We start from the raw sequence: 134,436 nt of genomic DNA on the forward strand, positions 1-134,436 counted from the left end.
CAAAGGAGATCACCGCTGGCAGGCTGAGAACACGGTGCAGATGGGCTCCTGCCATCTCACTCCCTCCATTTCTGATCACAGACTTGCTCAAGAGCTTTTAGTCAGTGTAGAATTATTGCTAAGGAGCAATTCTGCTTCTGTGGAATCCAAATAGCATGATTTCCCTTTGATTTGAAGCACACGCTCTAGAATCGAGTAGTGGTTTGTAACAGCAGTGACTCAAATATTAACAGACGACGTGTTCGAACAGAAATTCCAAGATTATCATGAGGAAGCGGATGATTGAGGGGGTGGTTTCTAAAGCATTTGTCAGGTGTTTGTATTTGCACAGTGACACGGGAGCTGGGTCCATTCCTACACCAGATTACTAATTCTAGAGAAGGGAAAACAAGTCCGCAAGACTAACAGAACTGAGAGCTCACCTAGAATCTCTTTGCTGCTTTTGGTTGCCGAGTTTGAGAACTGGTTACATTTAGGATAGTGCTATGAGACTGAGAAGCACAAGTCCTAGAAACATAAAGGAAATGTGGTTTTATGATTAAATCACACCAAAGATAATGATTTCTTATCTCTGCCAGTGTTCACGAACAAGTCATGCAATTTCTCTGCTCCCTTTTATAAAACTGAAATAGTATTAATTACCTTTGAGGCCTTGGGAAACGCCACAGTCGCCGGGGCAGCCTGACTGTCCGTGTCCATGGGCAGCACTGAGTCAAATCACAGCCGCTTACGCTTCAGGGTTCTCTGCTACTGAGAACGTGTTTGTTTGCTACTTATCACTTGACCTTTAAGACAATGTAAGTTAACAAAGAGGCAAAGGTGCCAGAGATAAACGCTTTAATAGCCTCGGGTTTATATTTCCAAGAAGCGTGTTGTTTGCGTAGAACTATAGGATAGTAAAACAGATTAAATTGAAGCCAAATTTGAGGCCAAAAAAAGTTGCAAGAGCCACTGGAGGAAGCCAGGGATGGAGAGAGAGGGACTCAGAGCACCCGCTCGGCAAAGGGACAAAGAGCCTGTCTGGAGGGTGAGGCCGGAGCCACCGAGCAGATGCAGAGCAAGCGGCAGCTGGTGGGAACCCGCGGCGGTGGGAGAGTTTGCTCTGTGGAGATCCTGCCCTCCAGCCATGAAGGCATTGATACGATAGGACCTCCTCCCGTGATTAACCAGGGCGCATTCCACGTTTAGAACCCGCTGTCACACCACCCTGGCAGGGTCTGGGCAGCAGAGGCTCCTCTTCCTTCATCAGCCGGAGAATTAATCTGGCCCCCGCTAGTTAAGCAGCTTTCCTGTAAACCCTTACATACACCAGGAGCCGCTTGTGTTTCTGAAGGGCTCGGGCGAAGGACGTAACGCATCTCGGTGTGTCACTTTTTCTTTAATAAAGATATGAAGGTTTTTTTCCTGTTAAGGCAAGAATTCCATCCTGCTGCTGGGATCTAGTAACGCAGCTTTGATTACAGAAAAAGAAGCTTAATTACAGTTAGAACTAAAGTATTACACTTTTAAGACAATTTTGAATAAAAAACTAAAACAAAAAAATAATCCAAACACTCCTCTTCTGATTACCTATCCTGAGTCCAGTTTCATATCAGATTTTGAGGTACAAGACAATAAATTAAAAGTTCATTCCAACTGCAGAGATCAGCCATTTCCTCAATGTGAAGTCTTCTTTACTCCCTTTCCAAATTTGGCATCGAGTCCCAGGCCTGCGAAGAGACACAACAATCCATGTGCACAGAGAACTTCCTCACGTTCTTCAAACATAACACAAAGAACTTCACCAAAAATCGACTTAACAGCACCAATTAGAGACCTAATAAACGTGCTACAAGTCCCGTTCCCCTTTCCTGCGCTGGGGAGGCACTGACACACTCTGCAAGATTGCTCCTGTACGTGAGGGGTCTGTGACCGGTTTCCTGGCTCTCCCCTCACTGCACGGCATCTTTAAATAAAGTATTTGCTTCCCAGACTCACCCAGGAACACCAGGACTGTCCCCACCCACTGCATCGGACTGATGGGGTTGGCAAACAGGATGACGGACGCTAAAATGGTGAAGAACTTGCGGGTTGTGGTGATGATGGAACAGGTCAGAGGTCCGAAGTACACCACAGTCATGAAAATAAAACTCTGTGAAAACACAGACGCCTTCCGTCACTCTGACTGGAGAAAGTACAACACGGATCATGTTTCCAGGTGAAAAGCCATTGAGCCAGAGCCAAAAAGAATCTTATTTCAAATCCCGACTCTTTGCACACACACGCTGCGGTCTCCCTGCTGAGCAAACAGTCGCAGCATGAGGGCCTCGCACTCACCTGCCCCAGCGCACTCGTCAGGCCGAACAGCAGGATGTTGGAGATGACGCCGGGGTGACGTTCCGTGAAGCGCAGGAACTCCCAGAGCTCTCCGGTGAACAGGATCCCTGGAAAAGGGGCAGCATGGAACACGCAGATTCAGCGCTCAGAGGCAGCCCCAGCAGCCCACCGATCATTTCAGTTCCTGCTCGTCACCCAACAGGAGCTGCTAAAAGCAAAGACTGAATTCCACACAGTGGAGAACAAGCAGGAGAAAAAGCGACCACCTTCCTAGATAACTAACGAAAGAAGCAACCATTAACCGCAGATCCAATTCTGACAAAACAGTCCCTAGCAATTAATTGGCAGAGCTGTTCCTTAACACGGTGGAAAGCCCGCTGGTGCGGTTTGCTGCTCCGGCGGCAGCAGAGCCCGGGCAGACACGGTGGAGCCGCACTGCTGCTGTCCCTGCGCAGTGTCACCAGGTGAGCTGCACACAACAACCACGTTTCACGTGCAAACAGACAACCCAAACAAAAAGCCATTTGCAAAATGCGTGCCAGGCCGTTTTTGTGGAGCAGGACACGCTGTCTCTTCCCCTGGGGTGTCTCTGGGTGCGGAGGCCGTGGGTTTCGCAGGGTGTCCCTTACCAGCGCCCAGGAACAGGGTGGACCAGAGATTAACGTTCAGCATCATGTGGTTGGAGCCTGTCTGGTAGTGAGCTCTCATGTGATCCTGTGACACGCCGGTCAGCCCGTCCAGCGTCAGGGACAGCAGCTGAGACGAGACAGAGACCAGAGAAAGCACAGAAAACCTTTATTCTTTGTGCCTTCCCTGCAGGGAAAAAAGTCTTGAGCGTTCCCCTCCTTTTTTTACATCCCAACCAGCCGTTCAATAGTAATTACGTGGCCTCCAAACAGATGCTAAGAGGGACGTGGGTGCGCTCAGGCGCCAACCTCACCCGTGTCCTCCCATGGCAACGTTTCCGTGCCGGCTTTCAGGCGCGAGGCGGTACAAAGGACACGGGCTTATCTGCGCTGGAGCTGCAGGTTCCTCCCCGCCCGGGACTCACCAGGAGCAGTTCTCCATAGCCAAAGACGTGGTCCTCGCTCCCAGCCCCTTTTTTGGGCTTGTACAGGAACAGGGCCACGCCGGCCACGATCAAGAGCACGCAGAGGTACTTGGCCGGCGGATACTTCTTCCGCAGCAGTGTCACTCCCAAGAGCATGACTGTGAAGAGGCAACATCACCAACCACCCCCAAGAGCCTCTCTGGGGATTTTAACTCAGCTCAACAGAACAACAGGCAGATAAAACGCCAGCGGCACCTCCCGGGGCAGCACGGAGGCGGCATCCTGAGTGCCGAGCTCCCGGAGGACACGGGAAACCCACGCAAGAAATGTGGAAAGCGCATACCTGGGATGGGCTTGCAGGATTTCCCTAGGACCTATAAAAGAAAATTGGCATTAACTATCACGCACCATTGCCTGCTATTAACTATCACGCACCATTGCCTGCCTGCAACGGGACAGATCACAGCAACACGCTGTACGGGGTCAGAGCGCCCTCCTGGAACACCAGGGACTACGGGAACAAAGACAAAAATCCCCCCCCTGGGGCGAAGGTTTCAGAAATCCTCAGGAGCCAGCTCCAGCACCAAACCTCAGTAATTTCTCAGGGCTGCTCTTCCCTTTCCAGAGCAGACTGAGCTCCCCGACCCCCCCCCACATGCAGCGCGGGCTGAAACACCAAAAAAACCCCAGAAAGGCACCTGCGGAAAGTGGGAAAACCAGGTTCCCTCTATGCAATTTCCCCTCCTGATAATTATCACCGGCTGCTCCTTCCGCAGCTCGGGCTCCCTCAGCGCAGCGCCCGTGCTGGGGCAAAGAGCGCAGCTGTCCCCCCGCAACCCCCTAGCTGTCCCCCAGCAGCCCCCCCGCTGTCCCCTCCCGCAGCCCCCGCGCTGTCCCCCAGCAGCCCCCCGCGCTGTCCCCCAGCAGCCGTCCCCCCCGCAACCCCCTAGCTGTTGCCCCGCAGCCCCCAGCACTGTCCCCTCCCGCAGCCATCCCCCCCCAGCCCCCGTGCTGTCCCCATGCAGACCCCCGTGCTGTCCCCCCATAGCCCCCCCGGCTGTCCACTCCCGCAGGCGTCCCCCCCGCAGCATCCCCTCCCGCAGCCGTCCCCCCCGCTGTCTCCCCCGGCAGTCCCCTCCCGCAGCCGTCCCCCCCCCAGCCCCCGCGCTGTGTCCTCCCGCAGCCGTCCCCCCTGCAACCCCCTAGCTGTCCTCCCACAGCCCCCCCCCGCTGTCCCCTCCCGCAGCCGTCCCCCTGCAACCCCCACGCTGTCTTCCCGCAGCCATCCCCCCCGCAGCCCCTGCGCTGTCCCCCCGTAGCCCCCCCGGCTGTCCCCTCCCGCAGCCGTCCCCCCCACTGTCTCCCCCCGCAGTCCCCTCCCGCAGCCGTTCCCCCCCAGCCCCCGCGCTGTGTCCTCCCGCAGCCGTCCCCCCCGCAACCCCCTAGCTGTCGCCCCGCAGCCCCCTGCGCTGTCCCCTCCCACAGCCCCCCCCGCAACCCCCGCGCTGTCTTCCCGCAGCCCCCAGCGCCGTCCCCCCCCGCAGCCATCCCCCCCGCAGCCCCCGCGCTGTCCCCCCGCAGCCCCTGCGCTGTCCCCTCCCGCAGCCGTCCCCCCCGCTGTCTCCCCCCGCAGCCGTCCCCCCCCCAGCCCCCGCGCTGTCCCCCCGCAGCCCCCACCTGTGTCGGGTAGCTGACGAACTGCAGAGCCGAGTTACTGGAAACCATGGCGCCCAGGTAGGAGAGCGAGCAGGCGGCATAGAGCCAGCGGCGGGTGCGATCCCCCCGGCCCGAGTCGAACACGCGGATCACTGCGCGGGGGGGAAACACAAAGCGCGGGGTCGGGAGCGGCCGCCGGGAGCCCCCGGGACAGCCCGGGCCCCGAGCGCGGCGGCCCCGGCGGGTCAGACCCGGAGCCCCACTCACGGATCTTGGCGAACGCGGCGTTGATCACGCACTGGATGAACACGAGCGTCAGCGCGAACGTGAAGCGCTCCTGCTGCGCGCCGTCCCCGTAGCGGCCGCGGGTGCTGCAAGAGCGGGACACGGTCAGACCGGCGGGACCGGGGCCCCGCGCGCCCCGCCCGCCCCGCTCACATGCTCTCCTGCAGGATGCCGTAGTAGAAGTAGCAGAAGAACACGCCCAGGAAGCAGACGGGCAGGCGGAGGCGCTCGGGCAGCGCGGCGCCCCCCGCGCTCGCTCCCATGGCGGCGGCGCCGCGGCCGCTCAGCGCCGGGGGCTCCGGGGGCTCCGGCAGCTCCAGCACCGCATGGGGCAGCGCGGCCGGCGGAGCGGGCTGCTTCATACGCGCAGCCTGCGCCCGCCCGCCCGCCAGGGCCCGCCCGAGCCTGCCCGAGCCTGCCCGCCGCGCTGCCGGGCCCGCCGTGGGAGGGGCGCGGGAGAACCCCGCCGGGACCGGGTGGGACCGGCCGGGGGGGGTCGCGCCCAGACTCTCCGGTGCCGCTCCGGGGCCGCCCGCGCCGCGGGTCGGCGACACTCACAGCCGGCGGGGCGCCCCTCGGGGCAGGCACGTGCTGGGCAGCCCCGAGCCGGGGGCTTTCGCCGAGCGCGGCCCTTGCGGTGACGCAACCCGATGTGGAGAGCAGGGATTGGCTGCAGGAGCGGGGCGGAGCTAACGGAGGGTGTGCGCACTCGCAGGGGGGCGGGGCTGTCTCACCCTCGGGCGGTGCCGCGCAGGTCCTAGCTCCCGCCCGCCCGCCTCGGGACCCGCAGCGGCTCCGCGCCCGGCTCCGTTCTGCTTCTGGCACCCGCGGCTCCTCGCCCCGGGAACCCCCGGGAAACACGGCGGTGACACGGGGTCTCTGTCCGGACCCCCCCGTGCAGACTGCCCCGGGAACCCCCCGGGAAACACGGCGGCGACACGGGGGCTCTGTCCGGACCCCCCCGTGCAGACTGCCCCGGGAACCCCCGGGAAACACGGCGGCGACACGGGGGCTCTGTCCGGACCCCCCTGTGCAGACTGCCCCGGGAACCCCCGGGAAACACGGCGGCGACACGGGGGCTCTGTCCGGACCCCCCCGTGCAGACCGGGACTGCGACTCAAAACATTAAACCCCAAAGTCCTCGGGCTGCCCGAACTGTTTATTTGTTTCCCCACAAACCCTCTGCGCACACGCGGCCCCTCCCGAGCTCCCGCTCAGCTCTGAGACGTAAAACACCAACCCCAAACGGCTGCAAAAATAGCGTCTTTGGAAAAAAAAAAAACCAACAGAGTTTCTACATCAGATACAACAAAATCGGCTTCTCCACGGCCCAGAACCTCCGCAACAGCGCCAAGTCAAACGCGCTTCCCCGTCCCGCGCGGTGCCGGAGCCCCCGGTCCCGCTCACAGAACGAGGGGCTGGAGCCCCGAACTTCCCGGGGCTCCCGCAGCACAACGTGCGCCTGCCCGGCTCCTGCGGGACCGGGACCCGCTGAGGAGCGGGAGCTGCTGCCGCAGCGGACACAGCGCATCCCCCAGCCCGCGGGGCAGCGCCCCAGCAGCCCCGCCGACCCGGAACCCTTCCCGGCTCAGCCTCCTTCAGCACGAGTTCACCAGAACAATCACACGGGAAACAGCTTCGAACGGGGGAGGCGCGGAGAAACGAGCCCGTCCCGCAGCGGGGCGCCCCGTGGCACCTTGTGCTGCGGTTCCCATCGCCCTCGGAGGAAACTGCTGTGGTTTCGGTCCCAGGGCCGTCACATCCGTCACATAGTTGGAGGCCAGTATCAGCACATTGTGAAACTAATCTCTGCTGCACGCAGCCCGGCCGTCACCGCCGTGAGGGGGGAGCAGAGTGAGATCACAGAATCACAGAATGGACTGGGTTGGAAAAGACCTCAGAGATCATCAAGTCCAACCCTTGGTCCAACTCCAGTCCGTTTACTAGATCATGGCACTAAGTGCCATGTCCAATCTCAGCTTGAGGCGGCTTGTAGGCAAACTGGGTCTTTGAAACAAGAAGGGAAACACCAAGGGTGTCAAAGCAAATCTTAGTCAGCCTCAAGCAGCCATCTGTGATCTCCCACCCTCGTGGGGTTACAACACGGAGCAGGGAGCATGCTGGGGGCAGTGGCTTGCTGTGATTTTGGCCCTGGCGTTTTCTTCTGAAGGACTTTGATCTAATTCCAACTAGCAGCAAGTTGCACTGCGAGATCTCACCCGCCTTCCCCCAGGGCTGGTTGCTGGACTGTCCTTGTCCTCACCACCGTCATGGAAATCAGTGGGAATAGACACCAGAACACAGAGGGGACGATGTGCTCGACCCAGCGGCAGCTACTGCACAAGCAGCGGCTTTCCCAAAATGATGCTTAGAGCTTTCTTCCTCCCAAGCGAAGGCAGGATGGAGTCCTTGCGCACTGGGAAAAGGGAAAGTTGGAAGGAAAAGTGCGGGGGCTCTTTCTCCTTTTCTTCCCCAAGTCTTAAGCTTTCTACCCAGCAGATGCTCCAGATCCTGAACAATCCTGAAATACCGATATGCACATCCAGAGGTGCGTCCTCCAGCGCCTCCTGGTCTGGTAAGTGGTTTTCCACTGGGGGTAGGGGAGACTTGGCCTCTCCAATATCAACCTGCTTCCCTAGAATCAATGGGGAGATGTGTTTCATTTCAGAAAGTTTCTAGAAAATACAGTTCTGGGTTGTGAGTGGGGCACGATGCACCTTAAATTGTCTCCCAGCTCCGTCAGGAAGCGCTTCGCTCATTCTTGGATTTATTAACAGACTTCGGTTTACAAAAGGAGTTGATGTATTAATGTGCTCTGAGAAGAGGGAGCAGTTTGGTGCTTTCAGGAATAAAAGTAGCATTAAAAAGAGCCATGGAACCAAGTGTTGCTGCAGGAGCTGCGTCTGTGGGATGGGCTGCAGGGTGTCCCCACTGTCTGGAAACCTCCACGGGCGAAATTTCCCTGGGGATCCATCCCTGTCTGCAGTGGGAGATGGTCGGAAAGCAGCACAGAGAAGTGGAAAGCGTCTAAGCGAACACATACAGACATCACCATCTAGTGGTCTCTGACATCAGGAGCCTCAAGGCAGCCCAAAATGTGCAGGTTCAGCAGGGTTGGGGTTATTACTGCTCACAAATGGCTTCTCCCAGGGAAGGGAGAGCAGCCGCCACCCCCGTCCCCTGCCCCAGGAGGGACCCCCGGCTGTCACACCGGCCAGCATAGCGACACAGCCCTGATTTTTGGGGTAAAACGCCACTCCAGACTCCTGGCAGCTGGTCCTCATGGTCGTGGGCCTGATCCTGCAAGCAGCCATGTCTGCTGGCATCGCGGGGCAGTGAACTTGGTTAAACGGGGGTCTGGGCTCACCCCGCCCTGCTGAGCTGCATCATGGTGGCTGCTTCAGAGCTTTGGTGGCTGAGGGGCTGCAGGATTTTGGTGGCTTTCTGGGGTCCATCCCCTCCTTGTCCTGGCCCTGCTGCAAGCAGGGGCACCCGCGGGGCTGCGGCTGAGGACACGGCTGGGAAAGTGCACCCCAGGGCTTTGTGGCCATGGTGGGGCAGGAGGTGACTTCAGCACCAGGGGCTGTCTAACAAGGGGGTGCTGCAGAAATGGGTTCCCCCACAGCCCCCCGTGTCCCCTTGCTCCACTCCCGCAGATGATTCACCTTCTGGGTGGTGGCTCCGGTGGCTTCAGGCACACCCAGGCAATCCCCAAGCTGGTGTCACCTCCCTGTCCCCGTTCTGCCTGATGTCACAGAGCACCTGGTGGCATTCCTAGGCTCAGCTCCCTGCTACCAGCGAGCTGGGACAGGGTCCAATGGGGTGTCTAAGGCACAGGGTGGCACAGTGATGGCTCCAGGGGAAGTGCAGAGGGATCAGTCAAAACCCCTGCACCCTAAACCCCATCCCTGGCTCACCCAATGCAGGGGGTCTCATCCTGCTCCTCCGTGCTGCAGATGGGCTCTGCCTCGGGCACCTTCTCCTCAGCCCACCCTGCAGCTGAAACGCTCCTGCTGGGGCCAAACCCGGCTGCACCCAACCCCAGAGCCCCCCGGGTGCTGCTAACACCCACCCTGAGCCCCTGCCTGGTGCAGCTGGGACACGGAGCGCTGCCCCAAGTGCCTGGACCTGCTGCATGGGCTGGGGGTACCCCATAGAATCACAGAATCATTTTGGTTGGAAAAGACCCTCAAGACCATTGAGGCCAAGTGTTCCCCACCCCTGGCACTGCCCCATGTCCTGAGAACCTCATGTCCGTCTGTCCAGCCCTCCAGGGATGGTGACTCCAGCACTGCCTTGGGCAGCCTGTTCCAATGCCCCACAGCCCTTTGGGGAAGAAATTGTTCCCCAGATCCAAACTCAACCTCCCCTTTCCCAACAGCAGTTCACACCACCCTCTGAGGATGCCAGCCCCCCAGAACCTACAAAATCCTTTTTTTATTGTGTTTCTGGGACTGTAGCCATGCAGCTTCACCACCAGCACAATCCTCAAGGAACTATTTCCCCCCAAACACCGTCCTCATCACGCTGTGAAGTCTTGGGTGACCAGGTTGAAGACGTTGCTCTCCATGGACGACTGCCACTTGCCCCAGTTCCTCTTGATCTCCACCTGGACCTGAACCGACACCACAGACCGGTGCTGGCACCCGGGGGCACCCACCAGCACCCAACGGGAGGGGCAGGAGCTGCACCTTGGGCTCAAAAAGGGATTTGGGGTGCAAGAGGGTGGGGACGCCGATGCATGGCTGTGTGGGTGTGATGCTCATTGGGGTGCACCCTTTAGGGGGGTCTGCAGGGCCATGTATGCACGGGGGGACACGCACCTCTCCGTTCAGGAAGCAATACAGCAGAGCCACCAGGAACCCCTCAAAAAGACAGAGCAAATGTCACCCGAGGGAAGTGGCTGGACCCTTCTGTATTAATCTGCTGCCTGGATTTAGCATCCTCCCACACCTCTTACCCATGGGCAGCTGGGGTATGGGATCAGTACAAGTTGTTCACCCGGCCACAATCCCCATGCTTTGTCCCTAGGGTTTGAGGGGTGGCTGGGACACCTCTCCCAAAAGTGTGCAAAGCCCCAGAGGCACATCCCAGAGTCTCCTGGTGTGACCTTGGGATGGGACAGGTTGGGTATGTGGATGTTTTCCCTACTCATCTTCCCCAGTCTGTACCTGGTAGGAGCCGAGGACCAGCTCAAAGTACAGCCGGGCGTCCACACCGACATGCTCAGGGAAGAGTGCAAACACCACGTAGTGTACCCCAAAGAGAGGGATGAGGAGCAGTGTGGATTTTGTCAGCCTCCTGTGGAGATTGGGTGTGTGAGAGGGGACTGGGTGCAAGCGATGGGCATAGAATCACAGAATAGTCTGGGTTGGAAGGAAACTTCAAAGCTCCCCCAGTGCCCCCCCTGCCATGGGCAGGGACATCTTCACCAGCTCAGGTTGCTCAGAGCCCCGTCCAGCCTGGCCTGGGATGTCTCCAGGGATGGTTCATCCACCACCTCTCTGGCCAACCCAATCCTGCTGCCCTGTGGGACAAGCCCTCCCAAGACTTTGGTCTTAACTCAAAATAGGTTTTCCTTGAAAAGCAGGTGTTGGAGGCTTCAAGTATGGTCCTTCTCTGTGCTTCACCAGCGAAGGGTCCCTACTGCCCTGGGGTCCCCCAGAAACCAGGGTGAGGGGAGCACCCCCTTGCCCGAGCAAGCCCTTACATGTACTGCTGCTTGTAGTTTTTGCTGATGTCCGGGGATCGGATCTTCTGCGCTAACATTCTGGTGACATTGAGGAAGATGAAGAAGTTCACCTGCCATGGGAAGCCATGTCTCAGGCTCTGCATAGACCCCTGGTCAGGTCCTTCTGTCCATATGGGGCCCTCAGCTCTGGGGCAGGGATGCTCAGGAGACATACTCACAAATATGGCCAGGAGGATGGGAGCCTTGATCACCCACCAGTAGAGACTGGTGTAGTCATCCCAGCACCTACGGGAGAGGAGAAAAGGCTCTGCCACCCACTTGCACCCTTTTAGCCTAGGTCTTGTCCCCCCACCTCCCCAGCCCCATTTGCACAGCACATCTTGCGTGGGCCCCACCAGAAAATAGAAATAGCTTTAAAGAATTAATAAAGTTCTGCCCTGCTTCTCCCCTCCTGAAGCTCCTACGCAAGGGATTTGTCCCCTGTGTCTTGCATGGGGGACACATGGCCGAGCCGCAAAAAGAAGAGGGTTTGCTGCTCTTACCCATGGTTGTCATACTGCAGCCTGGTGACCACCCAGACACAGACCGTCAGCATGGGGACACCTGCAAGGACAGGACCCAGACAGGCACGTGGAGTCACCCCAGGGCTCTGTGGGTCCCCTGTACCTCCCTCCATCCCTTGTCCTCAAAAACACGTGTTTAAGTCAGGTCTGGGGCCCTGGAGGTGGCAGGAAGGTGAAAAGAGATGGTGCCCACTCAAGGTGATGTGCCTGTCTGTGTGTCACCTCCTGTCTCTGTGCTTTTACATCTAACCTGGCTTCCTGGGATGGGTGTTTCCAGCCCCAAATGGATGTGGGAAGAAGGAAGGACCTCGCTCTGTCCCATCCTGACCATGTCCAGGATGGATCAGCAGCACGAGGGTGAGGATCAGGCCGTGCTGGGTCTGGCAGGAGCTGGTGGGTGCCCCACCAGGCAGGAGGCCATGCTGGGAGAGCCGGGGACATGCCAAGAGCAGCCATGGGGACCATCCTGCCTGGGGACCCCCAGCCACGCAAATCTCAGAACAGCAAATCCAGGCAACCCCAAAACCAGTTTACCCCAGTCTGTGTCAATGGGACCTCACTGGAGAGGGGGTGATGGGGAAGGGGGTCCTGCACTCACCCCAGCCGATGAGGATGTACCACCAGATGTACCTCTTGTCGGAGGTGAAGGTGAGCAGCAGCAGGGTCTGCAAGTACATGCCCTCCACCAGCAGCCAGTAGAAGTTGGCCAGGACTGAGTACTGGAAGAAGGCGATGGCTGCTTTGCAGTTCACCTGTGAGGATGAGGAGGAGAAAGGCTCAGGAGTGCTGGCTGGCATCAAACTCTGTCCTGGGGACATAGGGATGATCAGTCTCACTGATCATCTGCTCCTGAAGTCCACCCAAGCCAGCCTTTCCTTCCCGGGTTCACAGCCTCTCTCCCCCTCCTCTTTGCAGTGCTAAATCTACTGCAAATGCAGCCAGACCCCTCCCCTGCCACTCCTGCACCATGCTGGGGCTCAGCACCTCACCGTCGACATGGTGCAGTGGTCAACAGACTCATCCGAGAAGAGGACAGCATCCTTGATGAACACGGCAGCCCCGCGCAGTATGAAGGAGGTGAAGAAGTGGATGTGGATGGAGTTCCGGGTGCAATGCAGCTTCCTACGGGGGGAAGAATCATAGAATCATTTTGGTTGGAAAAGACCCTCAAGCTCATCAAGTCCAACCGTTCCCCCACCCCTGGCACTGCCCCATGTCCTGAGAACCTCATGTCCGTCTGTCCAACCCTCCAGGGCTGGTGACTCCAGCACTGCCCTGGGCAGCCTGTTCCAATGCCCCACAGCCCTTTGGGGAAGAAATTGTTCCCCAGATCCAACCTCAACCTCCCCTGGTGCAACCTGAGGCCGTTTCCTCTCTTCCTATTGCTTGCTACTTGGGAAAGGAGACCAACACCCTCCATGCTACAACCTCCTTTCAGGCGGTTGCAGAGAGCAAGAAGGTCTCCCCTCTGCCTCCTGTTCTCCAGGCTGAACATCCTCCAGCCACCCCCGGAGAGCATCCTTCTGCAGCACAGAAAGGTCTGCAAAAACAAAGCTTAAAATGGGCAGCCTGAGGGTCTGAAGGCTCCGTGTCAGCAGGAAAGGACAATGCTGCAGTTCTTCTCATGCCTCGTGTCCATGTTGGCAGGGATGGACCCTGGCTGCTCTGGGATGGGGGACACTGAGAGCAGCCATCCCTGCTGAGGGTTGACCCCACTTCCCTCCAGCTGCAGCCCATGGAGCAGCCAGCACTGAGCCCTACCTGAAGCAGGAGAAGATGCCGATGGCCAGGATCAGGGCTGCCAGGGATGTGGAGTAGCCGCAGGTGTAAAGCACCTTCATGGTGACAAAATAGCCTTTCTGGAAGGGAAAGCACCAGTGGAGTGAGGCAGCATGGATTGGGATGGGCATGGAGGTGACAGCTTGATGCCCCAACCCTTGGCCAAGCTGTGATCCCCCTGGGCAGCCCGGCAACAAGGATGAGGCCAATGAGATATCCCCAAGTGTGCCCCCTATATTTCATTGCATGGGTCAACACCAGGAAGGGAGATCCTGTCCCACCGCCCCCTGGGGACCCTCTTGCCTTGTCCTCGGTGTCGTTGCTGCTGCCGATGGCCTCCAGCTCGCAGGCGTTGCCATAGAGGGGGCTGGGGAAGCTCCATCCTGACTCAGTGCAGTTCCTCCGGATCAGCGCTGCAGCGGCAAGAAGGGACCTCATGAGAGCTACGGGCATGGCCTCTGCATCAGCATCCCCGAAATGTCCTGCCTGGGATGGGCACCCTGATCTTTGGGACGAAGACTAAATCCAAGCACCAGCATCCTGGCTGTGACAGCAGCGCGGTACCCAAAGGGCCTGGCTGCCCCATCCCTTCCATCCCAGTCTCATCTCTGCCCTTCGGTGCTGTGCTTGGAGGTGCCAGGACATCTTAGGACAGGATGTGAAAGCAACCATGAATCACAGAATCAGAGAATAGTTTGGGTTGAAGGGACGTTGAAAGCTCATTGAGTGTCCCCCCTGCCATGAGCAGGGACATCTTCACCAGCTCAGGTTGCTCAGAGCCCCGTCCAGCCTGGCCTGGGATGTCTCCAGGGATGGTTCATCTACCACCTCTCTGGCCAACCTGGGCCAGGCTCTCACCACCCTCAGGGACAACAATTCCTTCCTCATGGCCAGCCTGAATCTCCCTCCTTTAGTTTCAAACCATCACCCCTTGTCCTATCACAACAGGCCCTGCTCAAAAGTCGTCCCCATCTTTCTTCTCCGCCCCTTTTAAGTCTGAAAACTCCACAACGAGGTCTCCCTGGAGACTTCTCCAGGCTGAACACCCCAACTCTCTCCGCCTGTGCTCGCAGCAGAGCTGCTCCACCCATATCTGCCAGGCTTTAGGACGGCACAGGAGCCGTGGGAGCAGAGGGGAAGGGCTGGGGTGGCAGAAGGATCCCAGGCAGGGTGGGTGCAGCTCAGCCCTTGGTCCCAGGGGACGAGCAGTCTGGATTCAGAACACCACACCTTTGGACTTCTTGAAGACATGGAGGATGTCAGGGCAGGTGACGGCTCGGGACTGGCCGACGGGCACGGCCAACCAGCAGCTCACTCCATCCCACTCGGTCGGGCAGCCTGGGGAGGGACGAGACCATTAGTGCCACCAGGAAGGGACGTGCTGGGGACACACACACAGCCCCTGGTCCACAGGCACAGCCCACAGCAGGCACAGCCCCGCGGCTGTAATGGGAGAGTGTCCAGCCATCACCCAATCTACAGGCCATGTCATAACCCCACAGGAATTAGGAACATCCCGGCTCCAGTTCTGGAATGACCTCCCTTGGTGCTGAGCTTTTCTTTGAGCCCCACGATGAGATGGACCTCATATTTTCTGGGGCTACATCAGACCATGAGCTCCTGCGGGGAAACCCTTGAGGACAAGGGCACAGGAAAGGCTGGGACATTCCTGGTGACATCTAAAAGAGGGTCTTGAGCACAAGTGTGATGGGAGCAGCTGAGGGACCTGGGGGGTTCAGCTGGAGAACAGGAGCTGAGGGGAGACCTTCTGATCTCTGAACTGCCTGAAAGGAGCTTGGAGCCAGGGGGGTCGGGCTCTGCTCCCCAGGAACAAGCGCCAGGAGCAGAGGAAACGGCCTCAAGTTGCGCCAGGGGAGGTTGAGGTTGGATCTGGGAACAATTTCTTCCCCAAAGGGCTGTGGGGCATTGGTACAGGCTGCCCAGGGCAGTGCTGGAGTCACCATCCCTGGAGGGCTGGACAGACGGACATGAGGTTCTCAGGACATGGGGCAGTGCCAGGGGTGGGTTATGGTTGGAGCTGATGATCTTGAGGGTCTTTTCCAACCCAGATGACTCTGTGATTCTATGATAATGCTGGATTTCTGCATCCAGCAGCTGTGGGGGCTCAGCTCTGGATGTCTCTCCAGCACAAAGGAGCAGGACAGGAGAAAGCACTGCCAGACTCGCAGGAGAGCAATTAGCTTAAACGTGATTTGCTTCTCTCTCTAGCACTAATTTAATCCTTAAATGACTCTCCAATCATCTTGGAAACAAGCATGGCCAAGCAGACATGGGACCTTGAAGAATTAGCACACCGGGATGAGACACAAACATCACACCTCCAGGACAGCTCTTCTTGCGCATGTACATTATTAACCTTGTAGATATACATTATTAACCTGCAGCCACATCTATTCCCAGCCAGGGAATGTGGACTCAGACAAGTCTAATTAGTTTTCTCCGATTTCAGCAAAGCTGTCTGTTGGTATCTGGAGGGATTTGGAGGGCTGTCATCACAACAACAAGGCATGTCTTAATTTCTGCTCTGGAAGACAGGTGAACTGAGCACGGCAATTGGGATTAATGGGATTTAAGTCCTCCTTCCAACTCTGTTTCCCTCACCATAGCTGCTGTGACATCTAAAAAGATAATCTCATTACATAGAGCTGTGCAAAACTGGAACAACTCTGCCATGGAGAAGATGTGATTGAGGCAACTTCTAGGAGGACACGGCAAAAAAACGTGAGCAAAGGAACTGAAATTGTGTCTCATTGCGAACCTCACAGGCAGGAGCTGTGCCTTCAGTGTCCCCATATTGTTGGTCCCCAGGAGCCACCACATCCTCACACTGTCCCCCGTCCCCAACCAGTGCAGCTCAGCAGCCCGAGGTTCTTGGTTTGGATTGACACAAAGCAACCACCTTTATTCTGTTCTTCCCAGCTCAGGGCTGAAACATCACCAAGATCAACATTATCCTTGCCACGTTCTCCTTGACGTGACCGAAAAGAGCATTTTCCCCTCAAAATGCAGCTTGATGGGAAGTTCCTGCTTAGCATTTCTACTGGCTAATTAGACGCAGACCTGCCAGGGCTGCCTCCCTATTTCTTGCTGCTCTAACTGGTACCTGGAGACCTCCAAATGAGATAATATGAGCCTAACCACTGGGTTATTTCTTCCCAGATATTTCCGAGTAGTAAACGCCGCCAGCACCGGAGCAGATTTGGAAGGCAAAGCTTTGCAAACGTGATCTCTGACCAGTTTTAGGGCCCTATGGTGGGTTCCCCAGGAGGATGCTGAAGCCAGAGGTCCCTGTTCTGTCCCTTCACACTATTTTGCCACCATGTCCAGATCGTCTGAGCTGTCCCCTCCATCTGGCACAAGCAACAAGTTGGGGAGTGATAAATTCAGTTCAGGTGGGCAGTGGGGGTGGCAGTTAAGCAGGAAACCTGAGATTAAATACTGATTTTAATTATGCATTCATGCTTCTTGGTTATTTTCCTACAGTGATATTCCTTCCCCCCCGTCTGGCATGATCTGGGCTGCAAAATGGACATTTTCCCATCAACTTGGCCTTTATCTGCTAAGCCGGATGATACATTATATCTCTGCAGAGTTACTTAAGCAATTATGCACCTTAACATGCATTTATTGAGATGCTTCATTTTTACATTTGTATTAGATGAAACCCGCTGAATGATGCATTTCTTATTCATTAGGTGATAATTTTTACCCAGAATTTGAGCCAAGATGTTTTTGGATGGAAACTGAAATGCAATTAAAAAAAAAAAAAGTACAAAAGCAATACTTTAAAACTGTTTTTCAGTTAGTTAATTGGTTTATAAGTCCCCGGATATGTAAAAATTAAGTTGCTCAAAACATGTTTAGCATCAAAACTAAGTGAATTAGGAAGGGAAGAAGAGATGAAGGGGTGACAGGCATTGTGTGACAAGTGTGCTGGTGGCCAGGGCTCCGTAACGCCTGTGCCCACAGTCCCAGAGCACTGGGGCAGGGAGGATGGGAGTGGGGCAGGAGGATCTGCCAGGGGCATGGACCACACTGTCATTGTCACATGCCATAAATCCGGGGGGACTCAGCCCCTGTGGTTATTTCACAGAATCACAGAATCATTTTGGTTGGAAAAGACCCTCAAGATCATCGAGTCCAACCATAACCCACCCCCAGCACTGCCCCATGTCCTGAGAACCTCATGTCCATCTGTCCAGCCCTCCAGGGATGGTGACTCCAGCACTGCCCTGGACAGCCTGTTCCAATGCCCCACAGCCCTTTGGGGGAGAAATTGTTCCCACATCCAACCTCAACCTCCCCTGGCGCAACTTGAGGCCGTTTCCTCTGCTCCTGGCGCTTGTTCCTGGGGAGCAGAGCCCGACCCCCCCTGGCTCCAAGCTCCTTTCAGGCAGGTGTTTGAATCCCTCAGCCCGCCCGTTATTCCCAGCTGCAATCTCAGCCCCTCTCTCCCTGCAGCAGCATTTTTGGGGCTCTCCGAGGATGCTCCTCAGCCTTTGCCTTGGCGTTGCTCCCCATTTCTCTGAAAATACATCTTATTCTGCATCCGTATGTGCTCTGCAACCCCACAATCGTGTGTCATCCTCCTGTTAGCAAATCCCTCCCCCCGTTCAGTCGAGGGAGATGAGCCCCGCGCACAGCAGCAAATCGCACTCACCTTGCTGCCCGGGGGGTGCTGGCCTTTGGCTTTCAGTCCTGATAATCTCCAGGCATTCAGCTTCTTGGTCTTGGAAATAGAGGACAATGGAGCAGTCGGGATGTGTCGCTCGCACCTTGGGAAGGGGAAAAGGGCAGTCAGTAGCACGCTGGGCATTAAAAGACCTGAGCAGGCAGGGTACCAGCCGATATTCACTATTTCTGCTGCAGCCAGCCCCAGGAGAGCCTGTCTGCGTAACCATGCTTTTGGGCCCTGACATTTCCTTAGCTTTCTACTGTTTGCTTTGTAAACACCATAAAGAAGCGCTGCAATTATTCCTAATTCCCTCCAAAAGCGTATGACGCTTCAGGGCACCGCTCCGTCAAGATGCAGGTTCCATGCAGAGGAGCTGAGCTTACAGGCGGAGGGGCCAAGCCCATCGGCAGGGCAGAGGCGAGCATGTTCAACGCCTGAGCGAGAAAACCATGTAATTATAGATTAAAAAAAAACAACAAACACATCTTCGGGCATGTCTAATCCTTCCCTTAACGTCTGGGTTTTGCTCACACGGGTTTTGTTCACGCTCAGGCTGGTGTATTTTAATCAGAGGCATTGGCAATGGCCATCGGAGCTCACCCGCCTCTTGTACCACATCTCTTTGGGGAGATGCTGCAAAACGGGCATGTTGATCTCTGTACAGCTTTTGGGTTTGCTCGGAGAAGTGCTGAGACACCAAGGAGCATGCCCTGACCCCGCAGCTCCCAAAAATGCAAGGGATGTGGTGGCTCAGTGGCCTGAGCTCTCTGGGATCCCCCAGTTTTGGGTTTCACCCCCTTGGCTTCCATCTGGAGAGCTGGGAGCTCAAGGTTGGAGTGAGAGCGTGCCATCAATTTGACACACCCATTCCTGAGCATCCATCCCATTCCCAAACACCCACACCTATTCCCGAGCATCCGTGCTCATTCCTGAGCATCCATGCCCCTGGGAGGATGCGGTGGAGGCTGCAGCATCTGGATATGGGACATTTCTGGGACAGGGTTCTTTGGGTCAAGACATGGGTCAAGACATGTTGCTGATGGTTTTAGGTGTGTGGACAGAGATATAGAAGTTGGAGAAATAGAGGGATGAGGGTGGGCAAGCGGACCCAAGGACTGAAGGAAAGTCTGGAATGTTAAAACATCACTGGACGGGGCTCTGAGCAACCTGAGCTGGTGAAGATGTCTCTGCTCATGGCAGGGGTGGCACTGGATGAGCTGGGAAGGTCCCTTCGACCCAAATTATACTGTGGTTCTATGACCCACACGAGGATGGAGGGGATTGTCCCCAGGCAGGGCAGAGCTGGGTCACTCTCCCTGGGGATGCCCCAGAGCTGAACCCCAAAGGAGCTTTGCTGGGTCTCCCAGTTGGACCCCAAGGGGTGTCCCAGCCCTGGGGGTGCCGCGGTGTCCCAGCATCACCCACCTCCCACCCTGCCTGTCCCTGCACTGCATGTCAGTAAATCCTCCTGTGAAAGCACCTGAGCTGGTACAGCGGTGCCGGTGACTTGCAGGGCTGCGGTGGCACCTCTGGGTCAAGCAGCATGAGGGATGGGGACAGGGATGGGGACATGCTGGGGACACCTGCGTGCTGGCCAGGACTGCAGCCACACTGCTCTCCAGGGCTGGACGGACCCCCAAGCAGCTGTCACAGGCAGGGGACACCATGCTCACCACCCACCCTCTCCCCGCGTGGTCCCGTCCCACATGGTGACACTTACCCGCAGCATCAGGATTGCGAGCAGCAGGACCAGCATCGTGCAGGCACCGGGGGGCTGCCGCAGACCCCCCATGGCTGGAGCCACCCCTGTGCTGCCCTGTCCACCACTGTCCCGGCTCAGTCCCTGAGGGGAAGGTGACTCCCCAGCTCCTCCGGCATGGCCCTGAGGGCAGGGGGGTCACATCGGGACCCTGCACCCCCTAACCCTGGCCACTCCTTGTCCTGCTTCCGAATTCTCTGGGGACCCTTCTCCGTGGTGGTTGCTGGGTGCCACTCGGGTGGCCCTGGCTGTCCCCCCACCTTGCCGTCCCTGCCCAGCACCAACGGGCTCCGTCTGACTGCAAGACTGAATGTCACGGCTCCTGGATCTGGGAATCCAGGCTCCACCCTCCGCTCCCCCTCCCCACACGGAGGGTTGGATGCCAGAAGCAGCATGGGGGGGGACACCCCAGCCTGGCACTGCCCAGTCTGGCCACCACCGGGATCCCGGCACCCCCTTATCTGCTCCCATCAGGGACCTGGGGAACACCAGATGGGCACAGGGGGATGCGCAGGGGGGCATGGAGACCTCTTGCCTGCTCCTCCAGTGCTGCTAAGCTGACAAATTGGCTGAAGGCTGCAGGAAAAGGGGGTGCAGGCAGGGGGGGTGCAGGGTGCGTGCACAAAGGCAGGATGTTCCTTCAAGCTCTGCCTGCACAGGAGGCTCTGCTGGCCCCAGCACAGCAGGCAGTGCTGCCCATCCCATCCCATCCCATCCCATCCCATCCCATCCCATCCCATCCCATCCCATCCCATCCCACCCCATCCCATCCCATCCCATCCCATCCCATCCCATCCCATCCCATCCCATCCCATCCTCGTCCCGTCCTGTCCCGTCCCATCCCATCCCATCGTGTCCTGTCCCATCACATCCCGTCCCATCCCATTCCGTCCCGCCCTGTCCTGTCCTGTCCTGTCCCATGCCTTCCTATCCTACCTTCCCACCTCCTGCCATTCCTGTATGGGACACCTCTCTTGGCCTCTCATTGGCCTCTTTAGGGCCGTTGTTCCCTTTTGCAGCAGCAAGTGGTAAATAAATGAGGTCAAACTCCCTGCATTGCAAATCCTGGCCAGCCTGAGACCCCCCCAAACCCCTATGGGCTCCTGCCTGGACCAGCACATGGTTATGCAATGGTGACAGTGGTGGGGTCAGTGGTTGCTGGCTGGAGGGGATGGGATAGGGGAGGAAACAGTCTCGTTGCACGAGGGGAGGTTAAGGTTGGATCTGGGGAACAATTTCTTCCCCAAAGGGCTGTGGGGCATTGGAACAGGCTGCCCAGGGCAGTGCTGGAGTCACCATCCCTGGAGGGTTGGACAGACGGACATGAGGTTCTCAGAACATGAGGCAGTGCCTGAGTGGGGTAATGGTTGGACTTGGTGAACTTGAGGGTCTTTTCAAACCAAAATGATTCAATGATTCTATGATTACCCTCATGCATATTGCTCTGGGGCGACAGCAGAGCCATGCACGGCTGTGGATGATGGGGACTGGTGGCTGGGAGGGCTCCATATTGACAGGTCCCCACAGGCTGCCCTCCAGCTACGGGTGTTCCCATTAACCCGACACCAGCCCTGGGATTGCTGCTGGTTTGTGTCCATAATTACAAATGACTCAGCCCTTTCCAAAGCAAATGAAGTCACTCACAATTATCTTTTAGCAAGTGGCAAATGCTCATTTACAGAGGGCTGGAAATCACTAATTGTGTCACCTCCATCCCACCTTATGGCAAGGAAGTGGGGTGTCTCCAGCCCTCACCAACAACCTCTTGCTTTATTTTGGGCTCTGGGGAAGGAAACGGCCTGCAAAGGATAAGTCAGCATAAGAGGAGAGCATGGCGGCTGGATGATGGCTTGGGGCAGATGGGACTCAAAGCACCAGCAGCATGAGACCACCTGAAGGAGAAAGTGGTACTTTTTGCAACCAGCTTTCACAGTGAGATGCTTCCACCCCCTGGTCCTTATGAACCCACAGAGCATCCCCGAGAGGTGTGCGGCTGTGTGTGACAGTGTGACACAGCATAGGGGACAGCAGCTGCCAGGCTGCCACTCCGTATCCAGGATTTGTCTTCATGTGCAATGACAAACTGGTTTCTGAACTGGTTTTTGATAACACTTAGGAGCCAGCAGTGATGATGGGGGGGATGTGTTGCCTCAGTCATGCTTACTTCATCTTCCTCGAGCCTTGGGCAAGGCTGCTGCCTCCTGCCTGTGTTTCCTCAGCTTGGGGAACTCTCTGGCTCTGACATGTCCCCAGGGCAGGGGGATGACACAAGGGTTTCACCCTCACCTTGTTGCCCTCTCCCAGTTATCAGAGGGCAGCTCAGTGAGTTGTTGCTGCTGGGCAATATCAGCACAGCTCACCCGGGCTTGATGCATCACCATCCCAGTGTTCCCAGTCTTGTGGCCTACCATCAAGCCCCTAATGACCCTGCTCTGCTCCTCAACTAATTCCCCAAAGCTTGTTGATGCTAAACTTTCCTTGCGTTGCATTATGAAGATCGGCTGATGGACCTGGGGTGTTCAGATGGAGAACAGGAGCTGAGGGGAGACCTTCTGATCTCTGAACTGCCTGAAAGGAGCTTGGAGCCAGGGGGGGTCGGGCTCTGCTCCCCAGGAACAAGCGCCAGGAGCAGAGGAAACGGCCTCAAGTTGCACCAGGGGAGGTTGAGGTTGGATCTGGGGAACAATTTCTTCTCTCTGTGTGACAAATGTGCTGGGGAACTTAAAAAGGGACATGCCTACGGTGACACGCTGCCTGTCCCTGCCTGCAGCTGAGCCCCCAGCCTGTGCCCTGACCTGCAAAGCTGCACAAGAGGCATCAGGGATGTGGGTTGTACCAGAGGGCAGCTAATAAAGCCCTAAAAGGGGTTGAGGGTGCCAGGGGGGACTTGGGGACATTCAGAGCATGTCCCCTGGACCCCTTGTTGTCCTACTGCTGGCAGAAGGTTTCCTCACGCTACTCAGCCCTTCGCCTCTTGAATCCTTGCTGCACACAAGAACAATATTAGCACCAGTGAGCCAGGCTCTGCCAGAAGCAGGGGGTAATCAGCAACAGTAATTAAATGTGCAAATAACGGGAATTTGGGAGTTACAACAAAAGGCAGAGGAACAATCTGGAGGGGCTTGGAGAAGTTAGGAACACAGAGCAAAATCTAATCAAGCAGAAAATAGCCCGACTGGAGCCAATGGCTGGAGGCAAAGGCAATGCCCCTCCCCTGGCATCTGGAGGGGTCTCTGGTGCTTTTTTGGGGGCAGGACAGGAGGTTTTGGGGAGATTTGTTCCCACTGGCTGCAGGCTGGGTTCCTGGGAAGAATTCCCAGAACTGTGCTATGGGTGGATGGCAGATTTTGGACTTAATATTGATGAGGGAAAAAAAATAATCATCCAGAAGAGCAGTCTGGGGAAATGCACCGAGTGGAGGTGGAGGAAAGATACCTGAGGCCACTGGGAAGTTGGGCTGTTTGGGGGGAGAAAGTGGTTTTGCACTGCAATGAGTTTGCTCTGAGCAACCTGAGCTGGTAAAGATGTCCCTGCTCATGGCAGGGGTGGCAGTGGATGGGCGCTGAAAGTCCCTTCAACCCAAATTGTTCTGTCATTCTGTGGTCCTGGGGACACACTGCAGGAAAACCCAGCCCAGTGACGCTCCTCCCCGGCCAAACCACCAGGAGGGTTTGTTTCCCCCAGCAGCTATAGCAACGAGTCCTGTTGCAGCTCTGCCTGCCCCAGCTATGGAGGTGGGGACAGCGGGGGACCCCCATGGGGCCTGGGGGGACACCCCAGCAGGGACCTACATCGTCCCCAACAGGGTAAGCCCCAGAGAGAAGCTCCCTGTCTGGATTTATGGGATAGACAGGGTGGGGACATGGGGAGAGTGGGTGGAGAGGGGGTCCGAGGTTGGGTTTTGGGGGTCACTGGGATCTGGAGTAGCAAAGCTGCTCTGAGATGGGGCTTTTTGCAAAATGTCCCCCCTGTCCCCCTTCCCTAAGAAGGCCACTGCTTCACAGGGACATGTGCCCAGCGTTGGGGACTTGCCAGGCGTGAAATCCACCCAGGCTTGCAGGGCTGCACCCTGAAAAACTGGGGGTTGTTGCAAGCTCCCCCGTCCTCCCAGGCTCCCACCCCTGGGGCCAGCGCTGCTCTGCTCCCCGCCACCTGCCCCTCTCCCCACTCCTGCCCTCTTGCCGCGCTGCCAGGGCACTGAATTAAACCAAAAGTGGGAAATCCCTGAGGTTTTCCTTCTTTCCCCTCCTGCCTTTCAGCTCCCACCCGAGCGATGTCCCCGTGGGGTTGTGCCTGTGTCCCCACAGCCGGTGATGATCCTGCAGCAGCTTCCTGGGACTGCGGCTGCCCTGGGCCCCCCCGCCGGACCCCTGCAAGTCCGGGGAGGTGCGTGATGGTAGATGTAGAGGTCAGCGTTAAAACCAGCTTTTTCAGGGTGAGGGGCAGGCAGGGGGGCTGTACCCACTCTGCAGCCTCGCAGGGCGGTGATTCCATGGCTGCTTTGCTCCATGGGATGAGATTTTAGGTGGTTTTACCCACCCTGAAGCCTGGGCTGGATTGGGCAACACCAGGACACTCCCGGGGAATGGTTTTGGGCTGTTCTTTTAAATCCCACTTCCATTCCCTTTACCAGCTTCGTAGCCCTTCTCCGAACTCCAGTCTTGGATCTAATCTGATCTTGGAGGCAGCTGCTCCAGCAGGTTTGTGGGCATTTTGCAGAGGAACTTCACGCCTGCGGCAAATGGGGATGTTCTGATGGGGATGCAGAGCCAGACGCTGTGTTTCCCCTGCAGCCGGATTGCTCTCAACAGCCGTGACACGGCTTGAGCATCCAGCCACAGGGACAGGGACACTGACCTGTACGTGCACGGCTGCTCCAGGTCCCAGCATTTTGTGCAGAGCATCCCCCACCTGCTCCTCTCCTGCATCCAGCTCCACAGGTGCTTGCATCTGGGAGCGGAGATGGGAGCAGCCTCCACGGTCCAGCCACAGGCCCTGCCCTCTTGGGGGGTCTCTGAGCTCCCCCGGGTGGGACATGGTGCAAAGCAGAGCTGACCCCACAGGATGACACCCCCAAAACACCGGCTCTACCAGCCGGTGCCAAGGCAGAGCTTGCCAAGCCGCCGAGCGCTGCCAGGACCACAGCGATTCTCCTCCGAATGGGCGGAAAGTCCAATGCCTCCAGCACCACTAATCACCTTTTGTGAGCAGCCTTCAGCAAGCCAGACCAGATGTTTAATCACATTTGCAAATAAGAAGAAGGCTGGAATAGGGCTATTTTAAAGCTTTATCCAAGCAAAATAATTTTTAAGTGCCACATGGGCCTTCCAAATTGGGGTGGGGGGAGTTTGGCTTCATTCCCGTTGGTTGGGCATAGGGACAAGCCTTGGTGCTGCCAAGTGCCACCCCAGGCACTCATTCCACGGCTGCTGTTCTTGTGCCCTTGCTCTGATCTCTCTCTGACGCAGAACTCCTTACTTTCCAGCAGATTTAATCGATTTGATGATGATTCAAAACTCCCAAATGCACCAGGTGGTGATGAACAGGCTGGCTGTATCGGCGCTGACGTCCTTCGGGTTCGGGCCATCCCCAGCCGCTGCCCAGGTAAGGGTCAGAGATGCTGCATGGACAAAGAGACCAGGGGACCAAAAAGGACCAAAAAATTGGGTAAAGGGACCTTTCCAGAGCTGCGCAGGTGAGCGGGATGCTCGTGTAGGGCTTTGGCACAGCCTGGGACCCATCTGGGCACAGAAGCTGGGTGGTCTCCACCCGTCTCACTCCAGGCTCTGCAGCCTCTTGGCATTTGGGGGCTCTTTGTGCTGGTTTGACTCCCCACTCCCCACTCTGTCAGCACAGATTGTATCCAGGATGCTCGGAGATGATTTAGCCTGTCTGGGAAGAGCCAGGACCCTCCCTGTGGTTGGGGCAGCCGAGCGGCAAGGCTGAGCGCTGTTATCATGTCTCTGTGAGGGTTTTCATTTGAAAGTTCATCTTGAACCAAAAGCATATTAAACATATCATCTCCCTGGTGGGGAAACAAATGCTGCTTTCTCGGTGGGGGCGAGAGCTGGGCTGTGGGCAGCTGCCTCGTTTGCTGCCAGCTGGCAAATGCAGCCACACACCCTCCATGCTGCCCACCCAGTGCCCACCAGTTCACCGTGCTGGTCGAGACTGGACCCTGTCACATGTCAGCAGATGGAGCAAACGAGCAATTCCCAGCAGCATTTTAATAGAACTGGAGGATGGTTTGGGTTGAAGGGACCTTCCCAGCTCCCCCAGTTCCCCCCTGCCATGAGCAGGGACATCTTCACCAGCTCAGGTTGCTCAGAGCCCCGTCCAGCCTGGCCTGGGATGTCTCCAGGGATGGTTCATCCACCACCTCTCTGGCCAACCTGGGCCAGGCTCTCACCACCCTCAGAGGCAACAATTCCTTTCTAATGTCCAGCCTAAATTTCCCTCCTTTGGTTTAAAACCAACACCTCATGTCCTATCGCAACAGGCCCTGCTCAAAACTCTGTCCCCATATTTCTTCTTGGCTCCTTTGAGTACAGAAAAGCCACAATAACGTCTCCCCAGAGCCTTTTGAAGTCCTGGCTCTGGGACTGTCACCACCCCGTGTCCCCAGCAGCTGGGTTCCCGTGCTGGATGACCATGGGGTTTGTGTGGGACAGAACCCACCCAGCCAGACCAGGGCAGAGCTGCGCTGTGCTGGTGGCATCGCAGCCATCGCCCCCTGGGAACCTTCTCACTGGTGCATTGGGGAGCAGCTCCCCATGGAGATGCTGCCAAAAGGGGCCCAGCACAACCTTGTATTTTGTTCCTCTCCGCAGGCGATGGCAATGCCTTTGCAGACCACAGAGGAAGAGGAGGCTGTGGTTTTCCATCATCACTACATCCCCTATCCCAGTCCTGCTCCCGTCCTGCCATGGCCGGTCCCGGTGCAGGATCGGGGACTGGTGGCTGTGCGGCACCTGGGCACAGGCTCATTAGCTGAGGATGGGGAGGTGTAAGTAATGAGGGTACTGTTTTGTGCCACCCAGCACGGTGCCCCCACGGCCCCTGGTGTAGCGGGACCTCCAGCCCAAGCTGGGACACAAGGAGCAACACCAGGTCAGCACTTACTTCTGTCCTTGCTCCCCTCCAGCAGTGCAGTGCCCCCCCCTCCACCTCCCAGTGCCACGGGGACCGTGGGAGCCAACGTTCCACCAGCATCAGGTAATGACATGTTCTACCAATGTCCCTCAACAAGGGACGTCTTGCCCTCGGTTGTGCTTTCAAGGGTCTGGAGCACAAGTCTGATGGGTCAGAGGGACGTGGGGGGTTCAGCTGGAGAACAGGAGCTGAGGGGAGACCTTCTGATCTCTGAACTGCCTGAAAGGAGCTTGGAGCCAGGAGGGGTCAGGCTCTGCTCCCCAGGAACAAGCACCAGGAGCAGAGGGAACGGCCTCGAGTTGCACCAGGGGAGGTTGAGGTTGGATCTGGGAAAAATTTCTTCCCCAAAGGGCTGTGGGGCATTGGAACAGGCTGCCCAGGGCAGTGCTGGAGTCACCATCCCTGGAGGGCTGGACAGACGGACATGAGGTTCTCAGGGACATGGCTTAGTGCCAGGGGTGGGTTAACAGTTGGACTTGGTGATCCTGAGGATCTCTTCCAACCAAAATTATTCTATGCATCAACCAGGCAGCCCCCAGTCAAAGACTGAGCCTTCCCTGTCCCTCCCTCCATGCAATCCTGGGGGTGCACAACCTCCAGCTCCCCCTTTCTCTCCGCAGAGTACTATGACATGATGGCAGAGAGGCTGTGAGCTCCATGCTTCCCAAGATGGTTTCTCCTGCACATCCTAGCCCTCAACCCCAGAAGATCCTGCAGGTGCTGAGCATGGGTGCTCCATGATACCTATAAGTTTTGGGGTGTCACAAAGCCTGTTACCAAACCCCAGCTGACAGCATGACCCCAAACAGGGACAAGCTTTATCTCCATGCTCTGCAGGCTTGTCCCTGGTGACACCCCGATCCTGGCTGGACAATATGTCTCTGCCGAACCATGAGGACTCTGCAGAACAGGCTGTGTTGTGTCCCCATAGTTGGGTGCTGGCAGCCCAGGTGGCCCTGGTCTTCATTAATCCCTTCAGATCTCAAAGCAGCACATTGCCTGTAATTAATTTGCTTTGTTAAGAAAGCACCCTGCTGTCACTAATTAAGCATTTGTAATTATCAGACTGCTGGCTCGTTGCCTGAATGCAGGGTTCCCTTTGAGCTGGGAGGGTAAAGGTGGGGTGTGAGCATACATCTTTCTTTTTTAGAGGATCCGTTGTATCAGAAGACTACCCATTCCTTGGAGACATAGGCCCAGAGATGCCTGTGTCTGCAGAGAAGTAAAACACTTATGGCAATGCCCCAAAGCCAGGACTAATGACAGGAATGTGCTCCAAGCCAGAGGCTTTGGGATTTGGAGGGATTTGGAGGAAAGATTGTAGCCAGGCAGTTGTACCCTAAATCCCCTCCTTCTGCCTCCAGTGGGTATGAGTCCTGCCCTGTTTGTCTTCTGGGATCCTAATGGAAAGGAGGTTTTATCCTTCCTGAGCCCAGGGCTGAGCTGTGCACTGGCACAGGCAGCAAAACTCAGCCTGGCTCCTGCTGAAGCTGGAGGAGAAGCTCCAAATGTGGAGCAGAAGAGTTCTGTTGGGTTGCAGCATGAAGGCACATCTCCAGCAAGAAGGGAAGGAGACTGCCCAAAAGCTGTGCTGAATTCGATGGGAAACCAGGCTGGTGCACAAGGGTTTCCACATCCATATGGACAGAAAAGGAAGAAGGAGGAGTCATCAGGAGAAGGGGTGGACAGGAAGGGTGGGCTCAAGATATGTCCCAATTTTAGCTTGAATATGAGAATAAGGAGAGGAATGGGAGGGTGAAGCAATGGGGATTGCCACACCCATGGTGGAAGCAACCCTTGGAGCCTTCTCTGAGTCACGCTAGTGGAACTGGGGCATCCTTCAGCTGGTGGCACGGAGACCATGGCACTCACCACCCTCAGGGGCAACAATTTCTTCCTTATGTCCGGCCTGAATCTCCTCTCTTTTAGTATAAAACCATCACCCCTTGTCCTATCATGACAGACCCTGCTCAAAAGTCTGAGCCAGTCCATCCTCAAGCTTCTGTACAGGGTGAGATGCACACAGCACCTTCCCCTGGACTAGCCCCAAACACCCACCTGCTGCTCTGGTGACACACCTGAGTCACCTGCCACGCTCCTCGGCATTCCCTGATCCACTCCTCCTGCTCCCGGGGACACGGGCTGAGGTCCCCAGCATCCTCCTGCCGGGGCAGCATGATGGACATGGTCCTGCTCCATGGGCTACTGCTCCTCCTCCCTTTGGCAGCCCTGCTGCTTTACCGGTACAATGCCACCTTCCACTACTTCTGCAAGATGGCTTTCTTCCACTGCTGGCTCGTGGTCATGGCCACTGTCCTCTTCCCCTTGGCTCTCCTTCGGGGCCGCTCCGTGGAGAACATGAAGTGAGTATGGCCTGGGGATATTCTTCTGATGTGGAGATGGCTGGGGCTTGGTTGGGATGGAAGAGCTCATGTGGTCTTGTGGACATGATATCTCCTGCTCTGGGCATACCCACAGCATGTTATGGCCAGTGGTTGAGCCCTGGGGCCACAGTGAAGGCTGTGGTCATGTCCTTGTGGCAACAAAGGGTGCATCTGCGTCTTGTGGTGTGGTGAGGAGGTGCTGGACATGCCCCAGGACATGATGGAGATGGCAAGCTGGGTTGGGACTAGTGTTGGCTGGAAGGTGAAGTGGCATAAAAGGGATGATTCCTGGCCATCGCAATGTTTGGGTCATCAGTTGGGTGGGTGATGGGGGTTTTGGCAAAGGTTGGAGACGAGAAAATTAGCAGATGCGAACGCACACCCATCGCTGTGTCCCTGGCAGGGCAGCCAGGTGTTGCTTAGCGGGAACCCTGGGGACCGTCCTTTGGCAGAGGGAGTTTGGGATGTCCCAGTGCCAGCAGCTGTTGGGGATGGCACCGTCATGTCCTGGCGAGTCATGTGCTGTCAGCTTTGCTCAGGGGTGGTGGAAGCTGAGATAACATCACTGTGCAACGTGGGAGGAAGATCTGGTTGCTTTTCAAGGGCGTTGCAATCTTGTTGCTGGATTCCTGGGCATGATAGCATACCAGAAGGGATATAATTATGTCAGAGTGACAAATGTCAGAGCCTGTGGTATTTACTGAGCTCAAGCCATCATGTATTTGTGCTGATGGATTTTGGGCCCTGAGCAGGAGTGTGGTCAGAGGTTTGATGTTATCAGTCCATGTGTAGCCTCTGTCACTCATCCTGTGCAGAAATGCTGTGCTCATGCTCCAGAGTTGCTCTGAGCCCTGGCACAAACGCTTCCAGATTAGCGGAAATACCTGGTGTGATGCAGCGGTGACTCACGCTGCCTTATCTTGTCCCACCTCTACCTTATCTTGTCCCACCGATACCTCGAAGCCATCCTCCCCCGGAGAAGCATGCACAGCTCCATCTCCTCCCCAACCTCCAAATCCCAAAGCCTCTGGCTTGGAGCACATTCCTGTCATTAGTCCTGGCTTTGGGGCATTGCCATAAGTGTTTTACTTCTCTGCAGACACAGGCATCTCTGGGCCTATGTCTCCAAGGAATGGGTGGTCTTCTGATACAATGGATCCTCTAAGCATCATCGTGCCTCCTTATCCTTCTGCGTTTGCTTCTGCTCTCTCCTCCCAAACTTCTCATCCGTATGTGGTGCTGAGCTCTTGCTGGCAGCCCTGTCTCCTGCCTTGTTCCCTGTGGGCTCCCTGGGACCAGTCACTGCCAGAGATGTGGACCCTGGCACAGGTGTTCTCTGTGCTGTAGGTTAGAGAGTGCCCCATTTCAACACCGAAAGCATATCAGCTTTTTATCTCCACTATGGGTGCTGCAATCCCCATTGCTCCATCCTCCTTCCATTCCTCTTGTTATTCTCATGCTGAGTGTCCCCCTTCATCAGCACTGCCATCCTGATGTCACCCTTCCTGCCCAACCCTCCCTGGATGGTGACACCACTTCTCCTTGTTCCTCCTTCCATCTGCACCGACGGAAAAACCTCCATCTCGGGTCCAGTGATGCTGTTCTTCGTGTTTTCCTCCAATGAATGAAGCTGAGTTGGTTTTCCTTTCCCTGCTCTCTTCCCCCTCCACCTAGAGCACGAAGCTTGGTGCCCGCTCTGGAGGGACAGTCCCTGGAGACATCTGCATCCCTGTAGACTTGTCTGACTCAAGACTGTTCCTCTGCATGCCCATCTTTAATGCTTGGTGACTTGCACCCCTCTCTTCTTGCTTTCCCATCACCCCTGGATATCAGAAAACCTGCTTCTTCTTTACGCACCAACTTGTGCTGCCTGCTCTTCTTCATCAGAAACTCCAACGTGGACTTTCTCTACTGAAAGAGCAGCTGGTTCCACCTCGAGGATGGTTATGAGGACAGCTCTGAGCACAAATGTGCTTAGAAAAGCAAAGCATCACGAGACTGAACACAGATCCACCTTGGGACAGACTATTTGCTCATGTAGACCAGATCTAGCCTGGTCCATCTTGCTCCCTAAGTGAATGTGAAGGGCTGTAAATCAAGCCATGCCTCCTCTGTGTTGATGTGCTCCCCACGTGTGTCCCTCTGCCCTAGGCTCCTGCGTTTTGCCATCCGGCCTCTCAAACACTTATATGGCATCAAGATGCAGGTGTGTGGCTCTGAGAATCTGAACACCAAGGAGCCCTATGTGATGGTTTGCAACCACCAAGCTACCATTGACCTCATGGGTACGTGCAAGGGATGGGGGAGTCATCACTGCATGGACAACCATTGAGGTGCTGCAAGGGTGGACCAGGCTCACCCTGGGGTGTCCCAGTGACACCAGCACCAGGATTTGCATGGGACAGCATGGTAGGCATTGGCCAGAATAGCTGGTGGGACAGGACCTCAGGTCCTTGGAGAACAGGAGGCTGAGGGGAGACCTTATTGCTCTCTATAACTACCTGAAAGGAGGTTGGAGCATGGAGAGTGTTGGTCTCTTCTCCTGAGTAGCAAGTGATAGGACGAGAGGAAAACAGCCTCAAGTTGCACCAGGGAAGGTTCAGATTGGATATTGGGGAAAAAATTCTTAATGCAAAGTGTTATGAAGCATTGCAACAGGCTTCCCAGGGCAGTGGTGGAGTCTTCATCCCTGGAGAGGTTTAAAAGGTGCATAGATGAGGTTCTTGGGGACATGGTTTAGTGCTAGAGTTAGGTTATGGTTGGACTTGATGATCTTTAGGGTCTCTTCCAACCAAAACAATTAAATGATTCTATGGTTATGGGTATGCTGCAGAGAGAGGGTTGGGACAATGGAAGATGATGCCGTGTCACTGCAGCCACAGGGCTGGTTGGTTCTGGGTGCCCCTGGGCAGGAATGGATCCTTTTCTCTCTCATCCATCCTCCAGGCATGGTGGAGTTCCTTCCTGACCGCTGCGTGCCCATCGCCAAGAAGGAGCTCGTCTACATGGGCATCGTGGGGTGGGCCTGCTGGCTCAGCGGCTTCATCTTCATCAACCGCCACAAAACAGAAGATGCGATCTGTGTCATCTCCCGGACAGCCAGGACCATGCAGCGTGAAAACGTGAGGGGAGCAGGCAGCAGGGGCGAGTCAGGAGCAAACACCAATGGGACAAGGGCGGCATGGGGAGGACTGACATACCAAGTGCTAGGGTGCCCTGGTCAAGGTCCTCAATCATGTTTCTCCCTGTTCCATGCAGCTCCGAGTGTTGATTTTCCCTGAAGGCACCAGGAATGGGGACAAATCCATGCTGCCCTTCAAGCGCGGGGCTTTCCACTTGGCCGTGCAAGCACAGGTGAGGCCATCGTCCCCCTCCACCTGCCCTTGATGGAGTTTGGTGGGCATGCACCCTGGGGCAGCAGGATAGGGACACTAGGAAGTTTTGGGGTCTGCAGTCCCCAGGGACAAGTGTTGTGCAGGACCCAGGGAGGGGACAGGGACCTCCTGAAGCAGGTACAGCAGGAGCTGGGGTCCCATCTGGGGATGGGGTCTATATGGAGGACACCCCTGATTCTCCATCTCCTACAGGTTCCCATTATCCCCATTGTGATCTCCCCGTACTGGGACTTCTTCAGCTCCAAGGATAAGAAATTCACATCTGGTAAGCTATGGACAAGAAGCCCCATTGGCAGAAGGGCTGGTGGTGGGGATGACACAGGTGGTGCTTGGAGGTCTCTTTGTGAGACATCAAGGTGTGGGGAGGCAGCTGGCGGTGGAGGATGCTGGTGGGTTCATCTAAGAGCATCCCTGGCCTTTCTCTTCTCTCTCCAGGGACGTGCACCATCCGAATCCTCCCCAGGGTAGAAACCCAGGGCCTGAGTCCCAAGGATGTCCCCCAGCTGACAGAGACTGTCCGCCAGGCCATGGCTGATGCCTTTGCTGAGATGTCTGCAGGTCACCGTGGGGACCATCATGCTGAGCAGCTCCCCCACTGCACCAGAGCCAGTGCTGGCAGGGGGACGAGAAGCCTTCAGTGTGACAAGGACACAAGCAGGGCCAGCAATTAGGCAGCAGGACTGAGCCCCTTGGGGACATGAGGGAGGTGGCACAACCGTAGGCTGGGCAATGCTGTCTCTTTGTCCCCGTGGATGTGTCCACCAGACTTGGTAGGTCCAGCAGGATGGTGCCCTGGTGCCAGGGGAAGCAGAGCAGTGCAGGAGGGCACCAGGCAGCACCCTGCCTGCACACTGGGTAGCGGGGAGAGATGTGATGGGCAGGGTTTGGGGTTTGTTGCACTATTTGAGGGTGGTAAAATGCTGGCCCAGATTGGCCAGAGAGGTGGTGGCTGAACCATCCCTGGAGACATCCCAGACTGGGCTGGACGGGGCTCTGAGCAACCTGAGCTGGTGAAGATGTCCCTGCTCATGGCAGGGGGGGCACTGGGGGAGCTGGGAAGGTCCCTCCCATCCCAGACTATTCTATGGTTCTATGATTTACCCCTGATGGTGTGACTGGCAGGGGGGTTCACCCATGGTCATGCTGGGTCACTTCTTCCAGAGGCTTCTGCAAGCTGGTGATGCTGTTCAGATGCAGTCACCTCTGGGGAGAGGTCCAGAGCACAGTGCGGGGGGGGACAGGAGGTCCAGGGTGCATTGCCATGTGGATAGAGCATCCTTCATGCTGATCTATGAGACAAAGGTGCAAGATTAAACAGTCTGTACCTGGTGGTGTGTGTGCATGGTGTCCTGCCTGCGCCTCAGGGGCTGAGGGGATCATGGGGAGGGGGTCCATCCCCTTATAGCCATGCAGGGTGCCTGTATCACTGCACATGAATGTGATGGTTTAAAACTAAAGGAGGGAGATTCAGGCTGGCCATGAGGAAGGAATTGTTGGCCCTGAGGGTGGTGAGAGCCTGGCCCAGGTTGGCCAGAGAGGGGGTAGATGAACCATCCCTGGAGACATCCCAGGCCAGGCTGGACGGGGCTCTGAGCAACCTGAGCTGGTGAAGATGTCCCTGCTCATGGCAGGGGGGCACTGGAGGAGCTGGGAAGGCCCCTTCCAACCCAAACTACTCTATGATTCTACGAAACTGTGGCCAAAGAAGAGTGCAGTGCTCTGGTTTGGCATCGTTCCTGCTCTTGGGAGCAGCTGGCTCATTCTGAAGGACATTCTGCAGAACTGTGGAAACTATCCCCCCAGCTGGATACCACTGGGCAAAAATATCAGCCACATAAGATTGGCTTCCCTTGAGTAACAATTGACTGGATTGGGAAATGTCAGGTGGAGATGGTTGAGGGCAGCATGCACATGGAGGATCTCATTTCCCAGGTGCCCTTTATTCCCTTCCCTCCTGCCAGAGCTCCCTATGTGCGACTCAGTCTCTCAGCTCCAAACTGGCTCGGCGGTCCCACCACCACGGAGTGTGGTTTGGCTGCCCAGGGCCTTGAACACAGCAAAACTTGTTTTGGGTGGTTAAACATTGTCCTGGCTGGATGGCTGGGTTCCAACCAGAGACCTCACTTGCTGCCAGCGGAAAGCTGGAAGCTTGAGAAGAAGAAGAAAACTCAGCACGGGGACTCTGGGAGCACCTTCTACTGGTCTTCCAAGCATGGGGTCTGCAGCCACCCTGCCCTGCCTGCTGCTTTGCATCTTCTACCTTGCAGCTGGAGCATCTGCAAAGCCGTAAGCTCTCTCCATGTCTGCCTGTCCATACCTGGTGGGGCGGTGGTTGGTCTCAGTGACAACCTTCACTCCGACTATGGTCACTGCTCGGGGTGGAAATGCTTGGGGTGGTGGATTGTCCCCATAGAGGACTTAACGCTTGGGGCTGGTGTCTCTGGGCTGGTTTGGTATAGGTGCAACCTTGCACGCAAGGCAGTGGATGAGCAGAGACTTTTCTCCCTCTGCAGAGTGACCCCTTGGCTGTTTCCCGAGGTGTTATGGTTGGACTCAATGATCTTGAAGGTCTTGTCCAACCAGAACGATTCTGTGACTCTGTGTTTAGGCAAAGAACTGTGCCCTGACCAGCATCCTTGGGCAGATGGGGGCAAAGCTGGGTGGTGTAGCCCTGCAAAGTACACCCAGGGCTGGGAAAAACCCAAGTTCCCCCCGGCTTGAGAGTCTGGAGCGGAGGGGAGCACTGGGATTTGGTGGTGGGTCCCTGCTCTCCTCCACTATCAAGGTGTCCCCTCCCCAGGCGCTACATGGTGCTTATCCCCTCTACGTTCTACTACCCGTACACGGGCAAAGTGCACATCCACCTCATGGACCTGGACGAGCCGGTGCGGGTGACCCTCCACCTGGCCAGCAGCCATGATGTCCCCAACGTCACCCTGGAGGTGCAGGGCAGCGATATCCTCCAGCTGAACTGGCCCCGCTTTTCCAACGTGAGTCATGGCCCCATGGCAGGGCTGAGGACCTGGGTAAGGGGTGTCCCTCCCCTACCCACCACCAGAGCTGCACTGGGGGAACTGGGTGGGGACATGGGGTCCATCCTGGATGGGCAACAAGTGATCTGAAGAGTGGAAGGACATGGTGTGTATACAGAGACCCCGTGGGCTGTATCTGCATCATGTTCCCACCAACACCAGTCCCCTGGTGCCTTCATGGGGCAATGGGGTGGTGATGACTGAGGACAGGTGTGGTGACTCACTGGCATCCAACCATTTCTGCTGTTTCCTTGGGGGCAGATTTCTCCCCCTTCTGAACAGAACTATGCATATTGGGATCTTCACATCTCCATCGAGGGAGGTTCCCTGCAGGTCTCTGAGCAGAAGCAAGTTCTGGTGAAGTTCCTGGCGCCGGGGACCTTGGTGCAGACAGACAAGGATGTCTACAGGCCTGGACAAACAGGTGAGGGACAGGACTTGCTCGAAGAGCTCACAGGCTCTTGGAATGGAATCCTCCAATTTGGGTCCCAGGCCCTACTGCTCACTCCTGCTCCTGCCTTTGCTCTCTCCAGTGAAAATTCGAATTGTGCGTCTGGATCCAAACTTAGCTCCTAGCAACAGGGAGGTGAGATGAGGTTGGGGGTTGGAGGGGGTGGGATCCCCACATGCCCAAGATGATCAGTTATGGCACCAGTGTCACTGCCTTCAGTGTCATGATGAGTGTGGGGAGAGAATCCCCCAAACACCGAAGGGACATGGGGTGGGGACACACACACAACCCTTCCCAGCACCCCCATCCTGAGCACCCAGGGTACAGCTCTTGGCTTTTGGTATTGTCACAGGAGATTAATTATTTCCCTTGGCACCATCACTCTGCCTGCCTTATCTCACATGGAGCTTTTATGCACCATTGTTACACCCGCTGGTTTTAGGTTCCAGGTGTTAGGCAGTGCTGGCAGCCCCAGTCTCACAGCTAGTGCTGTTTGCACAATGCGGCATCGTTACTTAGCCCTCTGTATTTGATCGTGCTAAATGCTTCCTCCCTCTTTCTTCGCAGATTCCCTTGGTGGCTGTGAAGGTGAGTTGTCACCCTTGTGCCAGTCCGCCAGCTCCCTCGGGAGCAGCAAAGGGCCCCAGCACGTGTGTGTGGTGCTGGGGACAAGGGAGCGGTGACAGGGACAACCCCACTGCAGTTACAAGGATGAGCAAGAAGGGGCTTGGGTTCCTTGTACACATTTCCAGTGTGCTGGGGATCAGTTTGCTGTCCTGCAAGATGGGGGCACTGGCCAAACTGGAGAACCCCCTAAGCTCCCATTCCAGGCTGGAGGATCCCCCTGGCAGCTTTGGCTGCTGTAGCCAGGCTGGAGCTTGGCTGACACAGCCTCGGGGGGAGAATTTTCCTTCTGGAGAGGTAATGCCCTTGGGGCTGCTCTGAGTGCGATGGCAGAGCAAAACCTCTGCTTCTTGTGAGGATACACAGGGTGGCTTGAGTCCTTGAGGCTGTCAATCCACCACCACCACGCACCCGTCTTGGTGCCACGTGTCCTTGTGTGCAGGATCCCAGCTGGAACAGCGTGGCGGAGTGGGAGGAGGTGACTCCGCAGCAGGGAATTGTGGACCTGTCCTTCTCACTGCCTGCGGACACAGACCTGGGCACGTACACCATCGTTGTGGAGGAGAAGAGACATTCCTTCAGCGTGCAGGGTTATGGTGCGTGGGGAAGAAAACTGGACTACACACAGAGTGTTTGGGAGCCATCACGTGGGGTGGCAAGAAACTCCCGAAGGAAGAAATGGGCACAATCCCATTCAGTATTTCATCCTTTCTGTACTTCAAAGGAGCTGAGAAGAAAGATGGGGAGAGACTTTTGAGCAGAGCCTGTTGTGACAGGACAAGGGGTGATGGTTTGAAACTAAAGGAGGGAGATTCAGGCTGGACATGAGGAAGGAATTGTTGTCCCTGAGGGTGGTGAGAGCCTGGCCCAGGTTGGCCAGAGAGGTGGTGGCTGAACCATCCCTGGAGACATCCCAGGCCAGGCTGGACGGGGCTCTGAGCAACCTGAGCTGGTGAAGATGTCCCTGCTCGTGGCAGGGGTGGCACTGGAGGAGCTGGGAAGGTCCCTTCAACCCAAATCATTCTGTCATTCCATGATTCTATCCTCTTCCCCATTTGTCTCCCTGGACAGGGATGCGCCGCTTTAAAGTGCTGATCCAGTTGCCCAACATTGTGACGGTGAAGGACGAGAAGATCCCGCTGGACGTCTGCGGGCGGTGAGCTGAAGAGCAGCCCCAGCAGCAAGGCTGGCTGCTCCCCAACAGCCTCCCCATCCCCTCCCCTTCCTGCTCCCTCCCAACAGGTATCCATCTGGGAAACCTTTCCGAGGAAAGGCTAAGGGCAAGATGTGCCAGTTCCACAGATGGGACGGTACGAAGATCTGTGCAGAGTTTAGGGGCCAGGTGAGGGCAGCAGAAGCAGAAGGTGGCACATGGTTAGTGGTCCTGGAAATGTTTCTTCCTCTTGGGGTGCTTGGGCTGATGATGGCTGGGTGCATCATTCAGGCATCACCAGGTGACCCAGCTCTTGTGTGAAAGTGCTACAAAGCCAGAGTCATCCCAAAGAGGGCAGAGGAGCCGAGCGGGGACTCTTGGGGTGATCCTTGGGTCAGGAAGGACAGGAATGGGACAATCAGCTGCATGGCAGAGCACGGTACCAGCCTTGGGAGGGACAAGTTTGCAGGATCCAAGAGTTGCAGGGCAGGATGGAGGGAGGCAGCAGCAGTGGGGTGAGTGGGACCCCAAGGATGACAGCAGATGACACTGAAGGGCCTTGCCATGGGGCTGATACCAATGTGGATGACTTTCCTTCAGACGGGGAAGAATGGCTGCTTCTCTACCGAGGTCCCGGCGGCTTCCTTCAACCTGACCAACTTCAACTACGAGAACTGGCTCACCGCCAAGGCGTTGCTGATAGAGAAGGGATCTGGTGAGCACAGCTGTGCCAACAGCCCCCGGTGATGTCCTGGGCTTGTGGCACCTGGAGGATGTGGCACAACCGTTCTGCTTGGGTGTCCCCAGGGTCTCTCTCCTTCCCATCCACAAGCACCAGCCGCTCTGTGCCCTTACTTGCTTTGGTGTCATTTTTTCCTCTACCTCTGACTGCTGGAGCAATCCCTTAGGTCCTGAAGGCTGATCAGGAGTTTCTTTCCCTTCCAATATCCCACCCCAGGATATCGCTCCATCATCCATCTTCCCCATATTCTGCTGCTCTGAGACTAGTTCGTGTGCTTGATGAGTGCCTGGAGAGCTACCGGGGAGATTGTGTTTCTCTTATTGGGTCTTTCTGTCTTTGAATCTAGTTGTAAATAGTCACTGTCTGCCTTGGGATCTTGTTCAGCACATCCTTAGGGACACATAGAAAGCACAGTGCAACTGTGAGTGTCAGATCCCCAGCCTCTCCTATTTGCTTGCAGCCATTAAAAGGGATGTTTTGGGGGTATACCTGGGTATTCTGGTAGCATACAGATCTTAGCTGAGCATGCTCCTGCTCACACTACAGCTCCCGTCACACCTGAGGACTATATTTTGGTGTTTGTTGCCTAACAAGTGTGGTTTTGTGCTCTGCAAACTTGGCCCATCGCCTCTGGACTGGGTCTATGCACCAGCATGGTCTGGTTGGGATGGGATGGGATGGGATGGGATGGGATGGGATTGAAGAGCAGGCACCAGGACAAACTGCTGAGTGTCCCTCTCATCTCCCACTCCTCTCTGCAGGGATGCGGCATGCAGCCACCAAAAAATGCATGGTTATGTATGAAACGGTCGCGATCACCTTTGAAAACAACGACAAATTCTACAAGCCGGGGATCCCCTACACTGGGATGGTAATGGGGGAGTCCCTGCACCCCACAGGGCTCCCCTTGTACTCTGCTGTGCCCAATCCTGCTCACCTCGACCTCCCACCCCTCCCCTCTTCTTTCCCATGGATGATGATGCCCAGCCCAGGGCATCTCCCCTTCTCTCCCATTGCAGATGCTGCTGAAGGGAACCAACGGCTCTGTCCTGAAGGAGACGGAGCTCCTGCTTGTAGTTAAAGCTGGAGGAGAAAAGAAAAATAAAACCCTGGTTACAGATGGATTGGGGAGAGCCTTCTTCGAGCTGGACACCTCTGGTTGGAATGATGAGATTGTGATGCGTGTAAGTGACCCGTGTCCCACACCCTCCAGGTATCCTGGATTTAGTAAATATCACGGACATTTTCTTACACAAAATCTTTCAGTGTCCCCTTGACCCTGTTTGGTCCTTTTGCACCCACAGCATCCTGTGGTAAGGAGCTCTGTGTATTTATTAGCCCCGTTCAGTACCTCGATTGCCCGTCTGACACAACAGACCCCAGCACCCTCCTTGCTCCTCCTGCACTGGGAAAAAGGGCTGCTCTCACTTTTGATGCATTCTGCACCTTCTTCCTCTAATTCCCTGTCTCTGCATTATTGTTTTTGTACTTCACTGCTGAATTTCAAGATCCTTCAGGCCCCGTTATGGCATGCAGCTCCATTTTTTGCTTGCTGAGCACATCTGGATTGCGTTTCTTGGCTCCTGCAGGGATGTCGCAGCAAAGCATGTGGCGGTTTCAGCTGCAGAGTGGTTTTCCACCCTGTCTGTGCTCTGCTGCTGAGCTGATCTTTGCTGTTGAGAACCTTGATTTCCACCCCTCAGGGTGAGCTCAAGGACGACTCTGCAGCCTCGGAGCAAGAAGACGACAAGTATCCCGAATATCAAACTGTCATTCGCTACCTGTATCCCTTCTCTGTGGACAGCAAAAGTTTCATGAAGATCCGCAGGTTGAAGAATAAGCTGCCCTGTGACCAGCCCCAGAAGTTCTGGGTGGATTACTCGCTTGATGAGAAAGAGTTGGGGTTCAAGCTGCAGAGCCTGGACATGGTCTTCCTGGTGAGCTTCATCTGGGGAGAGACAGGAGACTGCATGAAGGGCAGAGCTCAGGGGAGGGAATGAGCCTGTCCAGGGTATGGGTTAAGCTTTCCCTTTCAGCAGAAGCCATTTCCATCCAGCCCTGGGCAAGTACTCCTGAGTTCAGGACTCAGGGATGGACCCCAGAGCTGTCAGGTCATGGGGCACCATTTCCATCCCTCCTGCAGGATGCAGTTCTGTTAGTCTGTCCCTGAGCATCCTCCGTGGCCTCCTCTCATTTCCTGGTGCCCGTTCTCCACTCAGCATTGGTTTCGTGGTTCCCATCTCTGGGGTGTGGGAACCAAGGTCTGGAGCATCTTTCTGATGAGGAAAGGCTGAGAGAGCTGGGGGTGTTCAGCTGGAGAAAAGAGGCTGAGAGGGATCTTATTGATGCTGATAAGTATCTCAGGATGTGTGTCAGAGGATGGACCAGACTCTGTTCAGTGGTGCCCAGTGCCAGGGTGAGGGGCAATGGGCACAGACTGAAGCACAGGAGGCTCCATCTGAACACGAGGAGAAACTTCTTTCCTTTGCGGTGCCAGAGCCTGGCCCAGGCTGCCCAGAGCGGGTGTGGAGTCTCCTTCTCTGAGACATTCAAACCCCCTGGGCCCACCTGTGCGATCTGCTCTGTGACCCTGCATAAGCAGGGCTGGGGATCTACAGAGGTCCCTTCCAACCCATATCATTCTCTGTGATTCTGTGATCTCCCCCTCTGCAGGTCCTGGCCAAGGGAACCATTGTCACCGTCCTCAGAAAAGAGCTGCCTGCTGAGGCTGGTAGGTCCTGAGGTGTGCATGAGTTGTGCAGGGCTCTGGTCTCCATGACTGGTCCTCATCTCCCCTCCTGTCCCATGGCTCAGGGTTGAGAGGTTCCTTCTCCCTGGAGCTGCCCATCGGTCTCAAGCTGGCACCCGCAGCCAAGGTGCTGGGCTACGTGCTGCTGCCCAGCGGTGAGATGGTGGCTGACAGCACCGAGCTCAAGGTGGACAAGTGCTTCCCCAGCAAGGTGAGCAGAGGCTGCTGGAGTCGGGGGAGTTGCTGCCAGGCTCAGGTGGGACATGAGGATGGAATTGTTGTCCCTGAGGGTGGTGAGAGCCTGGCCCAGGTTGGCCAGAGAGGTGGTAGATGAACCATCCCTGGAGACATCCCAGGCCAGGCTGGACGGGGCTCTGAGCAACCTGAGCTGGTGAAGATGTCCCTGTTCATGGCAGGGGGAGCACTGGAGGAGCTTTTAAGTCTCTTCCAAGCCAAGCTATTTTGTGATTCTCTGATCCCCTGCAACTGGCTGGTCCCAGACTCTCCATTCAGGGAGGGTTTTTCTTCCTCTGCCCTTCCTGTTGCTGCTGTGAATCATCTCCTGGCTGTGATCTCAGTCCTCACTCTCCTTCCTCCACTGACATTTGGAGTCAGGCTGGAGCACAGAGATCCTTTCTGGCACCACCTCCCCTCTCCCCTAACCCAAAGGCTTCCCCTCTCTGTTTCTTCACCCAGAGGGTGCTGGAGCACTGGAACAGGCTCCCCAGGGAGGTGTCACGGCTCCAAGCCTGGCAGTGCTCAAGAATTGATTGAACAACACCCTCAGACGCATGGTGTGAACTTTGGGGTTGTCCTGTGCAGGGACAGGAGTTGGACTCAATGATCCTTGTTGGTCCCTTCCAACTCAGGATATTCTCTGATTCTCTCCAGGTCAATCTGTCCTTCTCGGAGCAGAGGGCTCTGGTGGGCTCCCAGCTCCTCCTGAAGGTGCAGGCTGCCCCAGGCGCACTGTGTGCTGTCTATGCCATGGATGAACACGGTCCCAAGGGCACGATCAGCCCTGACACGGTGAGTCTGGAGTAACCTCAGTGCTGGGCTGGTCCTTTTCCATGAGGAGCCCTTCACAGGGGACTCACTGCTGAGGTATGGGGTCAGCAGCTTCTTTCCACTGTCACCCATTTTAGGGGAGGACGGTAGGGACTTTGTGGGAGCTGGGTGTCTGGGAGCCCCCACTGAGCCCCTGCCACCCATGGACTTTGGGGCTTTGCAGGGGAGATGGTGCTTTGCTGAGTGGGGGGTTGAGCTGCAGAATCACTCTGTGGTGCCTCTTGGGGTGGAAATCTTGAAAACAGAATGTGGGTGGTGAGAAGCTCTAGGGGAGGAGAGGAGATGGGGCAGGGATGGGTCCCTCTGGAGGGGCAGGCAGCAGCACCTGCAGAAGCTACAGGGTGATGCCAGAGACATACAGGGTTGGATCTGGGCCAGGAGCATCTCACGTCTTTCTCACTTGAAGTTCATGGTTTGGTTTAGGTCTACGAATTCATCCCGACGCCTTCTGAAGCCAGATATTATTCTGAAGAATATGATTTACCTCCTAGTGGGACAGGGTTGTCTGGCATAATTTTACAACTTCCAGCCGTTAACTGTTTTGACGTGCCAGGGAATAGCTGGAGAAATTGCCGCCGCAGGCTGTGGCGCAGGGAGGTGCCGGCGCCCGAGCCCCAACCCAGTACCTACAACCTGCTAGAGGTACGAGCCCTCCAGCCTTCTCTCATCCTCCTCTTCCTCCCATGAAGGATTACTCAAGGTGCTGGGGGCACCCACATCTGTGCTTTTACACCCCCCCCAAATAACATTTCCTGCCCCTCTCTTTGCCAGCCCAGGACAGATATGTGAATTGCATCTGTCAGTCCAGGCACAGTGGTGTTTCTGCTCTTCCAATCACAAATCTGGGCTTGGAGTAAATAATGTAGATTGACCTGGCATTGCTCTGCTTTTTTGGGGGGCGTATATCCCCCACTGGCAGTGAGCCCAAGGGAACTGAGGGGGCAGAGCAGCTTTCCCTGGCACAGATATTCCTCTCCTGTGCTCCTGGATTGGGGGTCCTGATCTTTGGGAGGACTGTTTCATGCTTCAGAGAGGGTTGGAAAGGAGTTTGGGTGTCTCTGGGCTTCAGTGTGGTGCTGTTCTCTCTCACACGTCACGTTGCAGGACGCAGGTTTGAAAGCCGTCACCAACGCTCAGCTGGGCTGTAAAGTGTACATGCAGTTCGATGAAGATGACAGCTTTCTGTACTCCCCAGGCAAGTGGAAAGAGTCTCTAACAGCTTTTGTGGTGGCTGCAGAAGGACAGGTGGGGACACCCTGTCCCTTCCCATCCCTTCTGGCAGGAAGTTCAACTCGTGCCACTGTTTGCAGAAAGAAAACTGAGGGATGAGCGGGACATAGGGATGCAGACGGATTTCTTGGGGACGTGGCTGTGGGAGCTGGTCCCTGTGGGGTGAGTAAAGAGCCCCAGCATCCCTCAAGCCAAGAGGCTGCCCTTTTGCATCAGCTTCACCGCTGGGTGCAGTGCCCAGACCTCTGCTTCGGTGTCCACGTATCCACGAGTGACACTGAGACATGTCCAGTCCCGATCTAGTTGAAGATGTCCCTGCTCATGGCAAGGGGTTGGACTAGATGAGCTTTGAAGGTCACTTCCACCCCAAACTACTCTGTGATTTCCTTGGACCTCAGCACCAATCCTGTGACAGATTGGGGCAGATTGAGTCCAGGAGGGAGGGCATGCTGTAATAGATAAGAGATGGTACCTCTGCCCATCGCCGAGCATGTGATGGCCAGCGATGATCCCCAAGACTTAGAGGATGGGGGTTGGCATGTTCCTTTTGCTGGCTCTGCCCATCAGACCAAGCCTGCAAGGTCCATCCATCTTCTGCAGGGAGGGCGGCTCTGCGGAGCTGACGGTGACAGTACCCGATGCCATCACCAAGTGGGAAGCCGGGATGTTCTGCATGTCCCCGCAGGGCTTGGGGCTGGCCCCGGCCACCACCCTCACGGCCTTCAAGCCCTTCTTCGTGGAGCTGGCCCTGCCCTACACTGTGGTCCGCCATGAAGCCTTCACCCTCATGGCCACCGTCTTCAACTACCTGCGGCAGTGCCTGCAGGTGAGCGGGGCTGGGGAGGGGGCCCTGGGGTGGGGGTCTGGCGGGGGGTTAAGGAGCTGTGACCATGGTTTGGCAGGTCCGGGTGACGCTGGTGGAGTCGATGGAGCTGGAGGTGTTGGCAGGCACGGACCAGGGGCCACACACAGGCTGTGTCTGCGCGGATGAAGAGAGGACCTTCCAGTGGAACGTGCGAGCCACCAGCCTGGGTACAGAAGGAAGAGCAAAGGGCTGGGGCAGGGGGAGAGCCCAGCAGTGGGAGTCCTTGCAAAACTCTTCTTTGTCACTGCTTTTCTGATCCTTTCCTCCCCCTCCCAGCTCCCTCTCACAGAATGACAGGGTGGTTGGGGTTGGAGGGACCTCTGTAGATCCCCAGCCCAGCCCTGCTCACGCAGGATCACAGAGCAGATCACACAGGATCAGTCCAGAGGTTTGAATGTCTCAGAGCAGGAGACTCCACAGCCGCTCTGGGCAGCCTGGTCCAGGCTCTGGAACTGCAAAGGAAAGAAGTTTCTCCTCATGTTCAGGTGGAACCTCCTGTGTCTCTACCTGTTGCCCCTCACCCTGGCGCTGGGCACCACTGAACAGAGTTGGGTCCATCCTCTTGACACCCACCCACACCTCTTTGCCTTCTCCACTCTCCAGCCTCTTCCCTCCATTTCCCGGTCCTATTGCACCCATTGCATCCTCCTCGTCCTTTCCCAGCTCCCCGGGATGGCTCTGAGCTGGAGCCAGTCCCTGGAGCAATGTCACAGTGATGTCCCCCATCTGAATGCATAGGGAAGATGAACATCACTGTCACTGCCGAGGCCTTGAGCTCTGACGAGCTCTGCAGCACCCAGATGCCCACGGTGTCAGCCCAGGAGCACGTGGACACTGAGACAAAACTCCTGATGGTGCAGGTGAGCAGAGCAAGGTTCTGGAAGAGGTTCTGCACCCAAAGGAGTTGTCCCTAGAGCAGAGCATCTCCCTGTCCCTCAGCCAGGCTGGATGGTGCCAGTGGGTGCTGCAAGGTGCAGGAGAGCATCAGCACCCAGAGCAAGGGGAGAGACTGTGTCCCTGCTTGGGTACCACTGGTGGGACAGTGTCTTCCCTTCCGTTTTGGGGTGATATTGGTAGATTTGAGGCTGCTGGCTGTGCAATGTTCAGTTTGCTGCCCTCATCACAGCGTGCATGGAGATACTCCAAGGACAGCCCTGGGTTCTCCTGGGCCATCAGAGCTGCTGGTGGGAACAGGGTCCAGGTGGGGTGTGTGTTGGCAGGGGGGACATTTCTGGGACAGAGAGAAGCAGGCTGATTCTGGGCATGGCCTCACACATGCTGTATTCCTGGTTTTAAAGGCTCCACAAGTGATGTGAAGGAAAATTGCAGCTGCCTGGCTGTCCCTGTGCTCCTGACCCCACCAGACAGCCATGGTCTAGAGGACTGGCACCTCTCCCTGTTCCTATCACTTCATCCCTGTTCCTATCCCTTCACCTGACCCGGAAGGAACCTGCAGCAACACGGCTGAGACGAGGACTCCAAACCCCATCCTGCTCTCCAGCAGCCCTGCCAGCCCATGAGGATCAAGGGCTGCCTGGGAGCAGCCGCTTTTCTGCCCAAGCGGTCGTGATTTCCCTTGAACCAATGCCAGTGTGACCCCCCAGAGAGGGGACCAGGGCAGGTGAGATGACCCCCAGCTGACAAAAAGCCTCTGGAGATCAATGTAAGCCTGATGGCCGGGGATGGAGACGATGCTCAGAGCTGACCCAAGCACAGCCAGGCTGACCCCTGCTCTGCCAGCCTGAAAAATAAAGAAAAATGCAAGTGGAATAAGGGAAGTGGAAACAAAAAAGTGTCCTTCTTGCACAAAAGCTTCCTTTTTTCAGGCTCTTTCTCACCATCCTTCACCAAGGCCAGCTCTCTGTCCCAAAATAGACTTCATGTTAGGGACTCATTGTTCCTGTCCACCTTGATGATGTGTCAGAGGGGTTGTACTTTCACCTTGCTTTGCTGAATAAAAAACTGAGACCAAACCAAAGAGAGTATTCATTGCACAGACGGCAGAAGCATCTATGTCCCCTTGGCCACCTGCTCATGGTCCCCACTGCATCCTGTCAAGGGCTCCATGTGCCCCGGCCCTGAGCTTACCGATCAGGTTGAACTGTTCCCGGCATGCCGAGGGGGCACTGACCCATGTCCCATCCTGGGCTGGCAGGATGGGCTTAGGGCCACGCTCCTCCCTCCTGTCCCCATGGGGGTGGTGGGGACCATCCTCTTCCTGACACCAGCACCCCATGGAGCAGGAGCAGGGGGGTGAGCCAAATCCAGCAACACCCAAGCAGGGCAGGTGTGGGCACAGCAGCTGTGGTCACTTGAGAGCCCATGGGAAAGGGGTAAGCCCATCTGTGGCTTCCCACAGCGCTGCCTCTGCCTGTCCCCATGTCCCCAAAGGGAAGGGGACTACAGAACCCTGGAGCAGGGGATGCACTGGGGACACTGTGGAGCTGTTGTGGAGGTGCCTCAACTTTCCCAGGATCCCACTAGGATGGAAAGGGGCAGCTCAGCCTGTGTCCCAGCTGGTGTTCAGCTTCCAGGCAATGAGACAGGGTGGAGATGGCACAACAGCCTAACACCATCCTACTCCCGTGCCCATAACTGATTTGATGAAATTGGAAGAAATTGGGCAAAAATGCAACATGGGACCTGTGATCAGCCCAAACAGCTACTGTTTGGCTAAATTTGCAATACGTGGAAACAAGCCTTTTTGAGAATTTGCCAACTCACAGGCTGTTCTCATGATGTGCTGTTTACTTTCATTTGGGGAACTCATTCCCACTCCTGCCATCATTTCCCAGCAAACGAGTGTGTGGGTGGGTCCTGCCTCTGGTTTAGCACCTTGATAGCCAATGGGAACCCCTCCTCAAATTGCAGAAAATCCATCAGATCCTTGAACCCAGGAAACTGTGGGCAGACGGTAAACATTGCCTTGACTATATCTGCAGGTCTATGCTGGATCCCTCTGCCAACCTCTTGTTTGCTCAGCGGATGGAAAGCAAAGATCTCATTGCAGAGCCTGCGACAGAGCGGACAAGGGTCTTCAGCAATCCAGGATCTGGAGAAGGAGGCTGTGGCTGTCCCCGACGTCCACGTGCAGCTGGAGATATGAGGTCCCCATCTGCCCCTCCCATCCTGCTGCTCCTCATCCTGCACCTTGCAGCTGGGGTGTCCGCAGTGCCGTAAGCCCTTTCTGCGTCTGTTTTTCTGTCCATGTCTAGTGGGATGGCGTTTAGTCTTGGCTCCTTGGCGGGATATAGTGGGAAATAATCCTTCCCATGCATGTGATTGTTGGCCAGGGTGGAAATGCTCAGGCTGGTGGGTTGTCCTGCCCATGAGCATCATGGGCATGAGGACATGAGGAAGACACTTTTTACAATGAGGGTGGTAAAATACTGACCTGGGTTGCCCGGAGAGGTGGTGGATGAACCACCCCTGGAGACATCCCAGGCCAGGCTGGACGGGGCTCTGAGCAACCTGAGCTGGTGAAGATGTCCCTGCTCATGGCAGGGGGGGCACTAGGGGAGCTGGGAAGGTCCCTTCCCACCCAAACTGTTCTATCATTCTATGGACTGGGCACCTCAGGGCTGCTGGCACTGGTGGCCCTGGGATGGTCTATTGGACGTGCTGTCTTGCAGCCCATGTGTGAGCAGAACCTTGGCTTTGCTGAGCCAAGAAGTCAAAGGGAGCCCAGAAGCAGAGCAGCGAGGCTGGGGGAGGTGGCCCTGTGCCCCAGCACAGGTTTCTGTGCACCCAAGAGTTTTCAGGACCTCCATGGGGGTCTGTCCTGGGATGTGCCTCACCTGCAAGCCTCTCAGGTCAGCACTTCTCCTTGCCAGGAGTTATGTGGTCACGTCCCCAGCTGTGATCTACCACCCCCACACAGCGATGCTGTGGGTCCATCTCAGTGGTCTCCATGAGCCCGTCCACGTGACTGTACAGCTGCAGAGAGCTGACAAGAGCCATAACATCACCCTGCTGGAGAGAAAAGTCCAGGAGCCTCATCTGTACCTGGACATCGACTTCCCCGTGAGTGTTACCCACACACAGCCATAAGTGTGGAGGGGAATGCCCTGGACACCCCGGTGTCTCCAGGCAGAACAGTTTCCACCAGCTTCCCTGAGCATGGGGCTGTGGTCCCAATGGGGCTGGAAGCAAGCGTGGCTTCCCCATTTTTTGGTAGGATCTCACTCTCCACGCAGGCAAAACAACTCTAGGCTCAGCCTAGAAATAATCCTCCTCTAGCAGACCTGCAAATGAGGGTAGGGTGTTGGGGGGGATATTTATTCCCCACCCCTGGTTTGGAGAAGATGTCCCCGTGGGTGCGGAGTGCTGTGGGTCTCCAAGAGCATCCTGGTCATGGTGTGTCCCTTGTCCTCACCCCCTACTTGGTGTTTCCTCTGCCAGGCTCCAGCCCCCACCACAGACAAGGAGGAAATTGTGGACCTGCACGTTTCCATCCAGGGAGATTCCATGGATGTCTCCAAGAAGAAGAAGGTGATGCTGAGAGCCCTGAAGCCTGGGATCTTCATACAGACAGACAAGGCTGTCTACAAGCCTGGGCAGCAAGGTGAGGGAGACAGGATGGAGTATCCCACTTGGGCTGAAGGATCTGATGGGAGAGGGCTGCAGGAGGCTCAGCCTTGCTCCTGCTCTGCAGGGGAATAGGAGGGCTCATGCTGGGATGCACTGGGACCCCCAGCACTGGCCCAGGACAATGCCAGGACATGCTGCAGGCTGTTCTGCTTGGGGGGACAGCACAGCCTCCATCCACCTTCCCCATGGGAACCCCTGTCCCTGTGAATGAAGACATCACTCACTTCTGCATCCCCGTTTGCTTTTTCCAGTGAAGTTTCGCATTGTCTCTTTGGATAAAGACTTCGCTCCCAGCAATAAGAAGGTGAGAATTATAGAACCACAGAATTTTAGGGGTTGAAGGGATCTTCAAAGCTCCCCCAGTGCCACCCCTGCCATGAGCAGGGACATCTTCACCAGCTCAGGTTGCTCAGAGCCCTGTCCAGCCTGGCCTGGGATGTCTCCAGGGATGAGAGCAGGGCTGGAGAAGTGGGGAGGTGACAGGGCTCCTCTGCACAGTCTTGGCAAGCTGTGAGAGAGCTGTGTGAGTCACCCAGCACCTTTCCCCTCGGGATCCTGCCCCAGGCAGCTCTGCCCAGTGGCTGCATTCACGCACACTTCAGCCGGCTTGTTTGTTAATTGGGTGAACAGACTGAACCCAACTCAAAAATACTGTGTTCAGTATCCATGTGAGACCCCAAGGAAGGCTTTGAATGTCTCCTCTAACCATTTTCTCTTTGCCTTGCAGCTGCCCCTCGTGTTCCTGAAGGTCAGTTTGGGAGATGGAGGGAGGCTCCTGGGCACTGTGTGCTTGGGGAGGGCGGTGTGGCTGGGAAGGAGAAGCACCATGCAGCCACGGGCTGTTTCATCGCGGGGTGGTGGGGTCCCCGGGGTGCTGAAGCCACGTGTCCCTGTGTGCAGGATCCCAGCGGGAACCGCATCGCGCAGTGGCGGGAGGTGACCCCACGGCAGGGCATCGTGGACCTGTCCCTCCCGCTGGCGGCGGAGCCGGCGCTGGGCACGTATACCATCGAGGTGGAGGGGAAGAGGCATTCCTTCAGCGTGGAGGAATATGGTATGGAGGAACCCACCATGGCATGTCCTTGTGGGCAGCATGTCTTGGCAACCCCTGGCCACCCAGGCACCGTTGTCCTTGTCTTGGGAGTCACAACCCTCTCTCTTTTTGCTTTTCCATCAGTGCTGCCCAAGTTTGAGATGACCATTGATCTCCCCGCCGCGGTGCTGGAGAAGGATAAGAAGTTCCAGATGGAGATTTGTGGACGGTGAGGTCAAAGCAAGCTGTGCCAGGGAAGGGGATGGGGGATCCGACATAGTCACTGGAGCGAGTTGAGGGAAGGGAACGGAGCTGGTGAGAGGCTGGAGCACAAGTGTGATGGGAGCGGCTGAGGGGGGTTCAGCTGGAGAACAGGAGCTGAGGGGAGACCTTCTGATCTCTGAACTGCCTGAAAGGAGCTTGGAGCCAGGGGGGTCGGGCTCTGCTCCCCAGGAACAAGCGCCAGGAGCAGAGGAAACAGCCTCAAGTTGCGCCAGGGGAGGTTGAGGTTGGATGTGGGGAACAATTTCTTCCCCAAAGGGCTGTGGGGCATTGGAACAGGCTGCCCAGGGCAGTGCTGGAGTCACCATCCCTGGAGGGGTTGAACAGGCGGAGATGTGGTTCTCAGGGACATGGGGCAGTGCCAGGGGTGGGTTAATGGTGATGATCTTGAGGGTCTTTTCCCATCCAAAATGATTCTGTGATTCTGTGATGTGGTCTGTCAGGAACACCCTCACCACCCTCCACTCAACAGGTACACCTACGGGAAACCCGTCCAGGGGAAGGTCCAGGCCAGCCTGTGCCAGCCCCACAGCTTTTCCGTTGGTGCCTGGGTAGGGAAGAACTGCATCCAGATTGGGGGGCAGGTGAGCACTGCTGGGGTTGTGGGTATCACTGGGACAGCCCCTCCCTGGGACTGCTGCTAATGTGGCTGACTCCATCCCTCCAGACCAAGAAGAATGGCTGCTTTTCGACAGAAGTTTTGTTGGCTGCCTTCAGCCTGACCAGCTCCATGTATCAGAAGCAGTTCCAGGTCCAGGCGTCACTGGTGGAGGACGGGACGGGTAGGTTCAGGGGCCTTCTCCTGCCTGGGCACAGGCATTGCCGCTGGTGCAGGGTTTTGGTTCATCCCTATGTGCACCTGAGCGCAGGAGGCACGGGGGTGTTGATCTTCTCTGGGGAAGCCCAAAAGCAAAGCTGTGATTTAGGGGTGCACCTGTGCAGGGACCAGGTCCAGGTGGGGATATGAGCCAGGTCAGTACTTTTAATTCTGACCAGAGAAACACCTCTTTCTTTCTTTCTCATCTTTCCCTCTTTCCCTTTCTCTCTTTTTCTTTTATCTTGTTTTCTCTTTTTTCTTCCCCTTTCCCTTCCCCTTTCCCTTCCCCTTTCCCTTCCCCTTTCCCTTCCCCTTTCCCTTCCCCTTTCCCTTCCCCTTTCCCTTCCCCTTTCCCTTCCCCTTTCCCTTCCCCTTTCCCTTCCCCTTCCCCTTCCCCTTCCCCTTCCCCTTCCCCTTCCCCTTCCCCTTCCCCTTCCCCTTCCCCTTCCCCTTCCCCTTCCCCTTCCCCTTTCCCTTTCCGTTCCCCTTTCCGTTCCCCTTTCCCTTCCCTTTCCTGCCTTTCTCTATCATCTCTTTCTTTCTCCTTCTTTCTCCCTCTCTTTCTTTCTCCTTCTCTTTCTCCCTCTCTTTCTTTCTCCTTCTCTTTCTCCCTCTCTTTCTTTCTCTCTCTCTTTCTCTTTCTTTTTCTTCCTCCCTTACTCCCTCCCTCCCTCCCCAGGGTTGTCCCTGGGCCCACCAGCACCAACGTGGCCCTGGATCATGGTTCTTTGGTAGAGTGCCTTTTCTGAAGTCTCTGCAACCAGCTGCATCTTGGTTTTGGGTTTAAGACACACCGTAGAGGTTTTACTCCTCTTATAGGAGGTGCAAACAGTGCTCAAAGCTGCCGGCTGAGGGAAAGCCTAAAATGTCCATTTCTGCACCGTGAAGAGGGAGCCGGCAGCAGCTGAACTGTGTCCCCCCAACACCCTCAGCTCCCTGCTCCCTCTCCACAGGGCTGGAGCTGAAAAACACCAAGAGCTGCAAGATTTTACCTGAAATCTTCACCGTCACCTTTGAAAACATGGATGATTTCTACAAGCCTGGCATCCCCTACACTGGGATGGTAACAGGGGGGTCCCCAAAGCTCTGGGGCTCCACTGCACCCAGTCGTGCTCCTGCTGACCCCCCAGTCCTGTTCTCCCACCCCAAACTGGAGCATCTCCCCTTTCCCTGGTGCAGATGCTGCTGAAGGGAGCTGACGGCTCCGTGCTGCCGGAGAAGCAGCTCTTGCTCATCGTTAGCCAGATGGGACAAGATACAAGACGGACCCTCCTGACAGACAGATCAGGGAGAGCCTCCTTTGAGCTGGAAACCTCTGGTTGGAGTGGCACGGTCACCCTGCATGTAAGGGACTCGTCTCCCACCCTTTGGGGGTCCCTGTGCTGCTTTCTCCAGCAATACAGGGCTGGGCACCTCTCCAAGAACCTGCATCAGTGGTGCCCAGTGTTGGGACCAGCACCTTGTGGATTATGGATGGCTTCACCACCTTGAGTTTCCATCACTCAGGGTCAAGTCAATGAGACAGCTGACACCCAGAATGGTGGCTCGACGCCCATCTACCAAAAAGCCTACACGTCTATCCGCCCTTTCTTCTCGGAGAGCAGGAGCTTCCTGCGGATCCGCCACCTGAATGGCAAGCTGCCCTGTGGCCAACCCCAGCAGCTCTGGGTGGACTTCATCTTCAGCAAGGAGGCCTTGGGGACCCAGCTGGAGAGCCTGGATGTGGTTTTCCTGGTGAGTCCTGGCCTGGGGAGGGAGGACAGCAGGTGTTAGGGTGTTTGCGTGCCTAGGACCACATCTACACACACATTTGTGATTGTGTACCAGAGGCCAAGACAATGAGCTAGACTGAGAGATCTACGCTTGTTAGTAGAGGTGTCTGCTGGCACTGTTGGACCTGCATGCTAATGGGAGATGTTGGGCAGGCTGGAGACTGGGCAAGGTCAAAAAGCATCCTGACACTCTCACCCTTGGGTCCATCCTCCATCAGGGCATTTATTTCCACACGAAGCATCAGTTTTGTTGTTCCCATCTCCCCCTCTGCAGGTCCTGGCCAAGGGAACCATCGTCACCGTCCTCAGGAAGGAGTTGCCTGCAGAGGCTGGTAGGTGCTGAGGTGTACATGAGTTGTGCAGGGCTCTGGTCTCCATGCCTGGTCCTCATCTCCCCTCCTGTCCCATGGCTCAGGGTTGAGAGGTTCCTTCTCCCTGGAGCTGCCCATCGGTCTCAAGCTGGCACCCGCAGCCAAGGTGCTGGGCTACGTGCTGCTGCCCAACGGCGAGATGGTGGCTGACAGCACCGAGCTCAAGGTGGACAAGTGCTTCCCCAGCAAGGTGAGCAGAGGCTGCTGGAGTTGAGGGAATCGCTCCTTGGCTTGGCCATAGTTGCACGCCCTGAGGTTCATCCTGTTCCAAATGTATCACAGCATCAAGGTCTCTTCAACCCATGCTCTGATACTCAAACCCTCGAGTTTGATTTTATCCTTGTCTACAATTATTTTGGCTGAAAAGGACCTTCAAGATCATCGAGTCCAACTGTTACCCCACCCCTGGCATTACCCCATATCCCTGAGAACCTCATGTCCATCTGTCCAATGCTCCAGGGATGGTGACCCCATCACTGCCCTGGGCAGCCTGTTCCAATGCCTAACAACCATTTCTGGGAAGAAGAGACCTCCATGTCTGTGGCTTTGTCCTGCTCCTCCACGGGAGGTGGCTTCCCCCTCCTGCCCTTGCTCCCTGATGCCCCTGTCCCTCTCCAGGTGAAGATGGCTTTTTCGGAGGACAGGGCTCTGCCTGGCTCGGTGCTGCAGCTGGAGCTGGATGCTGCCCCGGGGTCCCTGTGTGCCATTCGTGCTGTGGACCGCAGCGTGCTTCTCTTGAAGCCTGAAGCTGAGCTCAATGCGGAGGCGGTGAGTGGTGGCAATGCCCAGGGCCCCTTCTGCAGCGCAGGGACCAGCCAGGGATGCTGGGGGGAGAGATGAAGAGATGACATTGGCTTGGACCTCCCATATAGGGACTCAGCGCTGTGGTGGCTCCTGGACAGTCCTGCTCCTGCGCAGGGGGAGGTGCCTGGATGGTTTTGTACCTAAGACACAGGTTTCTTCCCAGGTCTACGAAGTACTCCCTGAATTTGACTACCCTGGAAGCATTCGAGACCCACCACTCTGTCCAAAATCTTTCTGGGACACTGACATTCCCATCATCCCACCTGTACCGGGAGAGCGAGAACTCTTTTATATTGGAAGGAGATATCACTTCCCTTCACATTTTGGGAGGACTTCCCAGATGAACACCTACAAGTTATTTCAGGTAAAGGTCCTGCCCAACTGTATCTGCTGGTTCCTCTTCATGCAGGAGCCAAGAAACCACAGCAACGTTTTGTGAAAGCAACATTCATGGCAAATGTCTCTACTGCGGACCCCAGGCTCTGGTCCTTCCCCACTTATCTTCTTCTGCAGCCTCGTGACTCTTTCCTGCAGGAATGAGGATGTTCCCCCTGCTGGGTTTCAGAGATGGACAATCTCTTTTCTTTTTCACAGAATGCAGCATTGAAACTTTTCACCAATGCCAAGACCAGCGATGCTTGCAAGAGGAGGTTCAGCATCATGACTCACGGTTCCCAAGGTCCCAGAGGTCAGCATGGCACTTGTGAGAAAAGAGCAAAGAGCTGGTGCCCAGTGATAGCTCCTGTGTCCTCAAGGGGACTTGGAGCCATCCTGAAAACCTCCTCAGCATCAAAGCGATTGAAGAGGATTGAAAAGGATTTCGGCCACCATTGGGCTGGCTGCAGGTGACGTCCAGCTAAGATGCAGAGACCTGTGGATGCTAATTTCTGCTCTGCCTTTTCCAGGTGGCTTTCCTATCCCTGTTGGTGACTATTTGTGGAAAGAAACTGATGTGCCAATAGCAATGTATCTTGATGTGCCAAACATTGCTGTCCAGGAAGAGCCAGCGGCACCTCGGACGTATTTCCCAGAGACGTGGCTGTGGGATATGGTCCCCGTGGGGTGAGTGAGGAAGGTCCTAATGGGGATGGTCCTCTCCCCACCTCCCGTCCTGCGAGGAGGGAGGTTGAGCATCTCAGAACAGTTCCTTCTCCCATGAGGAAAGAGTCAGCCCAGCTGGAGATGGCACCAGCTGTGGGTGAACGTGGTGGGATGGCCTCATGGTGTTCTCCATCCCGCAGAGAGGGTGGCTCTGCAGAGGTGACGGTGACAGTACCCGATGCCATCACCAAGTGGGAAGCCGGGATGTTCTGCATGTCCCCGCAGGGCTTGGGGCTGGCCCCGGCCACCACCCTCACGGCCTTCAAGCCCTTCTTCGTGGAGCTGTCCCTGCCCTACGCTGTGGTCCGCCACGAAGCCTTCACCCTCGTGGCTACCGTCTTCAACTACCTGCGGCAGTGCCTGCGGGTGAGCGGGGCTGGGGAGGGGGCCCTGGGGTGGGGGTCTGGCCGGGGCTGATGGAGCCGTGGCTGTGGTCTGGCAGGTTCAGGTGACACTGGCAGAGACGGCGGAGCTGGAGGTGTCGGCGAGTATGGATGAGGTGTACGGTGGTTGCATCTGCGCAGATGAAGCGAGGACCTTCCGATGGGGCGTGCGAGCCACCAGCCTGGGTACCGAGCACCAGGGCCATGCGGGGACCCCTGCCCTGCTGCTTGGGGACCCCCTTGGAGGATGCGGTGGGCAGGGAGGGTGGGAGTAAATGCAAGGCCACCTAGCAAGCTCTCCACTCCATGCACTCCCACCCTCCCCATTGCCCCCAGCACTTCTCCACAACCTGGTGACCCCCATCCCAAAGCAGTCAGCCCCGCACAAAACCCCAAGGCTGATGGAGGCCCATGGGACCACAGTGGGGGCTCTGTGGGGACTGAGTGCTCCCCTTGCTTCTGCAGGGGAGGTGAACATCACCGTCAGTACCGAGGCCCTCAGCTCTGAGGAGCTCTGCGGCAATGAGATGCCTGTGGTGCCAGCCCAGGGGCGCATGGACACCGTGATAAAGCCCTTGCTGGTGCAGGTCGGATGTTATGGACAAGTGGGATGGGTTTGGGATGGGGTCTGAGAAGCCCTTGGGCTGTAGAGGGAGGACCAGGAGTGGGACAGCACCCAGCCCCAAGCCTGGGCTGCAGGGGTGACCCTGGGGGACATGAGGACACGGCTGGCCCCTTCTTCTGACTTCCCTTTGTTGCTGCTTCCCCACAGCCCGGAGGGATCCTGGTGGAGAAGGCGCACAACTCCCTGCTCTGCCAGGAAGGTAGGACCAGCCAGGGGTGTCCAGCAGTGCTGTGGGGACACTGGTAGGAAGGGCCACCAGGCCAAGGAGCCAAGGACCAGGGTCCATACACACTCTTGGCCGAGATGCTCCAAGCCAATCTCGAGGCCACAGGCCCAGAGAGTGCTGGTGAATGGGGCTGCATCCAGCTGGCGGCCAGTCACTAGTGGTGTTCCCCAGGGGTCAGTGTTGGGTCCAGTCCTGTTTAACATCTTTATTGACTATTTAGATGAGGGGATTGAGACCATCATCAGCAAATTTGCTGATGACACCAAGTTGGGAGGGAGTGTCGACCTGCTGGAAGGCAGGAGGGCTCTGCAGAGGGATCTGGATAGACTGGAAAAATGGGCTGATTCCAATGGGATGAAGTTCAATAAGGCCAAATGCCGGGTGCTGCACTTTGGTCACAACAACCCCCTGCAGCGCTCCAGGCTGGGCACAGAGTGGCTGCAGAGCAGTCAGACAGAAAGGGACCTGGGGGGACTGATGGACAGGAAGCTCAACATGAGCCAACACTGTGCCCAGGTGGCCAAGAAGGCCAATGGAATCCTGTCTTGTATCAAAAACAGCGTGGTCAGCAGGACAAGTGAAGTGATCCTGCATTGGTGAGGCCACACCTGGAGTATTGTGTTCAGTTCTGGGCCCCTCAGTTCAGGAAAGAGATTGAAGTGCTGGAGCGGGTCCAGAGAAGAGCAACAAGACTGGTGAAGGGACTTGAACATAAGACCTATGAGGAGAGGCTGAGGGAGCTGGGCTTGTTTAGTCTAGAGAAGAGGAGGCTTAGAGCTGAGCTCAGCACTCTCTATAACTACCTGAAGGGCAGTTCTAGCCAGGTGGGGATTGGTCTCTTCTCCCAGGCAGTCAGCAATAGGACAAGGGGGTATGGGCTTCAACTCTACCAGGGGAAATTTAGGCTGGATATTAGAAAGAAATTCTTTACAGAGAGAGTGGTCAGGCATTGGAATGACCTGCCCAGGGAGGTAGTGGACTCGCCGTCCCTAGAGGTTTTTAAACTGAGATTGGACATGGCACTTAGTGCCATGATCTAGTAAACGGACTGGAGTTGGACCAAGGGTTGGACTGGATGATCTCTGAGGTCTTTTCCAACCCAGTCGATTCTGTGATTCTGTGTGATTCTGTGGGAGTCAGAGCAGGAAGGGGGTGGGTGAGGGGGCCATGGGGCCAGGCCAGGAGGAGCTGAGTGTCCCCAGCTGGGTGTCATCGTTCTCCACAGTCACTGAAAAAATCTCTCTGGAGGTTCCTGAAAACATCTTGGAGAGCTCCCAGAGAGCCCACGTCACTGTGATGGGTAAGGGGCATGCAGGGGACACGGGACCAGCTGCAGCAGGGAGGCTGCAGAGCTCCACCCGAAGATGAGACAGGAGGGGATATGGTGGGCGTAGCTGATGACGATGCCCCTCGTGTTCCCCTGGGGCAGGTGACATCATGGGCAACGCTCTTCAGAATGTGGACCGCCTCCTGGCCATGCCCTATGGCTGTGGGGAGCAGAACATGGTCCGCTTCGCCCCCAACATCTACATCCAGCAGTACCTGGAGAAGAGTGGGCAGCTGCACCCCGACATCCGTGCCAGGGCACAGGGATTCCTGCAGAGTGGTGAGTGTCCCCAAAGACATGGACCTGCTGGAGAGGGGCCTTTCTGCTGAGGGACAACCACCACCCCATATCTCCCCTCCCCATTTCCTACCTGCCCTGGGGTGCATCTGGGCTCCAGGCTGCCTCTGGCATATAAAAACCACCCTGTAAAGACTCGTCCCCACCTCCTCCCCACAGGGTACCAGCGAGAGCTGCTCTACAAACACAATGATGGCTCTTACAGCGCCTTTGGGAAAAGCGATCCCAGCGGCAACACCTGGTGAGGACAACATGGGGCTTGGACAGGCTGGGCAGGGGCATCTGCCTGGGTCCCAGGGCTCCTCCTGCTGCTAAGTGTACCCAAGTCCCAGCCTTCTGTCCCTCCAATGTTTCTCTGGCTTGCAGGCTGACAGCATTTGTCCTCAAGTCCTTTGGGCAAGCCAGAGCCTACGTGGCCATCGAGGAGCGGCACATCACGGACGCGCTGAGCTGGCTGCAGAAGAAGCAGCTGGGAACGGGCTGTTTCCTCAGCGTGGGGACGCTCTTCAACAACGCCCTGCAGGTGGGTAGGTGGGGGAATTCAGTGATTGTCCCCCTGTGCTGGGCACTGGGGAGGCCAAACCTCAAATCCTGGGGTCAGTTTTTGGCCCTTCACAACAAGAAAGCCCTTGAGATGCTGGAGCAAGTTGAGAAAAGGGAACAGAGCTCCATGGAGTCACCATCCCCGGAGGGGCTGGAGAGATGGAGATGAGGTTCTCAAGGACATGGGGTATTGCCAGTGGTGGGTTAATGGCTGGACTCTTCCAACCAAAATGTCTCAATGATTCTTGATTCTATGATATGGGGGCTGAGTAGCCCCCAGCATGTTCCTGGTCTCGGCAGTGGGGCAGTTCCTGTACCAGTGGTACAGCATGGCTGGACTCATCTCCACCGTCTCCTTTGCAGGGTGGTGTCTCGGACGAGCTCTCGCTATCAGCTTATGTCACGGCTGCGATGCTGGAGCTGGGACTGTCCCCAACGGTGAGGATGACCCCATCTTCCATGGGGGGGCTGCTGCAGTGGGGACGGGTGCTGGGGCAGGGGGTCTGGCTGTGTCAACCCACCTCCTTGCCACACCTGGGTGCCGCTGGTCCCACTGGGCAGAAGTGGGGTCTTCGAGCGATGCCTATGCCCATGGGCTGGTTCCTGACCCCGATCCTGTGCTAGGACCCGACGGTGAGCTCAGCCCTGCGGTGCCTGGAGGCTGCGGCCACGGACGACCTCTACACGCAGGCACTGCTCGCCTACGTCTTGGGGCTGGCGGGACGGGGGGAGCAGCAGCGAACGCGGTTGCAGAGCCTGGCCCAGCACAGTGTCAGCACAGGTACCCCCTAACAAACGCATCATCTCTGGGTGATGCCACCCCCTGCCTGGGTCACCCCATCCCACCCCAGCACCCCCGGAGCGAGGGGCTGGGCTCATCTCCCATCTCTCCCAGAGGGGCAGCTCCACTGGCAGAGGAAGGGGAAGGCTCTGCCCCCATCGCAGCCCTCCTGGGCGGCCGCCGCGCCAGCAGAGGTGGAGATGACTGCCTATGTCCTCCTGGCCTACCTGTCCCAGCCCCAAGTGTCCTCTGCCGATATGGGGACTGCATCCCGGATTGTCCGCTGGCTCAGCAAGCAGCAGAATCCCTATGGGGGCTTCGCCTCCACGCAGGTACCAGTACCAGGGTTCATGGGGTGGCTCCATGTGTCCCCCCACCCTGTGGCTGCGATTAGGGGTGACCCCGACTTGGTGCTTTCATAGTCATCGAATGTCCTCAGTTGGAAGGGACACAAAAGGATGATCAAGTCCAACTTGTGTCCCTGCACAGGACAACCCTTTTCCAACCAAAATGGTTCTATGATTCTATGACTTTAGCCACTCCTCATATGGCTTCTTCTCCCTTCCCTCCACCAACTCTCTCCATGCCCAGGACACTGTGGTGGCCCTGCAAGCTCTGGCCAAATATGCCGCCCTGACATACGGCAGCAATGGAGACTTGGTGGTGACAGTGACGTCCCCGGCGGGCACTGCGCAGGACTTTGTGCTGAACAACAGCAACCGGCTGGTGGTGCAGCAGGCAGCGCTGCCGGAGCTGCCAGGGCTGTACGGAGTGCGAGCCCGTGGGCAGGGCTGTGCCCTGGTGCAGGTGGGTACAGCCAGGGGTCCCTGTCCCTTTGTGAGATCCGCTTGGTGGCTCTGACCCCCCCGTGTCATCCCAGCTGACCCTGCGCTATAATGTGCCACCTCCTCCGAGCACGGGGACGTTCGACCTCCATGTGGAGACAGAGCCCAAGGAGTGCCAGGGGGATGCCAGCACCCGCTTCCACCTCATCCTCCGCGCACGGTAGGGGCTGGGGCTGCCCCCTGGGTTTGGGGGGGCCAGGAGCAGCCAAGTACGGAGGGCAGACCCCAACCCTCCCTGGGGCTCTGCCCTGTCAGGTACACTGGGGAGCGTCCAGCCACTAACATGGTTGTCATTGAGGCCAAACTGCCATCTGGCTACATCCCGGACAAGAGCTCCGTGGTGGAGGTGAGGAGCCGCTGGGACACCCTCCACTGCATTGGGTCTGTCCCTCGGGGGCAGTGGGACACAGAGGGACCCCCATTTGGGATGCCGGTCCCATCTGGGGAACCCACTACCCATCCTGAGCCGTGTCCCTCCAGCTGAAGAGGCAGAAGCTGGTGAAGAAGGTGGAGGTGGAGCCTGACCAGGTGACAATTTACCTGGACCAGGTAAGTGTGGCATGGGGACAGGAGCCAGACCCCATGTGCCAGGACATGGGGATACTTCCCCATCGTGGATGGTGGCACCTCACCCTTGGGCTGTCTCCACAGCTGACGAAGGAGGAGGAGACCTTCACCTTCGCAGCCAGGCAGGACTTCCCGGTGAGGAACCTCCAGCCAGCAACTGTGACGCTGTACGACTACTATGAGACAGGTGAGCCCCGTCGGGGACATGGCCCCACTGCCCCCCCTTGCACCCCTGTGCCCCAGAACGGGGCTGGCTGGACACCTGGTTTCACATTGACGAGCTTTGGCTTGTTAATGGGAATGTCTTGGCTTGAGCCCGTTGGTCACCACCCTTCCCGTTGCAGGTGACCGCGTGGATGTTGCCTACAGTGCGCCTTGCAGCTCAGGTAAGGACAGAGGGGTCACCCGCACATCGGAACTCTGGTGGGGACCCCAAAGGGCCAAGCTGGGCTGTGCCACGCCCCTGGGGACAGGGGGCAGGGATGGGATGGGGGAACCCAGGAACCCCAGACTGATCAACAAGGACTTGCTGGCCAGTTATTGGGGGCTGGAGATCGGGGAGGATCCAGGTGTCCAGGAGTTGTGCCTCTTTCGGGGGGCTCAGCCCCCCTGTCAGCCCTGCCCACCCTCCTGTGCACCCTATGGAACTCCCAGCCGGCGGTTTGGGGTGTCATGGGGGACGGAGCTCAGCACGGGGGATGGGGCGCTGAGGGGATTCTGCTCACAGCACCTCTGTTTGGTTTTGAAGAGCATGACGGGCAGAACTTCTAGCACCACCTGAAGCAGCTGCTTTGTGAAGCCGCATCACTGAATCATTTCGGTTGGAAAAGACCCTCAAGATCATAGAGTCCAACCGTTCCACCACCCCTGGCACTGCCCCATGTCCCCCTCCCACCACCCCAGGGAGCTCTGGGGCACCAGGTCTGGCATCTCCCCTTGTCATGGGACTGAAACCTTCCTCCTGTCACAGCAACCGGTCCACTCCGAGCAGGTCCCCACCACCACTCAACCCACCCCCCTTTTGGGCACTAACATGGTGCCACTGTCACCAAGAGGGACCTGGGGACACCTCTGCAAATCGAACAGATTCAGGTGTTGACAGAGAAGCCGCAGCCCCCACCCTGGGTCTAAATAAATGAATTTTCTCAAGTGTGTGTTTTCTCTTGCTCTTCTCTTAAACTTGCAGGGTCCCACACCCAGAAAGGGTAGGGATGGAGGAGGGAGGGGACAGGGCAGTGGGGACGGTCACAGCACAGGCCCCTCACCTCACCAAGACACAGGACAAGTCCTGGGACATCCTCAGACTGGAGTTTAATTCCGCCATAACTGGGGAACTGCCACCCACCGTCCTGCAGCTGCGGTGACAAACGTGGCCCAGAGAGCTGTCCCCGAGCCACAACCTCCTTGGGGACACCAAGGGCTGGCGTGGATGCTCGTGCCACATCTGCAGGGCCAGTCTCCCACCAGCCAGCAATGGTGAGAGATCCGGAGATGGAAGGGGGTCGATGCTACAGCGCTGAGGCCAAATAAAACCTCCCCGTCCCAACAGAGGACAGGAGGCAACATCACATCAAGGCACAGACTGTCAGGACGTGCGGTTAAGTCCCTGTCCCCACAATAAGGGACAGCAGCAAGACAAGCTGGCTGCCCACGAGGGCAGCCCTGCCACGTGAAGCAGAGTCCCTGGTCCCTCATCACTTGTGGCGTTTTTTCTTCTGTTCTTTGCGCTTCTGAGCTCTCACATCCTTCTTCAGGCGGCTGTCGACGACCTTGAACTGGCCCTTGACGCCAGGAGGACGGCGCACCCGGCGTCCCACGCCTTTCTTAGCCACCAAGTAGGTGACCTGCCGCTTCTCCTTGGCCAGCCCAGCCTTCTTGTAGATGCTGCGGGAGATCGGCAAAAGGTGAGACCGACAGCCCAGCACCCTCACCCAGCTCCAGCCATTTGGCTTTGGGATGTACCCAAAGACCAATATTGGGTCCCACTGCTCCACCAGGACTTTGTGCCCCAGGAGAGAGCTCCTGTTCCTGCTCTCCCACCCCACAGCGGCACCTGATCCAGCCCAACCCTGCTGGGACACCTGCAGATGTCATGGAATCATTTTGTTGGAAAAGACCCTCAAGTTCACCAAGTCCAACCATTCCCCACCCCCGGCACTGCCCCATGTCCTGAGAACCTAATGTCCATCTGTCCAACCCTCCAGGGATGGTGACTCCAGCACTGCCCTGGGCAGCCTGTTCCAATGCCCCACAGCCCTTTGGGGAAGAAATTGTTCCCACATCCAACCTCAACCTCCCCTGGGCAACTTGAGGCCGTTTCCTCTGCTCCTGGCGCTTGTTCCTGGGGAGCAGAGCCCGACCCCCCTGGCTCCAAGCTCCTTTCAGGCAGTTCAGAGATCAGAAGGTCTCCCCTCAGCTCCTGTTCTCCAGCTGAACCCCCCAGGTCCCTCAGCCGCTCCATCACACTTGTGCTCCAGCCCCTCATCAGCTCCGTTCCCTTCTCTCAACTCGCTCCAGCACCTCAAGGGCTTTCTTGTCATGAGGAGCCCAAAGACGAACCCAGGATATGAGTATTCACAATGTCCCTGTGATTGAGCCCAGCACAACCCAAAGGATCTGGTTCCCACACCACCACTCACCGCCGCAGCTGCGCCACCTTCTCCCTCTCCGAAATATCCACCGTGTTCACCACGGCCTCCGCTTTCTTCTTCATCTGCTCCATCTTCTTCAGCATCTATGGGGACAGCGAGGGTGAGGGACAAGGGGGGACAGAGCACCCTGGAGACCAACAGCCCATGTTCACAGCCCCACTCACCCGCTGTTTCTTCCGCGCCTTGGCCTCCGCCACCTTCTTGATGGGGCGGGCGTTGATCTCGCGCCAGCGCTGCCGATACGCCTCCACCGTCTGCCGGTCCACGGGGACCTGCTTGCGCCGGTGCTGCTTCTCCTCCTCCGTGAACCACTCCGGCAGCTCACCCTCCTCCTCATTGAAGGAATACCTGGTGGGGGGACGACTTGGGTGAGTTGTGAGCGGGACATGAAGTCCCCGCAGGGATATCTGCCACCCCCGTGGCCTGGCTCCTGTTTGGGGACAGAACGCTGCTCCTCCTGCCACCACAACCGCATGTACCTGTTGAAGGAGTCGTCGATCAGGTCCCGTCGGGCTTTTTTGGAGGTGGCGATGACGGAGCCGAGCGCCAGCCCCTCTGCGTCCAGGACACGGGCTCTTTTCACTGCAGCAGATGGAGAGATCAGAGAATCATCGACTGGCCTGAGCTGGAAGGGACCCACAAGGATCGAGTCCAACTCCTGTCCCTGCATAGGACAGCCCCAAAATTCACACCGTGTGTCAAAGGAAGCAACGTGAAAACCAAGCAAAATGCTTCAAAAAAGGGTATCTTGCCTACTCTGAAAAATAAATAACATCGACAAGGAGATCCTTTTGAAAAACGTTTGCCAGCTACTCAGATACAGCCACTTATTTTTGCCTTTACTTCAAAAAAATCATGAATAAAGCAACAAAAACCAGCTCCCCTATCCTGCAGCTCTGTGTACTACAGCAGGAACAAGACTTCCACAGCTAACAAGGAGGCCAGATCACTATGAAACAGTGAGAAATCGAAACTTAGCTGCCTAGGTCTATTAAATAGGCAGTTAGGACTTAAATCAAAGCAGAACCAGCAGTATTTTATGTATTAATACCAAAACACTAGACGGCAAGCCTTAAAAATCCTTTGGAGTGACCAAACCAGACTGGTTATAGAATCATAGAGTCATTTTGGTTGGAAAAGACTCTCAAGATCATGCAGTCCAACTGTTCCCCCACTCTTAGCACTACCCCATGTCCTGAGAACCTCATGTCCGTCTGTCCAACCCTCCAGGGATGGTGACTCCAGCACTGCCCTGGGCAGCCTGTTCCAATGCCCCACAGCCCTTTCCTGGAAGAATTTTTTCCTGACAGTGGCAGGTTCAGTAGAGTTTGGAAAAGATTAAAGCTTTGAGACTCAGGGCGCAGCGTGCAGTCCTGGAACCCAGAAAAGCCTGGTCTGACTCTGCCTCCCATCCCCAAAAAGGGACTCCCATGGGTGCAGACAGCTCCTCCGCTCACCTGGGTTCTCGATGGGCACCACCTCGAAGCCACACGGCTCCACACGGCCCCGCTTCCTCTCCACTGGTGTGGGTGGGCTGTGGAGAGAGAAGAGTAGTCAGGGCTGGGGTCCTCGCCCCCTGCAGGGCTGCAGAGCTGGGGGGGAACATCCTCAACCCCCCCTCACCTCTCATCATCGCTGCTGGTGTCGTCGTCACTGCTCTGATTGTCTTGCACGCTGTCAGCATCGGGTCTGACGTCTGCAGCAGGAGGGTGCTCGGCTGGAGCCTCCTCCTGGGGAACCACCGTATTCTTCTGCCCTTTTCTCGCTGCTTTATCTGGGGAACAGGAACCGCTTGGGTGAGGAAGGGTTGAGGCAGAGATCGCTGCAGGTCATTCCTTTAGAGACCCGGCTCATTAACACTGCATTATTGACAGTTCAGTAATTGGGTAATGGAAGCAACCCCTGGAGAGATCTCTGGTTGTGCTCAGAGCAGCGTCCATGTCGCAGTTTGACCCAGTGCCCCAGACGGGTGGTGGGGCTGCCCCTGCGCCCCCCGCTCACCTCTCTGCGCCTCGCGCTGTTTCTCAGCCAACATCTGTGAATGCCCCAGCTCCAGGTCCTCATCTGCATCGTCCTCGATGCCGGCAAAGGCGTCCTGGGGACAGGGAGCAGCCGGTGAGGCGACATGGGGCAGCCCTGGGGACATGCTGGGGTGACACTGCCCTGTTTGCATCAGCAGGACTCACCTTCCCGAACCACAGGTTGGTTTGTCGCTCCTCCAGCACCGACTTCTCCTCCAGAGGCACCAGCAGGGGATTTTCCTCTTCCTCCCTTTCTTCCTCTTCCTCCTTCTGTTTAAACTTCCCCCTGTGACAAAGAGCGGTAGGATTAGTGTCCCCCAGCCAGGATGGGGTGTGTGTACCCACAGAGCTGCTCCAAGGGAGGCCGCTCACCTCTTCACACTCTGCTCTCGCTTCTCCCGCTCCAGCCGCCGCTGACGAGCTTCTATCTCAAGCAGCTCCTCTGGGTCGAGGTCGCTGGCCAGGGACACATCATCGTCTTCCTCATTATCTGATACGTAAATGTCATCATCCCCAGGTCCTATCTCCAGGAGAGCGTCTGCCGAAGCCATGTCCCCACGGGTCATCTCGTTCAGCAGCTGCAACGAAAGCAAGACTGGAGTCACACACTACAGATCATCAGCCACATGCCTGTCGCTCTCACTGACAGATCCAGGGCTCAGTGTCCTCCTGCCCCACACACCGGTGTCCTGCCGATAGTCCGGAGGGAGAACATGCTGGTGTCACCGTCATCAGCGATGGAGACACCAGGGAGGTCCATTTTCAGCTCCACACGCTCCCGCTGCTTCCGCTGTTCCTTCAGGATCTTCTTCTTCTTTCTGGAGAAGAATGACAGAATGGTTTGTGTTGAAGGGATCTTAAAGCTCCCCCAGTGCCCCCCCTGCCGTGAGCAGGGACATCTTCACCAGCTCAGGTTGGTCAGAGCCCCGTCCAGCCTGGCCTGGGATGTCTCCAGGGATGGTTCATCCACCACCTCTCTGGCCAACCTGGGCCAGGCTCTCACCACCCTCAGGGCAACAATTCCTTCCTCATGTCCAGTCTGAATCTCCCTCCTTTGGTTTAAAACCATCACCCCTCATCCTAATACAACAGGCCCTGCTCAAAATTCTGTCCCCATCTTTCTTCTTGGCCTCTTTTAAGAAGGCAAAGGAACGAGGCCACTTCCCGCCTCCTGGCTCAGCCACTGCCACGTGAGTGCCAGTTTCCCCCCAGACTGGGGACCCATCAGCACTGTCACCCCCCTGTGACAGGTCCCCAGTACCAGGGTGAAGGGGACAGACATGAGGCGTGGAACACCCATGTCACCTGCCAGAAAATGACCCTGAGGACCCCAGAGCCACAGACCCCACAACCAGCCGCTGTCCCCATGGCTGGAGCCCCCCTGGTTCTGCTCATCTGAGCTCTTTTTACCTCTTTAACTCCGCCAGCTCCTTGACCTTCATCTCTGCCAACGCCAGCTCTACCTCCTCGTCCTCTTTCACGTCCTCATCCACTGCGGCTCTTGGCGACGACTTTTTCTCCTTCTCCTCCTCCTCTTTGCCCTCCTCCTCCTCACCGGAGCTCAGGCTGCCCAAGGGAAAGAGCTCAGACTCTCTCTCTGGGCAGCCAACCCATTCCACCACCCCAGGGCCACCCCCTGTATTCCTACTTGATATCCAGCTCCTTCGCCTGCTCTTTCAGCTTTTTGGCCAAGAAACGCCGCAGCTTCGTTCTCCAGTTCAGCAGAGCTCTGTGCAGGGAGATGAACCGTCAGAGACACCCCCAGGGCTGCCGTAACGTCCCGGCCCAGTCCCACCCAGTACCTGAGCTCTTTGCGGCCCAGCACGCGGATGTCCTTGCAGCACTGCCGCAGCTCCTCCGTGGTGGAACTGTGATTCTCCAGCTCCCCATCCCCCAGTGTGATCTGGACAGAGAGGAGGGACATTAATTAAGCATGGATAGAGTCACAGAATCATTTTGGATGGGAAAAGACCCTCAAGATCATCACCATTAACCCAGCGCTGGCACTGCCCCATGTCCCTGAGAACCTCATGTCCGTCTGTCCAGCCCTCCAGGGCTGGTGACTCCAGCACTGCCCTGGGCAGCCTGTTCCAATGCCCCACAGCCCTTTGGGGAAGAAATTGTTCCCACATCCAACCTCAACCTCCCCTGGAGAAACTTGAGGCCGTTTCCTCTGCTCCTGGCGCTTGTTCCTGGGGAGCAGAGCCCAACTGCCCCTAGCTCCAAGCTCCTTTCAGGCAGTTCAGAGATCAGAAGGTCTCCCCTCAGCTCCTGTTCTCCAGCTGAACCCCCCAGGTCCCTCAGCCGCTCCATCACACTTGTGCTCCAGCCCCTCACCAGCTCCGTTCCCTTCTCTCCACTCGCTCCAGCACCTCAAGGGCTTTCTTGGCGTGAGGGGCCCAAAACTGACCCCAGGATTTGAGGCTTGGCCTCCCCAGTGCCCAGCACAGGGACGGTCACTGCCCTGCGCCTGCTGGTCGCAGTATCTACACCAAGTCCCTTTCTTTGGTAAGAATAATCAACTTATAAAATACAGAATGACTGGCTAAACTCCAGGCAGTCTCCCAGACACAAACAGAGCCATCGCTGGGGCCCCTGGCTCTCTAATTTCTCTGCACTCCTGGGGACATCTCTGAGGCCACCAAAATCCACCTCACCTCAGGCACTCACCTCGTTGGCCTTGGAGAGAAAATCCACGGGGTTGGGAGCCTTGAGAAAGTCCATCAGGGTGAAGCGGTGGTAGAGGGTGGTGTCACCATCTGCGTAACCTTCTGCCTGTGGGAGGATGGGGCTGTTTGAGTTGCTGCAGGGCAAAAACCAGCTTCAACCATCCCCAAAGGATGAATGATGTCACGGAACTCGTGTCTTGCCCTGGTGTCCACCTTAAAGCACCCACGGGACTTAAGGATGAGCGCAGGTCACCAGATCCAGCCTGTCAGCTCCGTGTTGTCACCCAGTCCCGCCTCAGACACCCAAAGGTGACAGTGACACATTTGTGAAGCTCCGTGCCCAGCTGAGGCCATTTGTTGCATTCTGTGTCCCAAAGACACCTCACAGAGACACAAATCCAGCAGCCAGTGACCGCAGGGAGGGCTTTACTGACCCATCCCCAGCCTTGCAACTCGGTTGCTCTTTCCCCATCACTCTTTAAAGCTGTAAACCTCCCCAAAATGGCTCTCCCAGCACTTTGTATCCCCAAACCTTTCATTTTTCTGAGTAACTTCCATTTATTACGGTCTCTTTGGCCCAAATCCCAGCCCATCTAGCATGTGCTTGGCCTCGCTGCCCAGCAAAACGAGCTCACACCTTTGGTTTCTTCTTGCTGACCAGCTCACTGACAGATTTGGTCTGAACTTCCACCTCCTTGAAGGCGTATTTTGGGTCAAAAAACTTGCTGTCGATTTTGTCAGGAGCCTGATAACCTGTGATGGAGAAATCAGAGACATGAGCAAGTTCTTCCCAGCCCCATCCCCGCAGCTGCAGGTTCTCCTGGTTGCTCACCCTGACACACCACGAAGATCTCGGCAGATTCATTGCGGGACGCCTGGGGTTTGGTGGCCTGGACCTTGCTGAAGAACTGCTGGAAGATCCAGAGGAGCGGCTGGTAGTCCCGGGAACGAAACACCTTGGTGATGAACCACCCACCTTTGCAGAGGAACTCGCAGGCCAGTTTCAGGGCCATGAGAGTCAGGTTGGCTGGTGGGGGAAGGAAAAAGAGCAGTCAGGGGTTGTCACCGTCCCCACCGCCCAGCTCCCTGTCACACAGCGCACAATTTGCCCCCTGCCCTGTGTCCCCCGAGACAGTGAAAGCCCCAGGCGGGCCCCACCTTGGGAATAGGCATCATGCACCCAGCTGGCTCCCACGTTGGGTGCTCCGTCGTTCAGCACCACATCCACCTTCCACGTCTGCAGCTCCTTGCGCAGGGCCTGAAGAATGGGGAGAGATGTTGGTCCCACCCCAGGTCCTCCCAACAGTTCGGTTTCCCCCCAGCACGAACTGCAGCTGGGAAGGTGGGGGGACATGGGGTGATGCCCACACCCTTCCTCGAGACAGCTGCTGAGATCCAGATGGGCATGTGACACTCAGGGAAGGGGACATGGGTTTGTACCTGGCGGCATTTCTCGGTGGTGATGTCCTCCTGCAGCGTCACCACGTTGGGAATGGGCTTGATGGGGACCAAGTCCACCCCTGATGTAAGGAAGAGATGTGAGCACTAAAACCCCCCCAAAACTGGGCTCCAGCCTGTCCCACTGGGTTTCCAACCTCCCCCTGCTCCTACTGGGATCCCCAGCTCAGGATCACAGGATGGTTTGGGTTGAAGGGACCTTAAAGCTCCCCCAGTTTCCTCCTGCCATGAGCAGGGACATCTTCACCAGCTCAGGTTGCTCAGAGCCCCGTCCAGCCTGGCCTGGGATGTCTCCAGGGATGGTTCATCCACCACCTCTCTGGCCAACCTGGGCCAGGCTCTCACCACCCTCAGGGACAACAATTCCTTCCTCATGTCCAGCCTGAATCTCCCTCCTTTAGTTTCAAACCATCACCCCTTGTCCTATCACAACAGGCCCTGCTCAAAAGTCTGTCCCCATCTTTCTTATTGGCCCCTTTTAAGTACAGAAAGGCTGCAATATGGTCTCCCGGAGCCAGACCTCCTTTCTCCAGTCACATCCAAGGACTGCGTGGAGGTCCTTGTCCCCTCAGGCCACCCCACCACATCCCATCACTTACCAATGATCAAGCTGGAAACTGGCATGAATTTAGAAGCCACCTGCAGCCTGGGAAGCACAGAGAGAATCAGAGCTCCAGCAGGAAGTCAGCAGAGCCCCAGCCCTGAACGGTGCCGCTGGTGACACCGGGTGACACCGGCCGCGCCCCGGGGCCCCCCAGCACTCACCACCCACCGGGGGCTGCGCACAGGTCCAGCAGCGCCCGGGCCTTCTGCAGGAACTGGAACTTGCGGTTGAGCTGGAGGAGCTTGAAGGAGGAGCGGGAGCGGAATCCTGCGGGAGGGAGAGCACAGGGCACCGGTCACCGGGGCTCAGGGTTACCGGGGTTCTGAGGCGCAGCCCCCCCGGTCCCGCAGCCCCTCACCCGTCTCCTTGGCGAGGTGGTAGAACTTGTCCCTCCGGCTCTTGCCCAGTTTGCTCTTCTTGCCCATGGTGGCGGCGGGTGGGCCCGAGACCTGCTGGCGGTACCGGCACAGGCCTGCGGGAAACACGGGGGGTGAGCGGGGCGGACGGGAGGGACGGGCCGGTGTCCCCCGCCGCCTCCCCAGGGGAGCCCAGCGACCCCCTCCGACCCCCCGCTGTTCCCATCCCGGCCCCGCGTCCCCCCCAGGGCACTCACGGTCACGATCGCGATCCCGGCCCCGGTCCCGGTCCCGGTCCCGCCACCACGTGCCCACAGCACCTTCCCGGCGTGCCCCGCGCGAGCCGCCCCGCTTCCGCTCTCCCTCGCCGCCATGTTGGGAGTGGCGCGTCCCCGCCGCCGTGGCCAGGCAGGGCTGCCGCAGGCAGGAGAAGGAGGAACGATGACGAGTCCCCTCGGGGGTGCGTCTGCCGTCTGTTCTTGCATCTTTAGTGATCCACCATACGGGAAAATCAGGTTTGACCGTACCAATATGGCGTCAAGAATACGACCCGAGCCATTCTGTATTGCGCATGTCCCTTCCGCTGCTAGGGAAGGGGGTGTGTCCGGTGTTGCGGCGCGGAAGTGACGCCATCACGCTGGGGGCGGTGAGCGGAAAGAAGGAAGCGACCATCTTTAGTGGCGGCGGCAGCGGCGGCGCGTCCCGATGCCGGCGGAGAAGATGGCGCTGGACGGGCCCGAGCAGGTGGGGCCGGGCCGGGCCGGGCCGGGCCGGGTGGCGACCGCGGGCTGGGGGCGCTCGGGTCGCGCTGTGCTGCCGCAGGGCTCTGCTGGCGGCGGGGCTGGTCGCGGCCTGGCGGACGCGGTGACTCGGCGGGACTCGCCTCAGCCTCCCCGAGGGCACGGCGAGCGATCGGGCCTTGAGGGGGGCGGGATGGGACTTCGGGAGGAGGAGGAAAAGGCGTGAGGGTGGGAACGGTGGGACCCGGGGGATAATGAGCTATTTGGGGCTGTAGAGAGAATAATGTGGAGCATAAGTGTGATGGAGCGGCTGAGGGACCTGGGGGGTTCAGCTGGAGAACAGGAGCTGAGGGGAGACCTTCTGATCTCTGAACTGCCTGAAAGGAGCTTGGAGCCAGGGGGGTCGGGCTCTGCTCCCCAGGAACAAGCGCCAGGAGCAGAGGAAACGGCCTCAAGTTGCGCCAGGGGAGGTTGAGGTTGGATGTGGGGAACAATTTCTTCCCCAAAGGGCTGTGGGGCATTGGAACAGGCTGCCCAGGGCAGTGCTGGAGTCACCATCCCTGGAGGGTTGGACAGACGGACATGAGGTTCTCAGGACATGGGGCAGTGCCAGGGGTGGGGGAATAATTGAACTCCATGATCTTGAGGGTCTTTTCCAACCAAACTGATTCTGTGATTCTATGGAGTTGGGTGTCAACATGGTGAGGCAGAAGGTGGGTTGGAGGGCAAGGGGGTGGCACAGGGAGGGTGGAGGGGGAAATGTGGACCAGAGGGACACCACGGAGCCTTGGCTGCTGAGCTCTGCTCTGTCACAGATGGAGATGGATGACGGGAAGGGCGGCACGGGACTGCGGCAGTACTACCTGTCCAAGATTGAGGAGCTGCAGGTGAGCCTCTGCTGTGCTGACAGTGCCCCGTTCTGGGGGAATTGCTGCCCCACAACAAGCAGAATCCAACCTTTAGATGTGTGTGAGATGAATTTCAGTCCTACGAGCTCCTGCGCGTGTGTGGCCCTTGGCAGGCGGTTTGACCGAATAGGAAGGACTGTCCCCCTCTGGGTCCCTGTCCCCAGACAGAGCCCATTGTGCTGGTGATGCCAACGCTGCCTGGGATGCTGAGACCTCAGCAAAGCTTTTCTCCCAACAGCTCATTGTGAACGAGAAAAGCCAGAACCTGCGACGCCTGCAAGCGCAGAGAAATGAGTTGAACGCTAAAGGTGCGTCTGGGCTCCTCTCATCTTTCTTCATCTTTGTCTTCCTTGCCCGGGGTTCATAGAATCAGAGAATATGCTGGGTTGGAAGAGACCCACATGGATCATCGAGTCCCACTCCTGTCCCTGCACAGGACACGCCACAGTTCACCCCGTGTGTCTGAGGACGCTGTCCAGTCTCTTCTTGAACACTGTCAGGTTGTGACACCTCCCTGGGGAGCCTGTTCAGTGTCCAGCACCTCTGGGTGAAGAACCTTTTCCTCATGTCCAGCTGACCCTCCCCTGGCACATCTTCTGCCATTACCTTGGGTTCTGTCACTGGTCGCCAGTGTTCTGTGGCTGGTCCCACTCACGCGGCTGGTGGCCCGTGGCCACTGTGGCAAATGCACCTCGGGAGGGCGTCAGGGTGGCTGTGGCGGGTGCTGACGTCTCCCTCTCCGCAGTGCGTCTGCTGCGGGAGGAGCTGCAGCTGCTGCAGGAGCAGGGCTCCTACGTCGGGGAGGTGGTGAGAGCCATGGACAAGAAGAAAGTGCTCGTCAAGGTACGAGGCTGAGCTGTCCTGGGGGTGACAGACCCTCCCTGTGACCCCACGGGTGGGGACGAGCACGAGCGTGAGCTCTGGGGGGATGTAATGATCAAAAGACATTGTGTGGGAGCTCTTTCTGTGGAGGGACACTTTGTAGTGGCTTTTCTGGCCCCAAACCTTCCCCAGAAATGTGGGAGGGACCATGGGGTGTGGATGGCCAAGCTCTTGGCTCCTTCCTCCTGCTCCAAGCAGCCAGTGCGGATGTCAGGAACGCGATGGGGGAATTCTCCGAGAAATAACTCTAACGGTGACAACTGCTGCCTTCCAGGTGCACCCGGAGGGGAAGTTCGTGGTGGATGTGGACAAGAACATCGACATTAATGACGTGAGTGTCCTGGGGACGTGGCTGGGCCCTTCTTGTCCCCTCCCCGCCATGGGGACGCTGAGCTCCCCTCTGCTCTGGCGGCAGGTGACGCCAAACTGCCGCGTGGCCCTGCGCAACGACAGCTACACACTGCACAAGATCCTGCCCAACAAAGTGGATCCTCTGGTGTCCCTGATGATGGTGGAGAAGGTGCCGGATTCCACCTACGAGATGATCGGGGGCTTGGACAAGCAGATCAAGGAGATCAAGGAAGTGATCGAGCTGCCGGTCAAACACCCAGAGCTTTTTGAGGCGCTGGGGATTGCCCAGCCCAAGGCAAGTGGGGGTTTGGGGTGTGGGGGACAGTATTTGGGGTGCTGTGGTGGTTTAAATACCTGGGGGGTGTGGAAAGTAAATGAGTAAGAGATTATAAACCCTGTGGGGAAGGCAAGATGACTCCAGGGGAGAAGGTCTTGGACTTCTAGAGCATGTGTTGGTGTTGGGCTCTTCTCCCAAGTGGCAAGTGATAGAACGAGAGGAAACAGCCTCAGGTTGCACCAGGGGAGGTTGAGGTTGGATCTGGGAACAATTTCTTCCCCAAAGGGCTGTGGGGCATTGGAACAGGCTGCCCAGGGCAGTGCTGGAGTCACCATCCCTGGAGGGCTGGACAGACGGACATGAGGTTCTCAGGACATGGGGCAGTGCCAGGGGTGGGGGAACAGGTGGACTCGATGATCTTGAGGGGCTTTTCCAAGCAAAACAATTTGATGACGCTGCCCCTGTCACCCTGGGGGTGTCCCCCATCGGGGTGTGGGTGCGGATTTGGGTGCTGAGGTCTCCCCATTGCCGTTTCAGGGGGTGCTGCTCTATGGCCCCCCCGGCACAGGGAAGACCCTGCTGGCCAGGGCCGTGGCCCATCACACCGACTGCACCTTCATCCGCGTCTCAGGCTCCGAGCTGGTGCAGAAGTTCATTGGGGAAGGTAAACGCGTGTGGGGGGACTTGGGGGCTGGCACCGCATTCTGGCAGGGACTCTCGCAGCGCCCATGTCCGGGGCTGATGGAAGCGCCGCAGCCGCGCTGAGCGGTGCAGGGTGCTGGGGCTCAGCAATCTCCACTCTGTCCGCTCCTCACAGGCGCCCGCATGGTGCGGGAGCTGTTTGTGATGGCGCGGGAACACGCGCCCTCCATCATCTTCATGGACGAGATCGACTCCATCGGCTCCTCACGCCTGGAAGGGGGCTCGGGGGGGGACAGCGAGGTGCAGCGTACCATGCTGGAGCTCCTCAACCAGCTCGACGGCTTTGAGGCCACCAAGAACATCAAGGTAGGATGCTGCTGGCCATCTTGCCAGCCCCGTGGCAGCAGTGAGACATGGAGTGGTGACCAGTGGTTGTCCCCGTGCAGGTGATCATGGCCACGAACCGAATCGACATCCTGGACTCTGCTCTGCTGCGCCCCGGCCGCATCGACAGGAAGATTGAGTTCCCCCCGCCCAATGAAGAGGTAGGTGTGAGGGTCCCCTGTGGTCCTGCCCCTCTCCCTGGGGACAACGTAGTGTCCCCAACCTTTCTCTGGCTGCCGCTCTCCTCCAGGCCCGCCTGGACATCCTCAAGATCCACTCCCGGAAAATGAACCTGACACGGGGCATAAACCTGCGCAAGATCGCGGAGCTGATGCCGGGGGCGTCGGGCGCGGAGGTGAAGGTGAGCTGGGGACACGGTGGTGACACCAGGGGGTCGCAGAGCGGCGGGTGACGTCCTTGTCCCTCGCAGGGGGTGTGCACAGAAGCCGGGATGTACGCACTGCGGGAGAGGCGGGTGCACGTCACGCAGGAAGACTTTGAAATGGCTGTTGCCAAGGTCAGTGCTGTCGGGAGGCAAAGGAGGGGGCACAAAGTGTCCTGGGTGACATTTGCAGGGACCTGGGAGCTGGCTTTGGGAACAGATGCCACCATGAAGGTGTTGTCCCCAAGTTCTTAAGCTGTGGGTGACATGAGAGGTGGTGGACACTGCACCTCTCTGTGCAGGGGGGGTGATGCTTGGTCATGGGGGTGTTTTTTGGGGTGATTAGCACCCAAATGGGGGGTGGAGGAAGGTGAGGAACCCAGTGTCTCCTCCTCCCCCCTCCAGGTGATGCAGAAGGACAGTGAGAAGAACATGTCCATCAAGAAGCTGTGGAAGTAATGGTGGAGCTGGGGCTGTGTTGTCTGGAATAAAGTGCTGCTCTGGTCACACCTGTGCACTGATTTGGAGTACAAGGGGGGGAAATGGGGGAGCTCTAACACACACACACGCACACACACGGAGCTGCTGCTAACTGGTTTTATTAGAAAATATCCAAAATAGACAAAAACCCAAATGGTTACACAAGAGGCAGAGCAGGCACCTGAGCCGGACACCCTGGGAATATGTAAACGGCCCCCCCTTCCCCTCCTGCCCCCCTGGAGCGGGGGGACCCGCGGGGTTAAGGCACTTGAGTGGGTGGTGGCCCCGTCCCCTCAGCCCAGCGCTGGGGTCCCCTCGCTCCCCCGTATCTCCAGTTCTGACTGGGGGGGGGTGTGCTGAGCCCCTCCCCCCGCTCCACCCCCTGACTTTGTGTCTCATGAGTCACTAATTAGTAAAAACAGTAGCGGGGGGTGGAGTCATCAACTGATTGTCAAAAACTTAATGCTAAAACCCTTGGTTACATATTAAAAAAGGAGAGTGAGGGCCGAGCCAGCCCTCTGCGAACAGCACGAACCACTGCATAGATCCAGGAACTCTATATATTAATCAGGTACAAACCCACTGTACAAAATGCTTACTTTTTTTTCTTGTTTTTTTTTTTTTTTCTTTTTATAAAACCTGGTCACAAAAATAGTGCAAAACGTCGGGCACCAGTGCGGGGGGGTCGGGGCTGGTGTTTGGAATGACGAAAAACTTTGGTTGAAGAAAAGAGGGGCAGGGCCCTGGGCTGCTGGGGGGGGACAGGCAGCACCTCCCGCTCGGGGGTTTTGGCCAGAGGGAAGGGATGCGAAGGGCGCGATGCTAAAGCAACAGGTGTTAACGCAGCAGTGGGATTTTTTGGGGGGGAAAGCAGGGGACCCTCCGCACTCTGCCTGCGGCAAGGGGGGAGCCCAGGGGTGCGGGTAGCCCCGAACCCCCACCAGGCACATGGGGTTTGTGCAAGTGCTGTTGTGTTTGATTCCAGTCGCAAGTACCGTCGGGCTCAGGCGCGGCGCAAGGAGCTCCCCCAAGCCCCTTTAGGTGAGGCGGATCCCCAGCACTTGTTCCAGTTCCTGCCGACGCTGCTGGACCTGCAGGAGAACAGGGTGGGGGGGTCAGGGGTTGCCCCAGGGACACCCCCCCAATTCCATCCCCACCCCCCGGCACAGTGCTGAGCCCACCTTGGCGAAGATGTGTCTGCCCACAGCCTCCTGCGCCCAGGGCTGCTGGTAGAACTCGGCTCGTCGCTCCTCCTCGGGGTTCCCGATCACATCCGTTATGATCTGGGGTGTTGGGGACATGGGGTGAGGACCAGGGCTGCACCCCTTTGTGTCCCCCCCACCCAGCGCCATCCCAGGGTTTTACCTTGAGGTCCCTCCTCTGGGATTTGATCCATTCCTGGATGAAATCCTGTGGGTTGTTGCTGAAGCTCAGCATGAAATCGCGCTGTGTCTTCAGCTGGTTGATGGATTCGATGGTCTCGTGAATCTGGGGAGGTGACAAGGGCTGTGAGAAGTTGTTGTGTTTTCCCACCAAGAACAGGACACCAAGCTCCCTCCCCAGCGCTGTGGGACCCCAAAATGTCCCTTACACCCTGCAGGTCCCCACACCTTGGCGTCCAGGGAGGCGATCTCTTGCTGGTTGGTGGTGGAAGCCAGGAAGTTGCTCATCTGAGCTTTCAGGGGATCGTCCACCTCCACATCGATGTCGTAGCAGGCCGTCTTCTTCTGGTCGTTGGGGTCCACGCTGGGAGGAAACGGGGAGTTAGGGGGGGATTTGCACCAGGGGAGGTTGAGGTTGGATGTGGGAACAATTTCTTCCCCAAAGGGCTGTGGGGCATTGGAACAGGCTGCCCAGGGCAGTGCTGGAGTCACCATCCCTGGAGGGCTGGACAGACGGACATGAGGTTCTCAGGACATGGGGCAGGGCCAGGGGTGGGGGAATAATTAACTCCATGATCTTGAGGGGCTTTTCTAACTAAAACAACTTGCTGATTCCCCTACTAAGCGCCTTGCCCTCACTGCAGCTTCAGGTTGGAGACTCTGCAGTCCCTGCCCTCCCTTCCCACACCCAACCAGGGGGACACCCTGTGTCCCTGCACCCCACAGAGCCCCCCAGCCCCTGGAATGCCGCCCCACGCCCCCTCCAGCCCCACCTGATGGTGTGGTTGATGATGATGGGATCCGGGTGCTGCAGCAGCCCCGCCAGCTTCATGGGGATCTCCGAGAAGCGCATGCGGACGCAGTTAAAGATCTGAGGGGAGGCAGAGCAGAGTGTGAGCTGCCCGTGGCCACCGAAAGAGCCACACAGGACAGGGGGAGTCACCCAGCCCTGCTTTGTGCACAGCAAGCTGCTGGGTTCAAGCCAGAGCCTGGGGAAGGGCCATAAATTCAGACTGGAGTGTGTTTTGAGCCAGAAAATGTTTTTTTCTGGCTTTACTGTGTGTGGGAAGAGGGTCCTCTCCTCCCAAAAGCGTGTGGTGCGAGCGCTGACCTGGCGGAAGTAGCGGTTGCAGTTGATGTACTCCTTCTCGTGACTGTCCTGCAGCTTGTTGTGCTTGATGTAGAGCCAGAGCGCCTGCATGATGCTGGCGCGGGTCTGGGTGTGCACCCCCAGCAGGCGAGCCAGGCGGGGGTCCAGTTTGTACTGTGGGGGCTGTGGGGACACGCAGAGTGAGGGGGGGTCTGGCATTTGGCTCCACACTGCACTTGTGTCACCACAGGCTGCGGGGTCCGTGCCTGGAGCTCTGTGCTCCCTTCCACCGCCCCCCCAGCTGCCTCATTTTAAGGCTCTGCCCCAGCCCAAGCCCGTTTGTCCCCACCAGACACCCCTGCATGGATGAGCCGTGCTGGAGAACGGGTAGCGGGGCACAAGCAGCACCCCCGGGGTCCCCACCTGGTGATCCAGCATGAGCAGCAGCGTACACTTCACATTGACGTCGCCGGGACGCTTCACTTGGAAGCCGTCGGTCTCTTGGGTTGTGGGCAGCCGGTGCCACTATGAGAGATCAAGGGGACGCTGGTTAACTCCAGGACTGTGACAAGCTACCCCTAACAGGCTTTGAAATCTGCAGCCAGGAGCAGAGAGTGATGGTGCTGGGACTCTGCGCAGGAGCCAACAGCCTGGATCCCCCCGTTCTGCGCACTGGGGAGGCCAAACCGCGAATTCTAGGGTCAGTTTTGGGCCCCTCATGCCAAAAAACACCTTGAGGTGCTGGAGCGAGTGGAGAGAAGGGAACGGAGCTGGTGAGGGGCTGGAGCACAAGTGTGATGGAGCGGCTGAGGGACCTGGGGGGTTCAGCTGGAGAACAGGAGCTGAGGGGAGACCTTCTGATCTCTGAACTGCCTGAAAGGAGCTTGGAGCCAGGGGGGTCGGGCTCTGCTCCCCAGGAACAAGCGCCAGGAGCAGAGGAAACGGCCTCAAGTTGCACCAGGGGAGGTTGAGGTTGGATTTAGGAACAATTTCTTCCCCAAAGGGCTGTGGGGCATTGGAACAGGCTGCCCAGGGCAGTGCTGGAGTCACCATCCCTGGAGGGCTGGACAGACGGACATGAGGTTCTCAGGACATGGGGCAGTGCCAGGGCAGCAGTTGGACTTGATGATCTTAAAGGGCTTTTCCAACCAAAATGATTCTGTGATTCTCAGATCACAGCCCTGGCAGCCTGATTCCCATCACCCACGGGTAAGGGCTCTTTCCACCCTGCCCAGGGCGCAGATCCAGCGCCAGGAGCTCCCGTCTCACCTCCACCAGATGGTTGTCTGGCCCATACAGCTCTTTGTCCAGCTCGATGACGAGGCTCTTGAAAAAGGAGGAGAATTTCCTCTTCTGCTTGCTGGGCTGCAAAACAGAGCGGGAGAGGCTCAGCCTGACCCCAGCCCACACACACCTCCAGCACCCAGGGGGCTGCATCCCCCATTTCTCCCCCAACCCGTCCATCCCTGCCCGCAGCCTCACGTCCTCCAGCAGTTTGCCCTCCACGCGTAGCTCCCAGGAGGCCACGCGTTCTCCGCCCTCCCCTTCTTCTTTGGCCGGGGTAAAAGTGTTGGAGATGTAAATCCTGAGCTTCCGCTTTTGCTGTGGAGGAGGAAAACAGAGGGGGGGATGCTCGGAGTGAGGGGGTGGCTGGCAGCACCCACAGCAGCACCCACCTCGTAGCCCCCCAGCTCTCCCAGCTAGCCAGGGCCACCACGCACCGTCAGTGGTTTCTTTATGGCCTCCTGAATCTCCATCCTCTTCCGAGCGATGGTTTGGTCCAGCTTGCGCTCGAAGGCGAGGAGGTCCATGTAGGCCTGGGATTCTGGGACCAGTTCCCGGATCTGGCAAATGGAGAAGAGCGGTCCCTTGTGTGCTGGGATGGGGCTGTGTCCCCCCTCACCAGCCCCAGCAAAGCTACTGGTGCTGGGCTGACAGGCCAAGGAGTCACCGAGTGACACATAGCACCAATTTCTAATTTTAAACGAGGAGCACAGCCTTGTAAAGCTCTGCCCACATAGAATCAAAGAATGGTCTGTGTTGAAGAGATGTTCCCAGCCCCCCCAGTGCCCCCCCTGCCATGAGCAGGGACATCTTCACCAGCTCAGGGTGCTCAGAGCCCCGTCCAGCCTGGCCTGGGATGTCTCCAGGGATGGTTCATCCACCACCTCTCTGGCCAACCTGGGCCAGGCTCTCACCACCCTCAGGGCAACAATTCCTTCCTCATGTCCGGCCTGAATCTCCCTCCTTTAGTTTCAAACCATCACCCCTTGTCCTATCGCAACAGGCCCTGCTCAAAACTCTGTCCCCATCTTTCTTATTGGCCCCTTTTAAGTACAGAAAGGCTGCAATAAGGTCTCCCTGGAGCTTCTCTTCTCCAGGTTGAACGCCCCATCACATCGCAGAGCTCCATTTGGAGCCTGTCCCTGTGCCCAGTGTCACATGCAGGTCATAGATTGTCAAAAGGGACCCCCAGGAGGGGTTTGGGGTCCTCCTGGGTTCTCCACCCCAAGCTACGGCTGCTCTTTTCTTGTCCCAAGTCCCGCTTGTCCAATCTGTGCGCACCCCACACCTCTCCTGCCACCCCAGAGGAGGGGCCAGAGATCTTCCAGGTCTGTTTGGGATAGAGCAGAAGTGCTGGCAGGCAGGATGCAGCTCAGCGAGATCCTCATCACCCCGGCTGCACCAACATCCCCCCGGCATCTCCGCCGCTTCCGCACACCCGCAGCAGCACTCACCCTCTGCGGCAGGACCTTGTCAGCCATCTTCCTCCTTTTCACCCTGCAAAAAGCACAGAGAGAGGCACAAAATAATCAACCAACCACCACTGTAAGCTCTTCCAGGACACCTTGTCGCCTGCCCGGTGGGAAGCCGCTGCACGTCCTCTGCTCAAGCAGTTTCAGGACAACGCTGAGCTCTGCTCGTACACCAGCAGCGTGGTGGCTCTGTCGTCCCCATCCAGGCCAGGAATGGGGCCAGGCTGTGGGGACGGCAGTCACGGTGGCAGTGCCACTGGGGACAGCTCAGTGTGAGCCAGGTGAGGAGGCTCCCGCTGCAGGGAACAGGTCTGGGGGCTGCTCGGGGTGACAGGGACTTTGGACTTGCAAGAAGAACTGGAAAGTAAATGAGCAAGAGATTACAAAGCCCAGATGACTCTATGGGAGAAGGTCTTGATCATCTAGAGCATGTGTTTGTGTTGGTCTCCCCAGGAACAAGCGCCAGGAGCAGAGGAAACAGCCTCAAGTTGTACCAGGGGAGGTTGAGGTTGGATTTAGGAACAATTTCTTCCCCAAAGGGCTGTGGGGCATTGGAACAGGCTGCCCAGGGCAGTGCTGGAGTCACCATCCCTGGAGGGTTGGACAGACGGACATGAGGTTCTCAGGACATGGGGCAGTGCCAGGGGAGGGGGAACAGGTGGACTCGATGATCCTGAGGGTCTTTTCCAACCAAAACGATTCTGTGATTTGATATCTCCAGGGAAGGCAATCCAGTCCCTGGTTCAGTTTGCTTCACTGCTGTCACTTGCTAAAGGTACCGCAGGGCAGGAGCGAGGAGAAGGTGGCACAAGGCAAAGCTGCAGCGTGTTCCCGCCGGCAGGACAGTGGTCGTGACCTCCCCCTCTGCAAGTGGCCGTCACATCCTCCCAGCTCTACAAACCAAAGCCCAGTGCCAGGGGCTCACTTCAACACAGCTTAAAACAGATCAACACTGTCATGGTGGGGCTGAAATCATCACGGATAGAAGCAGCGGAGTGGCCTCTAGAGCCACAGAACGGCTGCAGCCTTGCTCAGAGCCATTTTCGCTCTCTCCAGGGCCCTGGGCTCTCCTTTCACCCCTCACCCCAATACCCCACTAAACTCACGCTCAACGCCTGGGTACACAGGGAAACATCCTCCTCCCGTTCTGCCGCACACGTGAGCGACAGACAGGGCAGAGTCCAGCAGGCAGGTCCCTTTCCCCTGGCAGCAAACGTGGGCGTTCGCGGTGGCCAAGGTTGGCCAGCTGCTCTGCGGCCGCTGGCACAGGAGGACACGTTGGGAGGGCAGCCCCAGTGAGGGGGTGGACAGAGCACTTCTCAGAGCTCTTTTTGCTGCATTAAATCCTTCCTGCCCTGCAGGGTTTGGCCACGCCATTCGCAACTGGCAGTTCCTGATCCCCGCAGTCAACCGGCAGCAGGGATGCTTGACCAGCTGAGCTCGGCTCATCCCATGCAGCCTTATCTGGCCGCTGACGTCCTTGCTCGGTGGCGAGCTGCCCCTTGTCCTTAATCCCCAGCTTGCTCTGGAGCACGGAAGGGACACACAGAGGCTGTGACACCCTGCGGAGGGATGACAGAGCCATGCAAGCTGTTGGCTGCCGGTCCTGCTGCACAGACTGTGACCTGAGGATCCGTTAGGACCAAGGGACCCTGCGCTGAGAAACAGCCTCCAGCAATCAAGAAGCCCTCATGGAAAAAGAAAGGGAGCAAAGGGATTAGCGGCGCTGTAAACAAGCGAGGAGCAGCTGGCACAGCCCTGCAGCTCAGTGAAACCAGCCCCAACAGTCCTACCGAGAGCTGCAGCTCTGGGGAGCATCTCTGCAACCTGTCACCCATGTCCCCACGTTTCCAGCCATGTCTGTGCTGCTGGAACCAGCACAGACCCCCGTGAGAATCACAGAATGGTTTGGGTTGAAGTGACCTGCACATGTCACCCAGTGTCCCCCCTGCCGTGAGCAGGGACATCTTCAGCAGCTCAGGTTGCTCAGAGCCCCGTCCAGCCTGGCCTGGGATGTCTCCAGGGATGGTTCATCCACCACCTCTCTGGCCAACCTGGGCCAGGCTCTCACCACCCTCAGGGACAACAATTCCTTCCTCATGTCCAGAGGAGGCGGAAAGACTCTGAGCAGCCGGTGCTGGAGCCTCTGGCGAGCACAAACACGTGCAGTGAGGCTTTTTGGTAACCGGTGTGGAGCTCAGAGATGTGCTGGGGAGCAGGAGGGTGCTGGCCCCTTACCCTCTTCTCTGGGCGGGCAGCGGCGGCTGGGCCTGGGGGGTCAGCAGGCGCTTCCTGAAGGGATCCATCATGGACTGCGGCAGGCCGGGTCTCAGCGGGGACGCTGCTCCGTACGGGGGGGCTCCCGGTGGTCCCACCTGCAGCCCCGCCATGGGCATCCGGCTGCCGGGAGGCATCCCCGGGCGCTGGTGGGGAAGAGAAGAAAGGAAGAATGTGCGTTAAACACAGGCTTAGAGCAGCCGACACCATCTGCTCTCTTGCCTCTTTTCTGGGAGAGATTCCCAAGGGTGTAACCTGCTCCGAGGTGACAGCGAGGGACAGAGGACGGAGGACAGCAGCTGCAGCCTTCCTTGCTGCACTAAAAGCAGTGGAGAAGCAGGATGGGGATGAGCAGAAGCCACTGAGTGCTGGGTAAGCCCAGCCTGACAGCAGAAGCCGTCGATGGCCCTGAGCCACCACCACGCAGGAGATGTGGGACCTGGGATGTCACCGGAACCATTGCCCACAAAGCCAACACACCAGGGACATCAGGGGCTGTGCTGTGGGTTGTGCCGTGGGTTCCTCTCCAGAAAGCAGCAGCGTTGGCAGATGCAGCACCCGGGAGGGGAGCGGGGCGATCCCAATTTCTACCAGCACCAGTCACCAGGTGGGAAGGATCTCCCGGTCGCAAGGGGTGGAAGCAGCAGCTCAAACAGCTCACTGCTGACAACTCTGCCACCATTCTTCCCCGTCCAGGGACCCAGAAAGGGCATTTACAATCCACGACACAACAGGAACCACGCACAGCCCCTCCGCGGCCCCTGGAGCGGTTTGTGCCACCAGGTCTACACCCCCCACAGCCCCCCCCACAAGTGGTCACAGCACCCCACGACCCCCAGGCTGTCCTGACGTGCTCCGACCTGCTCCACCGCGGTCCGAGCCAACAGCCTCCCGGATCCTTTGATCCTCCAGCTTGCTGCTGCCAAGACGGGAGGCTGGGAGAGCCACCGAGCCAGCAGAGCAACATTTCTGCCCTGCCGCAGGCTCCTCGACGTGCCAGGACATCCCCACGCTCCCCTCCCACCGCCCGCTGCCATGGGGAGACCTAACGAGGCCGCCTCGTTATCCCAAAGGAGCCCAACGCGAGTTGATCAACTTATGTGCATACAGGCATTAAATTCAGCATGAACCGCGGGCGCCGGAGGGCTGGGGGCACAAGATAAGCGCTGGCAGCCTCTCCATCCTCCGCAGCTTCCATGGGCAGAGGGGACGTTGGTTTGATGGTGCTGGAGCCAAAACCCACTCACCTCCTCCCCAAAAAGCTGGTAAACGTGAAAACAAGAGGGTGAGTTGTTCATGCTCTGGAGCCTGAGGCTATAGGAGTCTCTGCAAGGAGATCCCAAAAATATACCAACCACCGCATATTGCGGCTGGGAAGCTGAGCAGCAGCAGGTCTCGGGATTAGTGCTGCACGTGGTAGTTCAAAAACAGGGAGGGCAAGCGTGGGTTGAGCCCGTTACACAACCAAACCCCGTCTCCACCTTTGCCCAGCCTTCTTTTGAGGCAGCACCTCCAGCCCAGGCTCGCCAGCCTGCCCTTGCTGCAAGGAGCTCGTTTCTTGCCCCAAACAGCCCCCAGAGTTTCTCTCCTTTCGCTCGGCCACATTTGCGCAGCTCCTCGCGACCAGCGGGAACCGCGGCGGCATCGCCAAGAGCTGAGCGTGGCCAGCAGCACCTCCTCTTCTGCCAAAAACCGCAAGGCACAAACACAGATCCTGCAGGTCTATCAAAATCCTCCGTGGCAGGGCCAGGAAAAGCGGCACCGAGATCCACACCCTTTGCAGAACTTAATAAACACAGATGGTGGCAAATACTGTTTGCCTGTGCAGCGTGGCTACGGGAGGACAGTGCTGCCGTAACCATACCGACTCACCCACGGGGGCTTCTGGAGAACAGATAAACCAGGAGAAGAAGCTGTGAAACTTTTCATGGGAAATTTGGGAGCCCCCAGAAAAGCTGTGTAGCGCCAGGGCCGCGTGCAATCACCTGCAGCTCCCTAGAGCCACCACTAGCATGGAGAAGACAGAAGCTTTTGAGGACGCCCTTAATCCTGGGTGTTTCTTAAGCTCATGCAGAGGATTGTGGACAGTGCCATGAAGAAACTGGTCTGAGGTCGGGCACGTTCCCAATGTGACAACATACGAGGCTTGTCTGGAATAAAATGTGACATGGCCAAGGCAGCGCTCACCATCACGACACTGCGAGCGCTCTCTTACCTCCCTCTGCCACTCCACGGGTCACATCTCTGATCTATCCCTCAAATTTGGAGGCTGGCTGAAGTTGGTTGAGGGAATCTGAGTGCTCTACACAAGGGACAGCACCTTGTGCAAGCTCTCCTGTGCGTCCATCTGCTCTTCAGAAGGCGAGAGACCGCTCGGTTGCAAGAAGAGGAGCCAATTCTGTTGGCGGGGAGAGGTTCAGCGCAAGGACGAACAGATCTGTGACACTTTAACAACACCTCTACAAACATCTGAGAACCATCAGCCACAATTACGCTGCTGGGGGAGCAAGTTCTAACCCGGCAGTGAGCCACATTTGATCACTCGGACAAGCAAAAGAGAGAAGGCAGAATTGTCTCCGTGATTTATTTTTTCCTCTCAGTTTATCCTCAAGATTTGCAAATTGCTGATGGTGAAGCCTATGGGCAAAGTGTCTACATTGTGTTCAACCAGCGGCTGCACCCCTGTCTGGGGGGTCTCTGCACCCCTGTCCATTTGGGTCGCTGCACCCCTGTCCATTTGGCTCTCTGCCCTCTTCCCTCCTGCCCAAAGGCTCCTCAGACTCCACTCTCACAAACCCAGCACAGCCTTAAATCCTTGGCTAAGCCACAAAGCTGCATTACAGCCCCAGCGGGGTAAAACCGGCCCCCAACTCCCTTCGGAAGGTCTGGAAATTAGCAGGATGCAAGAGGGCTTAAGTACAGGAAATTTTATTAGACCAGCTCAAAGCAACAAGAGCTTCCTTAGCTTGTTCCTGCTGGACACCCCTTGTCCCTCTGTCCTTCCCCATCCCCTCTGGGTACTGCCCTGTCCCCCGGTCCCTGCCGTGGGGCGGACAAAGGGCAAACCTCATCAGCTCAGCTCCGAGGAACGAGCTGGACCTCATCCAGCCTTTCCCCGCAGAGAGCGAGCGGGGCCGTTTGGAAATGGGACAAAAAACAGCTTGTTTCTGTTTGCTGCCAAAGGCGAAGGAACGAGCTGGGGCTGGCTGCGGTTTAGCGGTTCATCCCAGGTCAGCGCACAGGCCGCGGGCGTTCGGGGAGCTCTGCTGGGATCCAGCTTTGGTTGGATGCAACGGGAGGCTGGAAGGTTTCCCGATGGATGCTCGTTGGCGTGACAGGAGCCTCCCCGCCTGCCCAAGGCCCCTTCTTGAGGAAGGACAGGCCAGAAATCAGAGGCTGGTAGCAGAGAGGAGAAACAAGGGGAGCAATAAATCACAGGACGGATCTGCAAGACGAAGGCGAGGCTGAAGCAAAGCAGCGTTTCAGAAAACAGCTTGAGAGCCTCTTCATCTTCCTTCCAAGGCCACAGCTCCTTTCCTGCAGCTCCCCAACAAGGGGGAAAAGGCTCTTCCTGATGCTTTGGTCCATCTAGAAAGGCTCAAGCCAACTTTGTGCACATTAAGTCAGGGAGCGAGAGCCCACACGCACCCTGGCCCCGGGCTTTGGGAGCAGAGCCCTGGACAGCCGCCAGGCAATGACGGATCTTCCTGCAGTTCCTCCCCGCTTCCCATTAGGACAGACGCAAAAGCAAACCCTGTTCAAATGGGATCAGAGCTCCACGCCAGGCTGGTCTCAAGGAGAGCTCGGCTTAAAGCCACCGCTCAACTCTGGGCTTTGCGTGGATCGGGACCAACTGAGTCACCCCCCCAAAATGATGCTTTTCCCCCTCTTTGTTCTTATCTGTGAGCAAATCCCTCTTGGGAGGGTGCCAGGAAGAGCCAGGATTTGTGCTGGCAGAGATCTTCATCTGGGAGGCGGCGTTGAGATGCTGTTGGATGCTGCAGGCTCCTGAGCAGCACTTCACTCCCAACAAGCCCTCAAACTGCCCCAACACAGCTCGCCACGCTTGGAAAAGCTGCTGTGTTCCGATACAGGAGGAGCTCCGGGAGTCAGATCGCTTCTCAGCTAAAAACCGTGGACGAGGAAGTAGTAAATTAAAGGGAGAAGGGCAAAGCAACAGGGAAAGACACTGAGCAGATGTAGGACACGTGCTGGGTCCAGACCAACCTGCCCGTCTGCGGCCTCACAGCTGAAGCTGCAGATGTTCCAGGTCAGAGAACGGAAAGGTCACGGGGATTCAAATCACAACAGGGGTGTCAATGCAAGCGGGGACAAAGCACAAAGGTGTTGGGTTCCTGCTTGAAGCTCTGGCAGCCTGTAACACATAGATCGGTGCCTGGTATAAAACCTGCTTTAGGTGCAGCTGCAGTGCTGAACTGCCCAGTGAACGGCTCCAAGAGCTCCCGAGAAGGTCCTGTGGAGGAAGATGGAGTGAGGGGCCTCCAACAGCAAACTCTGGAGAGCTTTTCCACCTACAACTTCACTGTCACTATTCCCCAGGAGAAACAAAGGGTGCTGTGGTCTCTGTTCTTGCCTTCCTCCTTCCTGCTCTGGCAGGACAGCGTTCATCTGCTTTGGATCACGACTTGAACTAACTCGAGGCTCAGTCTGTGATGAAACCTGCCTTGGAAACCATCTCCCTCGGGAAGGGTGGGGTCACGCAGCCCAAGCAGCATCGCAGCTTTTCTGTGCGTGGTTCTGGTGCGGCTCCAGCCCTGGCTGTTGTCCCCAGGCCCCTTCAAGCCAAACTGAATCACTCCGTGAGCGGGAACAGTTTTCCTCGGCTCACAAGAAGACGGGGTGGATCTCTCCCGTGCCACTCTACCCTTCTCCAACACGTCCAGGCTACTCCACCTTCCACCGGGCTCCACGCCAGCATCCCACACTTCTCCAGCTCCTCATCCCAGATACCTTGAGTTTCCCGGAGTTTCTCCCCAAAGCACGACTCCGCTTTCCTTCGTGCTGCCCAGGGATGGGATCACTGACCTGCGGCTGCTGTCAGGGCCAGGAGCTGCTTGGACTGCAGAAGCCTTCCTGTCCCATGGACACCGGGCTCTTCCTTACCAAAAAGTGCCAAAAAGCCCCTTTAAATGTGTCACCTAACAAACTGCTTTTTGCCACCTCTGTGCACCAGGGCAAAGCTGAGGCTGGAGTGCGGCTTTGCAAAGCCCCGTTTCCACCATACAGAGCCAATCTCGCTCCCTGCCACAGCGTCAACCCGATAACTGGGGAAAAATCTCTCCTAAGCCTGAAACAAGCACCTGAACAAACAGAAGAAATGCTCCTTTTTGCCAAATCTACGCTGGCTGGCACAACCTGGGGGCTGGGATTTGGCCTTGGCACAGGGAGCGGGACGGGGGGGTCTGCGGGCAGAGCCGCCACCGAGGAGCCTGATGGAGCTCGGTTATCATCCTCCTCCTGGAAAAAACCCTCTGCTTTCTGCTCCGGGAACACCAGCTCCCAAAAGGGACACCCCAGGGGAGTCGTCCTCTTGAATTCCCTGCTTGAGCCACCGGTAAACAACCAGCAGGCATGCAAGGATGTCAAAAGGACGAGCATATGGTTAATAATCCCGTGATTAAAGAGCCCTTAAGCGCTCTCCGGCGTGGATGAGGCCTGTTGTGTCTCCCAGTGCTCAAATAATGAAGTTCTTCATCAAGCCAGGCCCTAATGAAGCAGAAAAGTCCTCCGGGTATGGCAGGGATGGCCACAGCAGGGGAGGGGCTGCTTCTCCGCAGCCGGGGGAATTGCAAAACAAAGGGCAGACCCCTCTGGATCGGAACCCACTCTCCCTTCCCATGCGTGCGATCTGCCCGCCACATGCAGCTCCCGGCCAGACACGAGGAGCTCGCCGCCAGCCCCGGGGCTCAACCGGCCTCAGCTCAACCGGCCTCAGCGCCTCCCGCACCGTCGGTGCCAGGCGCCACGCTCGGTGTCCATCGCCCTGCGCCCGTCGTGTGCTCCCAACACCTGCGACCATCGCGGTGTTATTACGGGAGGGGAAAAAACAAGCATCCGTCAGGCTGTTTACCCACAGCTTCCCGGCTGGATTCGCAACAGAAGGTCAGGGAGAAACAATCAGCCCCAAACGCCTCCGAGTCGAGTTACCCGCGGTCCACGCTCGCACCAGCATCGGCTGCGCCATCTCGGTTTTTAAAGCTACGGGGCGGGGTGGGGGGGAAGTTGTTTCCTCATCTTGTATTAATAAAGTTTACGAGCTGGAAATTCCCCCAGCTCAATTTATTTCTCGAGCTTTAGTTCATGCGAATCAGGCGATGGTGAGGACGTGTTGCACAACCGGGCTCTCCTCCATTTCGAGCCTGGAAGATTGTGCTTTACCCCATAAACCTAATAGCAAAACATAATCATCCCGTGCGCACGAGCGAACAGACAAGCTGCGTGTGCAAGCGGGAGGCGGAAACTTGTATGTACATCAGAATACACTTCCTATAAGAAGTTTTCAGGCTGGAAAATGAGCGGTTTCTTCTGCTTTTTGAGGACTTTCCCCCAGTTTTAGCAGTGCCCGCTTTCCTCACCCACCACTTAAATATCACCCGTTTCTTCTCGCCCGCCACACTGAACCGTCACCATCACTGAAAATACAGGGAAACGGGTTTCGAGGCGTCCCCGTGCGAGGGGAAATGGCTGCGGAGCCGGAACGGGGTGCGGGGCCCCCGGGGGGGTCTCAGTGGCCACCGGGACCGGGCACCGGCTGCTGCCGGGCGGTGCGGCCCGGGGGACGCGTTCGGCGCCGCCGCCGCAACTTTTAGCGGAGGGTTGTGGAGAGGTTGGAAAGGGAAACGACACGACGGGAGGTGTCCTGGATAAAGGCGGCTAGAAAATAACGTTACCGGGGATTTTAGGCGGGGGTACCGGGGCAGGCCGGGCCCTGCAAAGGCCCCAACGGCCGGCCCGTCACCCTCCACGCCCGGAGCGCCCCCGTGAAGCCCGTTCGCATCACACCGCCTCCCCATTCTCCTACCCCGAGGCCTCCTCACCTGGTACTGCGCGGCGGCCGGGCCCATGGGGCGGTATCCCGGGGCGGTGGCGGCGGCGGGAGCCGGGCTGGGGCCCCGCATGATGGCGGGCCCGGGCCCCGGGGGCGGCGGGGCGGCGGTGGGGGGCAGCGGGCTGAGCGGGAAGGCGCCTCGGCCGGCCATGGCGGGGGGGGAAGCCCCCGCCCGCGGTGTTTACTCGGAAGCGGCGGCGGCGGCGCCCGGAGACGGAGTCAGAGCGCGGCGCCCGGTGGCCCCGCCCCCGGAACGGCTCCACCCACCCGCGCAGTAACCCCGCCCCTCCGCGAAAAGGTCCCGCCTATCTGCGGAAAGGCTCCGCCCCAGGCACGACCCCGCCCCTCCGGCGAGAAAGCTCCGCCCCCCGCAGTGACCCCCCCGCAGTGACTCCGCCCCTCCCGCGGAAAAGGCTCCGCCCCCAGGCATGGCCCCGCCCACCCCACGGCGGTGCGCGTCTCTGCGTGTGTGTGTGTGTGCACACGCGTGGTTGTGCAGGTGGGCAAGCGTGCAAACGTGTGTGCAAGTGCGTGTGCAAGCGCGTGTGCAAGGGGCGGGCAGGCACGTGGGTGCGCAGGCGAGTGTGAGAAACTGCGGACGGAAGGGTGCAGGTGTGCATGCACACGGGTGTGGGTACACGTGTGTTAGTGTGTGTGGGTGCGCAGACACTCAAGGGGGGATGCCTGTGTGTGGGCGCGTGTGTGTGCGCGTGCAGGCACATGGGTAGGCGTGCACGCGGGTCTGAATGCACTTGTGCATGGGTGTGTGTGCGTGTCAGTGTGCAGACGTGGGGGTTTGCAGACGTGTGTGTAGGTGTGTGCGTGTGCAGGTGTGTGCATGTGCTGACACGGGGGGGTGCAGGTTTGCTTGTGTGTACAGACATGCGTTTACAGGCACGGCTGTGAAAGCATGTGCGTGCAGGTGTGCAGGTGTGAACGTGTGCAGGTGTGGGTGTGCAGACATGGTGTGTAGGTGCGCGTGCTTGTGCGGACATGTGTGGAGATGTCTGCATTTACTGACACAAGTGTGAATGCACGTGGGTGTGGACATGCAGGTGTGTGCAGATGTTAGCGCACACAGGTGTGGGTGTGCAGGTGTGTAGGTGTGCAGGCATCCTTGTGTGTGTGTTCACAGACGCGAGTGTGAAAGCACGTGCGTGTATATGTGCATGTGAGGTGTGCGCACTTGCAGGCACGAAGTCCCGCGCGTTTGCACAAGCGGCACGTGCATGCACAGACGTGTGTGCGAAGCCACGCACGTGCACAAGACACGCAAGTTGTTCAGCTGCCGCGTCGCTCTCTGCGCTGGCATCGCAGCCTTGCTGCGGGTTTAGCTGCTGCCTGCCGTCCCAGCAATTCCACTGGTTGTTTTGGGGAGGTTTCTGGGATTTTCGGGGCAATCTGGGTGCTGTGTAGTCCCTGTTTGGTGAAGACGCCAGGATGGGCAGTAAAAGTGATGATGTCTGTCCCCTCCAGCAGCTTCACGGGAGTGTCCTGGGTACCAGGCACAGGCAAAACCCATCCAAATGTGACGCTGAAGCCTCTTTGCATCACGGTTGTCACTTAATACCTTCCCCTGCACGGACATCCTGCGTATAAATAGGTCAGAAAAGGCTCCTTTCAGCCCTTTTCTTACAGGGCTTAAGTCCCTTGTCCCAGTCTCATTTGTGTTCACTTCTCAGCTCCATGACAATGGGTGTTCGCTCCCATGAAGGACACACGTGGCTCTGTCCATCCATGAGACCACCAAGATGAATTTCCAGCTTTCGGAGCAGGATGTGCTGGGCACCAGTTCCCTTCCCCATAGCGAAACCATTCTCCAGGGTGCAGAGCTGCTTTGCCTACTAATTGATACAAAATAAATCGAAAACAGAGGAACCTCATGTCTTTTTTTTAGTTTTACTGAAATGTAAAAGATGCTCCTAAACCCAAATAAACTTCTGGAAGGAAGGGAGATAAACAAAAGGCTTTAAGATGAAGAAATGCCAGCACAACAGCAATTTAATTTGCCTGCATGCGTGCTCTGCAATGCAGTCAGTAGGTACAAGGCATCCTGCTGCGGTGCTGCAGGGCCCTTGCAGAAGTGATGGGCTTTCTGGGAAAGGAGGCGAGGATTGCGACGATTAGGGCTTCATTGCTTTTCCAGCTCTGTTTTTGTTCCTGTCATCTTATCATGAGTGCACAGAAACCCCCAGGACTTGGGGACAAACACAGGCCAGCAGCCAGGACACCAGGTTCTCTTGTCCCTGGTTTGCCGAGTGACCTTCAGCAAGTTGCTTCTTTTCCCTTCTCCTCAATTTCTCTACTCCTTTTGTGGTGGGAAATGCTCCGTCCAAACCCTCCTGCTCTGGCTGCTGCTGGCAGGAGGTTTATCTGCACGGGGCAAATAAACCACAGGACCAGTTTCTCAGCAGGAAGGCAGAGCCAGGCAGTGCAGGGACATCTGCCCAGGGGTTTCCACTCTCTAGTGGGTGCATATTTGCCATCGTTTTGTTGTCTGAGAGCTTTGGCTGCTTCAGCACTACCTCTCTGTTCCAGTCCATCTCCAGGGATCAGCAGCCTACTCTCCTTTTTCCCTTCCTGCAGAAAGTCAGGAGCTCCCAGCAATGCTGGGCACAAGACCATCTCCGCTTACTCGGATGCTGTTTTAAAATCTCCTCTTGTGTCATTTTCTGAGGTGTGGAGACCCCATCAATTACTTTGCTGGAGTTCCTCTTACAGTTTTGAACTTTTCCAGCATCCCGCCAGGTGCCAGATCATTAGCATGTGGGTCAAAGCCCAGAGGATGCTGATTAAAAGACCTTCCCTTTGTCAGCTAAGAGCAAACGTGATTACTCTGGCTTCTTCTCCTATTATGTGGCACAGGCTGAAGCCTAATTAGCAAGATCTTGTTCGTCAGTGTAAGTGAAGCTCAGTGCCTCTCTGGAAAGGCTGTTTGTTCTCAGCTGTCTGCATGGACCAGGGGAAACTTCCTCTCTGGATGAAAAGTCAGGAGCATCCTTTGCATATTTTTCAATTAAACCTTCCTTTCTGGAGGTCAGCACAGTCCCTGGAGGCAGATACAATTAACATATAAATTGCAAATCCATGCCAGCAGCCAATTCATACTTTGGGGATGAAAGGGAGATACTTAGCTTATCACAGTAACACTCCTGGGAGATGAAAAAATCTCCCAGATGGACAGTTAGGGTGGCAGAGGAAGGCAGAAGGGACCAAGGGTTTTGGATGAGCAGCCTTGACCATGTCAAGGGAAGGCACAGAGCCAGGGGAGGTTGAGGTTGGATGTGGGGAACAATTTCTTCCCCAAAGGGCTGTGGGGCATTGGAACAGGCTGCCCAGGACAGTGCTGGAGTCACCATCCCTGGAGGGTTGGACAGACGGACATGAGGTTCTCAGGACATGGTGCAGTGCCAGGGGTGGGTTATGGTTGGACTCCATGATCTTGAGGGGCTTTTCCAGCCAAAAGATTCTATGTTTTGGATCCAACCCATGACACAGCTCTGCCTGACACCTCACATAAGGCACACGATTAAGCTTTGAGTTGTCAGCCAGCGAAGTCAGATTTTACATTATTTACCTGTGCAGGGAAGGTTTCCCTGTCAGGAGGAGTTAAAGCGATGCTGGGAAGATGGTTCCTGTTTAACCATCTCTGGGCTGTAACAAGATTGAGTTTGTCATCTCACCGTACGGTCGTTGTTTGGCAGCTGGAAGCTTCCAGGCTGACCCTGGAGCCTGTCAAACTCCATCCACTGCTAACAGGTTGCGATGGGCTCAGGGTGGAGGCTGGAACAACCCCTCTCGGTCCCCTCCATCCCCACAGGTCTGGTGGCAAAGGCTGAGCTAGGAGGGCGGATGACTTGTGTGGCACTTGATACCGCGGGACAAAGCGGAGACAAATGCTGTGTTTTCCAGCTGAGCTGAGATGTTTCGTGGGGGAAGGGAGCAATGAAAGAACAGGCTTAACAGGCTTAAGACAGCCTGTTAATGCCGAAAATCCCGGATACCCCATTCCGGGAAGCTGCGCCCACGCTGGCAGGCGAGCCGGATCCCCAGCATCATTTCCAGCCCCATCATCTCCTCCTGTGCCTCTCCAGCAACGACGGGCTGCCCCGCTCTGTCATCTTCACAGGAACCACCCCAAGTCCCCACTGCTTTCCCGGGTATGGGCAATCTCCCTCGCGATCCAAGGCTTTTGGTATTGAAAAGCGTTAAGCCTAATTTTTTGTGTCTTCATGGGTTTCAGGCATTAGGTCAGGATGATGCTAAAGGGGTTGATCCCAGTGGAAAAGCTTCTCTCCTCTTCCCAAAAAGCACTGAGGAGGCCTTCGCATCAGCATCTCTCCAAGCTCAGACCCTTCATAAACCCTCTGTGCTTGAGCACAAGAGGGCACTGAAACACCACCGTGATGGGACTCGTTTCTGAGCGCAGACATTGCTGCTGGAGCCTTAAATTCCTTTCTGCACCTTCTCCCGGCTTGTCAGGGCTGCTGGGCACATAGGACAGACATGGAGCTGTTGGAGAGGGGCCAGAGGAGCCACAGGAATGATCCGAGGCTGGAACAGCTCTGCTGGGAGGACAGGCTGAGAGAGCTGGGGTGTTCAGCTGAGAAGAGAAGCTCCGGGGAGACCTTAGTGTGGGCTTTCCGGACTTAAAAGAAAGATGGGGACAGATTTAGAGCATGGCCTGTTGCAATGGGACAAGGGGTGATGGTTTGAAACCAAAGGAGGGAGATTCAGGGTGGACATGAGGAAGGAATTGTTGTCCCTGAGGGTGGTGAGAGCCTGGCCCAGGTACCCAGAGAGGTGGTGGATGAACCATCCCTGGAGACATCCCAGGCCAGGCTGGACGGGGCTCTGAGCAACCTGAGCTGCTGAAGATGTCCCTGCTCGTGGCAGGGGGGGCACTGGGGGAGCTGGGCAGGTTTCTTCAACCCAGACTATTCTCTAATTCTATAGGGACCAGCAGACACTTCCAGAGGATGCTCCTGCCCTGTCCTGCTGTCCATGTCCATGCTGTGCCCTTCCCATCGAATTACATTGCCTTAAATGATGGGAGAAACAGCTGAGCGGAGCCAGCACCTCCTCCTCCATGAGCAAACCTCTTATTTCTGGGATTTGGACGAGCAAACTCAACCTTTGTGCTTGTTGGGGTCAAACACCTGTTCTCTGCCTGCAAAAAAAACCCCAACCCATTCACCTGCTCAGGTTCAAGCAGGTGGAAATCACCAGTCGTCTGCGCTCTGTAAACCTGGGAGCGCTTAATTGATATTAATCTCATCAATGCAAATCATATTACATCTCCTAGAAACGCTGGGCCTTTACCAATAGCAACGCTGAACTATTCCATATAAATCAAATTTACCAGCCTATAAACATTAGTACATCCCACAGACATATTCACCCTCATAAAAAACATCAATTGGTGGCTGACTATATTAGTGGAAATAAATTACAGAACTTTATCACTCTGCCATGATTATGGGCAAAACCACATAAAAGAGACACTTGGAAAATGCTTTTGTGTCGATTGTTACAGAAGTTGCCGATGCCATTCGGCTTCTTCGAAGCGCTATGAATTGCATATAATTAAGGCATTTGAAAACCTTCAATGACTAAATGATAAAAATGTCTCTTTTGCAAGCCCTGAGACACCTGTGGGAGCAATTTTTGTGCAGGTGAGGTGAACAAAATCAACTTATTGAGCACTGCACTTTGGGGGGGAGTGCAGAACTGGTCCTTTTACACTGATTTTTTCAGTGGTGGGTGAACAGGAGGAAGTGTTTGATAGGGGAAAAACAGTTTGTGCTATTCAGCTCCTCAGAAAGAAGACTGTAAGGTGGCTTTATTGCAGTGTGAGCATCTCTGGAGGAGCAAAACATCCAGTGGGATAAAGTTAGAAGAGGGGAGTTGTGGCTGGGAGGGAATTGGATGAGAAATGCGGCTTGTGCTTCAAGCAAGCAGGTGATAAACCATGAGCAGAGACCAGATGGTTTGAGAAATGCTTCATTCCCACAGAAGTTAATGGGGGACTGGGGCGGGTGAAGCAGCCTGTGGTGCTGAGGAGGTTGGTCTTGGTGAATGGACATCGGATGTTCCTGTGAATCTGTGGCAGGGGGAATGAGGAGGAAGGTGAGTAATAGGAGACTTCAAAGCCATGGGATGTGTCTGAAGGTGTCCCCGTGCCAGGGACAAGCCAGGGTACCCATGAGTTTCAAACCATCCTTCCTTCACCACACCATTGCCTTGTCCTTCCTCCCTGCCCTGGACATGAAACCCACGCTGGTTTAGTATGCTGTACAGTAGATGAGCTTGGGGACATCATCCCCTTAAGCGTCGGCCAACCTCTTGGCCTTCCTGCTGGTTTCTCACCCAGCAGAGTCACACCAGTGTGCTACCGGTGGTCTTGTGTCCATCTGTCCACCCTGAGCAAGGAGGAGACTCCCAGCAGAGCTGACCCACCTCTCCATCTCCTCTGCTTTATCTGTTCTTGAGTGTCCTCACTCATCACTCTGGGGGATGGCACAGTGCCCGCTGCCAGCTGGCAAGGGTTAGAATAAGTGTCCCGTGCTTCTGCACCTCTCTGCTCTTTTTATTGATGTCTTCTCCTCCAGGTCTGTCTCAGGTACGTGGTTCTCCTGTTACCATAGTGATGTGTCTCACCACCTCATCGTCTTCAGCGCACTCATCCTTGTAACATCCCTGCACAGGAGAGAAGGATTATTGTCCCCACAATAGTGGTGGAGTGAAAAACTCAAGTGAAGTGGAGACCAAAAAGCTCCTGAAAGCCTCAAAGGCTTGGGGTGGTCACCCAGGTAGTGGACAAACGTCCAGGGCAGAGGTGACCATCACTGGTTGCTCATCTTCACCCGTGCTCAGCCCCATAGCAGGTTTCTTGTCTGCTTCCACCACTGATGGTGCTTAGAACCTCATCGCTTCTCTCCGTGCTTGGTGACAAGAAGTGATTAAGGGGTTTAATAATTTGGATTTATTCTTTGCCTCTGCCTGAGGCTGTTCAAAGAACAATAAAGCAGCTCCAGCATGATTATGACTTAGTACAAGCATCCAGGGATGTTTCCCTTGGCAGTGCGTCCGTTGGCGTTATAATATCTGCGAGGGCAGGACACATCCCCGGGGGGACATCTTTAGGTACTCAGGATGGGCTCAGCTTGGGCGTGTGTAAAACCTTCAAGGTGGTTTGCAGTGAATTTTGGATTTTCCGCTGGGCAAAATCAAACGCAAGAGAGATGCGTGTGCCTGACAGCTGGGCTGTGGAGCCTCTCATACCTCGTCGATTACTCACTGATGGAGTTTGTGTTCAGTGCGGGAGCCTGGCTCCAGCCCAGCCCTCTGGGGCCTCCTGTGATGTCTTCATGCTGCCTCTGCCCTTTGGCAAGGGAAGCGTGGAAAGAAAAGCGTGGAAACCTGCACTGCTGTGGAGCACGTGGAGGGGCAGGGAGGCTGGGGGGCTGGAGGGTAGCAGCCTCACCTCTGGGGTGATGGCGAGCTCAGCTTTCCAGCAAAAATGGGACTCCAGCATTTGTATCCAGGCAAAAAACCCTCTGTGGCACTGGGATATGAAGGCAGTTGCGTGATTCTGCAGAGGAGCCAAGATCACAGCTCAGGGAAGGATCTCGAATGGGTGGGAGCACCATGTTATCATGCCACATTTCATAGAATCATAGAATCATTTTGGTTGGAAAAGACCCTCATGATCATGGAGTCCAACCGTTCCCCCAGCCCTGTCCCTGCCCCATGTCCTGAGAACCTCATGTCCGTCTGTCCAGCCCTCCAGGGATGGTGACTCCAGCACTGCCCTGGGCAGCCTGTTCCAATGCCCCACAGCCCTTTGGGGAAGAAATTGTTCCCACATCCAACCTCAACCTCCCCTGGCGCAACTTGAGGCCGTTTCCTCTGCTCCTGGCGCTTGTTCCTGGGGACCAGAGCCCGACCCCCCTGGCTCCAAGCTCCTTTCAGGCAGTTCAGAGATCAGAAGGTCTCCCCTCAGCTCCTGTTCTCCAGGCTGAACCCCCCAGGTCCTGTTTTTGCACTCAAATGTGTTGTCAACCTGCAAAAGATGGCTCCTCTCTCAAATAAATCCAGCTGTTTCCAAGATGTGGCACATGCTGGTGTAGATATCCTCTGGCATCATGCCCTGTGCTCCAGCCTACACCTGGTCTGCCAGATCCCTCCAGCCAAGTCCTGCTCAGTAAATCGATGTAAATGGGATGCTGCTGTGTTCTTTATCCCTATCCCCGGGGTCCCACCACATGCTTTAGTCTAGCACTGACTAACTACCAGAGTGGTTGCCAGCTTGGGCAGCTGGACACCCCCAGAATCCTTCCATTTAATCTGGACTTTATGGGCAGGTCTGGAAAAGCAGGAGGCAGCCACCATCGAGGGGTCTGACCCGCCTGTCAGCTCCCCTCTGAGGATGGGCACTGATTTTAATATCACATCAACTCTAATTGACTTATTGCTGGTCTTTGCAAATTACCCTCTTAATGATAGTTACAACTACAGTGTGTGCAAATTACCCTGCTAATGACACTTACAGATGTACTAAATGCCTCTGCTTATTCCTATAGCCAGGCAGGAAATCATTTAAAGCTGAAAGGTCAGGAGGGAGAGTGGGATGGGAGAGCATCATCTCCTTGGCAACTGCTCTGCTGGACCCTGTCTCCGAGGTGTTGTCCCCAGCTGTCCCCAGCATCCCACCAGCTGCTGCTCATCTTGCCACATCTCCTCGCTGGGCTTGGGTCATAGAATTGTAGAATCATTTTGGTTGGAAAAGACCCTGAAGATCGAGTCCAACTGTTATCCCAACCCTGGCATTAACCCATTACCTGCATGTTAGCGGCTGGTGTGGCTCGTGACCAGAAGCAACACCAACCTGGGCTCATCAAAGCTGCTATTTCCACGTGAGGTCTGAGTGAAAGGACTTTTCTGTCTGACTCTGGTACTTTAATGACTTGGGTTTCTCACCTGCCAAAACGAGTCACCTTTCAGAGCAGCAGTGGGTGATGTGATAAGCAAATAATAACTTGGCCACAGCAGCTTAAATAAGTACCATTTTGCTGGCACGCCAGCATCTTGGCAGCCCTTAGGACATGGGGACACAAGGACAGGAGTGTCTCGTCTCTGCCTCTGAGGGCTGATGGAGATCCTGCAGCTTTTGTGGAGATGGTTGGTTGAACAGGGAGGAGGGACCCAAATTAATTAAGAGGGAGGTGGGCAGCGCTTGGCCATGAGATGGTGAGTTTGGAAAGAGCTGGTCCACCAGCCAGTAAGTTGGTGGGTCTCCTCTTCTTCTGAAGGACTTGAGATCACTGTGGGATGCACCTTTAAGAGACTGAGCACACTAATGCCTGAGAAATCAGGCGCTCTTATTTCCACCATTCACAGAATATTTTGATTCTCTTCTATTTTCTTTGATATAACTCTGGATTTCCCTATAATCTGCATAAAACGGTGATCCCTGTTGAAATGCTGCCAGATGATATATGATGGCAATGAGTTCTGGAGGCCAAGTGTGTCATGCCGATATGAATTTCTCCAGTGAACTTTATTTAGCTGTTTCAATCCCTCGCCTCCACTACGGAGCTTCAGAAGAGCATGATCCTTCCTATGGTGTGGGAAGAAATGCAGTGATGGAGCTGCCCATCTGGAAGTCATGCTCAAGGTGGTCTCAAGCACTTCTTCATCCATTGACACGTCTTCAGCTACATCCAGCCTCAGCTTTAAAACATCCATAATTAATGCATCTGCTAAAGAAAAACAGTGTTCAGGAAGATTTATAATTTCTTCTCTTGTAATTACCTGTCAAAATTAAAATAATGGCCTTTTAGAAGGAACGGAGGGGTTTTTTTCTTTAATGAATTAAGTATGCAGCTTGTCATGCGAAATCAAGGTCATCAAGATTGAGATGAAGATGAGTGCCCCACCAGCGCTGCTCTTCTCATAGCCCAGTGTATACCCTGGGGGAAAAGTAGGGGAAGATATTTTAGGGGAGTGGAGACAGTTTATTCAATAATTTAGCTCGTAGTGGACCTTAACGAGCCAAAACTGTATTTTATATAGATATTATTCACTGTGCTGATCTGGGTGAAGATGTCTCTGCTCATGGCAGGGGATTGGATTAGATGAGCTTTGAAGGTCCCTTTCCACCCAAACTGTTCTGTGATTCTATGATTCCTTGTCCCTGCTTCATGAGGGCTAGGTTCTCTTGGAGAAAGAGGTAGCAAGCTCTGGATAAAACTGGGGTGTCACAGAGGTGTGAAACAATCTTCAGATGCAGATACTTCCAGCTGAGCCCTGTGGGGCACAAGAGAAGAGGAGGGATACTGTTAGCATGTGAAGGATGGGGATCTTGCCCCATTCTCCTCCATCTCAATCCCTGCACCCGGTGGGGGGTGGATATAGAATCACCATAGAATCATGGAACACAGAATCACAGAATTATTTTGGTTGGAAGAGATCCTTGAGACCATCCAACTGAATGTTCCCTCACCCCTGGCACTACCCATGTCCTGAGAACCTCATGTCCGTCTGTCCAACCCTCCAGAGATGGTGACTCCAGCACTGCCCTGGGCAGCCTGTTCCAATGCCCCACAGCCCTTTGGGGAAGAAATTGTTCCCACATCCAACCTCAACCTCCCCTGGAGCAACTTGAGGCCGTTTCCTCTGCTCCTGGCGCTTGTTCCTGGGGAGCAGAGCCCGACCCCCCTGGCTCCAAGCTCCTTTCAGGCAGTTCAGAGATCAGAAGGTCTCCCCTCAGCTCCTGTTCTCCAGCTGAACCCCCCAGGTCCCTCAACCGCACCATCACACTTGTGCTCCAGCCCCTCACCAGCTCCGTTCCCTTCTCTCAACTCTCTCCAGCACCTCAAGGTCTTTCCTCTTCCTCTTCCCAGTCCCATCTTTTGTTTTCTTGGGTGTATCCCTAAAGCAGATCTTCATGTTTTGATCAAGATCTCTGGATCCCTCTGCTTTAAGATGCTTTTCCCCAGGAGCCAGTGAGCCGGCTGTGCAGGCCTATTTCCCTCTGATAACAGACTCTATTAGCATGAGGTATTGCTTTCAGTGCTGCAGTGAAAAATGTTAGCTTTCTGCACGAGAAGTATCTATTGGGTTAGGATTACACTGCCCATAAATAACAGAGACAGGCTCAATTCCAGGCGCTTTCCCAGCCCATAATTGGAACACCATTATAAATTGTAAACATCTACTTTCGGCTATAAATGCACCTTTAAATGCATCAGAGTGGGGAATGGCACGAAGTGGCTGCCAGGAGGAGAGCAGGGAGCAGAGCCCACTGTCACCCGCTCGGGTGATGGGGAAGGGGCTGTGGACCGGCTCTGTGCGGGTTTTGGGCAGAACATCAAATTTACTCATTTTGCTTTGTTCACAGAGAAGCTCGTGAGATGGATGTTCTTGATTTTACAGTGCAGAGGAGTAATCCTACTCTTGCAGGGGTTTAAAAAACATGGAGATGATGTTCTCAGGGACATGGGTTAGTGCCAGGGTTGGGGTAATGGTTGGGCTTGATGATCTTAAAGGTCTTTTCTAACAAAAACAATTATATGATGTTGTCCTTGAAGCTCTTGGGCTCTGTCCCTGCTCAGCTGTCACCACAGTCACCCTTTGGCTCTAGGCTTGGTCTAAGCATCCCCAGCCCAGGCTGGGCCATGTCTGAAGCCTCTGGCAAGCACCAGGCTGGACCTGGAGGGTGTCTGCAGAAAATGTGGACTTTTAACTGGAAAATAAAATCAGAGAACTCCTAAGAAACCAAGACCTTTTCCTTCTCCTGTAATTTCTTGTTGGCTATTTTTTTCTTTATTTTCTATGTGTGTTTTTGTCCTGCTGAAATGCCAACTTTAAAGAAAAGAAAAAAGCCATTTGATTTCAATTTTTCAGCCATCCCTGCCTTTCTTTTAAACTCTTCTCTGGAGGTGTTTAAAGAGGATGATAAGAGTCATGCAGAGGTGACAAGGGCAAAAAGCTTTTTTCATCCCCCCTCACAATATGCAGTGACCTAAGACTGACATTTATTTTAATGTATTATTGAGCTAATAATTTATCTAGGCAAGAGCCTTTTAGCCATCAGTGTGTTTGATTTCTCCAGAAATACATCTCTAAAGGAGCCGATGTCCTTCTGCTGGTTGCTGCAGCTACAAGGATGCTCAAGGAGACTTTTTTGCGTGGCAGCAAGACGGAGGGACCCAAATATTATGGGCACGTGATGGTGCAGGAGAAGACCCAGGAGTATGGGATCACATTCCCATATGGGCTAAGGGACAGAAAATAAACCTCTTCTCCTCTTCCCCAAGCACCATCTGCTGCCACAGACCAAGGGGACATGGGGACTTTGGGTTGAGGCACAAAAGCAGTTTGATGTTCTTGGGCTTTTCACCCCTTCTTGGTTTGAGGACCATGCTGGAGCCTCCCTGACAGCATCTGTGTGGTGGCAGAATTAATTAACCAGCAAAGTCTGAGCACTGGGCACTGCTCATTTGCTTCTACTTGTGTATTAGTGTGGTTTATTAATTAGATAATATATACAAGTTTATATGAAACTCATTTCAAATCCCAGCAAATTTGCTGGGCAAATATTAATAGCTATAAACACCAAGAGGATAGCAGAACTGCGAGCAGCTCAGGTTTATTAAGAACAAATCATGCTAGACAAACTTAATTACATTTTTGATAGAACTGCTAAATTAGGGGATGAAGCAAAGGCAGTAGACATTCATATATCTTGGTTCTTACAAAAGCGTTCAACTCGGCCAAGTGCAAATTGCTAGAAAATGTCGTGTAAACTGGCAGGGACTCAACTATTGTCATGGCAAGAGTAGGGACATTGCAGGACCGCGTTGATGGAAGGGGCTGGGGGCTGCCTGTTGGTGCTGGTGCTGAGATGCCTCGGTGAGCTGGGCTGTCCCATGCGGTGGTGGCTTCTCCTTCATCCCACAGGCAGGTGACAAGCACCCAAATGTAGTTTACCAGTGGGTGCAGGGCTGGGTGCACAGAGCAGGGGGCAGAGCCATCCCAGCAGCTCCATCATCTGCCACCCTAATTCACCCTAAATCAGCAGAGCCATTGCAGCTCGGTTGAGTTTTACATCGATGGGTGCAACGCTTGGCAGCTCCAGGACGCTTGGCAGCTCTCTGGAGTTTCTCTCCTCAAGCACCTAAACAGCAGAATAAATGGGTATAGGGCACCTTTGAGGGGTGAAAAGCATTTATGGTGAGGGGCTTTGCAATGTGATGGCAGAGGGGTGGGTAGATCTGTGCCGCCTGCCTGTGCAGCAGTTGCATTTTGCTCCGTTGCTCCTATTTTATAGCTGACTGTAACCCAGGTGAAATTGATTCACTGCCTGGAGCTTTATAACAAAAATTAATGTATTTGATGCAGAGCTGTTGTCTTCAGGGTGCATGCAAACAAACAGCAAAAAAAATTTGTAGCGTGGTGTAAAATCAGGGTTACATGTGCTTTGAGTGCTAATGTTTTTTAAATTGTCGTGATTTATGATGTGTTTCTTCACTGAATTTCCCTGATATTCATCATGATTACTGCAGCTTTGCTGGAAATCTGGATGAAGTTAATTCAAAAAAATGAGACGTATAGGTGGACAGCTGGACGCATGCTAAGACATCGTGGGTTAGTCATAACTCCACGGGGATGGGATCATAGCTCTATCATCTTATGGTTTCACACACATCCTCCAGGGATGGACATTTCTGTCCCCAGGAATAGAAGAAGGGAATTTTATCATGTTATCTCACAACTTTTGGATCTACCATTTGATCAGGGGGCAGGTGAGGACCATACCTGTATCTCAAGCAGCATCAAGCAGAGCAGCACATCTGGCCACAGCTGGAGTTAACACATCGCAGCTCAGATATTCCCATTGAGGAAACACCAACCACACAGAGAACCACAGCGGGGGCAAGAAGGAAAGCTGTAGGAACCATTGGAGATGTAGGTTGCTTTCCAAGTAGCTTGGTGGGCCACCAACTCATCCTGCATTGGGCCACCAACTCATCTTGTGTTGGGCCACCAACTTATCCCACATTGGGCCGCCAACTCAGGAAAGGAGTTTGCAAAGTGTTTGGGGACAGTTTGGGCTCAAAAAGTGCTATATAAATGAAAATGAAAATGAACTGCTAATCCCCTGAAGGCCTCCAAAGGGCTCTCATAAGTACTGTCAGATTTGTATAGATCCAGCTGCAGAAGTTTAACCTCAGGAGTCAATTTATACAGCAAAACTGATTAATTTCTCAGCAAAACCAGTTAATTGCATGAAAACTCCCCAGTGACTGTTTGAGTTTCCATCCACAATAAGCCCTATCTGATAAAATGCATAATAACGAAACTAATCTGTGATCCAAGTCAGCTCTTCTGAGGAATTCGTGCCTCACATGAGGCTGTGGCAATATTCACCGGGATAAGAAAACAATACAAAAATGAACTGGCCTTTAGCACGGAGGGCTGCTCGGTAGGTCATAACAGAAAAGTGATAATTTATTTTGGAATTCAACAGAAAGCAATTAAACTTTGGATTTACTGGGGTGCAAAGCTACCCTTATTAAGCCATCACATCACATTGCCACAGGAGCAGGGTTTGTCCTCAAAGCGCACATCTCCAGGACCACTGCTGCCTTTCAAAGCTTTCCCTGGGCCTTGATTAGGAGTCTGTGATTGATTTTCTCTTCCTTTTCCTCTCCTCTCTGTGCTGAGGTTCAATCCAGGCTCGAACCTGTCCATGAACCAGGGCAGTCTCTTCTGGAGAGCAGCCCCTGGAGGTGAATCTTGGAGAGGGAACACAAGTAATAACAGCCGAGACTTTGCTATTGCTCGGGATTGCCCAACAGCCTTATTGATTGTGCTTTCCAGGGGTTCAAACCTTCCCCTTTGCAGTGAATAGAGCACAAGTGTGATGGGAGCGGCTGAGGGACCTGGGGGGTTCAGCTGGAGAACAGGAGCTGAGGGGAGACCTTCTGATCTCTGAACTGCCTGAAAGGAGCTTGAAGCCAGGGGGGGTCGGGCTCTGCTCCCCAGGAACAAGCTCCAGGATGATAACTATTACCTGATTCTATGATCTTATACCCTCCTCCCCATGGGATGGAAAGGATCCTGCTGGGCATGAAGCATCCCTGGACCCTCCAGCAGCCTTCTTGACCCTCCCAGACCCACTGTGCATGTTGCCAACCAGTGGGTTTGCTCTCAAAGATGCTCCCCGGTGGAAAGCAGCTCGTATATCCCTGCAGACGCCTCCCACCCACATCCTAAGAACAAGCACAAGACCCAGGAGGGGATGCTCAGCCTCCTTTGGTTCCTGCTTTTTGGGGGATTTTAGGAGCAAGCAGAAGTGGCAGTAGCTCTGTTCATCTCCACTGGCAACCAGGGAACAGAAGTGCCGCTGACCGGCTGCATTGATGCTGGATATCAATTGATCACCAGCTAGCTTCATTTACTGCTCTATCGAGTGATTTATCAAGCAACTAGGGGACAGTTCAGACAAAGCAAACTGGTTTCATTAGCGTGATGCTAACGATTTGGCACTTTAATAGAAAGAAAGGAGTACAGGAAAATACAAACATTCCCTTGTTCACAAGGTGCCCATCTCTCTCCTGTGGATTCAGAGAGACTTTCAGCTTCTTGCGCACACCAAGGTGGCCGGTGGGATACACCCCATCCGGCCATGGTTGTGTGTTTGACAAGGCTGAATGGCTCCTAGAGGAAACCTGTCTTAAGTGTGTGTGTAAAACTGATTTATCACTTCTCCATGTGGCCACAAACCCTCACGTTCCCACTTCCCTCGCTCCTTGGTACCCCTGCCCATCCTCCCACCACTTTTCCACATTCTTTGCATCACACTTTGTGTCTCTACCTGAGGCTCGGTGGCACCAGACAGACCACGTCTGAGCTGTCAGGGTGTATTTTGATTACACAATCCCTGCAGCTTCCATAGAGCCATTCCATAACTGAGAAACAGCTCTTCCACCCTGTTCAAAGAAACCTTTCCTGCTTTATGTATAAGCACTGTTGGCTTTTCCTCACAATGAGAGCTTCTGAATATCCATCTGAAAAGCAGGCACCTGCTGACTTGATGATGTCTGCTGCCGTCCTGTGACACTTATTTCTGTCACCCCCCTTCCCTTGATCCTTCAGCTCTGCCATTCCCCATTGCCGGCTCGGCAAGGCTGGAAGCCATAAACAATTACATTGCTCTGCAAGAACAATTGCTTTTCTAAATAAAATATCTGGGAAAAAATCTCTGGTTGAATCTGAATGAGGATGCATTTGTTTATTTTTCCCCGTCTGAAAGGAATTAATTACTTTGTGCAGAAAATAAACTTTTTGGTTTGATGAAAAGTCCTGCAAGAGGTTTGAGTTCAAGTACAGTTGTGGCTCAGCCAGAGCAAAGGGTTTGTGTGGAACCTCCATCCTGCCTTTGGGCTGCATGGCCAAACTCTGCCCTGGGTTTCCTCTTCAGGGCACAAAGTGTCTGAGTTCACAGTCAGGCATGGATAGATCCAAACTCTGCTTCTTTTCAGCTGGCCAGAGAGGTGGTGGATGAACCATCCCTGGAGACATCCCAGGCCAGGCTGGACGGGGCTCTGAGCAACCTGAGCTGCTGAAGATGTCCCTGCTCATGGCAGGGGGGGCACTGGGGGAGCTGGGAAGGTCCCTTCAACCCAAACCATTCTATGAAGGCTGCTGGGCTTTCTCAAAAGGAAGCATTTCCCAAAGGGCCTTGCAAAGTGTCTGAGTTCACATTCAGGCATGGATAGACCCAAACTCTGCTTCTTTTCAGCTCATAAACTACCCCCAGGTCATTTGCTGAGGCTTTATTATTATTTTTCTGGTGTTTTTAGCCCTTGGCATGCACACATTACTTTGCTGGCACCATAATAATCTTCCCCAGAAATTGCTTGAAGGTTTAGTGTTTTTTTTTTTTACTGCTACATCTCAAGACACTGTGGTCTTTAATAGAGAGTCTTGTAAAATCTGTATTCACAGGTCTGGCTGTCTTTTAGATCTTTTACAACCTCCCTTTCTGTTTCTCCCTCACTCTGTTCTCCTCCCTCACAAGTAAAGCTTAGGGAACCATCCTCAAATACTCCATTGTTTCTCCAGATCCTTCTTCCAGATCTTTCTCCTCACAGGTTTTGGATGTAGCTATTGTGTTTGCACTTGCTGTGTAAAGAGGAGAACAAATCTTGCATGTTCCTGTGCCCCTGGGGTTCACCCATCACCCACCGCCATGCAAAACCTTCCCCAAACTTGGAGGGGGAGGATTTATCTGCAGCTGCACCAGTTCTCCCATCACCATTTAACACTACGGCTCCCAGTAAGTTCTCAAGTGCTCTGTACCCCTGTTAAGCAAGATTGTTTGCAAGAGCAGCTTGTTACTAAGAGCTGAATTGATGGGTGAAAGTAAGGTAAAACATTTCCAAAGGTTCAGCTGTGTCTTGTGAATGTGGACTGCCCTCTGCTCTGTTCTTCTATTCCTCTGTACCGAAAACACGCAGGGGCCTCAAGCAGAGCGTGCCCTGAGGAGTGAATAGGGAGCAGCTGAATTTCCTGGAATAATTTGCTTTGTAGCATGTGTTGGAGGCAAAACTTTGGATCTTGAAGTGCTTTGACAGGCTGGTTGTGGGATTAGCAGCGGAGGTGCAAATATTGCTTGTATCATGTTGTAGGAATGAAGCAGATGCTTTTTTCTTTCTTGGAAAAGGAGAAAAAAAAAGGAGCAGGTTGTTTAAAACAACCCTGTTCTGTTTGGGGATTCTATGTGTGCATTGTTTCAATCTCTGCACTTCTTGCTCAACCTGTGAAAGCAAAGCACACCCTGGGCTGCATCTCCAGCCCCGCGGGCAGCAGGTTTGGGGGGATCCTGCCCCTCTGTGAGACCCCCCTGCAGTGCTGGTCCAGCTCTGGGTCCTCAGCACAGGACACACATGGACCTGCTGGAGAGGGGCCAGAGGAGCCACAGGAATGATCCGAGGCTGGAACAGCTCTGCTGGGGACAGGTGAGAGAGTTGGGGTGTTCAGCTGAGAAGAGAAGCTCCGGGGAGACCTTAGTGCTGCCTTTCCAAACATGAAAGATGGGGACAGACTTTTGAGCAGAGCCTGTTGCAATAGCACAAGGGGTGATGGTTTGAAACCAAAGGAGGGAGATTCAGGCTGGACATGAGGAAGGAATTGTTGTCCCTGAGGGTGGTGAGAGCCTGGCCCAGGTTGGCCAGAGAGGTGGTGGATGAACCATCCCTGGAGACATCCCAGGCCAGGCTGGACGGGGCTCTGAGCAACCTGAGCTGGTGAAGATGTCCCTGCTCATGGCAGAGGGGGCACTGGGGGAGCTTTAAGGTCCCTTCAACCCAAACCATTCTATGAAGGCTGCTGGGCTTTCTCAGAAGGAAGCATTTCCCAAAGGGCTTTGGTGTTACTCCAAGTTCTTAGCAAGGCTCCAAGGAAATATTTAATGCTGATTTGTAGCTCAGGTATGCTGCCCCACCTGGGTAGGGGACGGCAGTCATGACGCTCTCCCAAAGCAGTTCTCCAAGGGCTGGAGGAGGATTTCTGTGTGCTGCCATGAAGGACACGGACCTGGCTGTGCTTGCAGTGTCCTGCTGCTTCTTGTTTGCATGGAGGTGCATCTGCTTGCACCTGCAAGTGCAGAGCTCTAAGCACTTAATGCACAGGTTCTCGTCAAACAACAGATGGGAGGGTGACAGAGAGCAAAGGAAATCTGTATATTTGTCAATAAACAGATGAGGATTAATCCAAGGCAGGGGGTGCGTGCTCCAGGCAGGGCCGGCTCTGCATCAGAGTACCAGTGTAGCTGCAAATGAGATAAGAGGCTTTATTTGTGTTGCTATAAAGCAAACACACACCACAGATAACAATAACAAGAAGCACAGCACTGTTGCCTTGGGGTTTTGCTTGGGCGAGCCTCAAGCTTGGGCTGAAGTTTGCAAGCAGGAGGCGAAAAATGTAATAAATCCAGACATGGTGCAGGCAAGGGCTGGAAAAAAGTGGGATGTTAAGGGGAGATGATTATGTAGGGAGAAGGTGATAGGTGGGTGAGTGTCACTGCTTGGGTAGGATATGGAGGTGACCTGAATGAAGGGAGCAGCATCCCCATGGGGCAATGATGTGGGGAGAGGGTGGGGTTTCTAATAGGGGTGGGATTTTGGTGATTGGAGCAGCTGCTTCTGTCCTGCGTGCAAGCAGAGGATGGTGTTCCCAGGCTTGAGCCTCCAAACACTCAGGGACCTGTTTCCCAATTCTTTTTATCCTTTATTTTCTCTCTTCCCTGGCAAAGAGCAGTTGTCCCCAGGGTGCTGCATGCTGCTGGTCTGATTTTTGGAGAACAAACACAATCCTGCTGCTCACAAAGGCTTTCCTGTCTTTGGGATCAGCTTTAGCTGCTGTTGGGATTTTGATTTTGGTTTTTTTTTGCTAGCCCCAGGTGCCAGGTGACATCTGTGCAGTAATTAGGGCTGTTTGCTAATGACTCTCTGTAGATAGCAGTACACCTGTGAGATCATTAGCAGAGATGTGGTGTGAGAAAGATGTTCCCACCAGAAGGATGAGTTGTGTAAGTGGCCAAAAAGGGCAAGAGGGGGAGCCCAAGCGGAAGGTTTTTGGGTCTGGTGGGTCAGGAATGGATTTGCATAGTGCATGTTGCAACCTGGGAACCAGGTCATGGCTGTGGGGAGAAAAACTCCATTTTATTGGATGTTTTCAGCAAGAAAATGCTGGAGTTGTGGCTCTAGGTCTGTTTCCTACCCACCCTTTGTTTATTGCATCCCAGCCCTGCTTGTGACCACCCATGGCTCAAGTGTTTTGAGACCTCATCCATCAACCTGGAGTGGTTTTTGAGTGAGTTTCTGATTAAACCTTCCCCTGATGGGACTCCAGCAGAGGTGGGATGCAGGTGGGCGCCTGCAGCTTCTGGTTGATTCATATCAACGTGTTTCAGTGGAGAAAAATTCCCCTAGAAGGTGCTTCTCCAGCACTTTTACTGGCATCACATAAGCTAAGGTGATGGAAGTGTTTAAGGCAGTAAAAAATTAAGTGGAAAAAGGGTTGTTAGGCAGATCGGAGCTGAAGATGAGGCTTCATTTAAGCAAGAACACAGGTGCAATGAAATTTAAGCTGTGTTTTATGGGAAAAGCAGTAGCGAATAAACTCTGCAGATCATCTTGTTTCATTTACTGCTTGCCTTGTAAATTGTGCTGTCAGAGTGTCATGCAGAAAAGGGGAAACCTGCAGGGTGTTATAACTTGAGGAGAACTGGTGGATTTTCAGTGGGTTTTAGCCTTGGGAAGAACATCTCCTCACCTTTTTGGGGCACAGGGAAACCTCCTGGTACTCTCCATCTCTTTGCAGCATCAGTCCAGAGCAAAGACTTCCCAGCCCAGCAGAGAGAACTTCATTAACACACTGAGATAATTACAGTTATAAACAAGTGCCATTGATCTCCATCCCTGTGGGAACACCACGTTCTGGATTCAGCGCACCGCGTGGAGTTGGTGAGACACAAGGGGACCCTGCGGAGGGAGGTGACGTGGCCGTGGGGACAAATGCCACTTGCTGGTGCTTCCTGAATTGCCAGCAATGGAGGCAGATTGCATTTCAAGCGTGATGTGCAATAATGCTGCTGGTAGAATTAAACTCCCCCATCGCATGTGGGTCATGATAAGTGAGTGCCACCGCATACTAATGCGACCTACCATCGTCACGAGGTGACAAATTCATCCATTATGGGCTCGTTCTGCATTAGCCTCTTTGAACACGGAGTCATTTTGCAGCTCGTGGTGTTGGACTATTTGGAGGCAGAAGAATAGTAGCTGTTTGTGTGGGAAACAAAGCGCTCGGTCCTTAATCGGATGGAAATAGAAGCAAGTAGCAGGTTTTTCCATCATTTGAGAAGACTGTGTATGTGTTTCCCCCCCATTTTTTTATCTGGCTGCGTTTCAGCGCTGGGCAGAGGGTTGTATGTGGGATGGAGAGCAGATTTGTCAAGTGTTGTTGGACCCACTTGGGTGTGACGCGGCACATAAATGCGAGATCATTAGGAGAACTGATAGAGGCAGAATAAACAAACATCCAACACGCTTCTCTGAGAAATGAGCTCGCTAAAGATTCTGGGTAATAGGTTATGCTATGGAAAGAAAAAATTCCAAGCTAATATAACATTTAAAGCATTGTATTCCAGTCACTTGGGAGAAGTGATGGCTCCTTCTCTTTTATTTAATTATCATTAGTTCTGGGGGGGGTCTGTGACTTCACCGTAACAGCAGGATAAGTCAGTGCATCTGTGCTGCTTGGAATAAGTGAATTTCTCAGCAGTTTCTTTGGGTTATATCTTATATTTTGAGGCTCCCTGAAATATTGGTTTGCCAAAAATCTGGCCTGCCATGTGCATGGGCCGTGTTTCACCCCAGGCTTGGCAGCCCCTTGCAGGCTCCTGAGTAAGTGATCCATTGGGATAGCAGTGGGCTCTGTAATACCACCTACTAATTAAAGAAAAAGAGGCTGGAGTGTTTTATTGGACTGGACTCTGTTGCTCACACTGACCTTCCTTGAAGATCACAATTGTATTTGAGATGCCCTTTAGCAAAGCCACCTCCTTCAAGCTTCTTGTTGCAACAGCCCCAGTCCCCTCCGTGTTAGATCTTCTGTTTAAATGGCATTTCTAAATGTTAATAGTCTTTTACTTTTAGGGAATTACCACGTAGCCACTAATATGATATGAAGCAGCATAAACATTTTTATGACCGGCAATAGTCATGGATTGCAACTTCTCCATATTTAAACTTCCCAGCCCATTAGACCTTCTTAAATAATTCATGTTACATCATCGTTTAAGCCTGTGTGGCATTTCTTTGAGGAGATATTGGTCTGTAACAAACCTCCACTGTGAGTGGTATAGTTAACGCAAGTTAGTCGTTCTTATAGGTGCCTGTTCTGATGTTGCCTTGGAGTTAGGAGGGGTGAAGTTTATTATCCAGGGCTGGGTAGGGGTCGGATCAAGCCAAGATGCTGGGATGGGATGGATGAGGAGGTGATGGGGAGCTGAGGCCACTGGTGCGTGGCTTGGCAGAGCTGTGCCCATGTCACCATACCACCGATGACACCTGGATGCAGGGACTGTGGGCTGAGATGCTCTTTTCCATGAGATGTTTGCAGAGGGACGTTTTCAGGCCCTGTTGCACATCTCTGCATTTTGCCAGCACGGAGCAGCCTCTCTGGATGCTGGAGCAGGGCTGGGATCCTGAACTGGCACAACCTGGCATAAGGGATGGTCTCAGTGTACCCCAAATGTGCATGTGTTCTGGGGCTCATGGGGATCCTAAGCAAAGCTCTAACCCAAAGGGGAGGATTGTACATCCAGGGTTTAGTCACTAGAGGGAGGGATGCCCGCATGCACTGGTGGATTTTCAGGTAGAGCCAGCAGCATTTTGATTTTTGTGGTGTGGTTTTGTTGTTTTTTTAACTCACCGATAATATATTTCACACTCTTTTTGTAACCAAGCTTAAAACTTTGGTTTTCCCAAGTGACAGATCACATAGGTGATGGTTGGTGTCTGGGAGAACAGTGGCAAAGCTGAAAACGCACTAATAGCTTAATTTGGGGTTTAACAAGATATCGCTGAGTGAGAAAGCAAAGGCTGTTGGCATTTTTTACCTCATCAAAAAAGGACTGGTGGTACTTCATACACCAAGCCTCCAAAGAAATGTTCTGTATCTCCAAATGAGACATGAGCATAGATTAATGGGGGAGCAGATCCTGGTAATATTTAGGAATTAAACAGTTGGGTTGTTTTACTGGGTACCTGAATAATAGTGATGGTATCTAAGGTTTTTAAGGATTTGAGTCCAGGCCAGGTGCAGGTTTTATCCTTTACCATCCAGCAAGGAATGGGAGAAGACTGAAAGCCTGAAGTCAAAAGCAACAAGCTCCCAGGCACCAGAAAGGTCTGAAAATCACGAAAACTGATCTTGCAGATTTACCAAAATGACATAAATTCTTCCATATCATTCTTTTATTCCTGTACTATTGGAAAACAGCTTTGCTGCTTAGAGGACTTTGCTTCTCTTGCATCTCCTGAGTAAAATGGGGGCTAAAATGAAATACTTGGTGTGATCCCTCACAAAACTTCAGTCGTGCCAAAGAGAGGAGGGGACCCTGGGGGACAGCTGGTTCCAGAAGAGAGCAAAAAGGTCCCAACCAGCAGAACTGCAAAAGGCCAAGCAAACGCCAACAGAACGGAGCTCCTGAATGGAACTAATGAACCAGAAACCCCAAACTAGCCAGCTGGAAGAGCCAGTTCTACTTATATATGGAGCATGATGCTAATGGTAGGGAATATTCCGTTGATCAAACTGTGTGTCAGTGCTGCCTGTGCCCACCTTCTACCAATTTGCACATGCAGCTGGAAAGCTGAGAAAGTCCTTGGTATCCTTAGTAACAGCCAAAATACCAGCGAGTTCTTGCATTCTTTTCATACTAAATCCCAAACACTGGAAAGATACTGGAAGAAACCATTAACTCTATCCTGGGGAAGAAGCAGTGTTACCTCATTATTCTAATAGTAAATCTAACTATGAAGAAGAGATTTTAACTGCATGAAGAAAATTAACTCCTTTGTAGTCAAACCAGCAGGGCTTGGCTGTATTACCAAGGAAGGATGGAGAGTTGAGGCACAAAAAGTACAAGTGAGAATGAGAAGCAGGAGAGTGCTTCAGGGTTCCTCTGAAGTAGATCCCAGGAGCTCTGAAATAGGCAATATAGTGCATAATCTTTGTTATTATAGACAAATGGGCAGAATTTTCCCCTAATTTTCCTCTAGGAATGGAGCACAATTTTTGCAATTTGGCCAACTTCTCCCCAATTTTCTGTTGACCCGGGATGCTCCTTGTGATCCTCTATCTGCCTGATAGCGGTGTGTACATCTGCAGTTAATGATTTCAAATTGCACGGTGTGAGGCAGCCACCATCCATTTACTCGACTAAAAATGCCTTCAGAAAGCAAACATCCCTGTCCACACCGTGACACCGATGGCCAAGCCCAAGCATGCCCAAAGAACCTGTGTGGCTCTTGACAGGTAAATAGCTCAGGATTACTCCAAATGTCATCGCTAACAGCTCCCGTGCCTGGAGTATTTATTTACTAATCAAAATAGAAGAGAAAATGCACTCTGGCTGGTTCTAAAAGCAAGCTAAACTTTAAATAAAGCTTTCATGGTGTAATTGCTGGTTGATGATGAGCATGGAAGACTGGAAAAGCCAGACTTCTGCCCACTTGTAAAAATGCATTGCACCACATAGGGGAAAATTTGTTTTATTTTTTTCTCAAGGTTTAATTTATTTTATGGCTTTGTCATCAATGCGAGAAATAACTGGGATGTGGAGTTTGTTGGCATTCTCGGGGTGAAATCTCAGCCCTGGGCACTGATGAGTAGTTCATGCTTACTCTGTTAGTTTCTTGTCATACTTGAGGAAAAATCACTGGAAGAGAATTTTGGACCCTTCCTTTCCAGCTGTGACCTGTAACCACTGGGCTGGCAGCTTTTGGGGAGCTTCCTCTCTATATCCGACCTGCAGTTCAACATCATCTCCCAGCTCTCTTTCCCTAACTGAGATTTCTGTGCCATGGCAAAAAGCTTGATTTCAAGGAATTGACCTTTTCTATAAAATTGTCAGACAAAAGAAGCCTTTCCCTTGAGGAAACCCCTAAGGGAGGGGTGTCAAACTCACTTTCACCAGGGGGCCATGTCAACCTCGTTGTTGTCTTCAAAGGGCTGACTATAACTGTAGGACTGTATAAATGTAATTTTTAGGACTGTATAAGTTCAGCAGAAGTTGCTGGGGGAACTGATGGACACCTGAAGCTGGGGCACTCCAAGACCATGATTTGCTCACCATGCTGTTTAGATGTACAGATTAAACTTGGGACTAAATGAAGACACATAATAATGATGGTGGTTAACCGAGGAACCAGGTGGCCCCAAGTCCCTGTGGATGGATGGAGGGAGGGAGGGATGCAGGCACTTCCCAAGGGCAAGACGGGTGTTTGCAGGGATGTGCTGCCCTCACTGATGGCTGGAGCAAATGCTGGGGGAGAAGTGAAGGAGCATGTGGCTTGTCTGCTGATGGCTGAGAGTATTTTCAGGTTTTGGGAGCATTGCAGCTTGGGGCAGTGTGGTGCTGGGAGTGGTGCTTGGTGCTACCGGTACCTTTTGTGACCCAGTGCAAAGCTGTGTTCAAGCAGCTATGGAGTCAGTTTGGGTTGAAAGGACCTTCAATGCTCATCTGGTCCAACCCCCTGCCATGAGCTGGGACATCTTCACCAGCTCAGGTTGCTCAGAGCCCCATCCAGCCTGGTCTGGGATGTCTCCAGGGATGGAGCATCATGATGTCCCTTTATTTTAGCACAGCAAAGGCTTAATGCTGGCTGTGCTCTGGCAAAGCCAGTTACATGCGGACCTGGAGCTGCAAAGTGTGATGGTAAAGGGGAAAAAAGTCATCCTCTATCTACCAGTCTCTACCATGGAGAGCTGGGCAGTGGGTCAGCTTGCTTGGAAGTCATTGCTGGGGGAGCAGTGCCAGGCAGAGAAGCACAGGGCAGAGCTGGGCTCTCCTTGTGCTCTCTTTGCAAGGAGGTCTCTCTCACTGGTGCAATTGGACGGCCAGGAAGCATTCCAAGAAGTTAATTAATTTTCTCTCATCAGCAGCCACAGAGCCAGCAAACACAGTCTGGAGCAGAGAGGAGAGCATTGCCATTTTGCAGCGGCAGCTCCCCCCTAAGTTACAGTGATAGTTACTTTGTCTTCGCAAAAATGAAATGTCAAGCGGCGACAGAGAAAAATATTCTTTTAATGCTGAGCAGTAACTGGGTTTCTGAAGCGCTGGGCTCTGGAGGTAATGGGGAAAGCTGGGAGCGAGGCAGCTGGGACCACACAAGATTAATTCGGACTCCAAATGAGGCTTCATACATGATGTGTTGCACCATAGATCACTGTCAGAGACAGCAGTAGATTCGGCTTGGAGCTCGCTTGTTTGCTCCTGGACCAGCTTCATCCCAGCACACGCTACCAGGGGCCGTGGTGGGGTGTCTGCTCCCCACCTGTACTGTATTTTGGGTGGGAAAATCAGCAGGTGAAGGATGCAAAGAGCAAAGTGTAGACTTGAAGCAAATTCTGCCCAAATGGACCCAGGACAGTGAGACTTAGTGGGTGACCACAGCCATTGTGTATTGCCCCGTATTGTCCTACCTGAAGCCGTCGCATCACGATGCACAAAGCCTGGTGTAGTAAATACTCAGCAAATCTTGTAGATAACCTGCCTCTTCCCAGAGGCTGCATCTTTGATAAATAAGGACTCTGCTTCCTAGATGACTTATTTGCAAAGGATAATCCAGACAGCCGTAGCCCTGCTGGTTTTTACCTTTTTGAATTGTCAGGCTGGCATTGTAAGTGCCATACTTTCATTAAAGTTTAATTTCCCTGACGAGTGAAATATTAATGAGAATAGGCTTAATACTGTCAATAGGAAACAGACCCAAACAGATAATTTGCTAATATAATGACTTGGGATTTTATCTATTTCAAGCTTCACGATTGCTCTTCTGCTATGATCTTGTGCAGGTAATAACCATTGTTGCCTCTGTTCAATGAAGAAACTTAATGAGTTTAGAACCTAAATCACCATTTTGCATATTCACATCCTAGAGTACTCATGCTAATTCCACAGCCCCTGCTCCCCTGCCATCTGTGTGCTTCATCTTGCACCCTTGGGTGGTAGGAGGACACCACCTCTGCTCTTATTCAGGTTGGAGGGAAGCTGAAATGAATTTGGGGCTGAGATCCAGGACTTTGGATCCACTCAATGATTTACCTTACCAACTCAAAGTAAGATTACCTGGTGCACCAGCTTCCATTCCTGATGTGTTTGCCAGCACCTGGGGCATCCAGCCACTTCAGTAATAATAATACTAATTGTAGCAGCAGCAGAGTCATTTCCAGACCTTATTTCCCTTTGGAGACCAGGATGAGTGTTTACACCCATCTCCAACAGGTTCGTGCATTCAAAGCATTGAAATTTCCCTGTTATGGAGCTTTTCTGAGAGGCTTCACCCAGCTGTCCCTAGTAAATAAAACACTGTGTTTTCAGTGTTTAGAAATGAATGCAGATCTAGCTGGTTTGGGAGCCGAGCATATGGGCTGTGTTTGAGTGCTGGGAATGTGTTTGCTTGTGATTTAATAACACTGTGAGTCATGACTGTACCTTCCTCCCAATTACTACCCTTGCATCTCTTTGTTGTCAAGTGGATGTTCTGGAAACTCTGTTTTCCTTGTAAAATCAATTACGTTCCACCCTTTGTTATCTGCCAGGTCTGATGCTGTCCCTGCTTGCCAAGAAAACCTCCAGAACTGCTCGGGTGTGAATGGAGGCAGCGATGCTGAAGGCAGCTCAGCCAGGAGGTGGGTTCTGCAAAGCTCATTCCCTACACCCTGTTGCTTGGCTGGAACAATCCCTGGAGTAGGGGATGCTCCACAGCTCTGATTTCTGCACACACCTCTGATCCGGAGGACTAGCAAACCCCCCGCCCTGTTTGCACATAAACTGTAGGAACTACAGCTTTTTCACTACAGCGGAACGTGATTCTTTCTAAAATGAAGTTGGATCCTCTGAGACTACAATAAACCTTTAAAAGGGTTTAATTAAAAAAACATAAAGCCTTGGAGGATCAATCTGCTGTTAATGACCTGCAATGGTGCTGTGTGTAACTTGTTCTTATTGACCTGTGAGGCAGCAAGGGATAATTCTGCAACCTGGGGTTTCTAAATCAGCCTTGTAGGGGTTATCCCAGCCTGTGGGAGAAGCGGGAACTGCTTGCTTTTAATTGCATCCAGACAATTCCTGATTAAAATTCAATTCGCACTTGAAAATGACTTGTTTTGGAGGCCAGGAGAGGTGTGGGGCTGTCAGCAAGTGGCCAGTTGTCTTCTCCCCAGCAATGGGGCAATAGTTACCTCAAGTTGCCCAAATGGCCTCAAGTTGCGCCAGGGGAGGTTGAGGTTGAGTCTGGGAACAATTTCTTCCCCAAAGGGCTGTGGGGCATTGGAACAGGCTGCCCAGGGCAGTGCTGGAGTCACCATCCCTGGAGGGTTGGACAGACGGACATGAGGTTCTCAGGACATGGGGCACTGCTGGGGTGGGGAACGGTTGGACTCTATCTTAAGTAGCTTTTCCAACCAAAACGATTCTGTGATAGTGGTGTATCTGGGTGGAGAACTTGGAAAACAGGAGGTTGCATGTGAGAAAGGGCTCCCCTTGCCTTGGAAAAGTCAACGGAATACGCAGGAAAGCATAAAAACAAAGTTTTAGGCTAGGGAAGTTTTTTTCATTTTTAAATCAAAAGGTTGATGCAAGGAACACAAAGCAAAGGAGCTGAAAAACTCACAGCTATGGGCTGGAGAAGGGCTGGAGAAGGAGATAGCAGCCGTCACCAAACACCTCTGCAAATAGCCATGACGCCTTTCATGGAGGAATGTATTTTAAAAGACAAGAAAGTAAAGAAACAGTTCCTTTTATTTCCCTCCAAGTCCATCCCTTTGGTCTTGAGTCAGTAGAAAACATTTTGGTGTCCAGAAAGATGCGAGAAACATTTGTGGATGTCATAAGAGAAACCCTTCAGTGGGGAGGAAAAGGCAACTGGTACAAAATTGGATCTGGAAGAGATGGGGGAAATGTGGGTGAGGGCAGAGCTGCCATTTTAGACTGAATCCTCAACAAAATGGAAGAGAGGGACGTTTTCTACCCGGTGCAGCAGAAGGGGAAATGGGAATGTTTTCCACAGTGCCAGAGAAAAGCAGATGTTTTGGGCGAGCATTTGCATGTAATCAAGCCCTCCGTTTTCTGATTGAAAAAATGGGCAGTGGCAAATTTCCAACCAACACCCTCCATTCAGAGAAGACAAAAAACCTTGTCAATGGGGCAAGTGGATTAAAGAGAGCCTGGGAGAGACCAGGCCATGCCTCCCCACCCTGACTTGCATCAGGCTCATTAACCTGGGCCTTCCCAAGCTGGGCTTTGGGGTGTATTTGCACACTGGGCACATTCTACACTGGGCACCTCACGGTCCCTTGAATCATCAATGATGGTGTTTCCCATCCCTACAGCAGCTATGCAAGGCCATGCAACATCTCCTTAGGATGTGGAGAGCCAGTGTGCGCCCCATAAACACCCAGAAAACCTATTTTTAAAGCTGCACATTGCATCTTTCCAGTGCTGAGCACAATGTCTCTGCCTGCCCAACCTGCCTCTTTCACCTCGTGCACCCTTGGGGAACTGCACCGCATGGGGACTGGTGGGTCCCCAAGGAGATGGGAGTCTGGGGGCTGGGAGGGGATTTTCTGCCTCTTTCCAGGGGATCTCCCTTTGCACTATGGGGATGTTTTGCTCTGCAGGCTGGCTCAGGGATCTCAATAATTTTGGGTGACTTAAACTATGTTTTATTGGACTTGCGGCAGCCTCCAATCCAGAGATAAAACATGTCCTTCCTGTCTGTAAGAGGGTAAATTATTGACATACTTAATAAGCATAACTTATCATTAGCCATAATTCATGCTGGTGACAGAGACACAGCTGTTCCTGGAAAGCAGAGTGGCTCTGAATTTCAGATTTCTATGGGTCGGGCTCCTGCTGCAGCTCTGGAGCAGTGACACAGATGTCACCACACACTGTCCCTTGCCCCGGTGACTGCTGTCCCAGGGCCTTGCACCATGTTAATGCTCTGTGCTGCACAAAAGGGGACCCTGGACAATGTGTGCCTCTTCCCCAAGTCCAGGGATGGGTAATGCAATTAAATGAGTAATTCTTGCAGAGCTGGCAGGGAACCAAATGTCCTAGAGGCATCTGGCTTGCAGCCACGTGGGCCAAAAAGCCTTGGTTGAGGACAAGGTCTCTTGTTTCTTCCCGTGGTGACCAGCAAACAGCCCTCGAGCAGTCTCGTGCTGTCAGGTGGACTTAGAGATGGACCAAGACAACGTGGAAAGCTCTGGTGAGCTACTTGTGTGGGTGCAGAGGAGTGGGAAGGTGGGGGTTTGTCTTGGTCCATGGCTCAGGCTGTGAGTCCTCCTCACCTGTGATGCTGGGCTCAGGGCATCACTTCTCCAAGTGCATGAAACATCACTTTCTTTGGGGAGAAAAAATTCGAGAGCCACTTAGAGCATCTCCAATCTGCATGGCTGGTGAAGTGCTGTTGCTTGAGCTCAGCAAGGGGGTATTAGTCACGCCTTATTGCCTTTAAATCCTACAGTAGCAGAAGCGTCTTCCATTGGTATTTTAAATAAGAAACAGCCTGATGGAGTGTTCCCAGCACAGTCTATTGGCTTCCCTGTTACCCAGCTGGCCTTTAAAGGATTAAGCTTTCATCTTGGCTCTTTCCCTGTGGTTTGTAAAGAGCAGCTCTGCCTCCCGCGTCCCCTGTTTATAAAGTGCTGTTTGCAATAAAGACCCCCTGCAGAAAGGTGAATGGGGAGAGCAAGGCCAGGCTTCCTCCCTCCCCATGTCTCCTTTGCTTCCTGCATGCACAAGGAAGGCTCTGAGGACGGTGCAGCCTTGGTGCCATGCCCGGAGGTCTTGTATCAGGGTTTGTTCTTCAGTCCCTCCTCTGTCATCTCGCTTGTGTGTGGGCTGGGTGATGCACAGGCAAGGGACGGGGCTGGTGGGAGGAAGATCTCTGATCCCTGGCTCTGGAAGGAAGCAGCAAAAAGAAAATAGAAAAGGATGGTAGAGGTGGATGACCAGACTGCCAAAATGGTTTCAGCATCTGAAGCCTCCTGTGCAGAAAAAGCCTTTGGCCTTGAAGCCTGCCCCAGACTCTTAGAATCACAGGATCATTTTGGTGAAAAAAGACCCTCAGGCTCATAGAGTCCAACTGTTACCCCAACCCTCGTGCTGCCCCATGTCCTGAGAACCTCATGTCCGTCTGTCCAGCCCTCCAGGGATGGTGACTCCAGCACTGCCCTGGGCAGCCTGTTCCAATGCCCCACAGCCCTTTGGGGAAGAAATTGTTCCCACATCCAACCTCAACCTCCCCTGGCGCAACTTGAGGCCGTTTCCTCTGCTCCTGGCGCTTGTTCCTGGGGAGCAGAGCCCGATCCCCCTGGCTCCAAGCTCCTTTCAGGCAGTTCAGAGATCAGAAGGTCTCCCCTCAGCTCCTGTTCTCCAGCTGAACCCCCAGGTCCCTCAGCTGCTCCATCACACTTGTGCTCCAGCCCCTCACCATTTAATTTGGTCTGGGATGCTCTGGCAGCCAGTGCTCTGACCCACAAGCTGCCTCCCAGTTTGTGGGCCCCCCAGCACCAAGGAAACCTCCTGCTTTGGCCTTTCTGCATTTGTCAGCTTTGTCTCCACACTGCGTCTGGTGGGTTTTTGCATGCTCAAATGCAGTGCACTCATTCCTGCTTCCCTACTTACATTATTGATGGAGATCTACAACCTCCGTTCCAGCTTAACAACTCCATTTTGCTGGGGTTTATTACCAGGATCAATCAAATCAAGCCCTGATGGCTTAAAAATGTGCTGCTTTCTCCCTCTCATTGTTATTTGCTTGTTTATTATTAGGAAAGACAAGTTTTGGCTCCAGGAGATTTTGCTAGCAGTAAACAATGTCATTAAAAACAAATCAGAAGTCCCTGCTTTGCATGGAGCTGACCTCTGCAGAGCACCCTGCGCTCGGGTCCCCGCTGCCACCAATGGGGTGGCCAAGGTGTGGGGACAGGGTCATGGCTGGGCACATCCAGGTGTCCTGCAGTTGCTCCCTGGTACGTTCATGGGTTTCGGCCCAAATTTGTGCCTCTGATTCCCATCCTTGCTGCTATAGCATGGGCTCCTCCAACCTGGATGCTGTGGGGTCAGGAGGTGGCTCATGATTCAGGGAGGTGGCTGTTGCCCAGGTCTTTGGAGGTTTTTGGCCCCATTGTTCTGCTTGCACAGGGTTGAGGTCTCTGCGTTTTGGGGATCTGGGATCTCAACTTGGGGCTCATTCCTCCCTTCCCACAAGGAGAAATAGTAGGGCTGACCTTGGGAAGTGGTGGGACATCGCTTATTTATGTTTATAGAGGGGTGATTTCAGGACTAAAGGGGCTGAGGGTAGGGGTGAAGTGTGGAAAGTTTGGACATAATCACATCTTCACCTCCAGGCTCCTTCTCAAACAGCTGATCTGCTGTGCATTGTGTGCTCCTCACCCTGGTGTCACCATCCCGCTCCCAGCCCTTCCAACCCCATGGGGAGCACTACTGGCCATTTCCTCCACTAAGCATCATCTGGGGGGGTTTCACCTCTCTAAATCTTGCTTTGGCTTTGCAGGACTCTGGTTGCATGAACACATCCCCCCAAAAAATAACATGAAAGCCCAGGTGGAGCGGACCAGGAGAAGGTCTGCCTGCCAGGGAGATGTTCCTGAACCTGGGCCACCACCGTGGAAGGGGTTTTGTGTGGCCAACGTGCTGGGAGAACCGTGGCACTCTTCATAACTGCCAGCCCAGCTCACAATAAACAAATGGAAGAGTGATGGGGAAGATAAATTGATGTTGTGTTTTTAATGCATGCAGTCAAGGAGTTTATTTTTAAACCAGTCTGTGAGTGATGCCTGGCTTGATCTTCTAAATGAAACTGATTTATTCTATTTTCACTGGGGCTTGGGAGAAGAGGGAGTGAGCTGGGTTTAATTTATATGTTTAACTTTGTCTTGGCGAGACCATGACAACAGCAGACAAATCGAGGCTGAGAAGCTCCTTCCAGTGATCCTAATGGTGCCAAATTATTTCCCTGGTTTTATCAAACGATTTTGAGTTACTGATCCCAGGTTGCCATTTGTGCAGATACGAATTGCACAGCCCTTGGGCAGGTTGGCAGAACCAGGGCTGGGCCACCTCATGGAGGACTCCTGAAAGTTTCCCCATCTGACCTAGAAATCTGGTCTCCTCTTCCTCATGGGCCTGATTTTCCATCTGACTGGTCTTGCTTTCATCAGCTCTATCTTGCAGCGTGTCCCCCTAGGTGGGTCAGAATAAGACACAAAGTCTGGATCTACCGTTCCTTTCCACTGTGGACATCACAGGGAGCTTCTGGTCTTGGCACTGGGGCAAGCAAAAGGTGACAAATGACTTCTGCAGTAGGTCAATGACTCTGTGGACTCCTCAGCTTTTTGTGGGATTGTTAGGGAAACCCTGCTAAGCAGGTCTCAGCAGTGATGGAGGCTGGGGTGCGGCGTTGCTGTGCTCTGTGCTGAATGAAGGCCATAAAAGTCTAAACTACTCCCCCAAAAGCCTCCCTTAAAAAGGATGTGAGCATAGAAGTCTTAAACCGGGCAAAATGATGAAGCCACTGGGATGGAAGAAAATCATTCAACACCACTAAGCCAGGCATCACTTGGGATAATTATCAATTCTCATAAGCAGAGTGAGTCCCCCCCAGAAGCTAATGAAATTTCCCATGGCGCATGCTCTGGGAGATGGATTGTATCGGCCCGGACAAGATTAATCTTCTCTAATGTGCTGTTTATTCCTGTTTACAAACCTTAAAGCTCCATGTGCAAAGCACCTTCCTGCTGAAATGGATGAGGTACCCGGGATGCTCTCACCCGCAGGCGGCTGCACTGACTGCACTGCTCAGTTTCCCGCACATCAGACCCCAGGTCGCTACTGGTAACACCAGGAAAAGAATCTCCCCATCTTGGTGTTCATCCAAATCTTCCTCCTGACCAGCTCAGCTTTTCCGCGCTGTGCAGCCCGTGTCTCACTCAAGCTGTTCTGTTCTTGCAGCCTGGACCCTGCCTCCACCCGTCTCTCAGGTTTGGCTTATTCGTTTGGTCAGCTCAGCTCTCGCAGCGAATCTCTCCCTGGCACAATATGCTCCACGTCCTTCGCTTTAATTGGCGCGGGGTTGGCGCCTTGCACCGGGCTCTCTGCCGGCCACCCCGCACGAGCCCATCACGTCCGAGCGCATCAAACCTTCATCTTGACAGACGGACTGACAGTTTCCAGCCACGGATGCTGCTGCAACAGATTGACCGGCTCAGGCAAGGGCTGGGTGGCGGGTCCCTTGCCGTGGCGGGCTGCTGGGTGTGGGGGCTGCGAACACTGGTGGGCACCCATGTGTTTTTGCACACCAGTTGTGCTTCACTTTGCTCTTCTCTTGCCATGTTTTCCTGCAGGAGCTTGATGGGGAAAGGAGACTTTTACTCTTGCAAAGCTCCTCTGCTTTGACTGTGTTTTCCCCGCTCTTTGCCAAGTCCCTGCGGTGACTGTAGCCACCAGCAACGGGAGTCTCCAAGGAGGACATGGACCCTGGAGAGACCCAGTGGGGTTGCAACCAGACTGAGAAACAGAGAAGATCCAACACAAGGTGGAAAAAGACATGAGCTGCTGTGCGTCCATCTCAGATGTCTACTGAAATTCTTATCCCCCAACAGAGCCATCCCTGCCCTTCCCTTGGAGATGCCACCATCATTGCACGCAGGAGCACAGCTGAATACCCCCTGTTGGTGTTTGCAGTGGGAAAATGGAGGAGCAGCCTGGAATGCATGAAAATGGGGGAGCAGCCTGTCCCTGGCATGTGATGGCCATGGATGGGTGTTCCGTGCTAGGGCACATGGCCCAGGAAGCCCCTGGTCCAGCTGCCCTGGGTGTACCAAAGAGAACCCAACGGGCACCAAGAATCTTCAGCATGTTCAGGCAAAATGGTGTCAAGATGCAGCTGCTGAGGTCTCTGGAAGACCAGAGGGAGAGATGGAGAAGATGATTTAAAGTGACTGAAATGGCAAAGCAGTTTTGCAGCAGGCAGAGAGTGAGCCTGGGGACCTGCTGCCCCCGGGAAGCCAAAATCAGGGACAGGCTGCAGAAGGAATGACATAAAATTAAGGAAATAAAAGGGCTTGGAGGGCTAGAGAGGGCAAAAATGCAACTGGTGATCAGGAAGTCCTCAAAACAGAGGTCACCATCTTCCCTGTCCTGCATCACTGGCCATGGGACCCACCACCTCTCACCCCAGAGCTCCACCAAGGCAAACAGCACAGGACACACATGGACCTGCTGGAGAGGGGCCAGAGGAGCCACAGGAATGATCTGAGGCTGGAACAGCTCTGCTGGGGGACAGGCTGAGAGAGCTGGGGTGTTCAGCTGAGAAGAGAAGCTCCGGGGAGACCTTAGTGTGGGCTTTCTGGACTTAAAAGAAAGATGGGGACAGACTTTTGAACAGGGCCTGTTGTGACAGGACAAGAGGTGATGGTTTTAAATTAAAAGAGGGAGATTCAGGCTGGAGATGAGGAAGGAATTGTTGTCCCTGAGGGTGGTGAGAGCCTGGCCCAGGTTGGCCAGAGAGGTGGTGGATGAACCATCCCTGGAGACATCCCAGGCCAGGCTGGACGGGGCTCTGAGCACCCTGAGCTGGTGAAGATGTCCCTGCTCATGGCAGGGGGGGCACTGGGGGAGCTTTAAGGTCCCTTCAACCCAAACCATTCCGTGATATTATGAAGCGCAAAGATCTGGCTGAGGCTTCAATGCTGTGATCGTTTAGGTGCTGCAGCCTGATCCTCCCTGTGCCAAAATCTCTCTGCATTATTTCCCAGGTTAAATACAGTGGTGCTGGCTCATTCTAGTCCACAGCCAACGCCGTGTGTGTGCTCCGAGTGTGCTGGTGGCAACTAGTTGCTTTTTGGCTCGGGGAAGAGCAGGAACCCTGCAGACTGTCAATATTTTTTTAAGGAAGCTGAGATATATTCCTATATCTGGACTAACAATGCAGAGGCAGGGAAACACACAGAGGAAGGGAGGCAAAATAGCAGCTTCTGAGAGTGTAAACCTCAAGTGGAACATGAAACACATTAATATTCATGCACTTAGATTCAGCCAAAAAAGCAACAATAACTGTGCCTCTCCAGAAATGCTCTGAGCTCTTGGACTGCCACCAACAGCTGTGGGGTGGAGGAGGCAACAAAACCTTCAGAAACCACCAAACCATTGGAGAAGCATTGTAAGAAGCCAATCCCATAGGGCTGGGATTAGGCTTGGGCTCTTTCTGTCCAGCCTAACACATAACAAGGACAATCTTTCTGCTCAAAAACATCCATGTAATTGCTTCTAATTGATCTCCTCGCTAGCAGTCTCTGGAGGGAGGTGCATGTTGAATGTACCATGGAAATGTGCTTTACAGTTTGTGAGTATGAGGAGTGACACAGCGTTGGTCCTTAGAGCACCCAACAGGACAGAGGAGCTTTGTGCTGCTGGAAACAAAGCCACTAGAAGGGAGAGGTGGGTTTCTCTCCACCTTGGTCTACGTGATTGGGTGACCTTGAGCAAGTGGCCATGAAATGGAGATGACAGTGATCCTTCTCCCAGTGGGGACACTGGCCATGCACTGCTGGAAGATGGCAAGAGTTTGCAAGAATATTTGCTGGATATTTTTCTGATCTTTGTGGAAACTGCCCAGGAGGCAAACCAGCTGTGATGGTTGATCAGGGTGTGTTGGCTGGGCTATAAATACAGCGGGTGTGCTCTGGCCTGGAGACCAGGCGTCTCACTGCAAAGCTGAGCTCCCTTCTCCAGAAATGCAGCTGAAGTTTAAAAACTGCCCATTGGGGCTGTTTCTGGTCCTGATTTTTCTCCTTAGGCATTTCTGGGCTTCCCGTGGGATATTGCTCATTGTCTCTAAGACTTTGCCGCACAGGACAGAAGGTCCAGTGTTCCATGTCTCTGCCCTGTATAGCTACAAGGGGGTCTGTCTTTGGATGCCAATTCTGGCTTTGCTTGATGAGTCCATGCATTGAGGATGATTTTTCCTGCGAGGCCAACCCCCTTATCAGTCCCACCAACGTCAAATTTCTGCAGCTCTTGCATGGGAGTTTCATCTCCCACGATGACTCCTTATGCGAGGAGCCTGTCATTTCTGACATTGAGATCTCGGGTGTCTCAGGAGCTGCCGCTTTGCAGAGCTGCTTGGCAGGGCATGGCGGGTGCCTCTCCACTCTGCTCTCCTGCATATCTTTAGAAAATTGAGCTCAGAGGGAGCTGCGTGGTGTAAACTGCTCATGTGCAGTGACAGTTGTGCCAGCAAAGTGTCAGGACCTGGCAGACCTTTGTCCAAACGTGGGCGAGACAACCTGGACAGATCTGGGCATGCACCACCCCTCTGCCTGCAACCTGCCATCTGTGCGAGCACCAACCACCAGACGTTGCTCCGAGTGCTGCCCGGCCCCGCTTGGCTGGCGTGAATCCCCCCAAAAATGTTGTCTGCGTGGGGTCCTTCCTACCAGATGTGCAAGATCTGCACAATCGATGGAGCAGGATGCTTGGGTGACAGCTCTGCCCACAGCTGGTGTGTGCAGATGTGCATAGAATCACAGGATGGTTTGGATTAAGGGGACCTTAAAGCTCCCCCAGTGCCCCCCCTGCCATGACAGGGACATCTTCACCAGCTCAGGTTGCTCAGAGCCCCGTCCAGCCTGGCCTGGGATGTCTCCAGGGATGGTTCATCCACCACCCTTTTGGCCAATCTGGTGTTTCACCAAAGAGACATCACACCCCTTCACCCATGTCTTTAACCACAACCCACTCACACGCTGGGAAACCAACCAGATCTCCATTCACTTGGGGATGGGATTTGAGTGTTGTGAGCGCTCAGACCATCTCCTCTTTGCCCAGCCAGCTGCCCCACTGGTCTCTTTTTCTCTTTAACATACAGATAGCAAAATTTCAGAGTGTCTCATGCCTCAGGAAGCAAATACACCACATAAAAACCCCTCGCCAAGGAAAACATACGATGCACATTTAGCATCGTGGGCTTCTGAGGAGACGGCAGCCGCCTGTCAGCCCCCACGCCGAGCAGCTTGCTCGCGACGTTTGAAGTTAATATCTCCTGACGCAGAGACGAGAAGACCTCCGAAAGCACAAATTAATAAAAGTGACATGCCAGGAGGAAGCGTCAGCGCGGCAGTGACAAGGAAGAGGCTCTTTGATGTTATCAGAACAGGGGAGAAGGCAACAGAGGAGGATATTAAAAAGATGAGAGAAGAGCTGAATTTGACTGGATGGCAACAATCGGGATCAAAACGAATTAAGGCTTTTTACAAGGAAAACCATACAAGAAATAAGTTTCAGCAAGCAAAATTAACAGGAGGAAAACTTCAGGTTCCTGTAGACAAGCTGGCTGTATGAGGTACAGAGGGAATTTGTGCCTTCTGGAACAATCTCTAACAGTTTTGGCGGGTGTTTAAAAAGCAGCGCAGATAGAGGGAAGAAATTGGAGCATGAGGAAAGCTGGCAGGAGCGAGATAAAACTATCTCCAAAGGTTTTGTTGTAGCTGCTGGAAAAAGCTTCTCTGATGAAAAGAAAATGTTCGGTTTGAAGGGATTCCTCCTGAGAAAAGCTGGCTTAGAGAAAATAAAACGGGGGGGAGTTGGGATGGTCGGTCTTACCAAACTGCAAGGGAATGTTTCATCTCAAGGAGGCATTTTATCTGGAGCTAAGGGTTGTCTTATTGGGTGCATAAACAGGCTGAAATCAAACAGGATGGCTTAGTTTTACTGCACTCAGGTCTTTTGTCCCCAGCAGCAGAAAGTGGGATGGAAAAGCTGCGCTTTACACTCCTTCCCCTCCATTGCGGAACGAGAACCACCACAAATTCTATGTTTTTGGAAAGGAGGCTCCCGGACTGAACCGATTTTTCTCAAAAGCACCTAAAAAATGCCGCAGATGCTGCTGGTGCTGCCGTGAGTCAGAGCAGGGAAATCAACAGGGAGTCACCAGCCTGAGGACGCTGCCAGCATTGTCCCCGCGCTCTCGTACACATTTTGAGTCAGACGTGGCGCGACAGCAGTGCCGGCACTCAGAGCTGGCATTTGGGCATCCTGCGAAACGGTCCAGACCAGGGTGTCATCACTCGTACTATTTTGAGCTCCCACTTGCACACAAACGTCAGAGGGAAGGATGCGACAGACGCACGTGCGCGCATGGGCTTTTTAATGTTTCAAGACTTGTCAGCTTGAACGGGAAGGTTGGGAGATGTAACAGCTTTGTCGTGTTCCCTTATCAAACCCACAACAGTGACCTTCTCCGCTTTTATATCAATTACATCAGCTGAACAGCACATCTCCATCATGTGCTGCATCCCAAGAGGGGCTTATTTTGCGTTAATGCTGCGGAGGTCGCTGGGAAGGTTGAGAGTTGGCAGATGAGCTGGCTGGAGGAGGGATGATGCCCCTGAGAGATGCACCGGTGATGAGAACAGAAGTGTCTGTGGACAAGAGGCAGTGCTGGGGGTGCCAGGAAGATGGCAAAGCTGCGACTCCAGGGCTGGCACGCCAGCATCTCAGAGCATGGCCTAGGGAAGAATAACCCCAGTACAGGTGAGGGGTTGACCTGTGGAAAGCAACATTGCAGGGAAGAACCTGGGAGTTCTGGTGGACAACAGGTTGCCCATGAGCCAGTGATGTGCCTGTGTGGCTAAGGCGGCCAGTGGTGCCTGGGATGCATTAGGAAAAGTGTGGCCAGTACGTCAAGGGAGGTTATCCTCTCCTTCTTCTGTGCCCTGGGGAGGGCCCATCTGCAGTTGTGGGTCCAGTTCTGGACTCCCCAGTTTAAGAAGGACAAGAAATTATTGGGGAGAGACCATTGAGGGACACAAAGATGCTGAGGGGTCTGGAGCATCTTTGTGCTGAGGAGACACTGAGAGAGCTGGGGCTGTTGAGCTGGAGAAGAGAAGCTGAGAGGGATCTGATCAATGGGATCAGTATCTCAGGGTGGGGGCCAGAGGATGGACCAGACTCTGTTCAGTGGTGCCCAACGCCAGGGTGAGGGACAACAGGCACAGACTGAAACACAGGAGGCTCCATCTGAACACGAGGAGAAACTTCTTTCCTTTGAGGCTGACAGAGCATGATCTCATGTGGGTGCCAAGCAGGGAAGCCACTTTGCCATGCCATTCCCAAGCTCGTTTTCTGTCCTAACCTCTTTGTTTTGCATCATGTTGCCTATTCCCACTCCTCCCAGAGCCGTGGGGAGTCGCTAATGGGAAAGGACACGTGTTGGATGGGAGGCAGAGGTGGCCACGTACTCAGAAGCTGCTGGTGACAACCTGGATAGATGGCCAGACACTTCCAGCTATCTCAAAGGACCCCCCCCGGCATGGTTTGGGGGCATCTTCAGCTGGGTAAGAAATATATACATGTTGCTGAAAGGCAGAGGTGGGAGGAGGAAACTTTCTGAATGCAGGATGAACTGAATGGATGGCATCGGCCAAGAGAAGTATTTGGTAAAGCAGAAACAAATTACTACTTATTCTGACTTTTTTCAAAGTCTGTGCTCTTTTTCCTTAAGTTTGATATTTCTTGCTGCTCCTCTCTGCTGCCTCAAGCCTTGTTTATCGCTGCCTGTGCTCCCCAAACCCCGTTATGTCCCCCAGCCCTGTCCCGGTGTGTGGGTGAGCAGGACCCACCGCCTCCACCCCAGCACCCCTTAAACATTTATAACCGGGCCAAGCCGACCATGGCATGCAACCGAGCAGAAAGCTACATTTTGCTTTTGAATTCCTACCCGCCGAGCACTGCTCCCATGATTCTGATCTCTGGGCATCTCTGGCTAACAAACTCCTCCCAGCAAGCGCTGAGGCGACCCGTGAGCTCCACTTTGTACCGTTGTTTCTGCCTTGGTAGACAAAGAAGAAAGGTCTTTGTTTGCTTGGTGGAAAGCGGCCCTGGTAGGAGCAGCTGGATGAGCAAAGCTCGGCTCTTCTGGGCTGGATCTGCCCAGGGTGGGAGCTCTGATTGCCCCAGCTGGGGCATCTGGGGCATCTCTTTTGCACCTATTGAGCTTTCTATACATCCTTTCTCTCCGGGAGAGAATAATGAGGATTTCTCATCTCTTTGTTGTCCCTAATTTCATATTTCTGCATGCAGTAAATGATTGCACAGGGATCACGCTCACATTCACTCCCTTGGCACCCATGGGCACATTCCAAACCCTGACTCAAGTCATTCATGACCATACAGGTTTCCCCAAAACCCTCAATTATCTTTTCACTGCTCAGAAGGACCTGGATAAACACTTTTGGGGAACATCTCCCTTTTCCCTGGCTCTGGACACCACCAGGAGCTGAACTGTGTCAGGCTTGGTGGGAAAAGTGCCACCTTCAAGCAAGCGCTGCTCCAAAACTTAAGCTGTGATGTCCGTAAGATGTAGATTGAGCTTGTCTGGGCTGCAGACACAACTGGGCCTGAAATTTTGGCAGAAACCTCTCCCTGCAGGAAGCAAGAAATCTGTCAGAATGTTTTGTTTTAAAACTCACTGAAAAGACTGTGATGCTGGTTGGAAAAATACCTCCCATCAAGTCACATTTTTATAAAAAAAAGTGGTGGTTGTATCTATTTATTTATTTTTTAACTAATGGCATGGAAACGTCTTTATCCTCCTTCAAAAGTCGAACCTTTCGTATCCAGAATTTTGGGCTGGAAAATGGTTTTGCTGTTGCCAGATGTCACTTCCAGCTGCCGAGAAGAGCAAACCAGTCCCTTTGACAAATAAGTTGGCGGTGGCTTCGTTCTTGGGTCCAGAGACCAAATGGCAGCTTTGCTGCTTCCTCAGCGGTGGGAAAGACCTTAACACTTCCATGAAACCAACTCAATGAGCCACCCGAGGGTTTGAGGATGTCCCTGGGAAAGGGACCTGGTGGAGAAGATGGGATGGAAGGGGATGGTATTGCCAGTGCAAAACCCCATTGCTTGTTGGGACTAATGGTCCCTTTTTGCACGTAAAACGGGTGGTGACTAAAGATCAAGAAAAGCAGTGGGGACCAACCTGCTGAGCAAGCACAGAAAACGATGTTGAAGTGCCAGGGGCTCTGCCAAGCAAAAAGGGCAGCTTGATAAATTATTTGCTGCGAATTAGCCCCGTGTTGGCTTGGAGCACATTTCAACGAAATGAGAAAGGGATGTGAAAGACATGGCACTGCTGTCTGTTTATGGTTGTGATATATCTGCAGAGTACTGGACGCTTTGCATTCAGCCGGCGAGCTGTCTAAGACGGGGACCAGAGGTGATGGTCGTGCTGTAGCAGCTTGTTCTCCCTGGCTGGAAAACAAGGTTGTTCGGGTCTGCACTGCCGGCCTAAGATCCTTCTGCAGATTCCTACCTCAGGTGGCTGCATCTTGTTTGGCAAACACACCCTTTCGCTGAAAAACAACTTCCCTGATAATTTATTAATGTTTGCTACAGCACAGAAAGCCTCGCTGGGGAAGTCTGTGGGCACCAGCCTCCTGCTGCCTAGACCCAGTACAACTTTTCCTGAGGAAGTTTTTGGGTTTGTGTGGGGATTTAGAAACATTTTCTGGCTCCGCTTCTTCCTGAGTGTGATTCTTATTGAAGCACCTCGTCTGTTGGATGGTCTGTGGAAGAGCAGAGACTGCAGCCAGCTGAAGGCTGGGCAGCCACACATCTCTAGAGGACGCAGGGAGGACCACATTACCATAGAATCATTTTGGTTGAAAGAGAACCTAAAGACCGAGTCCAACCATAACCTAACTAGCACTAAACCATGTCCCTAAGAACCTCATCTATGCACCTTTTAAACCCCTCCAGGGATGGTGACTTCACCACTACCCTGGCAAGCCAGTTCCAGTGCTTCACAGCTCTAGGGGAATACAAGAATGCCGTGAAGTTATCCAGGGGGAAAATTAGAAGGGTCAAAGCCCAACTAGAGCTGAGCCTGGTTACGGCTGTAAAAGGCAACAAGAAATGTTTCTGTAAATATATCAGCAACAAAAGGTGGGCTAAGGAGAATCTCCATCCCCTGACAGAGGATGAGGGAAAGGTTGAGGTACTAAATGTCTTCTTTGCCTCAGACTTTACCAATAAGACCAGCTGTGCTCCAGCTACACACCCTCCTGAGCTGGAAGAGAGGGATGGGGAGCATGTTAAAGGATGCACACGAGTACCACGTTATTTTTTTCTTACTCTCTTGAGCCAGGTAAAGTCGATTGGTAAAGGAAAAGGTGTTTTTAGCTGCCAGAGGAGCAATGCTTCAAAACTTGAGCCCCAACAGAGCTGCTCTCCCCAGCTGCTAAAAACCATGGCTTGGTGGAAAGCAATCGCTCCTTGAGCAGCAGCATGAAGGAGAGCTGATTTCTTATGGCTTCGTGCCCTTTATCCCACCCCACCCCTGTCCCTTTTGCCTCCAGCAATGTGTGTGCATTCCCCACCTCTTAGGATAATGCTTCCAGAAGGCAGCAGATGCTGGGAGCAGCTCGGAGCCACGTGTGTGGTCCATCAGCCCCACGGCTGCTTGGGCTGTGCCCATCCTCATCCCAGCGGAGCCGCTGACTTGGTTCCCCTCGCCTCAACTCACCCAGCGGTACTCACAGAACACCCAAGGACCTCAATTATTTCTGAGAACACGCTGCCAAATCTTCTTGGAACGGGCTTGCAGATTTGAAAGCTGCCGGGGGTGATGAATGAGCAGACAAATGGGCTGACAACAAGCTCTCATAAGGCGTTTCCTCTGGAGATGGGGTCAAAGTCATGATTTTCTATTGCCTCCTTAAAAAAGAAATAGCGCGACTACAATTCTTGGCTTCTTCGCGACTCCATCCAGGCGCAGCACATCTGCACCCACTGAATCTGCTCGCAGAGCTTGGTGGGGGTGAGGACAGGAGCTAGAGGAGAGCCAGGAGGCTGGTTATTGGGTTGAGGAAAACCCTCCATCATGCCATGGGCTTATAAAATAGTAGGACTGTGCTGTCAGCCCTTATCACAGAAGGGTTTGTGTTGAAGGGACCTTAAAGCTCCCCCAGTGCCCCCCCTGCCATGAGCAGGGACACCTTCACCAGCTCAGGTTGCTCAGAGCCCCGTCCAGCCTGGCCTGGGATGTCTCCAGGGATGGTTCATCTACCACCTCTCTGGCCAACCTGGGCCAGGCTCTCACCACCCTCAGACAACAATTTTTTGTGAGCGCACCCCAAGTCTCAGCAGCTCCTCA

General features: G+C 54.8%; 9 protein-coding genes across 16 annotated transcripts; 5 read left to right on the forward strand and 4 right to left on the reverse strand.

The window, feature by feature from the left end:
- Positions 1–1,359: 1,359 nt before the first annotated feature.
- On the reverse strand, positions 1,360–5,708 carry SLC35B1 (solute carrier family 35 member B1). Of its 2 annotated transcripts, XM_065039766.1 has the most exons (9): positions 5,462–5,708; positions 5,291–5,394; positions 5,045–5,175; positions 3,711–3,741; positions 3,368–3,525; positions 2,946–3,072; positions 2,317–2,423; positions 1,978–2,131; positions 1,360–1,709 (listed from the first exon to the last, which is right to left on the reverse strand). In XM_065039766.1, exons 1-9 carry the CDS (start codon positions 5,668–5,670, stop codon positions 1,657–1,659), a joined length of 1,074 nt encoding a protein of 357 aa, XP_064895838.1. In that variant the 5' UTR covers positions 5,671–5,708; the 3' UTR covers positions 1,360–1,656. The 2 variants fall into 2 exon arrangements, with proteins under 2 accessions (XP_064895838.1, XP_064895840.1); XM_065039768.1 differs by lacking the exon at positions 5,462–5,708 and having other exon boundaries at positions 5,323–5,341.
- Positions 5,709–9,725: 4,017 nt separating this feature from the next.
- On the reverse strand, positions 9,726–20,114 carry LOC102085455 (vasoactive intestinal polypeptide receptor 1). Of its 3 annotated transcripts, XM_005508271.3 has the most exons (13): positions 19,759–20,114; positions 18,024–18,138; positions 14,573–14,680; positions 13,646–13,755; positions 13,325–13,422; positions 12,553–12,685; positions 12,162–12,315; positions 11,543–11,603; positions 11,219–11,285; positions 11,019–11,110; positions 10,480–10,609; positions 10,132–10,173; positions 9,726–9,923 (listed from the first exon to the last, which is right to left on the reverse strand). In XM_005508271.3, the coding sequence occupies exons 1-13, from the start codon at positions 19,828–19,830 to the stop codon at positions 9,831–9,833; spliced, it is 1,275 nt and encodes a 424-aa protein (XP_005508328.1). In that variant the 5' UTR covers positions 19,831–20,114; the 3' UTR covers positions 9,726–9,830. The 3 variants fall into 3 exon arrangements, with proteins under 3 accessions (XP_005508328.1, XP_064895841.1, XP_064895842.1); XM_065039769.1 differs by lacking the exon at positions 19,759–20,114 and having other exon boundaries at positions 18,024–18,391; XM_065039770.1 differs by lacking the exons at positions 10,132–10,173; positions 19,759–20,114 and having other exon boundaries at positions 18,024–18,393.
- A 3,378-nt stretch (positions 20,115–23,492) lies between these two features.
- Positions 23,493–28,087, forward strand: PRR29 (proline rich 29). 2 transcript variants are annotated; one of them, XM_021295593.2, is made up of 6 exons: positions 23,493–23,603; positions 24,057–24,183; positions 25,283–25,401; positions 26,628–26,803; positions 26,945–27,012; positions 27,570–28,087. In XM_021295593.2, the coding sequence occupies exons 1-6, from the start codon at positions 23,526–23,528 to the stop codon at positions 27,599–27,601; spliced, it is 600 nt and encodes a 199-aa protein (XP_021151268.2). In that variant the 5' UTR covers positions 23,493–23,525; the 3' UTR covers positions 27,602–28,087. The 2 variants fall into 2 exon arrangements, with proteins under 2 accessions (XP_021151268.2, XP_005508327.2); XM_005508270.3 differs by having other exon boundaries at positions 26,942–27,012; positions 27,570–28,082.
- Positions 28,088–28,719: 632 nt separating this feature from the next.
- LOC102085102 (1-acyl-sn-glycerol-3-phosphate acyltransferase alpha) lies at positions 28,720–34,058 on the forward strand. The gene is made up of 6 exons (XM_005508269.3): positions 28,720–29,312; positions 31,485–31,618; positions 32,280–32,455; positions 32,592–32,687; positions 32,921–32,993; positions 33,164–34,058. The coding sequence occupies exons 1-6, from the start codon at positions 29,125–29,127 to the stop codon at positions 33,397–33,399; spliced, it is 903 nt and encodes a 300-aa protein (XP_005508326.2). The 5' UTR covers positions 28,720–29,124; the 3' UTR covers positions 33,400–34,058.
- Positions 34,059–34,743: 685 nt separating this feature from the next.
- On the forward strand, positions 34,744–46,615 carry LOC102090361 (alpha-2-macroglobulin-like protein 1). Its single transcript, XM_065039773.1, has 22 exons — positions 34,744–35,014; positions 35,529–35,718; positions 36,022–36,184; positions 36,294–36,346; positions 36,779–36,799; positions 37,278–37,431; positions 37,907–37,991; positions 38,078–38,177; positions 38,589–38,703; positions 39,492–39,601; positions 39,750–39,914; positions 40,434–40,667; positions 41,404–41,461; positions 41,545–41,690; positions 42,371–42,508; positions 42,971–43,189; positions 43,652–43,742; positions 43,858–43,939; positions 44,378–44,603; positions 44,680–44,809; positions 45,381–45,502; positions 45,941–46,615. Exons 1-22 carry the CDS (start codon positions 34,941–34,943, stop codon positions 45,956–45,958), a joined length of 2,694 nt encoding a protein of 897 aa, XP_064895845.1. The 5' UTR covers positions 34,744–34,940; the 3' UTR covers positions 45,959–46,615.
- A 939-nt stretch (positions 46,616–47,554) lies between these two features.
- LOC102084914 (alpha-2-macroglobulin-like protein 1) lies at positions 47,555–62,155 on the forward strand. Its single transcript, XM_065039772.1, has 36 exons — positions 47,555–47,818; positions 48,476–48,665; positions 49,044–49,206; positions 49,484–49,536; positions 49,960–49,980; positions 50,133–50,286; positions 50,410–50,494; positions 51,020–51,131; positions 51,215–51,329; positions 52,318–52,427; positions 52,544–52,708; positions 52,871–53,098; positions 53,411–53,468; positions 53,552–53,697; positions 54,126–54,275; positions 54,475–54,675; positions 54,906–54,999; positions 55,217–55,373; positions 55,553–55,778; positions 55,855–55,981; positions 56,261–56,382; positions 56,568–56,619; positions 57,872–57,946; positions 58,076–58,252; positions 58,430–58,511; positions 58,637–58,793; positions 59,177–59,251; positions 59,438–59,594; positions 59,709–59,926; positions 60,186–60,401; positions 60,475–60,599; positions 60,695–60,785; positions 60,920–60,988; positions 61,091–61,193; positions 61,351–61,392; positions 61,755–62,155. Exons 1-36 carry the CDS (start codon positions 47,589–47,591, stop codon positions 61,775–61,777), a joined length of 4,569 nt encoding a protein of 1,522 aa, XP_064895844.1. The 5' UTR covers positions 47,555–47,588; the 3' UTR covers positions 61,778–62,155.
- Positions 62,156–62,295: 140 nt separating this feature from the next.
- Positions 62,296–71,200, reverse strand: FTSJ3 (FtsJ RNA 2'-O-methyltransferase 3). Its single transcript, XM_065039774.1, has 22 exons — positions 71,023–71,200; positions 70,768–70,881; positions 70,571–70,676; positions 70,405–70,451; positions 69,788–69,867; positions 69,506–69,605; positions 69,180–69,374; positions 68,985–69,100; positions 68,349–68,453; positions 67,481–67,581; positions 67,327–67,407; positions 67,089–67,244; positions 66,361–66,496; positions 66,051–66,256; positions 65,844–65,964; positions 65,659–65,752; positions 65,281–65,431; positions 65,115–65,191; positions 64,137–64,239; positions 63,822–64,005; positions 63,646–63,740; positions 62,296–62,890 (listed from the first exon to the last, which is right to left on the reverse strand). The coding sequence occupies exons 2-22, from the start codon at positions 70,832–70,834 to the stop codon at positions 62,701–62,703; spliced, it is 2,511 nt and encodes an 836-aa protein (XP_064895846.1). The 5' UTR covers positions 70,835–70,881; positions 71,023–71,200; the 3' UTR covers positions 62,296–62,700.
- Positions 71,201–71,352: 152 nt separating this feature from the next.
- PSMC5 (proteasome 26S subunit, ATPase 5) lies at positions 71,353–75,838 on the forward strand. 3 transcript variants are annotated; one of them, XM_065039135.1, is made up of 12 exons: positions 71,354–71,509; positions 72,321–72,392; positions 72,652–72,721; positions 73,159–73,256; positions 73,570–73,626; positions 73,711–73,941; positions 74,461–74,587; positions 74,741–74,931; positions 75,012–75,110; positions 75,200–75,310; positions 75,380–75,466; positions 75,737–75,838. In XM_065039135.1, the coding sequence occupies exons 1-12, from the start codon at positions 71,471–71,473 to the stop codon at positions 75,788–75,790; spliced, it is 1,236 nt and encodes a 411-aa protein (XP_064895207.1). In that variant the 5' UTR covers positions 71,354–71,470; the 3' UTR covers positions 75,791–75,838.
- Positions 75,839–75,914: 76 nt separating this feature from the next.
- Positions 75,915–90,634, reverse strand: SMARCD2 (SWI/SNF related, matrix associated, actin dependent regulator of chromatin, subfamily d, member 2). 2 transcript variants are annotated; one of them, XM_065039775.1, is made up of 13 exons: positions 90,375–90,634; positions 83,278–83,462; positions 81,022–81,064; positions 80,005–80,127; positions 79,766–79,885; positions 79,553–79,648; positions 78,707–78,808; positions 78,305–78,466; positions 77,967–78,064; positions 77,422–77,557; positions 77,177–77,299; positions 76,993–77,094; positions 75,915–76,902 (listed from the first exon to the last, which is right to left on the reverse strand). In XM_065039775.1, the coding sequence occupies exons 1-13, from the start codon at positions 90,534–90,536 to the stop codon at positions 76,849–76,851; spliced, it is 1,506 nt and encodes a 501-aa protein (XP_064895847.1). In that variant the 5' UTR covers positions 90,537–90,634; the 3' UTR covers positions 75,915–76,848. The 2 variants fall into 2 exon arrangements, with proteins under 2 accessions (XP_064895847.1, XP_064895848.1); XM_065039776.1 differs by lacking the exon at positions 90,375–90,634 and adding an exon at positions 84,564–84,702.
- Positions 90,635–134,436: the final 43,802 nt, after the last annotated feature.

Source organism: Columba livia, chromosome 23, assembly GCF_036013475.1.
Source record: "Columba livia isolate bColLiv1 breed racing homer chromosome 23, bColLiv1.pat.W.v2, whole genome shotgun sequence".
NCBI lineage: Eukaryota > Metazoa > Chordata > Aves > Columbiformes > Columbidae > Columba > Columba livia.

Excerpts from the sequence above, each read along its gene's own strand:
- SLC35B1 (XM_065039766.1), bottom strand. The coding sequence starts at position 5,670 with ATGAAGCAGCCCGCTCCGCCGGCCGCGCTGCCCCATGCGGTGCTGGAG. Across the intron at positions 5,395-5,461 it reads GGCATCCTGCAGGAGAGCAT|CACCCGCGGCCGCTACGGGG; the intron begins GTGAGCGGGGCG and ends CCGCTCTTGCAG. Across the intron at positions 3,526-3,710 it reads ATCCTGCAAGCCCATCCCAG|TCATGCTCTTGGGAGTGACA; the intron begins GTATGCGCTTTC and ends GCCTCTTCACAG.
- PRR29 (XM_005508270.3), top strand. The coding sequence starts at position 23,526 with ATGGAGGTGGGGACAGCGGGGGACCCCCATGGGGCCTGGGGGGACACC. Across the intron at positions 23,604-24,056 it reads CCTACATCGTCCCCAACAGG|CTCCCACCCGAGCGATGTCC; the intron begins GTAAGCCCCAGA and ends CCTGCCTTTCAG. Across the intron at positions 24,184-25,282 it reads ACCCCTGCAAGTCCGGGGAG|CAGATTTAATCGATTTGATG; the intron begins GTGCGTGATGGT and ends CTTACTTTCCAG.
- LOC102084914 (XM_065039772.1), top strand. The coding sequence starts at position 47,589 with ATGCTGGATCCCTCTGCCAACCTCTTGTTTGCTCAGCGGATGGAAAGC. Across the intron at positions 53,099-53,410 it reads GCCTGGATGTGGTTTTCCTG|GTCCTGGCCAAGGGAACCAT; the intron begins GTGAGTCCTGGC and ends CCCCCTCTGCAG. Across the intron at positions 57,947-58,075 it reads AGCCCACGTCACTGTGATGG|GTGACATCATGGGCAACGCT; the intron begins GTAAGGGGCATG and ends CCCCTGGGGCAG.
- LOC102085455 (XM_065039769.1), bottom strand. The coding sequence starts at position 18,282 with ATGTCAGGGCCCAAAAGCATGGTTACGCAGACAGGCTCTCCTGGGGCT. Across the intron at positions 13,423-13,645 it reads GCAACGACACCGAGGACAAG|AAAGGCTATTTTGTCACCAT; the intron begins GCAAGAGGGTCC and ends TTTCCCTTCCAG. Across the intron at positions 9,924-10,131 it reads ATTGCTTCCTGAACGGAGAG|GTCCAGGTGGAGATCAAGAG; the intron begins GTGCGTGTCCCC and ends GTGTCGGTTCAG.
- LOC102090361 (XM_065039773.1), top strand. The coding sequence starts at position 34,941 with ATGGGGTCTGCAGCCACCCTGCCCTGCCTGCTGCTTTGCATCTTCTAC. Across the intron at positions 39,602-39,749 it reads GGATCCCCTACACTGGGATG|ATGCTGCTGAAGGGAACCAA; the intron begins GTAATGGGGGAG and ends CTCCCATTGCAG. Across the intron at positions 44,604-44,679 it reads ACCTGCGGCAGTGCCTGCAG|GTCCGGGTGACGCTGGTGGA; the intron begins GTGAGCGGGGCT and ends ATGGTTTGGCAG.
- PSMC5 (XM_065039134.1), top strand. The coding sequence starts at position 71,471 with ATGCCGGCGGAGAAGATGGCGCTGGACGGGCCCGAGCAG. Across the intron at positions 72,722-73,158 it reads AAATGAGTTGAACGCTAAAG|TGCGTCTGCTGCGGGAGGAG; the intron begins GTGCGTCTGGGC and ends CCCTCTCCGCAG. Across the intron at positions 75,111-75,199 it reads TCCCCCCGCCCAATGAAGAG|GCCCGCCTGGACATCCTCAA; the intron begins GTAGGTGTGAGG and ends GCTCTCCTCCAG.
- LOC102085102 (XM_005508269.3), top strand. The coding sequence starts at position 29,125 with ATGATGGACATGGTCCTGCTCCATGGGCTACTGCTCCTCCTCCCTTTG. Across the intron at positions 32,456-32,591 it reads GGACCATGCAGCGTGAAAAC|CTCCGAGTGTTGATTTTCCC; the intron begins GTGAGGGGAGCA and ends TGTTCCATGCAG. Across the intron at positions 32,688-32,920 it reads ACTTGGCCGTGCAAGCACAG|GTTCCCATTATCCCCATTGT; the intron begins GTGAGGCCATCG and ends CATCTCCTACAG.
- FTSJ3 (XM_065039774.1), bottom strand. The coding sequence starts at position 70,834 with ATGGGCAAGAAGAGCAAACTGGGCAAGAGCCGGAGGGACAAGTTCTAC. Across the intron at positions 70,677-70,767 it reads CCACCTCGCCAAGGAGACGG|GATTCCGCTCCCGCTCCTCC; the intron begins GTGAGGGGCTGC and ends TCCCTCCCGCAG. Across the intron at positions 64,240-65,114 it reads GGTGCCCATCGAGAACCCAG|TGAAAAGAGCCCGTGTCCTG; the intron begins GTGAGCGGAGGA and ends CATCTGCTGCAG.
- SMARCD2 (XM_065039775.1), bottom strand. The coding sequence starts at position 90,536 with ATGGCCGGCCGAGGCGCCTTCCCGCTCAGCCCGCTGCCCCCCACCGCC. Across the intron at positions 79,886-80,004 it reads CCATAAAGAAACCACTGACG|CAAAAGCGGAAGCTCAGGAT; the intron begins GTGCGTGGTGGC and ends CCTCCTCCACAG. Across the intron at positions 77,300-77,421 it reads TCGCCTCCCTGGACGCCAAG|ATTCACGAGACCATCGAATC; the intron begins GTGTGGGGACCT and ends TCACCTCCCCAG.